Source organism: Eretmochelys imbricata, chromosome 5 (assembly GCF_965152235.1).
Source record: "Eretmochelys imbricata isolate rEreImb1 chromosome 5, rEreImb1.hap1, whole genome shotgun sequence".
NCBI classification, from domain to species: Eukaryota; Metazoa; Chordata; order Testudines; family Cheloniidae; genus Eretmochelys; species Eretmochelys imbricata.
In genome coordinates, this window is record NC_135576.1 from 16636147 (window position 1) to 16749947 (window position 113801).

The following is a 113801-nucleotide window of genomic DNA, read 5'->3' on the forward strand; positions in this document are numbered from 1 at the left end:
ACGTAAGTGTCAATGGAAGGCAGGGACCAGATGTCATGTGAGTGCTTGATGGTAAGCACTGTCTCTCGTTTTGTGTCTAGCTAACAAAGACCAAGACGGGGAATGGGGTTGGGGGAAGGTGTTCCTCTCAAAAAACTATGAGAAATAAGTTAAAAAGAAAAGCACTTTTTAAAAAACGGACAAACATTATGAGGCCTTTAGAAGTCAAAAGTGTCCATCAACTAAGGGTATGGCTACACTACGCAGTTTTTAGCGACACAGCTGCACCGCTACAGCCGTGCCGTTAAAAGCCACTCAGTGTAGCAGCTGTTTGTCGGCAGGAGAGAACTCTCCTGCCAACAAGAAACTTTTACCCACCATGAGCGGCTGTGGCTTTGTCGGCAGGAGAGAGCTCCTGTCAAAAAAGTTTGCTGTTCGCACTGGCGCTCTTCATCGGTAAAACTTTTGTCGTTCAGGGTGTGTGTGTATGTTTTTTTAACACCCCTGAATGACAAAAGTTTTGCCGACAAAGTGCCAGTGTAGACAAACTCTAAGAGTCTGGTAACCCCTATTTCACATTGCTTGTGATGTAGTGTATGAAAGGGTTAATTATAAAGCCAACTGTTCTTAGAAGTTACTTCTTAAGTGTCCTGCCCTCAGAGTAAGTTCAGCCAATAGGACTTGCACTGATCATGTGATGGGACGTAAGCTTTTTTCAGGCCGGTGGAGTTACTCCCAATTTCATAGAATCATAGAATATCAGGGTTGGAAGGGACCCCAGAAGGTCATCTAGTCCAACCCCCTGCTCGAAGCAGGACCAATTCCCAGTTAAATCATCCCAGCCAGGGCTTTGTCAAGCCTGACCTTAAAAACCTCTAAGGAAGGAGATTCTACCACCTCCCTAGGTAACGCATTCCAGTGTTTCACCACCCTCATAGTGAAAAAGTTTTTCCTAATATCCAATCTAAACCTCCCCCACTGCAACTTGAGACCATTACTCCTCGTTCTGTCATCTGCTACCATTGAGAACAGTCTAGAGCCATCCTCTTTGGAACCCCCTTTCAGGTAGTTGAAAGCAGCTATCAAATCCCCCCTCATTCTTCTCTTCTGCAGACTAAACAATCCCAGCTCCCTCAGCCTCTCCTCATAAGTCATGTGTTCTAGACCCCTAATCATTTTTGTTGCCCTTCGCTGGACTCTCTCCAATTTATCCACATCCTTCTTGTAGTGTGGGGCCCAAAACTGGACACAGTACTCCAGATGAGGCCTCACCAATGTCGAATAGAGGGGAACGATCACATCCCTCGATGTGCTCGCTATGCCCCTACTTATACATCCCAAAATGCCATTGGCCTTCTTGGCAACAAGGGCACACTTTTGACTCATATCCAGCTTCTCGTCCACTGTCACCCCTAGGTCCTTTTCCGCAGAACTGCTGCCTCGCCATTCGGCCCCTAGTCTGTAGCGGTGCATTGGATTCTTCCGTCCTAAGTGCAGGACCCTGCACTTATCCTTATTGAACCTCATCAGATTTCTTTTGGCCCAATCCTCCAATTTGTCTAGGTCCTTCTGTATCCTATCCCTGCCCTCCAGCGTATCTACCACTCCTCCCAGTTTAGTATCATCCGCAAATTTGCTGAGAGTGCAATCTACACCATCCTCCAGATTATTTATGAAGATATTGAACAAAACCGGCCCCAGGACCGACCCCTGGGGCACTCCACTTGACACCGGCTGCCAACTAGACATGGAGCCATTGATCACTACCCGTTGAGCCCGACAATCTAGCCAGCTTTCTACCCACCTTATAGTGCATTCATCCAGCCCATACTTCCTTAACTTGCTGACAAGAATACTGTGGGAGACCATGTCAAAAGCTTTGCTAAAGTCAAGAAACAATACATCCACTGCTTTCCCTTCATCCACAGAACCAGTAATCTCATCATAAAAGGCGATTAGATTAGTCAGGCATGACCTTCCCTTGGTGAATCCATGCTGGCTGTTCCTGATCAATTTCCTCTCATGCAAGTGCTTCAGGATTGATTCTTTGAGGACCTGCTCCATGATTTTTCCAGGGACTGAGGTGAGGCTGACTGGCCTGTAGTTCCCAGGATCCTCCTTCTTCCCTTTTTTAAAGATTGGCACTACATTAGCCTTTTTCCAGTCATCCGGGACTTCCCCCGTTCGCCACGAGTTTTCAAAGATAATGGCCAATGGCTCTGCAATCACAGCTGCCAATTCCTTCAGCACTCTCGGATGCAACTCGTCCGGCCCCATGGACTTGTGCACGTCCAGCTTTTCTAAATAGTCCCTAACCACCTCTATCTCCACAGAGGGCTGGCCATCTCTTCCCCATTTTGTGATGCCCAGCGCAGCAGTCTGGGAGCTGACTTTGTTAGTGAAGACAGAGGCAAAAAAAGCATTGAGTACATTAGCTTTTTCCACATCCTCTGTCACTAGGTTGCCTCCCTCATTCAGTAAGGGGCCCACACTTTCCTTGGCTTTCTTCTTGTTGCCAACATACCTGAAGAAACCCTTCTTGTTACTCTTGACATCTCTTGCTAGCTGCAGCTCCAGGTGCGATTTGGCCCTCCTGATATCATTCCTACATGCCCGAGCAATATTTTTATACTCTTCCCTGGTCATATGTCCAACCTTCCACTTCTTGTAAGCTTCTTTTTTATGTTTAAGATCCGCTAGGATTTCACCATTAAACCAAGCTGGTCGCCTGCCATATTTACTATTCTTTCGACTCATCGGGATGGTTTGTCCCTGTAACCTCAACAGGGATTCCTTGAAATACAGCCAGCTCTCCTGGACTCCTTTCCCCTTCATGTTAGTCCCCCAGGGGATCCTGGCCATCCGTTCCCTGAGGGAGTCGAAGTCTGCTTTCCTGAAGTCCAGGGTCCGTATCCTGCTGCTTACCTTTCTTCCCTGCGTCAGGATCCTGAACTCAACCAACTCATGGTCACTGCCTCCCAGATTCCCATCCACTTTTGCTTCCCCCACTAATTCTACCCGGTTTGTGAGCAGCAGGTCAAGAAAAGCGCCCCCCCTAGTTGGCTCCTCTAGCACTTGCGCCAGGAAATTGTCCCCTACGCTTTCCAAAAACTTCCTGGATTGTCTATGCACTGCTGTATTGCTCTCCCAGCAGATATCAGGAAAATTAAAGTCACCCATGAGAATCAGGGCATGCGATCTAGGGATTTATACTGGGGTAAAGAGAATCAGGCCAGTGTCTCTGTGCGTTTTACTTGCTGTATGTTAACACTATGTATCATGCAGTCGGAGTGGTGTAGGAGCAGCCCTGGGATAATTCTCTGTTCCATTTTACTTTTGGAGGCAGTGTGGTTTAGTGGACTGATCGCTGACCTGGAAACCAAGAACTCTTCTGAATTTTAATGACATGTCTGCCATAGACTCACTGTGCAGCCTTGAACAAACCCCTTGAGACACCCAGAGCCTGGCTTTCAAAGGTGCTGAGCGCTTACAGCTCCCGTTGCCTTCAGTTACCTTTGAAATTCACGCTGCAGGTGTGTCACATTGGGCACCTAAAAGCTGAAGCTCTTTTGAAAAATGACCTCTAATCTCTCTGTGCTTTGAGTTCCCCATGTGTAGAATGTGGGATACATCCTAACCTACAAACACAGGGCACTATATATTATACAGAATTGGCAGCGAGACCTTTTACCTTTAAGTTTTCCTATGATGGTTTGAACAACCCCAGTACTTAGTTGCCATAGAAACAGGTCCCTGAGCAGTGATAGGGAATAGCTTGGGGGAGGTGGGGAAGGGAAGAGGGAGAAGAAATGGAATAAGCAAACAGGCACATTGGCAGCTGGGAACCGTGGAGGATTTGAATGCGTGGAGAGATCACCGGATTGGAACCACACAGGGACAAGAAGAGTTTGGAAAGGAGGAACCTCCTGCCCTACTTGGGATTGGCAGGAGTGATGCCCCCAACTTTTGTATGGGGCAGTGGCTGCTCAGGCTGTGATTTGTAACAAAGGAGCAGATCTCGAAGTTGAGCTACCGAGGAAGGATGGAGGGGGGCAGCTGAAGCTGTGATGTGCCTGGAATTCCTGCTGAACCACCAAGAATGCAGGAGCTGAAGTGATGAAAACTTTCAGAGTGTCACACGCACTGCTTCAGGAAATTTCTGCGGGTTTCAGCAGTTGGCGCTAACAATCCCCTGCATCAGAGCAGAGAGGGACTGGTATGTAGGAATCCAAGAGGGATTCGACTGTTGAGAGTATTTTGTGCTTATCTGCAGGGTATTTGGCTAGACAGTTGCAGGAGAGATATAGTTCATGTGTGGATCTGAATTCATATTATTAGCTAAGCCATTCCAGAAGAGCTGGGGCGAGATGCTGATGTGTATTATTGACTTGCCAAATAAATGACTCCATACATAGTGCATTGCACTTAAAGTTTACTGCGTTGAAAGGTTCTGCTGTCTTCAGAGACACCTTACAGAGTACCACATTGTCACGGACTCGCAGGTCTTGCCCACTCTTGGCCCCATGCAGTCCGTGGGGGGAACCCCCTTCAGTGAGACAGCCCTTCTTGGGGGTCCACTCTCTCTCGGGGGTTAAGCCCCTCCACCTCCTGGAGCCACACCTCTCTGAGCCTTAGCACCCCTGTTTCTCACCATGGGCCCCCTCAGGGAGTCCACTCGCTCTGGACCCCCAGGGCCTCCACTCCCAAAGGGAATCATGCCTGTTCTCTAGATCAGAGTGACTCTCAGCCAGCATAAAACAGGAAGGTTTATTGAGCATTTGAACACAGCATAGGAAACTCTCAGGGACCTCAGGCCTGGCCTTCCTCAGCTCAGCATATCCAAGTCTCCCCTGCATCCAGGTGGGCTCTGCCTGAGAGGGATAGTGGGTAGAGTTTTTCCAAAGTACTCTGCACTAGCCTAACTCTGCTCCCATCAAAGTCAGTGGTGGCAAAACTCCCACTGAGGTCAGTGGGGGGGGGTTCGCCCACTTACAAGTGCTTTTGAAAAAATCCCATCCTTAGCTACTGTGGTGACAAGGACCATACCAATCCATGAGTAGAGACAGAGAGCTCTATAATGGGGAATTCTTCTAGAAATGACAGAGTCAGTTTTTAAGGGCACCCAGTGTATGGCAGACAGTCTATGGTATAGCTGGAGAAGGTGACCAGTTCATGAAACTGTCTGCTTTTGCAGTATTGATGGTGAATTGGTGATGCTGCTGCTCAGAAGTTATATGTGCAAAGTGCTTTTCACCCATAGATTTCAAAATGCTTAGATGTTCGTAATAGTTTGGGAGTCGAACAGGTCTGTATCTTGTCATCCACTGTGCTTAGCACTGGAACTGACCAGCTCATGCACAAAGAAGAAAGCTTGTTTTCCAGACCTAGGTTTGGCATCTGATGTCCCAGTGATTCGTGAGCTGGGCATCATGGGAGGGAAGATGAGAGCCAGACTTATACTAAAGCAAAGGTGTTTCTCTTTCAGCCCTATATAAAATGAACTAATAATTTATCCATGTCAAATCCTGCTTGCCCTTAACTCTTGTGAGTGACCTTATTGACTCTACTGCACAGAAGGGCCACGCCTAATTTGTATATGCATTTACTTATTCTAAATCAGAAATAACTGCACATGGTCATAAAAACTATAACTTCCTTGGCAGAAGAACTGAAATGGCTCCTGATCAGCGTTCACCAGAGATAATAGCCTGTTAGTTCTCCTTCCCTTGCTCTCTCACCCTGTGGTTTTGAATGGAGCAGCACTCCCACTAAATTAACAGAGATATCAGGAGCTTTGCTCAATGAAGGGCTGCAAAATTTGACTCTGTGAAGGGGCAGTCACCTCTTCAGCATTTCTGAGTGGCCCGGTGCAGTGCCACAGTCCTCACCCTAGTGTCCCCTGCAGGCTGCCAGCTGACCTTGGCAGGTCTTCAGTGGCTTGGCCCTCTGGTTGAATCATGGAGTCCTAATGAACCCCTTCTAGAATATTAAAGACTCCCACAAATAAGACAGTCTATTTGCCCTCACTAGGGTCTCCAGCCCTGGCTCTGGGCTCTTTAAATTCAGCCTGTTGTTCGGTGTCTCATATAAGCCCTTCCCCCTTCCTGTGGTGGTAGGGGAACCAGGGCTACCCACTACTCCGGTTCCAACCCAGGGACTTTACACACAGCAGCCATGTACTGCTTGATTCAGTCTGCCACTGCTGTTTCTCTGGGCCTCTTCCTACTGGATGCTTTTATCTCCAGCCCTATATCAGAGTCAACGTCCCCAGGTCCTTTTCCCTCTGAAATCACAGCTGTGTAAGTTCAGCCAGCCATAAACTCTCTGTGACTGTTGAACTCCTTTGGCCAGAGAGGAGTACCTATCTTCACTCCTCTGGTTCCAGCCAGGGACTGACCTGCTAATGCCAAGCAGCTCCTTTTATCTGGGCCAGCAGGGCCCTGATTGGCTGTGGCTAGCTCCTCTAGCCCTTGGAGGACCAGGTCTCTATGGTTTCCAAAATGGCTGCTTTGGAGAGTCCTACCTAGGCAAGCTTGGAGGACCCACCTTCCCTGCTCCTTCTTTTCCCAGCTCACTGCTTCTTGGGGTGGGGTGCAGTAGGACCAAAGGGCCCCAGCAGGGAGCTGCAATGGCTGAATATACCCCATCACAGGCTCCTTTTAATTTACACACAAAAATGGTACTGTCCACACTTCTTGTCAGAGGTTTAATATCAGATGCTGTAGCCTGTCTCATGTAACTGAGGCTTCATTATTTTTTTTAATGAAGAACATTTGTAAATAGAGCTAAACTGCAATTGCAAAGTAAATCGAGAGAGAACACTGTAATGCATTAGCTTTGCTTTGTTAGTATTTGGGCACTCATATAGCCCACAGTGGGTTACTCAGGTGTCTGTGTGATTAGCAAGGTTCTGCTTCATCCCCTCTGTACAGATGGGGAAACTGAGATCCAGTTGTTGACTTTCCCAAGCAAAGCTGTGACAAAACCAGGATTTGGGAAAAATAGTGGAGAAGCTGTGTGTTAAAGCAGTGGCTCTCAATCTTTCCAGACTACTGTACCCCTTTCTGGACTCTGATTTGTCTTGCATAACCCCCAAGTTTCACCTCTGTTAAAAACTACTTGATTACAAAATCATACATAAAAGTACAAATGTGTCACAGCACACTATTACTGAAAAATAGCTTGCTTTCTCATTTTTACTATATAATAAAATCAATTGGAATATAAATATTGTACTTCCATTTCAGTGTATAGTCTAGAGAGCAGTATAAATAAGTCATTGTCTGTATGAAATTTTAGTTTGTACTGATTTTGTTAATGCTTTTCATGTAGCCTGTTGTAAAACTAGGCAAATATCTAGGTGAGTTGACGTACTGCCTGGAAGACCTCTGCGTACCTTCAGGGGTACACGTACCCCTGGTTGAGAACCACTGCGTCAAAGTGTGTGAGATGGGAGAGTGGGTGGGGCAGTTAAACATGCTCTTCTTTTACACTTTGGTCTCTTTGGCATGTAAACTGCACCAATTTAGACTCACTTATGCATCTGTTGAGTGGGAGTCAGGAGGTCTAAGAGAATGTGAGCGGACAGGGAATTTAAATGGGTGTGAGATAGTCTTAGTTGCATCTCCTATAAATTTGGTCTGATATCTATGGGCCTGTTGAGACAAACAGTTAGTGTGCGGCAAGCTGGGGTATAAGTCTATAGTGCACTAGTCTGTTGCTCAATATATGTCAATGTGGATCCTGATACCATGCAGTAACAGTTTCTGGTGCACATTGAACTACTCCTGTTTCAAAGTGGGGTAGATCGAAGTCCAGTAAGGGACCTTTAGTGTGTGGCAGCAGGTTTCACATGGAGACTGTAGGCACGTCTACACTGCACACTAAGACTGGACTCTGACTCAGGTTTGAGCCAAAGTCCCCCTTCCATCTATATATAATTCAGTCAGACTCAGGTCAGGAAGTGCACAGGACTTGCTATAGGAGCAGGTCAGAGCCCGAGTCCCACTGTGAGTCTGCTCCCAACCCTGTCATTGTGCAGTGTGGACATAGACCAAGCTGCAGACCCAAGTCAGAAGGTCTTCATTATGCAGCATGGACAAGTTAACAGGGCTGTGAGTACCAGGTCAAGCAATTGTAAATCCAGATTTACAGTGCAGTGTGGACACTCAAGCACAGGCTTGGAAACCTCAAGCCCACAAGCCAGGCTACTGCAGTGTAGATTTACACCCCAGCTTGCTGCACACGAACTGTTTGTCTAGACGAGCCCTCAGACTCTCTTATTCTACGACGACATGGAAATCCCCCTGATCGTTACCGTCGGAAAGAGCCCATGGCACATTTGTTTTGCACGACTGACCTGAATTCTGAAGAGCTATTCTAACCAAAAATGTACCTTTACAAAATCGCGTTGCATTTACAGCTCTATTCTCTGTCAGATATTTAATGTTTTTTTTCATAAGCTGAAAACCACACAGACCGTAGCTAGCTGCCACCCCAGCGTGGGAACCAAATCTGCGTTTTCAAGGCCATACGGAAGAGAATGACATCTGCTGTCACTGTGCATGCTGTACCTCAAAGATCTTCTGGGGTCTTGGATGCTTGTAGAATTATATTTTATTAGACTGACAAATGTGTTGGTTTTGCCAGCTGCGGCTGTTGCCACCAGATACTGCGCTTCCTCAAACTGCACACTCTCTCTGGTGGGTGTGTGTTATATACACACACCCCACTAGCTGTGCGAAACCTCAACCAAAATTGTTAAATAGAAACAAACAGGTTTGTTCACTGTTCAAGGAAAACTTGGCTTCTCTCTCTTGAGACCTGATCCAGAAAAGATACAGCCCATTTCTGTGAAATTCCCCTGCAGATGACATGAGAGAGAAAATAACAAAATGTCCTTTATTTATTCATTCTCTTTGCTACATGTGAAAGGGGAGTAGATTCACTTTGGCCCGCATCTGTGTGGTGCCTGAAAAGGGAGCCTTCTCCTCTAAGGATGTGCAACTACCCACAGCAAATAGAACAAAATAAATTTTCCATGTAGGTGCTTATGTTATGGAGCCAAACAGCTGTGGTAGCAAACACACAACAAGAATCCCATATGTTTTGCTTGCCTTTAACGCTGTGTATTTAATTACAACAAATAATATACACATGAAATAGAGACAAGGTTCTGGCCGAAGACAGCACAGTGCATTTCAGAAGTGGGCAGGGAATTCTGTTCTAATTTATGCTGTCTTCCTGTGGCCCAGTGCAGGGAGAAACCTGGCCATGTCCCTTCTGCCATAGCCCATACACTAGCTGCAAGGAAAAAAAGTGGAGTAGGAGCCAGTGTGCTGTTGCTATGCCATCTGAACTTTCATAATTGCCATGAAGTATAATGCTATTTTAAATGCCATTCAGGTTGAACATCATATGTGTTTCATATACTGACGGCTTGGTAATAATATGAAAGCACTCCAAACTAAATTTGTTTCTAACATGAAATTGGCTTTTTATCAAGAGAACGGTCTACAAAGATGCTGTAACTATAGCTAGCATTCAAGCCATGTGCACACAGACTAACTTTCTGGTGCCATCTCCAAACTCTTCCCTCCTGCAATCTATACTACTCCCTCCAAGTTCTATGCAGGTTGTCACAGTATGAAGAGTAAACCATTTGAGGTGGATATTTTTTTAATAGAAGGAAAACAATCTGATGTATATGACACATTTTGATTGCAACCCTTCAGTTCAGATTCTTTAGGGCAGTCTTATTTAAACATGGATTTCAAAAGATGTTAGTGTCTCATTCACTGCTGACTGGTGCTGGGGTTAACAATGTGTATGTAAACTGCTTGTATAAGTAAACTAGCAATAGGTGTTACGTGCAGCCACACAAAATGAGAGTCTGGATAGGGGAAACTCTAATTCAAGAGAAGCAGTGGGGTATAATTGTTAGAACAAGGCACTAGGAGTCATGGCTTCTGGGATCTATTCCCAATTCTGCCAATTACTCCTTCTATGGCTTGTGCAAGTCATGTAATGTCTCTGTCTCTCTTTACCAACGTATAAAGTGGAAATAAAACATACCTACCACATGGGAGAGTTGTGTTTATGAATGATTTGATTTGATACTCTGGGATAAAGAGCCCCAGAGAGAGCAAAGTATTACTTTTTGAGGCAGAGAAAGAAGCAAGTATTCCCCATTACCCTCCGCAAAATAGATTTATAAGGGTTGCTACACGAGCTCTGTAAAGATGGACAGACTCAGTAGCAGTGGATGCAAGGAACCAGAGAATGGGCAAGTCCAGGCTTAATTTCAGTTTCTGGAATCGGAAATTGGCCTTTTTCAGTTCCCAAAGCCCAAATATAGATCCAGACTTCTAGATTTGAAGCCCTTCCAATCGGGGTGTGTGTGGTAGCAGAATGTTACTATTAAGCGTATCTTCATGAGAGAAACAGTGAAAAGTAAAGCCAACTTTTATCTTCATTTTCCACTCACATATTTGTCACTCACAAAGTTGACAAAGGAATGAAGGAATTCCTTCCATGCTTACCCTTACAGATCAGTACCTAAATACAACTGAACACGTTATTCTTCCATCTCAGACTCTGCCAATCAATGACACATCCCCCCATTTGGAATGACACAAAGCATGAGTCTTACTAAAGATGTTCTCCTCCTCCCTCTGGAACACACCGGCGTATTAGCATTTCTGGAGGAGAAATGAGCTGCAGTGTTAGCTGACTACCCTACTCTTGATGATACTCTTGTTCTCCTTGGTAAAGGTCCCAGCTCCTGTCTGTCTTTATAAATGTTCTAAACCTAATGGTTTGTCTACATGATGGAAGATTTTGGCATCCACCAAAGTGCACAGGCATCTGGTCAACAACCTACCAAGTCTAATATTTAGAATATTTACCACTGGACCTTGAATTCAAAGGGAGTTGCACCTGCTTATGCCAGATTTGAATTTAGCCTCATGTCTTTAAGGTCTGGAGGAAAGCAGCTCAGCCTATAGAAACCATGCTCTCAAACCCTGAAGGAGCAATTTGTTTGGGTAACAGAGGTTCCAGGCTGCGTGGGACTGGTCTTTCACAACAATAGCATGTGGCAGGGCTGGAGTTGTGTGTGCACATCTCGTTGAGCAATTCAGATGTTGAATGTAGCCCTCTTTTTGTTTGCTAAGACTAAGGGTAGGACTACACTGCAATTACAAACCCATGGCTGGCCTGTGACAGCTGACTTGGGCTCATGGGGCTCGGGCTGCAGGGCAGTAGAACTGCAGTGTAGATGTCCAGGCTGTGGGCTTGGGCTGGATCCCAGGCTCTGGAACCTTCCCCCATTGCGGGGTCCCAAAGCCCAGGTTGCAGCTCAAGCCTGGATGTTTACACTGTAGCTTTATAGCCACGCAGCCTTAGCACCGCGAGCCTGAGTCAGCTGACACAGGCCGGCTGCCCATGTTTTATTGCAGTGTAGAACATAACTTCAGAGGTCTCTGGGAAACCCTTAGGTGCTGATAACTCAGTAGCTGTCACTCTCTTCTCCAGCACAAAGTTAAGCTGTCCTGTATGGTTACCTTAGGCGCGTCTGTGACCCCACTACCATAGCATTTGAGCATCTCACAGTCATTAATGTATTTATCCTCACTGCACCCCTGTGCCTTATGGAAATCCTGTTATCCTTTCCCAGATGGGGAACAGAGGCACAGAAAAATGAAGGGCTAGATTCACAACAGAACTTAGGCACCTACCTGCTACTTTAGGCACCAAAATCAGGCCCCTGTGGGATCCACAAAGCCCCTGCTCAATTGCCTCCGAGCCTATAGGTGCCCAAACTCACTTGGCACCTAAATTTTTGCAGTAAAAATTTCCTGTGTTTCTGTCTCTGAGCATGTGCACTGCAGCCCCATGCCAAGGGTCCGGACTTCTAAGTCTCAGAGGGATGCACAAACCAGGGGAATATAGGTGTTCCTCTGCCTCACTCACTTGTGGGGCCTGAGCCTGCAAGCGTGCTCAGACCTCACCATGTGGATTGGGCCCCATTGGTGAGCTTGAGTGCGATGGGGGGGAAGAGGGGGAAGAGGAGGCGTTCCCTCATACCTGTTAGCCCAGTGGTTAGGGTGCTCACTTGGGACACCCCCAATTCAAGTCCCCCTTCAGGTAAAGGGATTTGAGCTGGGATCTGTACCTCTCAGGTGAGTGCCCTAATCCCTGGGCTGTGGGAAACGCTGCTGTGGGTGCTCTCAGTCCCTCCTGCTGAAGCAGTTCCACTGTGGATAAATAATTGTGAAAAGATCCCTGGAGGAGGGGAGCGGATCCTGGGTCTCCTATGTCTGGGTTCTAACCACCAGGCTACAGAGTCATTCTTGTGCTTGTTTTCTCTCTCTCTCTCTCTCTCTCTGGCCCAATGGTTCTTTCATTATTAAGCCCACAGTGGAACAGCTTCAGCAACCGATGCTGAGGGAGCCCCCATGAGACTGTCCCATAGCCCAGCAGTTAGTGCGCTCACCTGAGAGGTGGCAGGTCCCTGTACAAATCCCTTAACCCCCTCAGGGGGTTTCCCCATCCCAAGTGAGTACCCCAACCCCTTGGGCTAAAAAGTTACAAGGGAGCTGCTGCTGCTCCTCTGCTCCTTGGGCTTCTTGACAAAATGGCCTAGGTGCCTAACCTCAAGGGAGGGTTTACAACTGAGAGTCCCAGGCAGAGGCAAGCGCCTCCCTGCAGCCTGGACTCTAGGCACTTATCTCTGGCAGAGGGGTGGGTCTTATAGGGTTGCCAACTTTCTACTCAGACAAAACCGAACACCCTTGCCCTGCCTCTCCTCTGAGGCCCTGCCCCTGCTCACTTCACCCCCTCCCCCCCGTTGCTCACTCTCCCCACCCTCACTCACTTGCTCATTTTCACCGGGCTGGCTCAGGAGTGGGGTGCGGGAGGGGGTAAGGGCTCCGACTGGGGGTGTGGGCTCTGGGATGGGGCCACGGATAAGGGGTTTGGGGTGCTCCAGGCTGGGATCGAGGGGTTTGGAGGCGGGAGGGGGATCAGGGCTGGGGTTGGGGTGTCGGGGGTGCGGTCAGGGGTGCAGGCTCCTGGTGGCGCTTATCTCAGGCAGCTCCTGGAAACAATGGCATGTCCCCTCTCCAGCTCCTATGCGGAGGCATGGCCAGGCAGCTTTGCACTCTGCCCTGTCCGCAGGCACTGCCCCCTCAGCTCCCATTGTTGCGGGCCAATGGGAGCTGCAGAGCTGGCATTTGGGGCAGAGGCAGCATGCGGAGCCCCCTGGTTGCCCCTATGCCTAGGAACCAGAGTGGGGACATGCCATTGCTTCTGGGAGCCGCACGGAGCCACGGCAGGTAGAGAGACTTTTAACGGCCCAGTCAGTGGCGCTGATCAGAGCCACCAAGGTCTCTTTTTGACCAGGCATTCCGGTTGAAAACCGGACACTTGGCAACCCTAGGGTCTGAGCACACAGCCCTGGGCTTGGCATCACCCACTGGCTCGCTTAGGCGAGGAGCCGCCTGGTGTGCTGCTGGCTTTGTGAATCCCATGCTGAGGTGCCTACCTCTCCCCATGCTCAGGCCCCGAATTCAGGCTTTGTGAATCCCAGTGTTTTTTCTAGGTGCCTAAAAGTTAAGGATGGGGATGCTCAGTGTCACACACCTATGTTTTTTTTTGTGAACCTAGTTCTAAGTGACTGGCCCAAGGTCACACAGAGCAGGGACTTTAAGCCAGGTCTCCAAAGCCTTAGGGTAGTGGGTTAAGGGCTGAACCATCCTTTCTGTCTCCTGCTGTTAGAGGTACCACCTTTATTTCACACGGATAATGCAGCAGTACCCTGTAAGGCCCGGTCAGGAATCCTGATCCTATTGGGCTGAGCCCTGTTCAAACACGTATAAAGTCAGTCCTCACCTTGAAGAATTTAGTCTAAGAATGGCATAAGGCATGCCTGTTATTTAAGGCTGCTTTATAAAGTTAAACGGTAGTTCGGTTCCATCCTAGAGGAGGCTCCGCTTCAGTGGCGGGTGATGGTATTCCTGTGTATAGTTTGCATGTCAGTTGGTAAAGTTTATAAAGCATGTTAAGGTCCTTCTGAATGAAAGGCGCTACTGAAATGTAAGATCATTATCATAGCTTGTGCTGAGGCAGCTTTTCAATTACCTTGGCTTGTGCAGAGCACGAATGCAAGCCAGGTATTTGTTTCTGTACTGGTGGGAGTACCTCCTCTCCCTCCCCCTCTCCCCCCCCAGTGCAGCATGTACGTACAAAAGAGGGAAAAAACCCCAAAAGACCAGCTTTTAAACAAAAAGAACGTAAATTACAAACTGAAGAAAAACGTGACAAATTCTTTACTCTGGGTTGCTTAGCACCTAATGCCTTGTGCGTGTCATGCACTGTTAATACAGGTTTCTTGCAATTCAGTTAAGCCTGTCTGTGCTGTCTAACTGGAAAGTTGGAGACATAAGTGTTATTAAATCTTAGACGTTTGCATAAAATATTCAAACATTAAAAAAGAAAACCCAGCAAAACACAAAGTATGTATTATTGGCCCTTTATGTTTTCAGTTTAAAAAGAAAGAATTAAGCATTTGAAAAAAGCTGCTAATGATGTGTGCATTTGGAGAGCATAACTAATTAATTTCCTAACGGTCATAACTGATATTTCCCACCTACTGCTTTGCTCATGTTTAACCTTCAAGGAGAAAGAATTTACATAAGAGGCGCATATTTGATGTTCTTATCAAATCAATCAATCTCTTCTTTTTTTCCAGGAGGAGGGCTGAGAACCACTGAGGGATAGCCAGGCAGTATGATGCAGGAAACTCCACTAGCAATAAACGTTACAACCGGCTATAAAGATCAAATGACACTTGGGTTGGTTAACAAAAGATATACAAGGGGAAAGTGTTGGAATATTGAGCATGGAAATTTACTGCGCTGAGCTCAGCTGATGAAAAGCAAGTTTCAGTCAGAAAAGCGGTTTACTTCTGTCAACCCTTCTGCCTATCAAATGGAAAATGGGGCCTGTATATAGAGAGAGGGTGGCAGAAAGAATAACAAAGTCTCGCTGAACTACTGGCTTCAGAGAAAGAAAACTGGCATTCGAATTCACCTCTGGAAAGTGTAGCTCTCCAGTTTGAAGGTTATTTGAGGAATTTGGGGGCTGAAGGTCACGGTTGGAAACTAGCAGGATGCGAAGCAATTCTAGGTTCCCACATTAAATGCTGAAATCTGCTAGCTTCACTCCGCTGTGAAGCAACACCTGAAGTAAGTGAGAATACAGAGACCTAGGAGAAAGGCTAATTACAACACCAGTTAGCCTATTATTTCAGCAATATATTGTACACTTCAGAGAGAAAAAAGCGAGAGAGGCTGAAGAACTTAACAGAGTGGATGGATCTTGGATCTTTTAATAGCCTCAAGAAAAATAAACTAACTGTGTTTTGATAGGAAGAACTATTTTTTCATTGTTTTTTCTGCATTGCAAATTTCAAAGCTCTTTGGAAAGTATCCTCCCCTCCCCCCATCTGTTTTGAAATATATCATTTTGCTCAGACATCTATTTTCACTGTTTCTACGTATCTGGAAGTCTCTTGTTTTGAAACTATGGGCTCAGAACAAGCAACCCAGAAGGTATCTGTGGGTAATAATGACTTGCTTGATTTCAAGATACATTTGTGAGCTGGAAGTTCTTTGCCTTGCTCAGTTTTTCAAGTGGTAAAGAAAGAACGGAGCCCAACGATGGCAGAGAAGTGCGATTGTATCGCCAGCATGTATGGCTATGATCTGGGTTGCCGCTTTGTTGATTTCAGGCCCCTGGGCGTTGGCGCAAATGGACTGGTTCTGTCTGCAGTTGACAGCAAAAGCTGCCGCAAAGTGGCTGTGAAGAAGATCACCATCAGCGATGCGCGGAGCATGAAGCATGCCTTCCGAGAGATTAAAATCATCCGCCGGCTGGACCACGATAACGTTGTGAAAGTGTATGAGGTGTTGGGACCTAAGGGAGCCGATCTGCAAGGGGAACTTTTCAAGTTTAACACGGTGTACATAGTCCAGGAGTACATGGAGACTGACCTGGCTCGACTGCTGGAGCAAGGAACACTGACTGAGGAACATGCCAAACTCTTCATGTACCAGCTGCTGAGAGGGCTGAAGTACATCCACTCAGCTAATATACTGCACAGAGACCTCAAGCCTGCCAACATTTTCATCAGCACAGAGGACCTGGTGTTGAAGATTGGCGACTTTGGGTTGGCAAGGATTGTAGATCAACATTACTCTCATAAGGTATGTGAAACGAAACCAGTACTCCTTCTGTGTCAATCAGATTGCTGTCCGAGGGAGAGATTGGCTCAAACCAAATCCCCAGAATTGATCAGCCCTCGCAAATTTTCGAAGAGCTCAGCTCTGGAGTCGTGTTCAGTTCTGGGCAGCGGACCTGATTCTGACTTTGCTTTCACTAGTTTTGCATCCACAGAATTCTATAGACTTCATTTGAGTTACTCCTGACTTAACACTGGTCTTAGAGGAGAACCTGCATCTTAGGCCCACTCTCATCCAATCTTCCATTGCTGCTTCTTTAGCTTCTTGGCATCTACATATTTGTGACGGCAAGCAATAGGACCACAGCTCTTCTCCTAAGGGGAAAGCACTTATTGTTCCTATTCTGGGCACCTGTTGCAGCTGCCCAGGATGCCTTCTGTTAGTATTAGGTTCTATTTCTGGGAAGTATTTCTAGGTGTCAGTGCATATAACTTCCTCAACCTCTGGCTCACTGCAGAATCATAGCAATCCGTCTCTAGTGTATCGTTTCTCAAATGCAGTCACCATGGTCGTATGCAGCCATCAGGGGCTTGTTTTTTGCAGCCACAGCCTCCTGGGCACTGATTTGGGGAGGGGGGTGGGGAAGGGACTGCCTGCTGAATTTTGCTGTTGTAATTAGAGCACCTCAAACTTTTTGAGGTTTCTCCTATGTCAGGTTCTAATTGTGTCTTCCTGTTCCAGGGTGAATGGCTGCTGTAGCTATGCCATGGAACCTTATCTCTCGTGCACTATTTTTAGTGGCTGTTCAACAGAAATTTGAACAGTGATTAGCATGAGCCCAAACTAATTCCCCAGACCTAACTACTTTTGGAGTACTTGAAATCTGGGGATGGATCTGCGTGCTTCAGGCTGCATACCAAGGAGCTGATTCTCCATTCTCTTGTGTTCCGGACCAGCTCATCAGTCAGACTTGAACTTGAGCACTGCAGCACCAAAGCTCACATGAGCTGGAGGAGGTTGCAGCTAGCAGCAGCAGGCTGTTAAATTCTACGTGGCCCAGCTACTTGGGGAATGGCAACTGTAACACACATTTCACAGTCGTGTGGAGCTTTCACCTTATGTAGCCCTTCACACCTATGCAAAAGTGTGGCCACATCTGACTTTTCAATTCATGCTCACACCCACTTTGCCTAGTGTAAGTGGCAGTGGAGAACCAGGCCTCGGCCTTCTCGTCAGCAGGGTGCATTTACATCACTTTTCATTCTTCAAGGTCAAATCCTGCAGGCCTGACTCAAACTGCGCTCCCCTCAGTTTCCTCTGTGTTACTCCTGTCACAGCCCTGTGTTTCCTCTGTGTTACTCCCTGTGGCCTGTCACAGCCCTGCTCTTCTGGTCTGGGCCATCTTGCCGGAAAAGACTGTGTATGAGCATCCACTAGGACTTAGCTGAAGCTACCAAACACGTTACTCTAGTGCACTCAACCTAGTCTTTAGAGGCGAAATGGTGATAAGAACTTACGAACGGCCACACTGAGCCAGACCATTGGTCCCTCTAGCCCAGTATCCTGTCTTCTGACAGTGGCTGATGCCAGGTTCTTCAGAGGGAATGAACAGAGCAGGGAATCATCAAGTGATCCATCCTCTGTCGCTCATTCCCAGCTTCTGGCAAACAGAGGCTAACATGTTTTTGCATCCCTGCCCATCCTGGTTAACAGCCATTGATGGACCTATCCTCCATGAACGTATCCAGTTCTTTTTTTAACCCTAGAAAACATACTGCACTTGGTCACTATGCAATGCTCTAGCTCAGTGGTTCTCAACCACGGGCACAAATACCCCTTGGGGCACACAGAGGTCTTCCACGGGGTACATCAGCTCAGCCAGGTATTTTCCTAGGTTTACAACAGGCTACATAAAAAGCACTAGCAAAGTCCGTACAAACTAAAAGTTTCATATAGACAATTACTTGTTTATATTATACCCTGAAATGTAAGTAAATATTTGTATTCCAATTGATTTATTTTATAATCATATGGTAAAAATGAGAAAATAAGCAATTTTTCAGTAATAGCGTGCTGTGACACTTGTATTTTTATGTCTGCTTTTGTAAGCAAGTGGTTTTTAAGTGAGGTGAAAGTTGGGGATACCCAAGATAAATCAGACTCCTGAAAGGGGTACAGTAGTCTGGGAAGGTTGAGAGCCACTGCTCTAGCTGACCTCATCTGGGATTTTTGTATGTGGAACATGTGTAGAATATATCATAAACTGATGTATCTCACCACTCTGCAATGCAGCCCCTTTTCTGAATCACTGACCAATGCACAGTGCATGTTCTGGTGCTGTTGGTAAACTAGGTCTATTCTCCCTTGATTATCACTACAAAAGGTTTCCCCCCCCCAGCTCTCGTTAATAGCTCACTCTTGTTACAGTGTGTGTGGTAACACCCATTGTTTCATGTTCTCTGTGTATATAAATCTCCCCACTTTATTTTCCACTGAATGCATCCGATGAAGTGAGCTGTAGCCCACGAAAGCTTATGCTCAGATAAATTTGTTAGTCTCTAAGGTGCCACAAGTCCTCCTTTTCTTTATTCTCCCTTAGTTTTTCTTATGTCAAAAACATCCCATCCTTCATTCATCATTATATATTTATATTCAACTAAAGATACATATTTGCCAATCTGTTTGCCCCTTATTACAAAATCAGTCAGATCTTGATTCTTGTTGTATGTATGTTCTGCTCTGGTTAGCCTGCAAGTCCCACCAATTAGTTCCTCTTGCTTGTTTCTGAGACGAGGCATCTAAATAATAAGACTGTGTTCTCTTTAGACTCCAGCCTATTAGGAAACAGAAAATCTGTCATTTAAGGCTTCTATTTAAAGCACTATGTAAACTCCAGAAAACATCACAAATCCAACCGAGTAGATTGTAGTGCATGACTTGCATTTTAAGTGCCCGATTAATGGCATATAACAGTTTAAGATTCTTACATAACTCCCTAAACAGGAGAAGCTGCAGCTATATAAAACACAACACCACCAAGTGTGTGGTCCAGCCGGCATGCTCCTATCTTTTGACTTTGTGCAGCGTGATCCATGTGCACCACTCATTCTGTAATGGTATGATTAGCGTGTGTATGTGCACCGCTGCTCTCTACTGGAAGGACTTAGGATGGCTCAGCTGTGTGCCATAGGCCTTATACAACTTATAGCTAATGGAGATTCTTCTTTAGCTCAGTTGGAGCAAAAGGCTCAAAGATCTGTTTGTCACTGTGAAGTTCAGCTGTACTGTGGTATTCAGCGCATTAACAAGTATGAAGTCCTAGGTGGCCACAGATTGACAATAGCTAATGCTTACTAGAAAAGTATTTTGCATGGAGTTTAGGGAGAAATACCTTCGTATAGTTAAACCAGGATTAGATTAGAAGCTGTGTTGCTGCAGTATTTTCACAGTCCCTTCATGTTTGCTACTGAAGGGGGTTTTGTGTGTGGGGGGTGGGGGTGGGGGGGGGTTGGGGGTTTTTTTGTACTGGACTGGACCAGTTCAAACAGCTCACTGTTGAGAGCAGGATAAATGATCAACTTGTCTTAACATAGGAAATTGCAGTGCAATGCTTATGCAAAGGGAATATCCTGTTACTGAGAACTATGCCCATGGTACCTTGTTAAATGGCACTTTGTGCCCTTGCTGTACACTTTTACTGCTCAGCAGGAGCTGATCGTAACTGCCTGACTAATCCAGATGAAAGAGAGAGATGCATAGAATGAGGAATGTGAAATATGTTCTGTGCGGGAGGGGGGAATGCAGGTGATGATTTCCATGGGGTTTTATCTAACCTCCCTTGCCTTCAGCAATGAATAATAAAAGCAAATCCCTCCTGACATTGCATGATGCAAACCTCTGCTTGGGTAAGACAATGAGGAAACAATATGCAGCCTAGGACTTGAAAAAGCCTAAAGTTTAAGGCAGAGCTAGGATTTAATGCATCAAAGAACTGTCACTAGGGAGATTATTTCTTGTACTGTGGAGGATTGTGATTTGCCATAGAATGAAGCCAGTAGTAATGACATGGTCGCTCTTACAGAGTAGATTTTATCTCTAGATTGCACAGTGCTTTACGAAGGAGATCAGTATCATTATCCGCATTTTACAGGTGGGGAAATGGAGACTCAGAGATGGAACTTGACCATAGTCAACCAGCAAACCAGTGGCAGAGCCAGGGACATATTTTCTGAGTCGTTGTCTAATCTCCCTTCACTTGTCCACACTGCCTCCCCCCACATGAAGACAATGTGTCCTGTCTAGTCTGTTCAGCTTATACACTAATGGCTTCTTATGTCTCTCCCGCCCGGGATAGGTTCTGCCATTTTCATTCCCATTGGGCTGGATTGGCACCTTGCAATTCAGGAAGTAAGTAATGCAAATAAGGGGCATTGTATAGCTGTACTGACCCATGAGCAGGCCTGGGATGGGTTATGACTTCTGATTGAACCCACTGAGTGACACTTCACTCTGTGAGTCATACCATTGAAATCAACGGGGCTACTCATGAAGTCTGCTGTCACTGAACCCAAGGGTAGCAGAATCAGCCTGTCTAAGGTAGCAGAGCGTGAATCATAGAATCATAGAATATCAGGGTTGGAAGGGACCTCAGGAGGTCATCTAGTCCAACCCCCTGCTCAAAACAGGACCAAACCCAACTAAATCATCCCAGCCAGGGCTTTGTCAAGCCTGACCTTAAAACCCTCTAAGGAAGGAGATTCCACCACCTCCCTAGGTAACTTATTCCCAGGGGTGAAAGTAAGTCTAGGGATTTACAGGTACGAGGCTGGGCTGGGGCCGGTTCTGGCCCCCAGAAGGGGCGGGGCCTCGGTGGAAGGGGCGGGCTGGGGGGGTCAGAGCCAGGGGTAACAGCAGCAGCCGGGGTCTCTGGCAGTGGTTTAAATGGCCCAGGGCGGTAGCGGCGGCTGGAACCCTGGGCCCTTTAAATTGTCCCCAGAGCCCCATCGCCGCTTCTCCAGGGCTCCAGCAGCAGGGCTCCGGGGACGAGGCTCCGGCCGCCACTACCGCCTGGGGCCCTTTAAAACATCCCCGGAGCCTGCCGGAGCCCTGGGGAAGCGGCGGCGGGGCTCCGGGGACGATTTAAAGGGCCCAGGGCTCGGCCCCCGCTACAGCCCCGAGCCCTTTAAATCACCGCCCGAGCCCCGCCACCGCTACCCCAGGGCTCTGGCAGCAATTTAAAGGGCAAGGGACTCCAGCTGTGGCTGGGAGCCGCAGGCCCTTTCAATTGCACCTGGGGAAGCCGATCCACCCCGGTACGGCGCACTGGCTCTTGCTGGTATGCCGTACTGGGGCGTACAGGCTTACTTTCACCTCTGCCTATTCCGGTGCTTCACCACCCTCCCAGTGAAAAAGTTTTTCCTAATATCCAACCTAAACCTCCCTCACTGCAACTTGAGACCATTGCTCCTTGTTCTGTCAACTGGTACCACTGAGAACAGTCTAGATCAGGGGTGGGCAAACTTTTTGGCCTGAGGGCCGCATCGGGTTTCGGAAATTGTATGGAGGGCCAGTTAGGGGAGAGGGTCATGGCCTGGCCCCCAACCCCCTATCGCCCCCCTCCCCAGGACCTCTGTCCCATCTAACCCCCCATCTCCTTCCTGATGCCCCCCTCGGGACCCCTGCCCCATCCAACCACCCCTTCTCCCTGTCCCCTGACTGCCCCCTGCCACCCCATCCAACCCCCGCTTCCTTCCTGACTGCCCCCCCGGGACCCCTGCCCCATCCAACCACCCCTTCTCCCTGTCCCCTGACTGCCCCCTGCCGCCCCCTGCCGCCCCATCCAACCCCCGCTTCCTTCCTGACTGCCCCCACAGGACCCCTGCCCCCATTGAACCCTCTGTTCCCGCCCCGACCCCTATTCACACCCCCACCCTCTGACCACCACCCCGAATTCCCCTGCCCTCTACCCAACCTCCCCTGCTCCCTGCCCCCTTACCACGCTGCCTGGAGCCAGGCCACACTGCTGCCGCCATCACCACGCAGCCCAGAGCACCGGGTCAGGCCGGGCTCTACAGCTGTGCTGCCCCAGGAGCTCACAGCCCCACCGCCCAGAGCGTGGCACCGGTGGTGAGGTGAGGCTGCGGGGGAAGGGGGATAGCGTGGGAGGGTCTGGGGGCTAGCCTCCCCAGTCAGGAGCTTAGGGGCCAGACAGGAGGGCCGTAGTTTGCCCACTTCTGGTCTAGAGCCATCCTCTTTGGAACCCCCTTTCAGGTAGCTGAAAGCAGCTATCAAATCCCCCCTCATTCTTCTCTTCTGCAGACTAAACAATCCCAGTTCCCTCAGCCTTTCACCATAAATCATGTGCTCCAGCCCCCTAATCATTTTTGTTGCCTCCACTGGACTCTTTCCACATCCTTCTTGTAGTGTGGGGCCCAAAACTGGACACAGTACTCCAGATGAGGCCTCACCAATGCCGGATAGAGGAGAATGATCACGTCCCTCGATCTGCTGGCAATGCTCCTGCTTATACAGCCCAAAATGTCGTTAGCCTTCTTGGCAACAAGGGCACACTGTTGACTCATATCCAGCTTCTCGTCCACTGTAACCCCTAAGTCCTTTTCTGCAGAATTGCTGCCTAACCACTCAGTCCCTAGACTTTAGCAGTGCATGGGATTCTTCCATCCTAAGTGCAGGACCCTGCACTCGTCCTTGTTGAACCTCATCAGATTTCTTTTGGCCCAATCCTCATGGCCTCCGGCTTTGTAGACCTTTATCAAAACTCCATCCTTCTGTCATTGAGAAATTAAAAAATATTGCAAAAAATGCAAAGGCTGCTGTTTATACAGGGCCTGTCTGCGCACAATGGGTGAAATCCTGACGTCAGTGGGAGTTTTGCCATTGATTTAAATGGGGCTAGGATTTCACCCCATCTCGCACTCCTGTTGGTTCTGCGGTGGGGGTTTGTCAAGTAATATTTTACACAGAGCTGAGCTAAAAGGGTGGTATCATAGAAACGTAGCTTTGAAAGCCCCCCTCCTCACTCCCCCATGTTAAGGCATGATTAACTATGCCTGTATGATGAATGCTGCTGGCACAAAAGGAAACAGATGAAAAAGGGTTCAAGGCACTAAATGTGGCTGTGGATCAGGATTTGAATTTTAAATACCTTCAGGGTGTTGGGGGAGGTGGGTGTTCAGATCTTGTATTTCAGTTTGGATCCCTCTTTCAAAAGGCCATGGTAATTTCAATCTCTATTAGAAACATATGGTAGAGAAAACACTGCCTGCTCTATGGAGGGTAAAACTGAGAGGGAAAGAAATGTTATTGTCTAACTTCAGAATGTGCCAAAAGGGGGGAGTGATACCAGACGCTGTACCTTATAAGGGAGAAAGCAGCAAAGATTAGAATGGAGCTCACTGAACATGAGCAACCTGTTTAAAAACCATTATTTTTAATGTACCACCTCTATCTGGATTATACTTATTCCTTCTTACGTAACCAGGAGCAAACCTTTGAGACGCAATTATCTTCTTTCATTGAGGTCAAGGACTGAATAACGTATAAAGCCTCCCACTCCTTAGCATCTTGCGTAGTACATTATAATGCAAATACTGTACATTGCACATGGGGAGACTCAGATAACAGCACAAAGGTGAATTGCACAAATCTAGCATTAAAAAGATTTCATGAGAAATCCTGTACTGTAGTGTCTATAGGTTAGTGAGGTAGGAGACTGTCTGTATGAATGGAACCTATCCTCATTGCACTGATTTCTATTGTACTGTGCTGTACGTACCCAAACTATCTGTCCTCTTATAACTAGATTAAAGTTGAATGAAACCAGGAGAAGAATCATAGAATAACAGGGTTGGAAGGGACCTTAGGAGGTCATCTAGTCCAACCACCTAGTTCAAATTGGCATGGTCTGTGTGTGATCAAGGCTGAAAGGTGGAAGGTGAAATGCCCTTTTTGTTCCAGCAGTAGAGTAGAGTTAGCCACTCATAGTAATAGAATAGAACTGTACGTCCATTAAATATTACTTAGGAGGACAAAGGGCAAGTACTATGCCATGGCCAGCAAGGGCCACACCCAGAAGTCCTTACTCAGAGCAACCTCTTATTTATGTCATTGGGGGTATTGCCTAAGTCAGGACAGTTTAAATGGGAGGCCAGCCAGAGTCTGTCACCTTTACTCCCATTGAGGAAGCGCCTTACTCCACCAGATCGAAAACACTGCCCGGGGCATGAGGTACTAACACATTGTTACAGGGAAGGCAGGTTTGGGGACTAGGAAAGAGTTCAGGAGTTGGACTGGGATATTTTAGGCCCTGCTTACCTGGGAAGCTTTACCGGCTATACAGATATATTTATACCCGTTTAACCCCGTGTAGGGACACTCTTCTACCAGAATGTCCACACAGTGGTTAAACTAGTGTAACTATATCTGTTTAAATTCACAGCTTAGCTTAGACCAAGAAAATGTCCCTGGACAGAAAAAGCCTTCGAAGCAGAAATCAAGGGAGGATGCAGCATGGGAGGGGTTTCAAAGCCAAATCTTCCCCTTAGAATCTATACATGGTTTTCGCCATACACTGGCAGAAGGGTTTCAGAGTGGTAGTCGTGTTAGTCTGTATCAGCAAAAAAACAAAACAAAACAAAAAAAAAACAAGGAGTACAAGTACAGTACTCCTTGGGTTTTTTTTTACTGGCAGAAAATGTGGTTCACAACTGCCTCTGTAGCACCATCCCCTATCCTGGAGAGCTCGCTGTGATGTGTTAGATCTGTATACAGGAAGGGGGTGGTCTGGTGGCAGGACTGAAGAGCCGGTAGGAGGAATATACCACACAGACCTTCCTTCCCAGAGGTGAGCCCAATGGCAAGAACCTGAACCTGTATTAACTTTTCTAGGAAAACCTTCTTTGGTTTGAATCTTCCCTGACCTTATAGGATGGAAGGTCCCAAAATGGTGGCAGATGGATAGTCTTTGGGAGCAGGGCTGGTGGTAGGGTACCATTATTGTGGGGGCAAGTGGGTATTTTGTGGTCCCTGGATGTTGCTATTTTAAAAAACAAACAACCCTCCAAGCATTTGGGAGCTAGTCAGAACCCTGGACAATCTTCAAAAAAAGGAGGACTTGTGGCACCTTAGAGTCTAACAAATTTATTTGAGCATAAGCTTTCGTGAGCTACAGCTCACTTCATCAGCTGATGAAAGCTTATGCTCAAATAAATTGGTTAGTCTCTAAGGTGCCACAAGTCCTCCTTTTCTTTTTGCGGATACAGACTAACACGGCTGCTACTCTGAAATCTGGACAATCTTGGAGTTTAAGAGTTTAAAAAAGTAAAAATTTGGCTATTTTGTCAGTATTTTGCTGTGATTTATAATCTTGGTCTTTCTGACCAGAATTTGGGTCCCCTTGAAGATTGTTTGGTGGAGCAAATGTCCCGCCGGTGGTACCAGGCCTGCTTGGGAGCAGTGTGAATGTGCAGGAAGGGGAGCCCTAGGGTCCATGCAAGATGAGCAGTGTCTGACGTGCAGAATGCTGTGTCCTTCAGCTGATCCGAGAGATCTGAGCTCTGATGCCTGTTTGTTTCATCGGCGTGGGGGAACAAAGCTACCCCCCCCTCCAATGGAATAATCTGGAAAGCTCAATAATGGTTACTTTACAGTTTCCCTTTCCCACTCTGGCAGACCCTGGGTTTGCATGGGAGGAGTGACCCAGGTCCAAAAGTGGAACTTTCTCTAAAGCAATTACTGAGTTATATACTGTAGCCTCCTCTGTGCAGCAATAAATTCACAGGCAGCGACAGCATCCCATGAAGTAATCTTTTTAAGGGGCTGAAGTCAATTCCACCCTCAGTTATTAAAACAGCACGTGCTGTATTTTTGCTACAAACATACTTTGATCAGCATGGCAGTGTCTTGGCAGTTAAGCCATCCCACTGGGTAGTAATCCTATATGCTGCTCTCCACTGATGATATCATGTTTTATCTGCTACTGATCACCCGTCTTTCAAGGCCCTGCTGTTTTCTGGCAGCCCCTCTCGCTGAGTTTTCTATGGGAAGCTGTAGGAGAGAAGGAGCTGTGTCGTATTCATCTGTGGTGACCGCTTGCTAGATTTCCTCTGGCTCTTGCAGCATCGTCTGCATTAGAGCTGACTGGGAATTTTTCATTGGAACCCCCTCCCCCTTTTTTTTAAAAATACCAATTTGCTGAAACTGAATATTTTCGTGGGTGCTGTTGAACCTTTCATTGTGGGAGGATCTCGCGACAGGGTGGAATTTTTGGTCAAAACTAGAGTGAGAGAGACAAGCTTGGGGCTTAGAAGAGTTCACATCTTTGCTTCTGCCTGATTTAGAGCATGGGCTCACACCCATGTGTCCCACGTCCCAGGTGAGTTCTCTAATCATCACGCTGTTCTTAGATCTTTCTGGTTTTTCATGGAAAATCTTTCTGTTTCTGTCCTGATGCAGGAAAAAAAATTAAATCTCAGAACTTTTCCCAGGATGGGAAAATAGCTTCCCACCCAGCTGTTGTCAGCTATCCCTTGCAAGACTTCTGAATCCAGGCCAGGCCAGTGGTCACAGCAGCAGCACAGGCTGGGTTTAGTTAGATTGGCAGCGATTGAGCCAGAGAGAACTACAGGGTCCTGTCTGTGTCCATCAGGTTTAGTTTAATAATAATCATAGAATCTCAGGGTTGGAAGGGACCTCTGGAGGTCATCTAGTCCAACCCCCTGCTCAAAGCAGGACCAATCCCCAATTTTTGCCCCAGATCCCTCAAGGATTGAACTCACAACCCTGGGTTTAGCAGGCCAATGCTCAAACCACTGAGCTGTCCCTCCCCACAAGTTGTTGGGCAAAACAGCAACAAGTGAAACAATAGCTTGAGATAAGCTACCTTCCTGGTAACACTTCAAGGTGGTTAAGAGACCATGTCTGAGCTATTAACAGTAAAGATCCTATATCTTGGCTCCAGCGTGTTACAAAGCTTGCTTTGCCAATGCTGGGAACCAACAGATCAAAGAAACTATAGACAGTTAAAGACACACACTGTCCAGAAGTCAGGGGCAGTTGTGGTGGAGAAGCTATTCAGACTGACACACACAGACTGGGGATGTCACATGAAGCTCGGCCTGCATAAGCCATGATCATGAAGTGGTACATCTTAAGATAAGGTAGACTTGTATATAGACTTTGTCTGTTGTTTTAAAATCCTTTTTCTTTTATGTTATGCTTTATTTCTACTGTCAAGACTAAACACTGTTTTGCTTTAAGAAGGCTGTCTGGGCACTGTGTTCCCCACTGGTCTCAGACTCCTGAAGGGAAGAACCATGGGTGCTGAACCTAGTTGGATTGCAAGGTAAGCATGGCTGGTCCACAGGTTACTGTAGCCCAGGGACAGGTCTGAGAGCAGGAGAAGTGAGTGATTCCGCTCCACGAGAGGTGAAGGCACAAGGGCAGACACCTTAGGAAGGTGTTCTCAGAGAGCGGGCGGGCAGGGGGTCGGGACACAGATGAGTGCACCCCACCCTCTGGAAGTGGGTAGTCACACTCTGGAGGGAGTGGTGGCTCTATACTGACCCACCAAAGAGTGACCATAGAGATTTGAGGTGTCTTATGTGTTAGGGAACAGGGCACATGTGGGCAAACTGTCAGGGATCATGGTGCATGGGGCTGCAATGTGCCCCAGCAGGTTAACATACTAGCTCAGGTGCAATCACATGGCGGCCAGACTCGGTAGCCAGAAAGGCAAGTCCACTGCCTCCTCCTTATTGTTGAAACTGGTGTATTGCCATAGGGGATCCCAGTTCCTGACCCACAAGGAGCTGGAGGCAAAGAGAGGAATTTGGCTCTGTGGATAGATCAAGAAATTGTCCCCAAGGAGGGAAATGGTTTCCTTCTATACATGCAACTTGAGATGGGGACAGACACCTTGAGAAAGCCATGCCTGAGCTGGAGGGTAGGGGACCAGAATCCCTTCTATATGTCCCACTGGGTAACCAAGAGTTACTGCTTGAGTCCAACCAGCTTTGAGAGATTCCACATTGGCAATGAGGATGGCATTGAAACACACTTGTGAAAGTTATGACATTAAGGTTCTCAAGGTTCCAAGCCCTGGTAATATTGTCCAATTGCTGCAGGGCTTAGAGCTTCCAGCGACCAATCAAATTCCTCCTTTCCTACCGCCAGTCTTACTTTGTGCGAAGAGTTAAGGCTTCCTCCAGAGTAATGGAAATACAAGAGAGTTAAGAACTTGCTGAATTAAAGGTCTGATACTAACTGATTTCAATGGGAGCTAGGGACGCTTAATGCCTCGTGGCCTCAGTCTGTAGCTTTGCAGCATTAGTGAAGCCTGGTTGAAGTTTAATGAACATTCTCCGTTAGGAATAGATGCTACCATGCTGCAAAACTTCGTTATCTGTGCTGCTGGGATATTGCAAACCCTACAGCACATGCTCCTCGCTCTAGCTGTCCTGCTGCTAGGTCCTGCTGTTTCCTTCCGTATTTATCCTTCCATTATCTGACCTGCCAAGACATGCAGTTCTTCTCCATATGATCACAGATTTCTGTGATCAAACTGAGAGCAAAATATCACATGTCTGCTGATGCTGACAAGAAAATAACCCCAACTAGTTTCTGGTACAATGACTAGTTAATTGTGCAGTAGGTCAATAAAGTAGGATGTTGTTTGTTGGTCTGTAACTGATCTCTTTCTTTGCAGCTGCTGATTTCATCCCTGTGGCAAGGTGTAAATGCGCTCCAGCCTGCATGGAATTACTCCATTCCAGCCTATCATAGAGCTGATCTGGGTGGGGTTATAAAAGAAAAAGGGGAAATGATGTAAGGTGGCTATTGCAGAGGAAGGCTGTGCCTTCTCCTTTCCTGCTGGCTGTAGCTGGAAAGACCTTGGGTGGTTATTTACCCAGTGGTTGGAGTTGATTTGTTCTGGTTTTGAGTCTTGGTTTTGGAAATAAAGCAAGCCCAGAAATAAGGGATGTGCAGTGACCTGTAGCTGGGACTCTTCTTTTTCCTTCCCCAACTGGCCAGTCTGTATGCTGCCGTAAAGACCCTTCCTCAGATAGCACATTATTGGCAGAAGAAGGAATAGAAGCCAAGAATGCAGACTACAAATCCCTTGGTTCAGTCATTGCACACTACCACCTCCCAGCCCAACAAGAGGCTCCTACCTTTAGAAATAGGTGTCTTGGCCAGACATGTACAAAGCAAATGCCTTTCCTAAGGAAGGGTAACTTCTAAAGAAATGTATTCCAAATAACACTGTGCTGCGTGAATATGTAAAGTAACTGACTTAAAGAGTATCATCTTCCTGTCAGAGTACAAGATAATGATGGTTGTCTAACCACTTTTGGAGCAGAATTACCGTTATTCCCAAGCAGTTGTCCGTTGGATTAATAACAACCAGTGCTGGCGGAAAGAGAGATGCCAGGAGTAAATGCTTCCTCCTGGGATACACCTTTGGAAAATGACATCACGTTAACACCTTCTGATTCCCGCCTGGTGTCAAGAGATTGTGGTGTTGAATAAAAACACCCTGCTTTGCAACAGGAAAACAAAGAACATAAAATTCAAAGAGTTAGGATTCCCATGGAAGGGCAAAATCTGTATTGAACATGTGAAGGTTAAAAAGAAAGGAGCCAGAGGTATTACCAGCAATTTGGGGTTTACAGCAGCAATATAGCAAGGGGATTCTCCATCACTGGCCGTTTTAAAATCAAGATTGGCTGTTTTTCTAAAAGAGATGCTCTTTTGCAAACAGGAATTAATTCAGGGAAATCCTATGGCCTGTGTTATACAGGAGGGCAGACTAGATCATCACAGTAGTCCCTTTTGGCTTTATAATCTATGAATCTATGACAGGGTCAGGCATAGGAACAGAGGCCTGTGTGCTATAGATTAACTGTTGTGTTATGAGCTTCCAATACAGACGCATTCTGGAATATGTTAGTTATTTGTACAGCCAGGTGACGGGGGAGGGCTGTATTTGCCAGTCAGAGGAGAGGATCGTAAACTTAAAGCTGGTCATAGCAATATGACTCTGCTACTTACGCTGTATAATGTTTTCCATATGCCGGGGGAATTCCCATCTGGACCTTACCTCACCTCCATACCTTCTACAGGCAGATGCGTAGCACTGGTGGATGTGTTTCTGTCAAGGTTCCTCCCCCACTCTGAACGCTAGGGTACAGATGTGGGGACCTGCATGAAAAACCTCCTAAGCTTATCTTTACCAGCTTAGGTCAAAACTTCCCCAAGGTACAAAATATTCCACCCTTTGTCCTTGGATTGGCCGCTACCACCACCAAACTAATACTGGTTACTGGGGAAGAGCCGTTTGGACACGTCTTTCCCCCCAAAATACTTCCCAAAACCTTGCACCCCACTTCCTGGCCAAGGTTTGGTAAAAAGCCTCACCAATTTGCCTAGGTGACTACAGACCCAGACCCTTGGATCTTAAGAACAATGAACAATCCTCCCAACACTTGCACCCCCCCTTTCCTGGGAAATGTTGGATAAAAAGCCTCACCAATTTGCATAGGTGACCACAGACCCAAACCCTTGGATCTGAGAACAATGAAAAAGCATTCAGTTTTCTTACAAGAAGACTTTTAATAAAAATAGAAGAAAATAGAAGTAAAGAAATCCCCCCTGTAAAATCAGGATGGTAGATACCTTACAGGGTAATTAGATTCAAAACATAGAGAACCCCTCTAGGCAAAACCTTAAGTTACAAAAAAGATACACAGACAGAAATAGTTATTCCATTCAGCACAGTTCTTTCTCAGCCATTTAAAGAAATCATAATCTAACAAGTACCTAGCTAGATTACTTACTAAAAGTTCTAAGACTCCATTCTTGGTCTATCCCCCACAAAAGCAGCATATAGACAGACAGAAACCCTTTGTTTCTCTCCCTCCTCCCAGCTTTTGAAAGTATCTTGTCTCCTCATTGGTCATTTTGGTCAGGTGCCAGTGAGGTTACCTTTAGCTTCTTAACCCTTTACAGGTGAGAGGAGCTTTCCCCTGGCCAGGAGGGATTTCAAAGGGGTTTACCCTTCCCTTTATATTTATGACAGTTTCATGGTAGCTATGTCTAATCTGAAGCTGAGTAGTGTTGATTCATCAACAACAACATTCACAGCCTCTGTTCTTTTAGCGCTCTGCCCATTTCTAAGGGTCACTCCCTGTGAAAATACTGAATGAAGCAGCAACATTCCCTGGACATTCCTGGTTAGTCTGAATTGCTACAAGGACCAGGATGCAAGTGGTAGGCACAGCACCATCTGACATGAAGAGGGTCTGTGGTCCAGTGGATAGGCCCCCTAGACTAGGCTGGAGAAAACCTTTTGTTCTAGTCCCAGTTTTGCCTCGGACCTTCTGGGTGGCCCATAGACAAGTGACTTCAAGGCTTTGTGCCCCAGTTTCACTTCCCATCCTTTGTTGGTCCTGTCCATTTAGACGGTAAGCTCTTTGGGGCAAAGACTGTCTCATACTGTGTTCCCATGTTGATTGGGTCCATTAGGCTCTACTATAATATATAATAATAATAATTAATAAATGCAACCCATCTCCCAGCTGCTATATCTGTAGGCAGTGAATTGCTATAAAAGATGTCAGGTCCAATCCCGTAGAGGCTAGTGCAGAATTGGTTCCCTTAAAGAACATTTCACTTGCAAGACTCCATGACAAGAAAATTTCGCCCTTTTAGTGCTTATTTTTTGGTGATTTGTCATTGCTGGAATGTGCTTAGATTGATGTCTAGGATCTGAGAACTTGCAGGTTGTATATCAGTCACGTACTCTAAAAGACTGCAGCTGTTCCCGACCAAATGTGTCTCCGGTCCAGCCCCTCCCTCCCTTGTGACCCTCCAGCTGAGTAACAAAATGGCGGATGATAGCTACTGCATATTGTGACTGATGCTGTAAATACAGTTTTTAAAAAATCAGGCTTAATAATAGTGTATTCCTGGCAGTGTGTCTTGTTTATGTGAATTACAGCAAGCAGGCATTAATTAGGATAATTATACATGGAAAGGGAGTGTGCTCCACTACTGGAAGATGCTGGTGGAAAAAGCTGGCCACGTTCATCACTGAGATTGATCAATGACAAAGAAACTCATCTCTCTAAGCATTTGTACAGTGGTTATCACTGAAGTATCCTTCTGAACCTTTTCAAAGGTACTCACTGCATCAGATAATTAGATGTTTCAGTTAACCACAGAGATGAGCTCAGGCTGCAGAATTCAGACTCATATCCGGGTCTCCAAATTCTGAGGCTGTTCAGATCTGGAGTCTTAAATCTCACGCCCATCTCTGATCAAGTTACTAAATCTCCCCCTTGGATGTTGAGACATTTGCAAATGCTTCTGCAGGACAGAGAATATCAAATCTAGTAATGGTGAATAATTAACTCTTGAGTTCATCATCTTAATCCCAGCCCCTCTCCCTTCCTGCTTCTCTCACTGATACTACCTCTTCAGTCTGGTCATCCTAGCTCCTTCTGTCTCATATCCCAGCAGTCACTAAATCCTCCTGCTTCTCCTTCCACTAAAAACATCAAATTCATCCTCCCCACTGACGCCTACACCAAGCCTTTTGCATCTATCCAAAACACAGCCAAGACCACTTTTTCCCTTTCTTAAATCACCAGCTCCCCTTCTGTATTCCCATTCAGTTCAAGCTTTCATCTTCAGAGAACTCCACAGTACCACTCCTACATCTCTGATCTCATTGCTTCCTACATCCCTCCTGCACTCAGCACTCTGCTCAAGTCTCCTTAACGTTTCTCTTGGTTTCCTTTATTCATTCCTGATTCTGTGCTGTCTTGCAAGCTGCCTTTGTATTTGGAGCTGCCACCCAATTGGCATTTATCAAGCAGCCTCCTTCACCTTCAGATCACCCCGAAATGCTACAGATCGGTCACAATCAAAATCCAGGATCCAAACACCCCCCAGACTCAGGGGTTGGGGGGAGTCTGAAATCTGAACCTAGATTGGGATTTCAGAGTCAGGGCACTTTTTCTATAATGAATAGAAACAAACCTCAGCTCTCAACCCCACTGTCCCATTGTCCACGGGTTCAAAATCCAGATTTGAATTTTACAGTTTAGGCCAATTTCTACTAAAAATCACAGAGCAGAGTTGGGAAAGGACCCAAGGGTCTTGACTCCTATCTGCATCCATATCACACTCCCTTCCATGTCATGCTACATCAGTTGCTTAACCTTAAAGATTGATTTACTTTAACACAAGAACATCTAAGGCTCAAATTTTCAAGAGAGTTTAGCATCCACAATCAGGGCCAGATTTTAACCAGAGCTCAGCTCCCATTAGGGTACTTAAATAAATGGCTAGGTCTTCCAAAAGAGCTCATCCTGTTGGGGCCTCAGTTCTTTCCAAAGTCAGGTCATAAGTGTCCCCTTGGGGGCTGCTGGGTACCAAGCACTGTGGGAAATCTGGCCCCAATTATAAGAGCTGAGCACTTGATCATCTGGCCCTGAGCTCATTTGAACATCTGGCCCTACAATTCCAGATTAAATCGGTATGGGCTGGAGTTGCTCAGAACCTCTCCAAGTCAAGCCCAATGGCTTGAAGTCAGTGGAAAATGCACATGCATCCAGAGGTGAATTTCAGGCAAAGATCCAAAAAGAGTAATCTAATGAGAAGAAACTAAAATTTCTGCAACAGCTCAGAAGCTGGCAAGTTGCTGCAAAAACATTAGCTTCTTCCTTTCACTACTCTTTTCTTTATTTTATTTCTTTTAATATTTTATGACGGGTTGAATTAAAACTTTAAACTTTTAAGCCCATGAGTTGGTGTGTGAAGGCTCTTTCCCTGCCATTTGCTACAGCTGAAATTGTCTTTGTTTTGACAGCTCCACTGATGCTTGTAGAATGTCCTGGTATGGCTCTTCCTTTAGAAATACCAATTTTCAGGATTTAAAGGGGCAATGTCAAGTTTTTTAGGCCTCAAAATTAACAGACTTGGTCAAGTAGCAAGTTAGTAGTAGTTAAATAGAATTATTTTAAGAAAAGCAAAATATATTTTTTTAAAAAATGAGATACCAAATAATTAGCAAAAATTGTGTTCACTTTACATAAAAAATAAATATGTCTTAATGAAGAAGACCATACCTGGAATCTGTATGCAGTTTTGGGGACCAGAAAGATATAGACAAGCTGTATTCAGAGAAAAGCAATTCAGATTTAGGAGTTCATTTCAGAGAAGAGCAACAAAAATGATTGGGAACTGATGCAATTGACTGATGAGGAAAGTTTTAAAAGAAGAAACTCCGTATGGCTTGGTTAACTGCCAGTGCAGTAGAGGACACAATAGCCGATGAATATTTGAAGTATGTAATCGCTGAAGTTGCAGAGGTAATATTTGAGGTAGGACAATGGAGTTTAATGAAAGGTGACTGGATGAAATTAATAAGGAGGAAAAAACCCTGACAGTGAGAGATCTGTTGGGCTGCATTGATGTCTGGCAAGGGGAGCCCCATCAGCTGGGACATAAAACTGTAGACTGGATATGTAGCACTATAGGAGGAGATTTGCAAAGGCAATCTGGATGCCCAAATCCCACTGACTTTCGGTGAGGAATGCCAATGAGAGCTGGGTAATAACTGCCCTTTGTGCTTTTGAAAATCTCCCCCGTAGTGAACAATTCTGTGTTGGCAGGGGATGGGCAAATTGGTCCCATTGTTCATTTCCTTCAGCAACATCTATGATTTGGTACCTGCCAGAACTTGTGGTTAGTCCCTCACGTTTATGATTCTCCTGCACAGTTGATGAGCTCAGTGATATCTCAGGGCCTGATCTTGCTCTCCTTCCTCAGGCCCGTTGACTTTTTTCTTTGTAAGGAATGCAGGACAGGCGACTAAAGCAACTGTGGGGACCTCCTCTGAGTCGAATTTCTGTTTCACCAAGTTCCAATTAACTGAAGCAAGAAGTGTAGTTTCAGGGAAAGCGCTACTTAAAAGCATACCAGTATTGTAGCTATTTCTCACCAGGGCCTGGTAAGTAAATGGAAAGTGTGTCTTCTCTCCCTTGGTCTAAAGACTCCATTCCCTTGCATGTTGGGTAGTCATTTATACCTGTGCAGGTTCAGACCAGTAGTAGTGTCTTATATGCACTTTGCCTAGGTGTAAATGAGTACCCAAGTTTCCAGGCTCCGTTCTGACTTGTCTCACTTCCTTTTCTTGTCAGGGAGAGCGTGGGTTATGTTGAACGCTGCTTATCATCATCAGTACTGCCCTTTTGTCACGGGGCGGGGACTCACCCAGTGGCACCTCCTGCTGGCTGTCTGGGAATTAGCTCTTTTTACCAGCTCCAGAGTGCCCTCTGCCGGTGTCTCACCGTTGCTGGGCCCCCATGTCCCTCCCGGACCCCAGTGCCTTTTTACGTGGCGTGCTGCCCCTCCAGGCAATACCCCACAGATCTGGGTCTCCCCTCCCTGGGGAACCCCCCCACCCTCTATCCTCAGCCTAAGGGCTTCTGCCTCAGCCTATGGGCTACTGCCAGTCACCATCTAGCCCCCTTTCACTGGGGGCTAGTGCAGTCTGTATAAGCCAGTCATCATAGGCAAGGGGGGTTTGGACCTGCTGCCTCCTCCTACCCTTGGGCAGCCCTGTTGCAACCCCAGTACCCTGTCTTAGGCCATCTGCCAGGCCTGCAGCCTGGGGCTTTTCCAGTCTGGAGCCTCCCAGCTCCTCTGGCCTTCCCCAGCCCTGCTTCGTCTCAGATACCCTGGTACGCTCCCCAGCAGCCAGGACCATCTCCCCCCACAGCTAGAAGAGACTCTGTCTGCTTCTGGCCCACTGCCCTCTTATAAGGGCCAGCTGGGCCCTGATTGCACTGGCTACAGCTGTGGCTGCTTTCCCCATCAGCCCAGCTTTTCTCTGGCACAGCCCTCTCCTGGGCTGCTTTAAGCCCTTCCAGGCATGTGTGGGGTGACCACCCCACTACACCTTTAAAGAGGAAAAGTTCATTGAACAATGCAGGAATGATCATCGTCTCACACTGTATAACCCAAGGTATCTTCAGATGCCGGCAGAATCCTTAGACATAAGCTATGAAGACATTGTAAGGAGTTTTTACCATTAGCTAGATGTGGGTCGGAACCAAAACCTATCTTATTGTAATAGGCCATTGCAAAAGTTCTGCATCTGTTGAACTCCAGACCCAGATTGGGTGGCTCAGTCCCACCTCGCCCTTGCCCACTCTGCTCTCTTAGAACCTATTGGCACTTTATTCAGCAACCCCAGAATGCTGCCAAATTTCTAGAAATCTGCCAATCAGTCCTAATGACTTGGGCATGGTGGTGGGAACAGGACTTATAATGCTTGTTCTGTGTCCGTTTAAAACTATGAAAGGGAGGGAAAATATTTCTGGTGTATTTATTTATTGACCCAGTCATCTCACAAGCTGGAGTTGGCTTTGTGGTCGTCGTCTTCTTAGCGTATGCACAACATGCCTCTGGTGGCATGGGACTAGGATTCATCACTGAATTTGGTCCGCTGGTTGGATCATTTTTGCCCAGCCTGGGCCGGGTACAGACTGGGAGTGCGACATGAACGCTGATCCATCCCCCCTGGCTTTGCGCTTAGTGCTGCGCTTGGAGTAATAGGCCTTCAAGAGAAATCCTGCCTCTTCTCTACTCCAGGTGTGCAAGGCCTTGACTATAGGAAGGCTTGGAAGGATAATATTTTTTATCCATAAATGTCAGTAAACGTTGGTTTCACCATATACATAAACTGACAAAAAATATTTCCATCGATAAAAATTGAAGTGTACAGATAGGCAAAGTAAGGAAAATGCTGCTTGAGAACTTAGCAGAGTTTGACGTAAGTATATTTAAATGGTTATAAAGCTTCTCCTTTGTGAATCTCAGTGTCTACTGTCATTAAATAATTATTGTCTGAACCACCCTCAATTGCTCACAACTGTGAAAATTTAAATCAATACAAATTTTAAAAATGCTTAAAAATAAACTTTTATATTATCAGTCAACATTACCAAAAGAAAAAAAAATATCGAATTCTGCCACGACAGTGTAACTGCCAGGGTTTCCCTGTGAGTTCCAGAGATGCTATACAAAGAGACTGCACCCAGAGCACTGCTTAAGGGTAGCACAATCTGCAGTAGCATGGAGCGGTGTGGCCATTGGCCAACTGGGCCGTGACCTACGCAGCTCCTTTGCCCAAAAACCTCATGTAAGACAAATGTATCCCTGACCATTAACGGAGTAGCAGTTGTCGGGTGACAGCAGAGGTGCTCTGCAGGCAAAGAGGAGAATTTCATTCCCACCTCCTTTTTGTATGTCACTGCCACAAAGCCTGTGTACCGAAGTTTCATGTTGGGTAGTAAGGATTCCATCCGAGGAGCTCAGAGTTGAGAGAGGGAAAAAATAACATCTAGTTCATTAAGAGTGAATGACTAATTCAACTGAGTTTCATTGGCATTGCACAAGGAACCTGAGGAGGGGAAAATCTAGTTCTGCTTGATTCTGTAGAACCTTCACATGCCTCTCTCCTGACAGCAGCGTATCAGGTTAAAAATACTACACACCGCGCTAGAATGATCACACCTTCAGGGTCTCACTTGGCTGTTAGATGTTGTGTGGAATCAGCAGATTTATACAAATAAATGTTTTTAAAATGTCAAAGATACCACTTGTTAGTGGCTCCATGGACCTGAGTTTAAACATGTGAATCTGGATGTTGGCTCAGTTTTGCGGCTGTTTTAATCTGGGGGTCTTGGTTGTATGGACCAGCTGTGAAATCTGGACTTTTCCATAGTTTGGGGGGGGTGGGGAAGAGGGCCCTTTCAGACATGGTTTTAGTTCAGGCCCATTTTTGCTAATTAGCTGACCAGTTGCGGCAGTCTCTGTAGCCTAACTGGAAAATTGCTGTTTTGGAAGTTGTGAACATTTGGTTTAATTTCAGACCCTTGGGCAGTCTCATCCCATTAACCTCTCTGGGTCATTTAGTTCCAATAAGATCCCTGCACCAAGGTCCTTGTTGCTTTTATCATTTGAAAAGGATAAATAACAGGTTGCATGGAGTTGTTTTTTATGGGTGATATGATTTCAGTTGTTTTGTCCTAACCATCTCTACCACATTCTGTATGGTAAGGAAACCAATTAGAATGGCTAAGCTAAAATAAGGTCATTTGGAATGCATGTGCACATTTGCTTTCGTGTGCATGTGGAAGACATCATTCAGAAGGATTCTATCTCTGCTGATCACTGGTGTCTGTGTGTATTCAGCCATGGAGCTGTTACAAAATGACACCCCAAGTGGGATTTGAACTACAGTGGACCTCGAGCACTTGGGACTGGTTTACCTAATAGGAAGAGTATGTAATACACTGGCTGTCCAATCACTCAGTAGGGTGACAAAACTCAGAAGGCCTGATTCTGATCTCGCTTCCAACCATGTAACTCTATTGACTTCAGTAGAGTTTCTTCTGATTTTAACACAGGTGTAGTCAAGATCAGAACTGGAACCCATAACTCTCCTCCAAGTTTTGGTTGCATTAATAGTTAATCTGTTCACTACTCTAGCCCAAGTCCCTGTAAATGATATGCCAGGGTACTACAATTTCAGTCTTTTTTGCAAGTTCCTTATTCCTAATACTTGCAAATTTAATTATGACTTTTATTAGCATGAACTTGCATTTAGCAGGGATGTAATTACCCTTGTTAAGAGAGACTTTTTGGTAACTTGTTTCCAAAATGTCTTTAAATCTTGCAGGTTAAAGCCTCTCATTTGTTGTGCAGTTGCTAATGGGTCCAATATAACCACTGTCGCTCAATCAAAACAAAATCTCAGTTGGTTAATCATGAGGAAATATTTAAAATAGGAAAAAATGGGACCTCTCCCAGTTACAGTGGTGGAACCCAGTGCCATCACAGTTAAATAAATGTGAGCAGATGGCTTTATTAAAAAGGGGGAAATAATTGGAAAGAACATGCATTTTTTCCATCGCTTTCATGTTTACTTCTAATTATTTTATATGCCTGTGTTGTCTTCTGAGGTAACTTAGTCTTGGCATGGCCAGCACTGCTGAACAATCGCTGTAGAACAAATATCTACTAAATAGCTAACATTTGGTATTCTGGTGGTCCCATTGCTGCTGTCTTCAAGTACTGCCTATGCCCTACATTCAGACAATGCCAAGCCTTGATTGCATGTTTGCACTTGATGGATGAGCCAGCCCTTGGCTGCTCTTGCTCCTCTGGAACACGATGCTGTCAAGAGCACAGACTTTGGTTATTTTTTATTTTTTCCCCTTGTCCTTGTTGTTCCTTCCTTTGACGAAGCTTATAATAGGCTGGGATAATTAAATAAACTGATTCTGTAATCCAAAGAGAACGGGAATACATGTCACGTTTTTTAAGAGTCATGCAAAATGACATTTTTATTGTGCTTTGCTCTGAGCCAGGAACAGTGTTCGGCCTGTAAACCAGACAAATTCAATTTGTTACCCACTCTTTTTTTAAAAATGCATTAAAAAAAAAGCTGCAGTGGAATCAATCTGCTGTTGTATCAGCATTATTCCAAAAGCTTTTATTTGTTTTTATTTCAGATTCCCTCCCCCTCTCTTTGCAGTTCTTAGAACCAGGAACCATTCCAGCTCCTATTGAAGTCAATGGCAGAAATCCCACGGATTGCAGGAGCTACAAGCTGTCATATGAGATTGGTACATTTCCATTTTATAGGCACCTTGTACCATCCTTTGCTCTTTACATACTACTCAGAAGGCTAGGGTCCAATGTCAGATACACTATAACTCTGGAGTAAGTCCAATGAAGCAGAGTTGGCTTTGGGTCATGTGCTCGCAGGGCTGCCTGATTCGTGAGAGCTAGAAAAGTACAGGAGAATGTCAAATTTAAAAAGATTAAATTTCTATCCTCTTTCCCTTGAAAAAAATCTCCTGAAAACATAAAGCAGTGTAAACCAATTACTATGATTGCAGGCTGCGATTTTCAAATGAACCTAAGGGAGTTAGGCACCCAACTGCTGTTAAAATTCAATAGGATTTGAGTGCTTATGTCCTTTGGCTTCTTAGAAAATCCCAGCTGAAAGGAAAAGAATCTGGGCATCTGCAGCAGGAGGATGGGGGAACCTAAAGGTCCCTTCCCCCACAACACACTCTTCTCAGGTGTAATTCGCACTCCACTAATGCACAAATCTGATGTTCGTTCCCACCAAAACTTCTCCCCACTTCTCAGCAAAGTGTTTAGTGAGGTGTCACGCTGCTAAGATTTTTCCAAGATATTAACTAGTAAACTATGACGTGATCAGAACAAAACTACACCCTGGGGCAGGACAGGGCAGGGCAGGGGGAGAGAGAACAAAGTACATTTGTAATTCAGTAACCTTGATTGCGTGTGTGTATCTGTTCACTTACTACATCACAAAATTTCATTATGTGCAATGTGCCTCCCAGTCAGTGTGTGAATTAAAGGGATATAAGCCAAACCCCCCCCCACTTTTCTCTCTCTAATATGTTTTACCTTCTGTTGTTGCTACAAGCAACACCTAAAATTACTGTAGCTGAAAGGTTAGAAAGAACAACTGATACTTCCCCGTGTTTCAGCTTTTCTTCTCCTGTTTGACCCTACTTTGTGTGTAGTCATGTCAGAGGGTAACTCACCCTCTGAGTTAATCGGGGGCTCAGCCTACCTCCGCCAGGCTCCACAAGGAGGAATGAGGCAGCTCAGATTCACCTGGGACTAATTAATTCGCTGAGTAATTGGGAAAAAGTTAATTAGGCAGAGAAGCATCTGGGCCTGATGAAAGGAAGGTTCCACCCCCGCTTCCTCCTCCCCCCGCCCCCCAAACACACTTAGCCTGTGTCTACACTGGTAACTGAATGACAACACTTTTGTCTTTCAGCGGTGTTAAAAAAAACACCCTGCCAAAGACAAAAGTTTTGCTGACGACAAGCGCCGGTGTACACAGAACTTTGTTGGCACGAGTGCTCTCCTGCTGACAAAGCTACCGCTCGTTGGGGGTGGAAGTTTTTTTGTTGGCAGGAGAGCCGGCAAACAGTGGCTACGCAGCGCGCCTTTTACTGACACAGCCATGTCGCTAAAAGCTGCGTAGTGTAGACATAGCCTTAGTGGGGGCTAGAGAACAGGGGCTCCTGGGCAGAGGAACAGCCTGTAGAACACAGAAAGAGAAAGGTCCCAAGGAAAGGGCTGGTGGTGAGGGGGGCTTACCAGGAAAGGGAACCCAGGAAGAATGTTCCTTGGGTGGGATAGGCTCTGCAAGGGAGGAGCTATGAATGCCGACTTCAGCAAAACCTAGCCATTGCTGTTCTGAGAAAGGGTTGTTGTGGTTTGACCACTGGGGGTTAACTCAGCCCTCTTCCCTATTGAGCTAGAGATGCTGAGGTGGAGGCCTATTTGTATAATGTTCTACCTTTGGGTTAAATAAACTAGACAGACCTGTGACGGGGTACCGTTCAATATACATAAGCTTTATGGGACTTATTGAAAGCTCACTAGAGGGAACTAAGTCAGATATTATGGTGATGCTGCATTGGGTTGCCAGGGGAGTGCTGCAGGGGTGAGGGCCCCCACCACAAGTCAGTTTCACTAATTCCCTGTAGCTAATTAGTCAGTTTCCCATGTTGTTTGTGTGGATCTTGACCCAGATCCTCAGTTATTTAAGAGCTTAACTCCCATTGAAATCAATAGGAGTCTTGTGTCTAAATGCCTTTGAGGATCTGGGCCCTTAGGCATAATAGTGGCCTAGAGGGGAAAAAATAGGAAAATGACACGTAAAATTACAAAAAAAAAAAAGATATGGGGGCACCTGAAACTACTTTTAAATAATTTATTTTTAAATTATCTAGATTTCAAGTTGACAGTGTCTCTTAATGATACTCCAGGGTATATTTCAGCTCCAAAATGTGAAAGTTTGAGAAAGTTATGATGTACTCAAAGGGTGGGTTTTATTGTGGAAAGACATATGCAATCTTAATATCGAATTTGCTGTTGCTCTGCCATGGCTGTGTATGCATATTTATATTTCATGTGGTGGGGCTGGTACTAAACTCCATTTGCATCTTTGCCAGTCTCACCTGAACTCCCCCCACTAATTTACTTCTCCTAAACCTACTTCTAATGCAGTATTCCAAGCCTTTGAGTAAATGTAGGCCGCTGTCGTTTTTAACAAAAACAATGGTTGCTCACAGACTCGGCCCCCTGGGCATGGCTCGGGGGACAGAGAGATTAATAATTGCCTTTTGGCTGGACCTTGGAGCTCTGGCTGACTGTGAACTCCAGAGATCCTTAAAATCAGGATTTGCCCCATGAAAGCCAAATGGTAGAGGCAGCTACACTGTGAGATGGAAGTGCAAGTAACTGAAAATGACCGAATGGCTGAACCTTTAAATGCAGTATCTGCTTTCCAGAAACATAGAGACTAGTCACTCTCTAAAGATGTATTTATTGCATAATACAGTTTAACAGCTCCACACTAGTTTTATAGTCCATCATGAGAGATTAGCCAGTGTGGTGCATGATAAGTTGCTCTCTTCTCTCTGAGCAAAGGCTGCCACTTTGTAGCCTCTAGGCAGTGGCATTTCAGTGATGGGTGATTGATTTCATGTACATCCGGGGTGAAATCTTGGCCATGCTAAGCCAAAGGGAGTTTTGCCACTGACATCGGTGAGGCTAGGATCATGGATCCTAAAGTGTTTTAGGTATTGTTACATTCATGGCTCCCTCTTGTGGATAGTATCCCACCTAAAAATGTATCTTCTGAGCCTTTTCACTCTGTGCCTTCTGCTGTCCACACATCCATCCTCCCAGGCTGGCGAGGAGAGTCTAAGGGTATGTCTATACTATGAAATTAGGTTGATTTTATAGAAGTCGATTTTATACAGTCGATTGTGTATGTCCCCACTAAGTGCATTAAGTTGGTGGAGTGCGTCCTCAGTACCATGGCTAGAGTTGATTTATGGAGTGGTGCACTGTGGGTAGCTATCCCACAGTTCCCACAGTCTCTGCTGCCCATTGGAATTCTGGGTTAAGCTCCCAATGCTCTGGAGTGCAGTGGCTGGGTGCCTGGAGTTCTCCCTCCCCCCGCCCACGTTCTTGGGTGTCTGGGTGAGGAGGATATGGAACTTGGGGAGGAGGGCAGTGGTTATACAATGGATGCAGTGGGGGTCTGTGCTCTTGTTGGCTTTCCTGCCACTCCAACAGATGCTTCATCATGTCTGTTTGCTCCCCCATTAGCCTCAGCATCGCTTCCTGCCTCTGCTCTTTGCACTCACTTAGTGCTTTCCTGGCCTCTGCCACTGAATGCCTACATGTATTAAACTGTGCCCTACCAGTGCGGGAGGACTGCATGAGCTCGGAAAACACGTCATTGCGAGTGCGTTTTTTTGGCCTTCTAATCTGCGATAATCTCAGGGATGGAGATGAAAAAGGGAGCATAGAAACATTTGCACCTGGGGGGAGATAAAAAGGGAGAGTAAAATTTAAGATGATACGTTTCTGAGAACAAAAGGGAGACTCTTTCACAGGGAATCAAGTAATTCACAGCAGATAGCACATGTGCTTTAGGTACAAGGTCGCATTTTGTCTTTTATATTGAGCGCCTGCCGGTATGGTGACACATCACACAAGGCTGGGCAACAGAATTTGGTTTCCAGGCAGCCATGGTAAGCCTTTTGGTACGTGGGATTGGCTTCTTCCGCGTTCATAACATGTGAGAATGGTTTCAAACTGCAGCGCCATCCTTTCCCATAGCAAGCAGTGCCGGTTGGGTTTCACATTTAAAAGGAGCAGCTGCAGTTTTCGGGTGGATGTGCAGCACACACCTTCCCCCACCCCACCGCGTGGCTATTCTCTGGGATGATCCCTTCACCCCTCCCCCCCGCAGCGTGGCTATTCTCTGGGGTGATCCCTTTTAGCCAAGTGCAAACAACCCAGCATGAACGGGGTCCTTTTACTGTTTCCTTACAAAAATTCCCCTATTTCAACCAGTGACCATGAATGATATCGCTCTCCTGAGGCTAACAAAGAAAGATAAAGACCGAATGCTGCTTGAATGCGACCAAAACCCAGGACCATTCGCTGCCATGCTTTGTGCTGCAATGATTCCAGACTACTTGCTACTGGCTTGGCATGGTGGTAAAGTGTCCTACCGTGGAGGACGAAATAAGGCAGCCCTCCCCAGAAACCTGCAAAGGCTTTCAGAGTACCTCCAGGAGAGCTTCATGGAGATGTCCCTGGAGGATTCCCGCTCCATCCCCAGACACGTTAACAGATTTTTCCAGTAGCTGTACTGACCGCGAATGCATCCCAATTCTTCAGGGCAAATCAAACAGTAAACACTGTTGCTTTTAAACCTGTACTATAGTTACAAATCTGCACTCGCCAGAGCTGCCTTCTCTGGCTTCAGGGTCGGGGATCCCGTCTTGGGAGGGTATTGGCTCCAGGATGATGAAAAGGTCCTGGCTGCCGGGGAGAACGGATTCACCGCTTGCCTGCTGCGCATTCTCCTCCTCTTCCTCCTCCTCCTCGTCCTCATCCACAAAATCCTCCTCCCTGTTGCCTGTGACTCCCCCCCTTGCAGGTGTCCACAAACAGTGGTGGGGTAGTGGTGGGGGCCTCCCCCCGGAATGCCATGCAGCTGATCATAGAAGCGGCATGTATGGGGCTCTGACCCAGAGAGACCATTTGCCTCCTTTGTCTTTTGGTAGGCTTGCCTGAGCTCCTTAACTTTCACACGGCACTGCTGTGTGTCCCTGTTGTAGCCTCCCTCTACCATGCCCTGTGCGATTTTGGCATATATGTTAGCGTTTCTTCTTTTTGTTTGGAGTTCGGCCTGCACAGATTCTTCTCCCCATACAGCAATCAGATCCAGTGTCTCCCTTTCAGTCCATGCTGGAGCTCGTTTGCGATTCTGGGGGGACTGCACGGTCACCTGTGCTGTTGAGCTCGCCACACTGACCAAACAGGAAATGAAATTCAAAATTTCCCGGGGCTTTTCCTGTGTACCTGGCTAGTGCATTGGAGTTCAAAGTGCTGTCCAGAGTGGTCACATTGGAGCACTCTGGGATAGCTCCCGGAGGCCAATACCATCAAATTGCGTCTGCACTACCCCAAATTCGACCCAGCAAGGTCAATTTTAGTGACACTTCCCTCACTGGGGAGGAGTACAGAAGTCGATTTTAAGAGCCCTTTAGGTCGACGGAATGGGGTTGGTTGTGTAGACGCATTCATTTTAAAATAGACCTAACGCGGCTAAATTCGACCTAACCCTATAGTGTAGACCGGGGCTAAGTGACGTCTGTTATTAGGGAGAGGAGGTTAGGTGGTGATATCAGAAAAAAGGCAGACTTACAAGGAAGAGGCAAGCATTAGCAGCAAGTAACATGGTCCAATTTTGCAACCCCCTATTAAGCAAGTAGTCCGTGCTCATACATGGCATTAAAATAAATGAGACTCAGAAAGGGTGTGTAGGATCCAGGCACTTTGGCTGTGTGCCCATGCGAAAACAGAGAAAACTTAAACACACCAAAAACTACAGAGGATTAAAAACCTTTCTACCTTGTCAGTTTTGCTATAACTATCTAAACTCTGACCCAGTACATCTAAAAGCTGGCGTAATTATCTAAAGCCAGATTATTTAAACCCTTATATAATCTTCCTACAACTGAGCAAATGTATTGCCTTGGGAGCAGAGGTTAAGCCATGATAACATTTTTCCATCTGCAGAGCTGCATGTATTTCTGGAAAAATACAGGGGAGCGGGGAGTTCATCACGTTTTTCAAGGGTATGGACTGTGTCATATAGCAACTGTCACATTGAATCACCATGGGAATGTTGTGGCTACACGTGCCAACCCAATTTCAGCCCTATCTGTGAACACAGGGGAGTCCATGCATACTTCTTTGGTTGGTGATATTCTGTATGGGAATGGATGCTTGTGCCTTTTTTGGACAGGAGGCTTTTAGTGCAGTTCAAGAATTTAGCCAGTGGACTTAACCATCAGATCCCTATAGGTGGGTTGTTCACAGATTGGAAGGCCAGGAAGAACTGTTCTGATCATCTAGTCTATCCTCCTGCATAAGACAGGCCACAGGACTTCCTGAATTAATTCCTTCTTCAAGCCCAATAGCTGTGGATTGAACTAGAGCATCTCTGATAGAAAACCATCCAGTTTTGATTTAAAAACTGCCAGGGATGGAGAATCCACCACAACCCTTCGTAACATGTCCCAATGATCAGTTACCCTCCTTGTGAATAATGTGTGACTTATTTGTAGTTAGAATTTATCTAGCTTCAACTTCCAGTCAATGGATCTTGTCATAACTTTATCTGCTACATTAAAGAACCCTCTATTATCAAATTTCTGTTCCCCATGTTGGTTTTATAGATTGTGATCAAGTCACCCCTGACCATTCTCTTTGTTAACGGGATGTGTTTCCTGTAGCGATGGGGAAGGAAATGCGGAGACTTAGTTGTTCAATATCTGAAATATTTGAACGTTAGAAAACGGTTTGTAAAGCACAACTTTGAACAAAGGCTTAATTCATATACGTGTTCACGGAGTGAGGTTGTATTTTCTTGTCTTGTATGGAATCCCACAATTTCGCTGTTCACTTGAGTGATGAACCAAAACCTCGGGCGGAGATCTGCTGCCACAGAAAAACTGTTCTATGTCTGTTCTTGTCACTTTGGGAAAATGCCCAGTGAATGGACAAAAAGCGAGAAGCTCAGTGAAGGGAGTAACGGGGGATGGGGGGAGAACAGAAAACCAGAGTGAACAAAGCAGTAAAAGCAGAGAGCAAGTCCAAAATACACATCACAAAAAATGTGAGGTGGGGGAAGCAAACATTGAATAGAGTTCCATTTTCAGTATTAGTTTATTATTTGTGGTGTTTAGGAACCCCAGTCATAGACCAGGACCCCATTGTGCTAGGTGCTGTACAAACACAAAAGGACTGTCCTGGCCTCAGAGCAGGTGGAGACAGATCAGGGAGGACAAGGAAGCCATTAAGGACTCTAATGCTTAACCAAAGAGCCTGATTGTTAGAAGCATTAAGCCCATTAATGAGCTTAGGTGCTCAGCACCCGTCAGGATCATTATTTGTATGATGGTAGTGTCTAGTGCCCTCAATCACAGATTGGATCTCACTTGTGTTAGCCACTCTATCTACATTTCAACACATTCAAATTAGGCATAAAACACAAAATATTTTAACAGTGAGGGTAATCAATCATTGGAACAAGCTACCAAGGGAAGCGGTGGGTTAAAGACTGTGGCCTATGACAGATCATTGAGATGGCCTAATGGTCCCTTCTGGCATTAAACTCTCTGAAAACAGATATCAGGCCTCCACTGTGCTAGGCTCTATACCAGGGGTTCTCAAACTTCATTGTACCACGACCCCCTTCTGACAACAAAAATTATTACACGACCCAAGGAAGGGGGACCAAAGCCTGAGCCCAGCTACCCCAGGTGGCAGGGCCAAAGCCCGAGCCCCACCATCCTGGGCAGGAGGGCCAAAGTCGAAGCCCTTGGGCTTTGGCTTCAATCCTGAGCAGTGGGCCTCTGGCTTTGGCCCCAGTCCCAGGCCCCAACAAGTCTGACCCTAGCCCTGGCAACCCACTTTGGGATCCCGACACCCAGTTTGAGAACTGCTGGTCTGTACAAACACCTAGTAAGAGACAGTCCTTGCCCCAAATGGTTACAGTCATATGATGACAGGCAACGGGTGGGTAAAGCAGCGAAACATAAGTGAGGTGAGGTGATTATAATTAGCATAATAAGCAGCACTTACAGCAGGGGTTGTGACCCCTCAGGGGATCGCGAGCTGTCAGCCTCCACCCCAACCTCACTTTGGCTTCAGCATTTATAATGGTGTTATAAATTAAAAACACTTTTTTATATGTTTAAGGGGTGTCACACTCAGAAGCTTGCTGTGTGAAAGGGGTCACCAGTACGAAAGTTTGAGAACCACTGACTTACAGCATTCCAGTTGCCTCATCACTGAGTATGTTGTAGATCCCAAGGCAGAGGTGAGTGTTAAGGAAGGATTTGATGGAGGTCAATATAACTGCTTGGTGAATTTTTACAGGGAGCTCTTCTAATTAATAAATAGCACATGGGAGACAGAGAAAAGGAGCAGGCTCTAAATTAGATACAGGTAGTGCACTGAGTGTGGTGTCATTTCACATGCAGCACAAGATGCTAGAACCTTTCTGTTGCCAGAGGGAAACAGCCTGACATAGGGTAGGTTTAAGTGTTCTAGAGAGTCTGATGTTCCTAGGATGTTATTGACTGGGATAAAGAAAAAGTAGTTAATTCGGCAAGATTGGATAACAATGCCAAGGGGCAGCAAGCAAAACATCTGCTTCTCATTCTGGGTCAAGCAGTTACAAGCTTCCTGACTACTAAGAAGACCTCTATGGAGTAACATAAGGCTCTCCTCAGCAGCCCATGGAGGGGTGAGCCTGTGGGTAGTGTAACGGAGTACACTGAGGCAGTTACAGCTAGAGTGGCACCTTTGCGACTTCCTGTTTCCGAGAGGCCGGCATTTGTAGGAGATCAAGCGGGGTGGTTTCTCAGTCAGGCAAGGTCTCACCTGTATCATTACCACTCATAGGAATTATAGGTGGGTGGGACTCATCCAGTCCCTCTGCCTGCCAATGCAAGCTTGTTCCTCAGTGTGCCTCACCCAGTCCTTTGTCCAATCTAGTTTGAAGTGCTCCAAGAGACTGGTCTTCCAGCACGTCCTTTGGGAGACTGCACCATAAATTAGTAGCTGTTGCTGTCACAAAGTTTCCACTGATATTTAGCCCAAGTTATCCCTTTACTCCTAGCTCTCCCCTCTGGTACTGCCCTCAATACTTCCTCTCCATTCTTTGTGTTAGCAACCTACAAATATTTTTAAACTGTCATGTCCAGCCTAGTCATTGCTTAGCTGAGCTCGTTGAGCTCTGATTTAGATCTTTTAATCTTTGCTCATCACTTCAGCCCCCTATTATTATTTTTTTGTCTCGTCTCTGACTTTCCTCCAGTTTGTCATTCTCAGTCTAGTAATATGGTGCCCAGGACTGAATACAATATTCCAGGTATGACTGCACTGAAGCCATTATTGGGTATGTCTACACTGCATATGGAGGTGTGATTGTAGCACAGATAGACGTCTCTAATCTAGGTCGTTGATAACCAGTATCCTGCTGGGGAGCCTGGGTACATACCCTGATTGCTAACCTGTGCCACCATGTCTACACTACTATTGTTACCTGTACTAGCTAGACTAAAGCTAGCAAAGTTTGCTTCCCTATGCTACAATCAGACCTTCACTTGCAGTGTAGACATACCCATAGATGGGACCACAGTCACTTCCCTGCTCTTGATGTCTCTACATCTGTAGCCCCAATCTGCATTGGCCATTTTGCTGCTCTCTTTCTTCTGAATAGATAATACCCATCTATGATGGTCTAGTGTCCATCATTCTCACCAGATGATTAGCTCTATCAGTTATAGAGTCACTTCTTCAGGGTTGTGGATCAGGCCCATCTCTAGTTAATAACTTTAGTAGCACAGACTCAAGGGTGAAATTCATCCATGCAGAGGGCCAGCACAGTGAATGAGATCAATTTCATGCTTATAGTCTGGTTTACTGTGAGTATAAGATAGTTGTATACTTACTAGTTTCTAATAGTGTACAGAGCTGTGGTTCACGGCACTTGCTCATAGGAATGTTCATTCTACTTTGACTTCTTGTAATGAAGTGTTGGGGGTCTTTTTGTTCTTGTTGCTTGTATTACAGTAGCACCTAAGGGACGTTATTAGAGACCAGGGCGCCCCTGGTCTAGTCTATGTACAAAGACCTAACAAAAGGATAGTCTTGCCTGGAAGAATGCACAGTCTAATTAGAAGGCAAGAGACAATGGGTGTATATACAAGAGAAGCGCAGATGGTTGTATGTGCTTCTGTTTTCTTATTTTCCCATTTGTGTTTTTCCAGAATTGTTATACATCTAAGGATCGATATCAGCCCAATCAATATTGGATTCGTTATTCTGTTTGCTTGGTTTGTTTATAATATTTATTACTTCTGAGCGTTTGGAGAATAGAAAAACAAATTGCCCCAAATTGTTTATTTCCATATGTTACTCAACAAGCGTTTGCTGATTTTCTTATATAGCTTCCAATAAAGGAGAGTGTCTCCGTTGGAGTGAATAATAGCAGTGTCTGAAAATCAATAGTCTGATCTGATAACACTTCAGGGCTTGTGTGCTATATCTGATTTAACAACAAATGCTCGGCTAATCAGTCTCAATTAATTTGTACCTTAGGGAGAGAGAAATTACAGCATTCTTTTAATAGCAAATGCTGTTGATTAAAGTAGTGATTCATGCATTTAGAAATCAGAACAAAACCTGCATTTATGGGAAGACAGGAAAAATATAAACTCTCCCTTTTCATTTGTTGCATTTAGCTGTCCCTGCTTTTATGCAATAAAAATGGATCATAATGTACCATTGATCACAAGCCATATAATCCAGGGTTGCCCTAATGAGTGACAATACTGTGTTGGGCTTTTTAGTAGTTGAATCCATTTCATGATCATTTTTAAAGGCGGTGCTAGTATTTCTCTTGATAAACAAGCATAACTCTGATTGACAGTAATGGGGACTGGACACACACATCAAGGAGGAGCTAGTGAGGTTGGTTGAAAATTTTCCAGATAAAATTTTTTTGATGGAAAAGTGCGGTTTTGACTAAATAAAATTTTGCTACAAGGGTCTGCATGCTGCGGAAAATGTAAACATTCTGCTGACACACAAAATACCCACAAATAGAAGTTTTCAGCAAAATATCAAAAACTGAAATAGTGGGGCCATGGTGCCTCATGGGCATTGTTCAGGTGCCTTATTTCGCAGATGGACACACAGAGATATATAGAAGTGAAATGAAGTGACTTCCCCAAGGTCACACTGTTGGTTAGTGACTAGGACAGGAATAGAACCTAGGTTTCCTGTTTCCCACTCTAGTGCCATTCACCCTGATACAGTGTACTGCCCTCAGAGTTGACAGTTCCTGCTCATTTCTTTCTCAGCTATCCTAAGACTCTGGGTTGATATCTCGATTTCATGGGAAGCTTAACAAGGGGTAGCACTGATTGGCTCTTCCTCCCTCACGCTCTGCGCCAGATAATGCCTATCTAAGGTACTTACATGGCTATAGTATCTGAACACCTCACAGTCTTTAATGTATTTATCCTCGGAGCACCCTGGTGATGGAGGGAAATACTATTATCCGCATTTTACAGTTGAGGAACTGAGGCACAGAGAGACTAGGTGACTTACCCAGTGTTACAGAAGAAGCCTGTAACAGAACAAGAAATTGAATCCAGGTCTCCCCAGTTCTGAGCTAGCATCTAACCACTGAGCCATTATTCCCCTTCTACCTGCCTCTTGGGGTAAGTGTGTGAGAAGAGCTCTCAGCACCTTTTCCCCATTAATGCCCTCATACAGGAACAGACATAAATACCACCCTTAACAAGTACAAGAATAGTGTAGCCAAGGCTAATCCCAAATGTAAGTGAGCCAGCTGAACAACACCCAATTGGAGGTGACTGGTTCTTTGCCTAGACAGGGAGAAGAACAAAGCCGTGGTTATGCTTTGCTCAGCCATTTAAATGGCTAAATTGTTCTTATCTTGGCCTTTTAGGAGGTATCATGTATTTATACAGCTGACCTTTTCTTTACTTGGCTGATCAAATAATAAACATTTTAAATCAGTTCTTATAAACAAGTGTGTTCTCAATTGCTGACCCTGACGTACCCAACTGGTGACCTTTGCCCAGTTAGAGAATGTTTATCTTCTCTCATTTTAGAGATCCCTTTGTTGAAGGAGTAAACACATATTGAACAAATATATTTTCTAAGGTTTTCGATTGCTTTGCACATTCTGAATACAATTCTGTGTTTCCTGGCATGTTACAAGAACATGTCACCTCGCACCTTTTCTTTCTAGATTTGGGGTAGTTTAATAGTGCGATTAATCTGCTGATCTCAAAGCGCTTTACAAATGAAGCCTCCCCACACTCCTGTGAGGCAGGAAAGTATCACACCCATTTTACAGAAGGGGTTATTGATGCACAGAAAGTTTGAGTGATTTGCTCAGAGTCCCACAAGGAATCAATGACTGAGTGTAACACGTGTCAAAATGCAGATTCTCTCTTCTGAAAACATAGGATTCTTTGTTATTTCAGTCAGTACAAACACACAGCACACCTGTAACACAGAGCAGAGACTCAGGAGTCTGTGCAAAAACTGGGCTCCAAAACGAAATGTCATCCTCAGCAACCAACCAGCAAGCACAGGGAGTGTCTACAAATGACCACCTCAGGGGAATGCAGTGGGGAGGTTGTTGAAAAAGTTCAACCACCACGCATTCTCTTTTGTGTCGCTGTGCTCTTCCTTTTGTGCATACCTTACAGGAGCTGGGAAAAGAACCCAAGAGATCCAGTTCCCAATCTCCTCCTCTCACCATTGGACACCACGCTCACCTTTCCTGTAAATAAATGGGTTCCCACCCTACACCGGCTTAACACAATGGTGCATACAGCCCACAAGCACAAGTGGTAAATTGTCTCTTTCTTTTGCTTCTCAAAGACAATCTCCTGTGCACGTTTAATCACACTTTGCTTCCATGCTGCCCACAGCAACCCAAGATCATGCCACACAAACTCGCTGTCGCACCTGATGCAGGGATTCACACTGGTTCTAATGTGCCTCGGAGTAGCTTTGTGTCAGTTCACAAGCACATGCATAAAAGTATTATCTGCTCTTTGCCCCCCTCTAATAACTGGTACCCTTAAGAGGTTATTGAGGCTGCTACAACTGCCAGGGAGAGGACCTAGTTCAAGTGGCAGAGACCCATGTGGTTAGTAATGTAGGTCTGCTGTTCAGACCCTGGTGCACAGCAGGTTGCCTGCGGGTACAGGGCTTGTGTTAGAAGGGGCTCCACACAGGCACCGCATGGTTAAATGCTAGGCATCGTCCTCTGCGCTAGGAAGGGATGTCCAGGCCACAGCTCGCCAGCTCCTTTACTCACAGGATCACAGGGTGAAAAATGGACAGTGTGGAGAACAAATGGAGGTGTCTGAAGAGAGAGTGACAAACACTGTTCCTATCATGGGGCACTGAGTTACAGTGTTCCCTTTTGGGCTTGACTAGGCAGGGGTAACTCGGTGACTACACGGCAGTGCTCTCACTTGGCCAGGGTCAGGCCTCCCAAGTTCTGTCCTGCACACCGCTTTTACCTGGCACTTATCTGTGTCACAGTCTGCGTCTGAATTGGGCCCTAAGAGAATTTGACCTGTTTCTGCAGAGCAGATGGCTGGAACAAGCAGCAAAGTGACAGCGAAAGTTTGTGACAGTTCAGATCCAGAGTTCAGTGTGTTCACATCTAGGGCTTTGACTTGCCCATTATAGAGATGGGGACTAGCTGCGAAGTTGGAATCCAAATCTGATTTTCCCAAGAGTTTGGGGTGGGGAGAGGGTCAGCACCCATCTCCACAAGAAGTCTGTCTTAAATCCCCTTATGTACTTATGTTCCTCAGGAGAGGAGAGGGTGCTGTTGTTCTTCTTACATGGTTGGTATTCTCCCACCATATCTTCATTTGATGCTCGTCCTCTGTGCTGGCCCACTTCCATCTTCTCCTGGGTTAATGGAGTTATTTGTTTTGCTGCAGGCCTTTCACTTTTTGCTCAACTCCATTCCCATAATTAGCTGCTGCTTCTTGTGGCTTCTGCTTTCGCTCTTCTCAGCTTCCCTCCGAACAGTCACTAGAAATGCTTAATTGCCTGGTAATGAGGGACTCTCCTACATCTCAGGGACCTCAGAGGATGAAGCTCCCTGTAGCCCAGTCTCCTCTTTCATCAATTAATAGCTTCCGCACTGCTTTCCTTTCAGAGTCTCCTTGAGACAACAGAGATGTTGTTTTGAAGGAATTAGATAAGAGACAGGCGAAATGTGGCCTGTGGGAAAATTGCAACCTCAGAGTCACATAGGGTAACCTGTGGTGCCATAATTTAATATGGAGATATAGCCTGAGGCCTGCAAGCAATGCTCAACCTTAATGATGCTTAGAGGAAGATGGAGCACTGCATTCTGGGACATGCTAAACTTCCATACTAAAGATAAGGGCAGCAGGTGAACCTAACACAGAATCTAGGGTGCTGCCATGAGAGATGCAGGTTCAATCTGATCACTGGGAATGATGGGTAGTTTAATGACTACAAATCACTGTCTGTCACTGCCAGTCTGGTGATGTATACCCACAAGGGTGGCCAGGTGTCTGGTTTTTGACTGGAACGCCCAGTCGAAAAGGAACCCTGGCAGCTCCGGTCAGCACAGCTGACAGGGCCACTAAAAGTCCGGTTGGCCGCAGCGGCCAGCTCCACGCAGGTCCTGGAAGCAGCCAGCATGTCCCTCTGGCTCCTCGGCTCAGGGGTCGCCAGGAGGTCTGCGCGCTGTCCCTACCCACAGTGCAGGCGCTACCCTGAGCCAGCTCCGCAGCTCCCATTGGCTGGGAAACACGGCCAGTGGAAGTTGTGGGGGCGGCGCCTGCGGATGGGGGCAACATGCAGAGCTCCCGTTGCTGCCCTGCACCTAGGGGTCAGTGGGACATGGCGCCACTTTCCTGGAGCCACCTGAGGTCAGCGCCACCCAGCGCATGCACCCCTCACCCCCTGCTCCAGCCCCTCACCCCCTCCTGCACTCCAAACCCCTCAACCCCAGCCCAGAGCCCCATCCTGCACCCCAAGCCCCTCATCCCTGACCCCACCCCAGGCCCCAAACCCCTGCCCTGACCCCACCCATGCCCCCAGGTAGAGCCCTTACCGCCCCACCCCAGGCTCCAAACCCCTGCCCTAACCCGGAGCCTCCTCCTACACTCCAAACCCCTCAGCCCCAGCCCAAAGCCTCATCCTGCACCCCAAACCCTTGGTGAAACTCTGAGCAAAATTTGGCCCATTGATCCTAAAGTAGAGGAGAGCAGAATCAGGACCCCCTTTCCATGCAAGACTTTATTCTGATATTAACAACACTGAGGAGTGATTAGCAGATTGTCATGTGCTAGTACTATGAAAGCTGATGAATCATTCATGTAAACTTCAGAATAAAATGTAAGCCCATTGCCCCTGCAGAAAACTGATTAATGCATGCAAAATTTCAACAGTGAATTGTATTTTAAAAAACCCTGCAAGTTCATCAGAGTTAATGTTTTCTGAGGTACCAGTTAAGGTGAGATACAGGATCACACATGCAGCTTTCAGGATTTCTTCCTCTACAGCTAGTTATTATGCAGTGTCAGCTATTTAACAGCTTCAGCATTATGATTCAGGCTGCAGTTTCATCTACGCTTTGAAGGTGTTGATGTCTGTGTGTATACAAACACAATCACTAACAAATGAGCTTAGTAAATATGCGGTGTGTCTTTCTGTGCATTACTGATGATTTTTAACTTGGGAATATTTCTAAATGCTTGTACAATAAAATAACAAAACAAAAACCAGAACAGTTAAGTTTTGTTTAACCCTGCTGCCCCCCACCCAAAACCAGATCAATAGTAAAATGTTGAACTGATGGATCAAATCTATCAGTCCGTCCACTCTCATGTTGTGGTGCTTTGCATAGAAACAATAGGTCCACAGTACAGATTTCAGAGACACAAAAAAATTATAACTAGCCCCAGTTCAGTAAAGCATTTGTTTAACTTTAAGCATGTGCTTAAGTGCTTTCCTGAATTGGATTTAATACGGTACATTTCTGAATCCTTTAACAAGTATCTAAAATAGCGTTTGTATGCAAAATAATATTGCGATTTTAAGTTCACTTATCTTTCATTACTGATTTTGTGTGGAAGGTGCTTATACACTACGGAGATGGGCAGCAGTATAAAACCCCAAACGCTGACCCATAGTAAACGATGGTCCCTATCCTGAAGAGCTTGCAGTCTAAAAGAGAAGATGAAATGAGCACACAGTCTGAGGCAGGCGGGCAGAATCGGGTAACGAAAATAATAGGATGCTGTCATTTAAATTAGCCATGGCTACAATCAGTAGGCAGTCAGTAGCAGTAAATGCAGCTCTCCAGCCATCACTAAAACAAGCTATCAGTAACTTGCAAAGGCAGTGGTCGTTTCTGTGGGGAGGGATTTATGGTCAGAGTGCAGGGGAGGTGGTAAAAGGGGCAATCGTGTGGCTCTGCAGTTTGGTACCTGGAGACCACCACTGTGCAGCTGTGTGTGTTTATATACACACTCGCACAGTTTGACTAAATTTACCGCTCACCGTCAGGCACAGTGAGGATGTCAGCCTTGCTGTTTCCTACAGTACCGATAGTTTGTCTCAGCATTCCTCTTTTTCATGACATTTTGAAAGGGGAAAAAATGCGGCCTGCCTCTTCATGATGTAACTGGGACGAATTAAAGCAAAATCTTTCCAAGCTGGGATTACGAGCTCTAAACTCATCCCTTCACCGGTGATTAGACAGCAAAAGGCAAGGATGGATGACGTGTTTTCCAAAGTTATTTATATAGACCTGTATATTTTTAATCTTTCAGGGTTATCTTTCTGAAGGCTTAGTAACTAAATGGTATCGATCTCCACGCCTGCTCCTCTCACCTAACGCCTACACCAAAGCCATTGACATGTGGGCGGCAGGGTGCATCCTGGCGGAAATGCTCACAGGAAAGATGCTGTTTGCTGGTAGGTTTCTAATTCCTGTTTGCTACTCCCCTCCCTGCTTCTGCGTCTCAAGTGAATGTTTAAAGCGGTTTCGAATGTTTAGCTGAATCCCTGTCTACTTGCAGTCAGGAACAGCACAAGCTGCAGCAGTGCGAGTGTCCTATAATACCTCGTGCTAGAGCTAATGCCTCTGACCAGCGTAAGCTGCACCTGCAAGCCCCATTTTACACTGGTGCAGCATTAGAGTTGTCCCTCGTGCAACTGCATTTGTGCAAATTCCCCTACTGTAGATAGGCTCGAAGAGTGAGAAGATAGTTCACTGTCTTCATTTCTATTCTGTCACTGGTAACTATGCCTGCTTGTGATGGTGGCTTTTGTTACGTCTGTATCCCCTGGGAACTGAACTGATCACGGAATGCCCCAGAACATGTTATCATTAAACATTTTTATTACTGCAGTGCATAGAACCTGCACTTAGGATCAGGCCTCACTGTTCAAGGACCAGCACAAACTAAAACTGCTCAGGAAATGGATTTTATTTTCCACAAAAACAATTACATGAAAATGAAAAGTTTTCAGTTTTGTAATCTGTCTGTATCTATCTATAGATTTAGGTCTATCAGAATTTTTCAGATTTTTGATCAAACAGTAAAAGCTGAAAACTTTTTAGGTTTGGGTTTTCCACAAAAATGGAGCTTTCTTGCAAAAATTTCTCGTTTGTTTGGAAAAAAAAATTGATGAAAAGTTTTGATCAACTCTAGTAAGATGACATGGCCCTATCCAAGAGGTTTATGTTCTGTGGTGGATTTGAATTGTGGTCGGTATCTTAAAGATCTTTTCCTCTGCTGTGAGAAGGAACATCCTAACGTTTGCTACAAAATTTCCACCAATAACATTTCACTTTGGAAAGGACATGAAGTTCGCTTTATGCCGATTGGTGCCTGCTGCTCTTCTGCCAGAATCCTGTCACCCTGCAATGACGGTTTCTACAATATTCTTGAAAGCCAGCTGTAAAAACCCCTAAATTTAAAAACTGTCTCCTATAAAATATCTCAGATCCAGTCCTGCAGAGACTTATACACCTGCGTCACCTTCTGCACTGTGAGTAGTTCCATTTAAGTCAAAGGGTAATACTACCCTGGTGTAAACACATGCATGCACCTTTGCAAAATTGTGTCCTACTGCTCACTGGGAAAACCCACTTTAGTGTTCAGCAGATATGAAGTGTGATTCTGCATTCATATTGCTGTACCCAGTGATGAGCTGCCAAAATCTTAACAACGGGTTCCCTCATCACCCCATGAGGGGGTTGTTGCCCACCCCCGCCCCCGGGACTTCTGCCCCATCCAACCCCCTGCATTGCTTGACGCACCCCCCTCCCCTGTCCCCTGACTGCCCCCAGAACCGGGCAGGAGGGTCTCATGGGCTACCATAGTGGGTGCCCACCCCAGCCCTAAGAGCCAGAGGCACCTGCCTGGGGGCGAGGTGGGGAGTCCCGGCGGTGCTTACGTGGGGCAGCTCCCAGGAAGCATCTGGCAGGTCCCTCTGGCTCCTAGGGGCGGGGCAGCATAGCTGGGGGGGAGCAGGGGGAGCGGCTGCTCCCCCCACTGATCACATCAAAAGTGGCACCTTAGGTGCCGACTCCCTGGGTGTTCTGGGGCTGGAGCACCCACGGGGAAAATTTGGTGGGTGCAGAGCACCCACTGGCAGCTCCCCACCCTGCGCCCGGCCCCAGCTCACCTCCGCTCTGCCTCCGCCTCCTCCCCTGAACGCGCTGCCCCACTCTGCTTCTCCGCCCTGCCCCCCGGCTTCCCGCAAATCGGCTGTTCAGCGGGAAGCCGAGGAGGTGAGAAGCAGGCGGCGGCTTCCTGCTCAGGCTGAGGGTGGCGGAGGTGAGCTGGGGCGGGGAGCGGTTCCCCTGTGGGTACCTGCTGTGGCGCGGGTGGCCCTCCTCGCAACTCCCCTCCAGCTCACCTCCACCTCCCTGGGCCTGAGCGGGAAACCGCTGCTTGCTTCTCAGCCTGCCCCGGCTTTCCACGCGAACAGCTGATTCGCGGGAAGCCGAGGTGGGGGGTGGAGAAGCAGAGCTGGGCGGCGCGTTCAGGGGAGGAGGCGGAGCAGAGGTGAGGTGAGCTGGGGCCGGGGGTGGGGCGGAGAAGCAGAGCGGGGCGGCGCGTTCAGGGGAGGAGGCGGAGCAGAGGTGAGGTGAGCTGGGGCCGGGGGTGGGGCGGAGAAGCAGAGCGGGGCGGCGCGTTCAGGGGAGGAGGCGGAGCAGAGGTGAGGTGAGCTGGGGCCGGGGGTGGGGCGGAGAAGCAGAGCTGGGCGGCGCGTTCAGGGGAGGAGGCGGAGCAGAGGTGAGGTGAGCTGGGGCCGGGGGTGGGGCGGAGAAGCAGAGCGGGGCGGCGCGTTCAGGGGAGGAGGCGGAGCAGAGGTGAGGTGAGCTGGGGCCGGGGGTGGGGCGGAGAAGCAGAGCGGGGCGGCGCGTTCAGGGGAGGAGGCGGAGCAGAGGTGAGGTGAGGTGAGCTGGGGCCGGGGGTGGGGCGGAGAAGCAGAGCGGGGCGGCGCGTTCAGGGGAGGAGGCGGAGCAGAGGTGAGGTGAGCTGGGGCCGGGGGTGGGGCGGAGAAGCAGAGCGGGGCGGCGCGTTCAGGGGAGGAGGCGGAGCAGAGGTGAGGTGAGCTGGGGGTGGGGCGGAGAAGCAGAGCGGGGCGGCGCGTTCAGGGGAGGAGGCGGAGCAGAGGTGAGGTGAGCTGGGGCCGGCCGCGGGGCGGAGAGCTGCCGGTGGGTGCTCTGCACCCACCAAATTTTCCCCTTGGGTGCTCCAGGGCTGGAGCACCTGTGGAGTCGGTGCCTAAGGCGCCACTTTTGGCCGGTTAAATTTAGAAGCCCTTTTAGAACCGGTTGTCCCTCAGGGAACAACCGGTTCTAAAAGGGCTTCTAAATATAAGAACCGGTTCTAGCGAACCGGTGCGAACTGGCTCCAGCTCACCACTGGCTGTATCTCCATTAGCTCCAATGGAAACCTTCTGATTAACAGCCGTAAAAGAGAGCTCAGAAACAGGCCTGCTGTGTTGACTATGGTAGAAGGCAAGATGAAAAATTGACATCATTTTGGTTTTTTGCTACACATTGTGGAGGTGACCACTACTCCTCAGGGTCACACTTCTGGAAATGCACTGAAAGAGCACCTGTATGGCGTGTATCAATGGAGGCTTTTGCCCAGGTAAACAAACATGCCCCCAGATCTTGCAGACACGATTTTGGTTGTCTTTGACAGCTTTGCCCCTAGCTGTTTGGGAGTTTGACAAGTTATATCTGCAAGTAATAAAGAAAGAAGCATGAAATTAAAAACGAAACAATAAAAACATAGCAGAAGAGTGTAGTTACAGAGAAGCTGTGCAAAAAATAAAAATGTGATCTGAAAACAAGTCTGAAATTGTTCTAAGCTGCATAGAAGAGAATACAGGCTACTAGTGAGCACATCAGAAGTTTGGGATAGAGTTTTGCTTCCTTTCAGACTCTGGCATTTGCTGTCTTTATGCTAGCAAGAGTTCTGTTTCCGTACACTAACTCAAAACATGCATGTCCACTCTAAAATGAGTTCTTGTTGATTAAGGAAAACAAAAAGAATGAATAAGGCATGAGGCTAGTCTCTGTGGAAGTGGATCAGGTTTAGAAAAGGTTAGAAATGGTCAAGATTTTTACAAGCGACAAAAGATTTTGGGTGCCTACCTTGACACACATTAAGGAGCCCTGATTTTTAGAAAGTGCTAAGCCTAAGTGTAAGGAGACTGTTGCCCCCTTACTAACATGCAGTGGGGGTGTTTTAGTTGCTAGCTCCCAGTACTAAAACGGGGAAGGGTCGATGGGGAATCAGGACCCTGAGACTGCCAGTCCCTAGGAGCAATGGGGAGAGGCCAATGCTCCAGGTCAGCCTGAATGACAGGGCGGGCAGGTTAATCAGGGAGTCAGGAGGGTCCCATCCTCCGTGTGAGCTGGAATTGCCTGGGTCAGACAGAGTGGGGCCAAGCTAAGGAGAAAGCAGCGGCACAAGCTGAGCTGGGGAGCAGAGCTGCCGCCCCAAAGCCAGAGGCACAGCCCAAAGAGAGCAGACTTGCCCTGGAAGGGGAGCTGCAGCAACCAGAGCCAGAGGGGCCAGATAAGCAGCACACGAAGCAGGTCAGTGCTGAGGCAGAGTGGAGCTGGAGCTAAGACAGAGTGGAGCTGGAGCTGGGGCTGGAGCAGTCCGGAGCCGGGTGTCATGAGCAGCTGGGGAGAGCGAGGGGGGACCCTGGGCAGTGGGCCCAGCACAGGGAGACGCTTCAGCCAGGAGGCTCTGCAGGCCAGACTCGGAGGGGGATATGTAACCCTGACAGGGTGGGGGCAACGCTGGGAAGAAGGGCCCTGCCACCTAGAGCCTGAGAGCATGTAGCCACCACCAGAGCGAGTGTCCAACCCACAGCATCCCTGTAGCACAGCCAGGGCCTAGGAAGAAGGCCTGAGACTTACAAGGAGCAGACTGTGAACTGCCCTGACATTCCAGAGACACTGTTTGTGATGTTCCCTGCCACAGAGTGGGTTGATGTGTTTCCTTTTATTTTTACTTATTCTTTTTAAAATTGTTGATTAAATAACTTGCATTTGCTTTAACTTGTATGTAATGGTCAGTGGGTCAGAGAAGTGCCCAGTGCAGAGAGAGTACTCTGGAGTGGGGACACCCTAGCCCCTGTCCTAGGTGACCACAGCAGGGTTGGGGGTCGAGCCCCCCAGGAATCCTGGGCCCAGCCTTGTTGGGGTTATGAGGACTCTGCCAGACAGGAGAGTGGAAGGGGAGTCCTCAAGGTCAGGGAGGCCACTGGGTAAAGGAAATGGGAGCGAGGACTCCGATCCTTTCGCTAGCCCACTTCACCGGGGTAGTGCAGAAGCCAGGAAAGTTCCCCACAATAGAGGGACTATTCCCCTGCTTACATAAGCAAGTTCCTTTAAGGTAATTTAAGTTGGGCACTCACACATAGAGATACCGAAAACCACTAGTCACTATGGAAAGTCTTGGTCAATGCCCTTGCCACAGAGCAGGGCTTGGTATCAACTGATTTCAGCGGCTACTGTGCAATATGCATGTTTCTCTGCTAATACAAGCTAGAGCCAGCTCTGAGAACAAAATGGCTGCTAAACTCTGTATGGAACGGGTAGTTACTAGAAATCTAAAGGTGCATTTGATTTGATCATATGACATGACTGGATTTGTTGACCCTGGAAGTCCCTTCTACTCCTATGTTCCTATAACAAAACAGGATCATTGTTTTGTAGCCCCACGTAGAAACATACAACATTTTAGCAGTAAAATCCTGGAAGATATCCTGATGTTCTCAAGAAAATCTTTATCCAATGTATTTGCTAAACTGTTACTGGAGGAAGCAGGGGCCATATCACCTGCTAAATACTGGTTAAGCACTATATGAAGCTTAAAACTTCAGCACTATATGAAGCTGGGACATTCAGTAATTTTTTCAAGAATGAAATGGATAATCTTCCTTCCTGGGGTATTTAATAGTCTCCCTTCTCTATTGTCATTATCACTGCCTATTATTATTTTGAAAGACAGGAGCAGTTTAATGCATTCATAAGCAGCCCAGCATAGGTTTTTCTAAATAAATCATCAGATCCATTAATAATGTAGAACAGCCCTTTCTTCAAAAATATTTCAGTGCACTGCATTGTGCTGCAGCCATGTGACTTTTGGTCTGCAGCCACTCTGGATCTCTTCATCCCTTTTATTTTATTTCAACCAAAGACCAAAGCTTTCAACTTCCATATTTCTCCTGTAAAAGCTACAATTAAGCATTCAGTTTTGCTTAGAAGAGATAGTTAAAATTGCCCTTGTCTTTGTGTATGTGTCGCTCTCTGTTTCTTTCTCTCTCCCCCCACTGTAAATTCTCCAGTTAACGGTGTGGCCATGGTGGCATAGGCGACAGCTAAGGGTAGTTGCGTGAGTAACCCTCCTGACCATCTGGGTACGTCCTTGGGTGGCTATCCCGAGTCACTGCCTCTGTCGCCATTTAGGCACTAGTTCAAGTAGAGCTAGCACATCTCTGACTACCTGTGCTGGAAAGTACCCTCCCAGCTGCTGTGTAGACGTACCCTCAGAAATACAGCTCCACAAAACCTGAAACCTACTTTGTTTTTTTAGAACCCAAACCAGATTATAGTCCAAGACAGCAGGATTTGGCATAAACCATATTAGACAAAACTTTAAAATAGTGGTTGGCTCCTTGTTTTTCTGGTTTCCACCATTTTATGACTCCTTAGTAGACCCCATAATGCTAATATACTTAGTTTACAGGTGAAGATCAAAATTAAAACTGCAAAAAACACCTGTCCCTTTGTTTTTTCCTAGGAGTAGTACTTAGTATTTCTATTCATCTTTTATCAGGGGATCGCAAAGTATTTTCAAAACATGAATGAATTAATCCCCATAACACCCTGTAAGGTAAGTATTACTCTTTCCATTTTACAGGAGGGGAAGCTGAAGCATAGAGAGGTGTGTAGTGACCTGCACAACATCGGTGGTAGACATAGACACAACCTATCAGATTTGTAGGTTAACCACTAATCTATGCTCCATCTCCTGTAAGGGTTTTCTATTAGCTAGAGGTAATAGGATGACATCTACAAAAGTTAAAATTTAGGCTACGTACGAAGAAAACTTTCCCGACTGGCTGTGTCTACACACAAAAGTTGTACCATGTTAACTGTACAAGGTTAGTTAATATAGCCCCAAAGACCAAAGCAGACTGTGAAGAACTTCGAAAAGATCTCACAAAACTAAGTGATTGGGCAACAAAATGGCAAATGAAATTTAATGAGGATAAATGTAAAGTAATGCATATTGGAAAAAATAACCCGAACTATACATACAATATGGGGCTAATTTAGCTACAACTAATCAGGAGAAAGATCTTGGAGTCATTGTGGATAGTTCTCTGAAGACGTCCACGCAGTGTGCAGCGGCAGTCAAAAAAGCAAACGGGATGTTAGGAATCATTAAAAAAGGGATAGAGAATAAGATGGAGAATATCCTATTGCCCTTTATAAATCCATGGTACGCCCACATCTTGAATACTGCGTACAGATGTGGTCCCCTCATCTCAAAAGAGATATACTGGCATTAGAAAACGTTCAGAAAAGGGCAACTAAAATGATTAGGGGTTTGGAACGGGTCCCATATGAGGAGAGATTAAAGAGGCTAGGACTTGTCAGCTTGGAAAAGAAGAGGCTAAGGGAGGATATGATAGAGGTCTATAAAATCATGAGTGGTGTGGAGAAAGTGAATAAGGAAGAGTTATTTACTTGTTCCCATAATATAAGAACTAGGGGCCACCAAATTAAATTAATGGGCAGGAGGTTTAAAACAAATAAAAGGAAGTTCTTCTTTACACAGTGCACAGTCAACCTGTGGAACTCCTTGCCTGAGGAGGTTGTGAAGGCTAGGACTATAACAGGGTTTAAAAGAGAATTGGGGATAAATTCATGGAGGCTAAGTCCGTAATGGCTATTAGCCAGGATGGGTAAGGAATGGTGTCCCTAGCCTCTGTTTGTCAGAGGGTGGAGCAGAATGGCAGGAGAGAGATCACTGATCATTACCTGTGAGGTTCACTCCCTCTGGGGCACCTGGCATTGGCCACAGTCAGTAGATAGGATACTGGGCTGGATGGACCTTTGCTCTGACCCAGCATGCCCAGTCTTATGTTCCTAACCCCTATAGTATGGATACAGTTATATCAGTAAAAGTGTGCTTACTAGTGTACCTATTCTTGTGTGGGAAGAGGCATAAACTATACCAGCGTCAGGCACTTTTTTACTGGGAATTGTACCAGCATAACTATATCGAGTTAAAAAAAAAATCATCGCACCCCTACGCAACATAGTTGTGCTGGTACAAAGCTGTGTGTAGGCCAGGTCTGAGGCACGTTATACTGTGCAACAACATCCCGGTGGGAGGACTGATGAAAACCCAGTTGTCTGAATCACTCAAACCTGGCCAAGCACCATATGTGTACATATATATGTAATACTCCTGCTCTGACAGCAGCGTGGACCAGGCAACCTAACACCACTAGCTCTTACTGATTTTCAGTTTCTGCCACTCTAAAAATGTTTCTGTGGCTGTGGACATGGCATCTCTCCCTGCTCCCCTGATTACAGAGCCAAGGTATGGCACAGAGATCCCACCTACCCAGGCCTTCGTGCTCGGCCCTTAAGGACCACTTCAGGAGAGGGATCCTCTCTACATGGACACACAACTCTCAGTATAAGGAGAAGGGCAGGCGTCTGTCTACAATAGAGGATCTGCCCCGGCGCTCTCTTTACAAATCTGTTTTTAAATCAGGACTGTGACCGGCAGTCTGGTTTACAGCTGTTTGCAGGTCAGGCTGTTTGTGTATGCAGGCAGCGTAGCCGCTCAGGTTAGCTTCTCCATCCCTGCTGCACAAACACATATGGTGCCCATATGGTCCCTGACCGTGTCACTCTGAGCGTACACAGCATGTTTGACGGTCTTGGGCCCCAAGTAAATAGACCATAAGAGACAATTGCATGATTTTGCTCACAGAGACCATTGTAAACCTCTTTATAATTACATCTGGATTAATTGATTTTCGTACATGCTTCAATGATATAGTTTAATTTGGGTGCTTAGCACGAATCAATATCATTAGCTCAGTAGCCTGTCTGAGATGCTTAAACAATTTAAATGAATAACGATAATCAATTATAGGAAACAACAGCTCTTAAACTAGTGTCTCTTGTTAGACCTTTGTCCTCTGTGCCTATCTGTACAGTAGATGGGGGGCGGGGCGTGAGAGACAGAGGATGTAAATAAATGAGAAGGCTACAGATACATCAAAGGGCACTGAGGATACCAAAATAGCTCACAAAATTGAAGTTTTAGTAATCTGTAATACCACCAGAATCAGATTTATTGTTTTTACCTTGAGAACAGAATTCACAGCCAAGCAACTAACATGAATCCTCTTCTCTCCAGTCCTCCGAAGAGAAAATGCTTGAAATGCAAAAGCATATCATGTATCATTCTGTGCTGTAATACAAATACAGGGCTTTTCGTCAGTAGAACTCAAAGTGCTTTGCAAAGGAAGTCAGTGTCATCACCCCCATTTTACAGGTGGGGAAACTGAGACCCAGAGTGGGGAAATGACTTGCCCAGAGTCACCCTGCAGGCCAGTGGCAGAACCAGGAATAGAACCAAGGTCACCTGATTGGTCTAGCCACTAGGTCACACTGCCTCCCTGAATGTGGTGGTACAATTTATTGAATAAAAATAAAAATGCCGCCTGGCCACTTGCAACTGCATGCAGTAGCCTTATTTGCAACTGTTCTCTGTCTTTGTGTAACGCTCGAACAATGGGCCCCTCTTTTTGGAACGTCTTTTCCATGCTTTGCCTACCTTGGCCCCTGATCGTAAAAGACTCTTCCATGTTTATTTGCTTCTCCTACCCTCAAGATTTGCCAGACCCATGATTTTCAGTTAAACCATATTACAGGTCTGATCCAGGGCTCACTGAAGTCAGTGGGGATCTTTCCATAGATTCTCAAGCCCTTAGTCAATAAACAGATTGTGGAAGGTGCCAGACTAATAGCCCTGGTGAGCTGGATCCTCTGTTTACACACAAAGCAGGTATAGCACAAGTAGCAGTTCTGCAGGCTTCCCCCTCTGCCGCATGCTGCCGATGTGCCCCCATCAGTATTCTGCCTCTTGGGGCACTGCCAACAAGCGTGCCCTTTGTGAGGGAAGGTATTGTGTGTCCACTCAGAATAGGACTGAGATCGACCAGTCGTGCTTCACAGAAGCCACTGAACACCTATTCCTACTGACCTTTTCTGGATTTGAACTGGTAGCCTTCTGACAAAAGCTCTAAAGGCCATCACTAACTCCCAAGCCATCCACTCCCTGAGGTTAGCTGTTTACAGCAATAGCTTAGTCCATTTTTGGTGAGAAGGATGGTTTGGATTTAGAGGTACAAACAAGTTGACACATTCTCAGCTTGTTCTCTGCCAACCCAGCGCAGCAAACTTACAGTAAATTTGATATTTAAAAAAACAGAGCAGTGTGTTAGGTCAAGATGAGGCGGTGCTGCTCCACCCAGCAAAGCTCCAGCAGGGATGCAGAATGTGTTTTATCACTTTGCTGATACAAACATATTTTTGGTTGTGAGATTGGTTCCCTCCTGTGAACAAGAGAAGGAATCTGCAAAGTGCAAGGTCATGTACTTATGAACTAATAAGAATTTTTGCTATATGCTGGTGACGTATCAGTTAGAAGTGACAGAGGAGGAGAAAGACCTGGGTGTATTGATTGATCACAGGATGACTATGACCATCAATGTGATGTGGCTCAGAAAAAGGCCAACGCAGTCCTAGAATGTATCGGGTGAGGTATTTCCATAGAGATAGGAAAGTGTTAGTCCATTATACAAGGCACTGGTGAGACCTCATCTGGAATACTGTGTGCAATTCTGGTCCCCCCATGTTTAAGAAAGATGAATTCAAATGGGAACAGATGCAGAGAAGGACTATTTGTATGATCAGAGGAATGGAGAACCTATTTTATGAGAGGAGACTCAAAGAACTTGGCTTGTTTAGCCTGACCAAAAGAAAGCTGAGGGGAGATATGATTGCTCGCTATAAAAAACATCAGAGGGATAAATACCTGGGAGGGAGAGGAGTTATTTAAGTTAAGCACCAAAGTGGACACAAGAACAAATAGATATAAACTGGCCATCGACAAGTTTAGGCTTGAAATTAGGCAAAGGTTTCTAACCATCAGAGGAGTGAAGTTTTGAACAGCCTTCCAAGGGGAGCAGTGGAGGCAAAAACCTATCTGGCTGCAAGACCGAGCTTGGTAAGTTTATGGAGGGGATGGTATGATGAGACTGCCTACATGGGCATGTGGCCCATCTGCGACTGCGAGTAGCAAATATCTCTATTGGCCGGTGACAGGACATTAAGTGGGGAGGGCTCTGAGTTACTACAGAAAATTCTTTCCCAGATGTCTGGCTGATGGGTCTTGCCCACATGCTCAGGGTCATCCTTGCCCTCTGATGATTGGTTATTCATTCACAGTTCACCCACTCTTGACTTCAGCCTCAGTTCATATGCCCTCTGTGCTCCCTTTCTTCTTATAACACCCCGTGTAATGGCCCTCTGCATTCCTGGTCTCTTTTCAGCTAATACCCTCCAATTATTTTTTTTAAAAAGAAACAACGTAACAACAACAAGAAAAATCAAGGACCTAGCATGCTGTTTGCAAATCATCCCAATGCTCATTCTGCTTGTATGTTCTATTTCTCCCTCCCCATCCCCCCCCACAACACTTTGTCTCTTTTGTCTGTTGATATTGCAAGCTGTTCAGGGCAGGGGCTAGCTTTTATTCTCTGTCTGTATAGGACTTAGCACAGAGGGGTCCTGATCTTAGTTGGGGTCCCTAGATCGGGGTCGGCAACCTTCAGCACACGGCCCATCAAGGTAATCCACATTTTGTTGACTGTCTGCAGGCACAGCCCCCCGCAGCTCCCAGTGGCAGTGGTTCGCCGTTCCCAGACACTGTGAGCTGTGGAGGGCCGTGCCTATGGATGGTCAACGTAAACAAAATGTCTCACGGCCCGCCAGCGGATTACCCTGATGGGCCACATGCCAAAGGTTGCCAACCCCTGTCTTAAACATTGATGTAATACAAATAATAATTCTGACTTAAAGTATATTATTGTATTGTTGTCTTTTCTGACACCAGTGTCCCCATTCTCACACCAGCATTGCCCCTTCCCTGAGTTGTAGCAGACTTTCCCAAGCTTTGCAAGTTGGCTTCCTAGTGGTGGAGAAATCAGTGAAGAAGATTCTGGGTATATGCTGAGTAGAACTTGTTTTATTTACGCAGGTACATCAGCTCTGAAATGAGATGGGCAAAGAGCATTCGGGACAATCCCATCTCCTAGGAACCTCAGCCCAACGCCAAAGCCCTCTTTCAAGCAGAACCCAGTGCAGACAGTAAATTCTCCTGCTGCTCGCACAGCTCCCTCCACATATCAGCTTGCATGCCCCCAAACTAACAACACAGCACATCTTCTTCCATGAATAAAAACTTGCTTGCACATTAAGAAAAAGAATTTGGAAAGATTATATATAACAGCGCCACCTTGTGACGCCTACTGTCATGTATCATGACATGCATCCTTGGCTAAATGGTTTATTTAATGAAGTAATTGTTTAAGCTTGTGTTCTGTACATTGTGTCTGCCTCACTGGTGTCAATGGGAGCAGGACCAGATCCCTGTGTGCACAGAAAAACAAAGCAAGCTGCATAACGTTTGGCTTCTAACCTTAATCGTGCTGTTCTCCTCTCTTCTCTTTCCCTGCACTCCTTCTAGCGTTCACAAAGATCCATTGCATTTATCGGTTTCTGCTTTATGACGTTTGAAATACATATAACAGAAAGAGCTAGAGCCTGCTAAACCACTTAGAATTTTGATTAGTCCCAGGGTCTCTAGTGAAGGAGAAATGCCCCATTGTAGAAGAGACCAGCTGCACGGTGTATGGACAGGGAGGCCTGTACTTTTCATGAGCCCCTTGAAGACCAAAGTTCTTAGATTTTGACATATTTATTAAAATTGAAGCTAGGAGTCAGTTCACCTTTAGTCAGTGAAATAGACATTTGCAACAAACCAACAATTTAAATTTGGTAGCTCAGTTATTGGGGAGTATAAAATAGCTCTGTGATGGCTTTTAATGCTGGTTTGGACATTTTTAGGATGTTTTGCCTAAAACAATTCACAGGTGTCTGTAACAGCACGAAGACTCAGAGGAGCAGCGCCTCCTGCTGGTTGTTTGGGAATTCGCTCTTCCAGCACTCAGAGCACCTCCTGGTGGCTGGTGTCTCACCTGCCTCAGGCCCCCTATGTCCCTTCTGGACCCCAGTGCCCTTTTCCTCAGGGTTCTGCCCCAGCAGTAGACCCACACACTGGGTCTCCCCCAACCCTCTACACCCACCTTGCCTCAGTGGCTACTGCCAGTCATCATCTAGCCCCCTCTCACTGGGGCAGACTGCAGTCTGTAATGGCCACTCATCATTGGCAAGGGGGTCAGACCAACTGCCTCTGCCTATTCCCGGGCTGCACCTCCCAGCCCAGTACCTGCTTTGGCCTTTAGCAAGGCCTCAGACTGGGGAGTTGCCAGGCTCGAGCTCCCCAGCTCCTCTTGCCTTTCCCTAGCACTGCTCTGCTTCAGGTACCCTATTCCCAGGCAGCTAGGTCCTTCTCCCTCTAAGGCTAGAGAGAGACTGTGACCTAGCTCCTCCCTTAGCCCTTCTTATCAGGGCCTGCTGTGACCTGATTAGATGTGGCCCCAGCTGTGGCCACTTCTCCAATCAGCCTACCTTTTCTCCCAGGAGCAGGGTAACTGCCCCGCTACAGTGTCACGTCGACTGATTTTGATATCACGTTGTTGTATGCAGTGTTGTTGTAGCCGTGTTTGTCCCAGGATATTAGAGAGACAAGGTGGGTGAGGTAATATCTTTTATTGAACCAACTTCCATTGGTGAGAGAGACAAGCTTTTGAGCTTACACACACCTGCAGACGTGCTCTTGTCTCTCTCACCAGCAGAAGTTGGTTCAATAAAAGATATTACCTCACCCACCTTGTCTCTCTAATATCCTGGGACCAACACGGCTACAACAACACTGCCAAAGGGGGATTTCTCTGACACATTTCTCTCTTTTTTAACATAGTGCAGCGATACGTTTGAAAAGTTTAATTATCCTGAGACTGAAGTGCTGACTCCAAATCCTAGACCTGTCTGCAAGTCTAAGGGGAAGTCACCTTTCCAAAGAGATAGGGTATGATGTCTCAACTCCTAATACTCTAGATAACAACATTAACATAGTATCTTTAGTTCCTGTCTTGTCTTTCATAAATTAATGCACTCACAACCGTCATACCAGTTGTATAAATACAGGATAAACAGATAGAGAGACCTGTCTTCCAAAGAGCACTAGCTATTTCAGGTTTCAGTTAGCAGCTTTTGTGTTGGACACATTCAGCAATCAGTGGCCAGAAATAAGAATTACCATTAAGACCTTTTGATTTTTAACAACTTGTAATTTGCATCCCACTTAGGGATTTAGCCTAACGACAAACCGTTCGTTTCCTGGTTTTCTCCTTTAGTTTCACGTGGAGTCACTGTACAAAGCTCTGAATATCCAGAACGTAGCTTTTCTGTAGGAGAACGTATTCATTTGCAGCTGGTTGGAGATTAGGGAGCATCACTGTAGCAGAACACTGCAGGAAGCCCTAAGAATAGGTCTCTCTGTCATTTAAATTCGGATGTTTCTTTCTCTTCTTACCCCCCAAATCTGAAATATCTTTATATGAGCCCCTACTGATGGTGTGTATTGTGGGGGGTGATGACCATCAGCACTAATTTAATCATTGCCTTTTGGAATGTCCATTTAAACCCATTGTCACATGCTGGGTAAGGGCTATATCAGGCCAGTAGGCAGAACTCTGAGGAAGGGGAGGGGAAAGGTGGGGGGCATGATGATGCATTGCTCCAGGGAGACCCCTGGGAGGTATTATACACTGGGAAGAAAAAAGACCTCCTTGAACTCCCCAGCACACAGAGGGAGCACATCTACTGCCATACCCATTTCTAGGGCACAGCGTATCCTCCCACCTGCATGCCATTCCCATTGCACTTGCTGGTTTCCGGGGGTGGAGGCATGGTGCCATGTACCCACTGGTCCTCCTCCCTGCCCCTTCAAACTCTGTGTGCCCCCCGCCCCAAAGAAGTTCCAGAAGAGTCACTGCTCTCCCCTAAGCTCAGGGTTTGTAATGCTGCCAGGCCCTGTCCCCTCCTTCCCCAAGCACCCTCAGAAGGGGCAGCCACCATGTGCACTGAGTGTGTATTGCCCTCTTCCATATGGATTGTCCAGCATGTTTAAGTGTCTGTGACAGTGGGCCAGAATCTGATCTGATTTACACTACTGTAAATCTGCACTGATTCCATTGACTGGGAGTGGGAGTTACTCTGGATTTACACAGGGTAACTGACAGCGGAATCTGACCCTGTGTTTTCCTCTAGTGATTGATGCTCACAGGGTAAGCACTGATGCTACTGATTTCAGTGGTAGCCGTGTTAGTCTGTATCAGCAAAAAAATCGAGGAGTCCTTGTGGCACCTTAGAGACTAACAAATTTATTTGGCATAATCCTTTCAAGTATTTATACCTGCTCCTGTATCTTTTACTTCATACATCTGATGAAGTGGGTTTTAGCTCACGAAAGCTTATGCCCAAATAAATTTGTTAGTCTCTAAGATGCCACAAGGACTCCTCATTTTTTTTACTGATGCTACTGTAACCGATAGACTGTCTCCTGTGACTGAAATGGAAGATGCCAGTTTGTTTTGGAGCTGCAAGACCTAGTTTCTATCACTGAGGCTGCAGTTTGGTAGTTCAGCTGGCGATTATGGTGTCTGCTGTTCGTTGTCATGGGTTCCTTACATTATGTCTCAGAGAGGTGATCGCCCCCTCTATATGATGTCTCTGTCTAGCATCCCTGGTTAATAAAGGCACATAATTTCAGCTTCTAAAATAATAATGAAAGTAGATGTGAGTTTGACTTTGATAGCAGTGTTAATAATTTAGAACAACACTGATGAGATTCCATCAAACTCTCCTGCAGTAGCCACATTCTTGGCTGGATTGCTCTATCTCACTTGGCCATCGCTAGCAGCATGGTCAGAACTGCTGGCCTGTAAATATTTCACAGATAAATGCTCATTACTCTCGCTGTAGCTCTACAGCCCATGGTTTACTGGCAAAGCAGGTTGGGAAAAAATCATTCAACCTTCAAGGAACTTCATGGTACAAAAATCCCCTCTTGTTGATCAGCTATAGATATCCAGCTGATCTTAGCCGATTGGCTGAGCACTGGTGACGGGATGTTTATAAGCAGAGATTCAGGCAGACAGAAAGCTGATAGTACAGCTCGGTATTTATGCAGTGCCGCTTCTTGATACACATGAGAAAGTGAAAACCATCATGGGAACTCTTGGTCCAAATTCAGTCTTCGATAAAGAATAGAATTAACAGTTAAAATATTGACTTCACCCCATACTTGCTCTGTTAAGAGCTGATGTCTCAGTGAACTCTGGGTCCATTCTAACTCCTCCACCATTTATTTCTTTCCACTGATTGATAATCACCCTTGAATGGAAATTTAGTAATATCTGGACAACTACGTCATTTGCTAAATCTCAGGATTTTTAGCAGTGGAGAAATTTACCAGTATTAAAAGAGGTATCTTTGACAGTTCCATTGATGCATGGCAACCATTTAATTTACGTCCCAGTCCTGCAAAATTTTGCACATGTCCTTAACTTTATGCACGGTGAGTAGTCTAAGGGCAGGTCTACATTACAAAATTAAGTCGACCTAAGTTACGTCAACTTACAGCCACTGCAGTAATTAAATCGCTTTGCATGTCCGCACTATGCTCCTTGTATCGGTGAGGTGGATCCTCCCAAGGATCCTCCCAAGCACTTGCATCAATTTAACTGTCAGTGTGGGACATTGTGGGACAGCTTTTGAAGGCAGCAACAGTCGATGTCAATAACGTAGTGTTTTCAGTGACGCTGCATCGACCTAACTACATCGGCCTAAGCGCTACGCCTCTCGCGGCGGTGGAGTTATTAAGTAGGTGTAGTGGGCAAGTGACATCAGTGGGAGCTGCATTTTAGGGTAGATGCTTACAGAGTTAGGTTGATGTAAGCTGCCTTTTGTCGTACATTTTACCCATGGAGAACATCTGAAAACTGCTTGTACTGATAAACTTCTCTTGGCAGTACTAATCCTTGCATGTGCTGTCTGTGAAGCTTTAATACATCTGTTTGTTTTCTTTATAGAAATTCTCACTGTGTCAATCTTTTCTTATGTCTGCCTGTGCATGCTTCAAGAAAAAGAATATTTTAGTCCCCTCTCCAAGCACCAAAACTGGCTTTTATCTGCTTCTAAGCAGCTAGATAGATTGCTGTTAGAAAACTGAAAGTGTTGAGCTCAGCTGAGAAGGAATGGTGAAACCACAGCTGAATGTTAGTCTCTAGAGCCAGGTAATTTATAATGAGGACTTATTTGAAAAATTCAATCTCTTTTTCTGGTCACAGACTATCATGAGCTGATCTTGGTTCCTTTGAATTTATTATGTGATGGCATTTTTTTAAACATTGCTGATTGTTTGAAAACAGTTCACTTCTCTCTGGATGGTGGCTATTTGTTGTTCCAGCTGTGTTGCTTTACTGCAAATTGTCAGATAAGTCACATGATGGCGTTTCTGGTCCCTGCTCGGATGAGTGCTCAAGTATTTCTAGAGCAAATACTTATGCACGCAAAATTCCCTTTCATGTGTCTGAGTATTCTTGGCCTCTGAAATTCACTTTCGCAAACATTTATGCCAGGAAAACTCTGCTGTGCTGCAGGTTTGCGAGAAATGAACATGAAGGGAATGTGAACATGGGCAAAGCAAAAATGTGATTTTACAGTGACTGAAATTTTTTCCACTATTATCCTATGAAATATTATTTTTATTGTGTTAGCATCTAGGGGACACCAATCCTAGACCATTGTGCTAGGCACTGTACAAACACAAACAGAACAAAAAGACAGTCCCTGCTCAGAGGAGCTTACACTCTAAGCATAACGCAAGAGACAACAAATGGATATAACAGATGGGGGAACACTGAGACAAATATCCTAGCTGTCATAGAGGCCAGGTGTGGACTGGGCTAGTCATTTCAGATAATGCACCAGCAGTGGGATAGTGTAAAGACAACAGCCACCTGGAGGTAAACCAGACATTCTTCAGATTATAATACTGGAGAGGTCATCCATATATTTTAGAGGATCATTAAAGATTTCACAGCACTTTTTGTAAGAGTAGGAGCGTTGGCCCTCGGCCTTACCGAAATCTCACTGGTGGCTAGTGTAGTAACAACCTCCTCCACCGCCTTCAGTTTCAGTTGTGTGCAGTTGATTCTTTATCACCCACTCTAAACTATCATATAGTCTAGCTGTGCCTTGCTAAACAGAACAGGTTTTTCTCTGGTGGGAGGCGCGATTTGTCCAGTATATCTGTTTAAATAAGAGGCCTGTCCTTCGGAGCACCCAGAAAACCCACTGAGGACCTTTGGAATTTGGACCACTTTTATTTAAGTTCCTAAATACAGATTTGGAGCCTAACCTTAGGCAGTGTCTGGAGTCATGCAGCCCTTAAGTGCTACTGCTAGAGAAATAAATAATCACAGGATGTCACCTTTAACTATACTCAGGAAAAAGAAAAGGAGTACATGTGGCACCTTAGAGACTAACCAATTTATTTGAGCATAAGCTTTCGTGAGCTACAGCTCACTTCATTGGATGCAGGAAAACACCAGCGCAAAAAGCCCATGTGAGGCCAAAATGTTGGCTAAAAGCCTGGGTCTGCAAATGCTAAGAGGATTTTTTAATACCTGGCTGTTTGAGTGATTTCTGGAAAAGACAGGCGGGGAGTTCAGGCAGAGCTATAGGTTTACTGGGCGTGCTCATTGCTGGTTTCTGAGCAGCTACCAGCCTGCAGCTGACAGGTAGCCACACCGTGATGGAGTGCATCAGGAGTACGTTTGTTCCTTTGCCTGAGAATTTAAAAGGTGGCAAGGGGAACATTTAATTAGCAAAGATTCTGCAAGGCTGCCGAATCAGAGACATAACATGGCAACTGGGTACGGTCCAAGGGGCAGGGCCGGCTCTAGGTTTTTTGCCACCCCAAGCAAAAAAATTTGCCGCCCCAAGCTCCGAGAGCGCAACTGCCCAAAGAAGAAAAGGGTGGCTGGAACGTGCCGCCCCTGTAATTGTGCCGCCCCCAAGCATGTGCTGGCTTTCCTGGTGCATAAAGCCAGTCCTGCCAATGGGACTGCAAAGGCCACTTGTCCTTTTGGTACTGTGGACCAGTCTCCCCCACCAGCCCCTGCCCTGGTTCCTATGGGGCATTGCGGGGCTCTGCACTAGATACCGTTTGCCAATGATAGAGGCTGCATCAGGGTATAAAATCAGCCCTGCCTCATTTCCTTTCTGTCCTGATGTCATGGCTGAGTCACTGCAAGAGCTCGGGGACCGCCCCCCTCAGCCTGGGCACGCACCATACTCTTTGGGGTGACCTGGAGGGAGCAGCCCTTACACTTGGGGAAGCACAGGGACTGCAGCAGGTACAATGTGGGAGCACAAGAGCAGGAGCTTCTTGCCTCTTGTCCTGCCTGTGCAGTGAGTAATCTGGCCCCGTGTTTGTAAATCACTGGGTAAAGCCACACTGCCCGTAAACGTATTTCTTAGCAAGAATCAGTTTCCTATCCACCAACCTCCAGAACTGAAGCTTTAAATCAGGATTTTTTCCCAAACAACTCAGCCCCGCTCCCCAGTTCTAGACCTGGGCAAGCCTGAAGGAACAGAGGAAGCACGGCATCCCAGTGTGAAACCCCATAGGTCATTATGCTGCCTTCTCGGGGGATTTGCCTGGCATAGCAATGTGATATGGGGTGTGATTTTTGTGTGTGTGATGTTTCTATGTCATCCAGAAGCCCTAGTGTAGACACATATCTGCACTACTGTGCTTTTAATGGTATAGTTTATTTCTGATATAAGTTATACTGGCAAAAGGACTTTTTTGCCCATATAAACTGCATCTCCACGAGGAAGGTTTGCTGGCATAGCTATGCTGACAGCCTTTTCCAGAGTAGACCTGGCCTGCATCATTGGCCCATCCTCTTCAAGGACAGAAGTGAGGTGCCAAAGCCAAGCTTGACCACTCTCGTTTTGTTTAATGGATGTAGAGCTTATGGAAGGTGCCAAGTCAATGGGTCAGGGGAGTGAAGTCCTCCTCTATTTAACTATTCAACGGGCACAGCACAGACAGTAGCAGTGTAAGCTTCTCTTGCAATGCCCACTAGTTGCCAGAACATTGACCTGGAGAGCTCCCATCTCGAAGGGGGAAATTCCACCTCTATGTCCATTCAGTCTGGGCCATCAGACTGAAACTCCCAATTAAGTCACCAGTAGCAACATTACAAGTATCAAGGAAGTGAAACCTCAGCAACTGAATGGGGAAGGGATATTTATTCCAGCTGATTAGAACTGGTGGTAATAAAAACAAGCCCTAGGGAAGAAAGCTTTAGTTGAAGGTTCAACATCTTGATCCCTTTAACTAAGGTCCGAGAACGCTCTCCTCCCACATTTCTGCTCCTACAAGGATACTTTTAGGGGGAAAATACCCAATTCAAGACTTTATATTCTTGATTTTCCTAAGATTAAAAAAAGAAGTGGAAAAAATCCTCTGTCTTCAAAAACTCCAAACCAAAATCACAACAACATAAAGGCACCCAACAATGAAAAAAAATCTCACCAGCACTGAAAGCCTGTTGTTTGCTCATATAGGGAATCATGAGCTGGAACAGATGCAGCTCATTCTGGAGACGATCCCCGTTGTCCATGAAGAGGACAAAGAGGAGCTGCTCAAAGTGATGCCAACTTTCATCAACAGCACCTGGGAAGTGAAGAAACCTTTACGCAAGCTGCTTCCGGAATTGAATGGCGAAGGTACTGTAGCTTTAAGTCACATTTTGATCAGGTTTCTCTCATCCTCCTGATTTTAAGACGAGATCTCCCCCCAGTGGGCTATACAAGAGGAACCATCCCCCAAGTTCAAACACAACACCACAGGAGAGCTGCTGGAGACCTGCTCTCTCCAGGAAGAATTCCTTTCACGATTCATCTTGCCCCAGCCACCCCCTCAGCAGCTAGGCCCTGTGGCATCCCCCAGGCCACTAGGCTCCCAGCCCCATCCTAAGGAAGGAATCACATCAGGGCATGGGGAAATGTCATAAGTTAATGCTACCTGGATCAGTGTTATGCTAGGGAATTGCTCCAGGTTTGTGGGCAATGATATTAAGAAGGGCGGCTGGCGTGCATCATGCCACACTTCCCCCATCTCCCCGTGGATCACACAGAGAGACTTTCCAGAGTCCAGGGGAGATGGGGATCATCTCACAGAGCTGGTACTCTCTCACCTTTCCCTTGTGCCTCAGCCCAAATCACTTCGTTCCTCCCCACTCCTGCTCAGGGGAAGGGAGAAGTGTGTAAGGTCCTAAAGGAGACGTTTTACTTTAATAGTCTGGCTACAAGGCAGCAGTGCAGTACTTTAAGAGTGGGCACCTTGCCTTTCAGAGGTGTAACACTATCAAAGTATGACACGTTGCCCTCTATAGCCTGGTGAATGCTGTTTTGGCTGCATTCATATGTGTCTGTTCTGGAGTTGTTATTAATGTAACTGACCCAGAATTTATCCCCAAGTTGGGATAATTTTCTTGTTTCCCTACTTCTTGGACAAATACACATGTGCACAGTGAGAGAATAATTCCTTTCATCCATGTAGATCTGAGATCCCTGACACGCCCCTACAGTATCCCAAGGCAGGACTTTTTCCAAACTCCTGGCTGTTTTTTGTTTGTTTGTTTGTGGGATTGGGGCAGAAGGTGTATTTACCTTCAAGACTTTCTGCCTGGAATGACTGGTAGCACTTCAATTGCTTCCAGCACAATTGTTCCCTTCTGTGGTCCAGGGGCCAACTAAAACTGACTTCTGTCTCTGTGCCTGAGTGCTGCAAGCAACGAGCCTTTGGACCAGGGCTTGAGCATTTCATTGGTACTCTCCAGCAGCTTTTTAATTAGTCAGGGGTGGCAGGACAATTTCAAGAGCATTGGCAGGGAGCAGATGCCAAGGCTGCCTCTCTGCTTCCGAATACCAAGTCATGGGCTCTGCATTCATCTTTGTGCTGTTCCCAGACATGGTGAAAAAGCAGGGAACTCCCTAGGCTCTTATTTGAAATCCATGGTTGGCCAAGCCTGCTCAGGTGCTGCCATGTGGCAGTGTATTTTCTCTGTTCTCTTTGCTCTGAATCCTGGGCTGTCAGTGTGGTTGACATTCCATATGCAAGGTCTACAAGGAAAAATTGCTTTCATGTGAGTAAAGAGTCAAACCAGAGACCTACGCATGTAGATCAGTGTGACTCTTAATTAGAGTAGCCCATTATTTGTCCTTATCAACGGTGATACCCATCAGCTCTCATTAGCTGAAGTTTGGGTCAGGTTCCAGACATTAAGTACTGAAGGAATTTATTTCCTCTCATGATTTGTGGAAAGGAATGTCATTTGCCATCCTTAAATAATTTACTGAAGTTTTCTTGCCCAAATGACTTGAACTCTGAGTGAATTGTTTCACCATGATCCTTGTTGCAAACCAATGACCTTGATTCCTTCATAATTAATTAATGCAAACAGTAAAATCATCCAGTGAGAGACAACCAGATATTGGTTAATATTTACACACAGGTATAACAGGTGTCACCCTTCCTTCCTCTGAACTGTTAACTGTTAACTCTTCCTGTGAGCACACAAAGAAGATCCCAGATCAGTTTCTTTCCAGATGAATTGGGATATTTACCAGTATTGTTACAGGTACAGTAAGTTAATATTTCCAGGATTTAGGGTTAAAAACATGATCTGACAGAAAAAATAACATACACCTCTATTTTTATTATCTGAATTTAAGGCCATGGCCTGAGATGCATCCCAGTAAACCAAATGTCCTTAACAACAGGAGCTGACTTTTTCACATACCCTATGCAAAGGAAGCATAAACAGATAGAAAAATCATTGGTGTTTAAATAGTATTTCGTATGCACTTTAATTGCACTATAGCTGCTCTTACATCACATGTGTTTGTGTACATTGAAAGCATCACATTGTACTGTATTTTCTGAAACAAATTTTATGCACGTAGAATTATTTAAACGTTAATGGGCAGAATTATTTCATAGCCTTGATTACACCAGGCACTTTAAAAATAGCACTTTAAATTTAATTCCACCTCAAATGCACATTCAAACATTTAACAATCAGTTTACAGCTGTCCCTGTTTCCGGCTATCAGGTGAGTCCATAAAATGGATTTGAAAGCATGAAAGTGCCGGTCACACATCCAAATTAAGCAGCTATCCCTATTAGCCATGTCCCTACTCTGAGACACTGAACGATTTATAGAATCACCTATAAGAGTCCCATTGATTTCTGTGGGAGCTGGAGTGGGAAGTTAGTATTCCACAATAACATTTTAGCCCCTTATCCTTAAATTGGATCAGTGCTCATGTACAAGGACCTGCCTTCTGGATCAAAGCCTTGACTCTACAATCTCTCTTGGAGATGTCGATCTATCTCTGCCATACCCTCTGTTTTGTTAAAAGAACTAAAAACTGTAAGCTAAAAACTGTTCCAATGCATGCCCATAACTCCCAATGAGGATAAGATCGGTACATATGCATCCAGAACAAATATGCCTCTGTGTTAGATGTACATAGGACTTAACCTTTAATTCTGTTCTTATTTTAATGATGATTAACATCAAACAGATGGGTCTTTATGGATTCAGGAGCCTGTTTCTCTGTTAATAAAATCAGTTTTGCTTTTGAGGAATTAATGAACCTGTTTCTCTGTGGTACACAGCTATTGATTTTCTGGAGAAGATCCTGACATTTAACCCCAGGGATCGATTAACTGCAGAGATGGGTTTGCAGCATCCTTACATGAGCCCATACTCCTGCCCTGAAGATGAACCAATTTCTCAGCATCCGTTCCGGATTGAGGATGAGATTGATGATATTTTACTGATGGAAGCCAACCAGAGCCAGATGTCCAACTGGGACAGGTGCAGTATCCATGGCTTAATAGGCTAGGCAGTCATGAACTCCTTACTCAGGCAAAACCCATTGACTTCATTTGGAATTTCTCTGATCCATTGTTATATGAATCAGTAATACATGCTCTAAAACCAGGAAGGACACCGATTTTTTATTATCCAGCTGATCATTCTAACACAAATCTGGTTCCACTAAAGTCAGTGAGAATTTTGTCATTGATTTCCAGTGGGACCAAGTTTTCACTGTGCATGTAAATTATTGGGCTCTATTTTAATCTGTTACATGAGTGGAATTACACTGATTTCAGCTGAGTTGCATCTGTTTAAATGAGAAGAATTTGGCTCTTTTTCTCTATTTTCTATTTCTTGATCCAAATGCTATAATACTAATTCTGGTACCCTTTGAGACCATTAAAGGTCTGATTAAGAACACTATATCTGCCACCTTTCAAGCTGCATAAGACCACAGATACTGGGTCTGTTGTAGCCTGACCTCGCCAATGGAGAAGCTGAAAGGCTGATTTGCTGCAGAACTCCTAAAATGGCAACAAGCCCCCAGTTCTGCAGGTATGAAATGCGGCACTCTCCCCATCTATGCTTTGCATCTCACAGTGATTGGGACACTCCACCCTGCCTCCTAGGGCTGGGCTGTGCAGTCTAACTGAGTTACTGTAGCTCTATGGCTAGCATAAACCTCCCTTGTTGCCACAAATGGGTGGAAGGAAGGGATGGATAAGTTTGGGCCTGGCAAAGGGACCATGTTTTTAAGAAACTAAAAATTTTCCTGGGAATAAGGTTCCTCCCAATTCATTTACCAAAGCACAGAGGACCATGTATATTAAGGGCACATGAGCCCCAGAAGTCCCCAGTTCAATCCTGCCCACCAACATCTGGGGTCTGTCGGTGTTACAAGTGGGGGGTCATCCGGGATTTCAACTGGGAAGTCTCTGAAGCTCAGGATGTGTGTCCTCAGCTAGGGGAAGTATGTAACCCACACACCTCCTGGGTGTGGTGTTCTGTCCCATCTAGTGGCACCAAGACCACTTAGAGAGAGAGATAAAATGAGTCTGCTTAACAGTCAGTTGGCTTTTAGCTTATGTGGTAGAGGCTCAGTCACTAAGCTCCACAGGCCCCAGGTTCGATCCTGCCAACCGGGGTCTGTCGGCGTTACAGTAGCAGTTCCTGATACGGTGACTGCAGGTTTGCAAAGTAGTGCTGTTAAGCTGCTGAGTGTCTCAAAGATTAATGATCTCTTCATGGCGTTTCATAGACACACTTTCTCCAGGAGTAAAAGTTTGTCGAGGTGAATGATGTCTCACTCCTTTGGCTATTATTAACCCTTTTATATTTTGAAAAAAGAAAAGGAGTACTTGTGGCACCTTAGAGACTAACCAATTTATTTGAGCATAAGCTTTCGTGAGCCACAGCTCACTTCATCGGATGCATACTGTGGAAGGTATAGAAGATCTGTTATACACACAAAGCATGAAAAAATGGGTGTTTACCACTACAAAAGGTTTTGTCTCCCCCCACCCCACTCTCCTGCTGGTAATAGCTTATCTAAAGTGATCACTCTCCTTACAATGTGTATCATACAATGTGTATCATAAATAATTTACTGAAGTTTTCTTATATCATACACATTGTAAGGAGAGTGATCACTTTAGATAAGCTATTACCAGCAGGAGAGTGGGGTGGGGGTAGAGAAAACCTTTTGTAGTGGTAAACACCCATTTTTTCATGCTTTGTGTGTATAACAGATCTTCTATACTTTCCACAGTATGCATCCGATGAAGTGAGCTGTAGCTCACGAAAGCTTATGCTCAAATAAATTGGTTAGTCTCTAAGGTGCCACAAGTACTCCTTTTCTTTTTGCGAATACAGACTAACATGGCTGTTACTCTGAAACCTTTATATTTGAGGATATGAAAGTTATCCAAGTGGGGCTCCGACTTGTAAGCCACCACCGATGTGATTTCCTCCTGAATCATAATTTTCCTTCCATTCCTGTCGTGGGGGAAATAGAAGAAGATGAGATGAACAAGACAATTGAATGACTGACAAGTTTCTTTCGAAATGTCATCTTGTCTCAAAAAGGCATTTGCTTATGAGACAGCAGCTGGTTCAATACCCTCTTTCATTGTTTCTGCTGTTTAAATCCTGCTACTAGTTTCGACTTACGATGCTTTGGACTGAAAACAAATAAGATGTATTTGTTTTTAAAATATGGACAAGCGACACACCAGGAGGATAGCTTTGTTGTGCCCAGGAAGCTGGTCTTTTATTACATCAGTGATTTTTAGTTGGTAACTGTGTAATTTGAAAGCTGGCATTAAAAAGCCAACCCTTGCCTAGAGTTTCCACACAGTGCTATCTGCCATACTGCAGGTTCTCAATATACATTGAATAGGAAATCACTGCGGTGTATCAGCGACTACTTTGTGGCAATTCTTGGCAAATGATGACTTTTAATGACAGAGGCTATGAATTGTGAGGAGGTGGAGGGAATGTGAAGGTAAATTTATGTTTCGGTTTTAACTCCTTCCTTCCCGGGGAGCCTGGTTGGCTCGGAGGATTTTTACTGTGCTCTGGAACCTTTGAAATCCAGGCTACAGGTTCAAATCCACAGCAGGTGGATAGTGACTAAGAACTGTTACCACCTGATACAATTCAGCAGCCTACGTGAAATGAATGTGGTTGTCTTGGTTCCATTCCCAGTGAACAGATGTCTTTTATCACAAAAAACATTTGCTAATTGGCAGCTCTGTTGGCACTCTAAGCAGAGAGGTCAAGGACAGAATAGACCAGAGAGACCTAACTGTACTCACATCCCGACAACTGCTCCTTCCAGGTGTCATATCAGGTTGGGAGTCAAGTATCCAGAACTGTCAATTCACCACATTTCACCATCACTAAAAAATAATTTTAAAAATCCGTCCTGTTCAACACTAGTTATATCCCTGTCTGAGTGAACAAGCATCTGGGGGCAAACAAGCCAAATTAAGTAAAGAGTAATTTTAAGAGCCTCATGATTCTGCTTTCAATGTAAACCTGCATACCCTAGATCCTTGTCAGTTATGGTCAGTGAAGCAGTAAATCAATATCTCAAGGTCAGTTTGTCACACTTTTATCCCTTTGCTTTTATAGTTCCTGGTATGACACATTAAAGCAGTGGCTTTGACTGTTCTCCCAGCTGCCTGGAGATCTTTGGTAGAGGGCAGTATATTTTAGAGCACAAGGCAAGATTTTCAAAAGTCATTAGTGATATTTGGGCCCAACAGGGGACACCTTAAAGGAATCTGATTTTCAGAAAAACAAGTCTTTTTAAGGTGTTTCTAGGTAGATCCGCAAAGTTCACTTAATGTTGGCCCAAGAGTCTAATGTTCTAGGGAGAGAGAATATGTCTAGTGGTTAGATGAAGGGACTGGAAATTTGGTCTACTAGTATCTATTCCCATCTTTGCCCCTGCTTGCATGTATAACCTTGGGCAAATCACTTAAACTCTCAGCCTTTAACACATAGGTAAGATGTATTTATTTCACAATAGCTTTTGAAGGTATAATTAATTACTCTTTGTAAATCACATTGCAATCAATGGGAGTTAGGTGCCTAATTACCTTTGAAGATCTGGGCCCTTGAAATTTTTGGATAAAAGGTACTTTAGCATAGGAAAGGTAAAAGCAGCAGCAGCGGGAACATCTATTTAAACACTCCTCCTACTTACAAACAAAGCCAACAATTTTCCATCTAATCACAGAATGTCTTTCCCAGGTATCAAGTAAGTCTCTCTTCTGATTTGGAGTGGCGACATGATAAATACCATGACATAGAGGAGGTACAACGGGACCCACGAGCAGGATCCGACTCCATTGTTGAAGAAGCACAAGTTGATCCACGCAAATATTCTCAAAGCAGCTCAGAGAGATTCTTGGAGCAATCACATTCCTCAATGGACCGAATGTTTGATGCTGATTACGGGAAATCATGTGATTACAAAGTGGGGTCACCTTCCTACTTGGACAAACTGCTATGGAGAGACAATAAGCCCCATCACTACTCAGAGCCCAAACTTATCTTAGACTTGTCGCACTGGAAAACAGCAACTATAGCACCCACTGCAGAGTTATCACTGGAAGAAGAACCATCCAACCTCTTTCTAGAGATAGCTCAATGGGTTAAGAGCACACAGTCAGGGCTTGAATGCCCTAGTCCTCTTCCAGAGCTTCAAGAACAGAGTCTGCCATCATCTCCTCACCATCCTCATAAAGAATCTAAGGATGTAAACAGTGAAACAGACCCTCAGTTTGACTTGGATGTCTTCATCTCTCGGGCGCTGAAACTTTGCACGAAACCCGAGGATCTCCCAGACAATAAGCTCAATGATATAAATGGGGCTTGTATTTCAGAACACCCTAATGAGATTGTACAAACAGAGGTGTTTCAGAAAGAGAGGTGGTAAAGAAACAATGTCTGATATTCACTGCTAATCTCTTTGTAAGTCTTTGATAATGCATCAGTTACCCTAGAGTGAACAGTAATTAAGGTTTGATCTGTCATTGAACATGTCAGTTTCTTACAGTATAATGAATGCCTTTTTATTAAAAGGTGAGCACAAACTAGGAACCCCTTTTGATGCCTCAGAAATACACTTAAAGGAGTCAAGAGGTGTGAATGAAATATTGAGTTTCTTATGCTGCCTTAACAATCTTGCCTTGTAACTTTTGGGACCTATTTGGTACTTCAATGTACAATGGAGAGATGACTGTACAAGTTTATAAACAGAAGTTGAATCAACTTCCTTTTTTATATATAGCATCTTAAAGGAATAAGGATGAAGGGGAGTCCCTTCATTATGGTCAGACACTCCCCCCCTGGTTTGACAAGTTCTTAATAAGTTGAACCAAAGGACTTCTTTGATGAACTCATCTGAGTATTGTCTGTACAAAAAGGAGTAATGTAAGAGTATCTCTTTCCATAATTAGTCCTATGTCCACCTTTGACCAAATTCTGCCTTTAATCAGGAAATAGAGGTTGGAAGAATGTAACTAAGGACAGAATTTGGCCATCAGGACAGAAAATGAGGCTGCAAGAATATTAATGGGGAAAGAATCTGACCCACGGTATATGGGTCATTTTGGTTTTCTCATTGGGAGAGAGAATTTTCACTAATAAGCACATTCTTCTAATCTGGTTCTTCACATAAACAAGTTTTTCCTTCTGCAGTCTAGATGTGGATCTGAAGTCTGCCATTTTTAGAAGACCCAGCACCATAACTATGGGTGCATGAAATAAAAAAACATAATGCAGCAAAACTTATCTTAAGCAACTGCTCAAAGGACCAGCAAATCCTGGCAGTGTGGTCTGCAAGGGAGGAGAGAATTGGAAATTAGGGAGTACTGAGTTATGATCCTGGGTCTTCCACTTACTTGCTATGTAGCCTTAGGCAAGTCACTTAATGTCTCCATTACAAATTTTCCACCTGCAAAATAGGTATAATAATACCTTGCTCACATAGATGTTGGATGGGTAAATTCGCTGCAGTTTGTACAGTGCTTTGAGCAGCCACAGTACTATATAAGTGCTAAGTATTGTTACATCATTTTTCTAACAGAAATTGGTGGTCTTTGGCTAAAATCTGAACAAAATTGTACTGGAAACATTCAAGATACGTTCAAGTGGTCACTTAACCAGTGGTTTGGCTGTTGGAGATGGTCCTCTGTGCAGGCTGTACAACAGGGACCAGCAAGGAAAGGTGATCCCCTTACTGGTGGCATTAGATTCTTACACTGTGTGTATATATATAGTTCTTATACTCTGTGTGTGTATGTATATGTATATATATATAATGTGTATATATGAAATATATACACATCAGTTATGAAGAAATATTCAGAGCTTTCCAAGGCCCTTTGCTTTCAGCTTCCTTGGAAGGTAACTAAGTCAGTAGAAAAACAATACTGCTTTGTAAATAACTATAACCACAACTGATCTATTGTAGGTTCTGTTTTCATCCACACTTCTGAGCACCTTAATAACTAATCAGCTAACTAGAATTTGTAAATTGAATAAATGTTATATACTTATATTTAATCAGCTGGATCAAATTTTAAAAAATGGAAAACATGTAAATAGTAAGTGTTTAAAAAATATATGTATTATTCCTGTCATCCTGCCATTTTGTTTTCCAGCACGACGGCATTACTTTTATTTGTAAAAGATAAACTACTGAAGGTTCATATGTTACATTACCTATTATTTTTACCCTTTTGAAAAATGATCTGTTAAATATTGTGAGATGTGAAGGGAAATCTTATGAGGATTGGCTGAAAGACTAACTAATGCAGCATTTAATACTACTAACCAACATTTCTAGTATTGGTGGAATTAGGATTTAGGGACAGGTTCGGTTTTATGACAACTTGTGCTAGGTGTTCAAGAGCTGAATCACTTGCTTGTTTCTTACTGTTAAGAATTTACTGTACTTAAGCTGCTTTAAATATTGTTACTCCAGTTGCTTAGTAGCCCAGTTCAGGCTGCCAACTGAACAGATTGCCATGCAGGGGAAAACCCAGTTCAGTAGAGGTAAAAGGCACCTAGTATGCAATGAAAGTGACTACCTAAACATACAGCAGAGAGAAGGGCTATGCCCTGGTTCCTAGAGTTGAATGTTTGGGTGCCCTACTTTTAGATGTCAACACATTGTCCTGGAAGGAGAAATGAGGGAGGGACAGGAAGAGATCATTTAAAGTGTGTTAAAAATTATTAATATACCGCAACAGAAGGTCAGCACATTTATTCATGATGAGCCAAATTCACACTGAGAAAGTGGATGTGTCTCCAGTCGAGCTGCTCCTGTTTATGCCAGGTGAATTTGGCCCAGTGAGCTTCTGACTTGTCACCCTTGTTCACAGTTTATCAGTACACCCTTCAGCAAGCCATTAGGTCCTGAAACATTATTTATAGCACCACAATATTTGTGGTATCCATATCCCACCTCACTAGCCGCCAGGAAAGAGTATATAATATGTGTGAATATAAACCCTGCATGGGTTTATATGATAAGAGTGACTATAAATGTATAAGAGTGAATATAAACCCTGCATGGGCTCAGTCCTGCAGTGGGCTGAGTATCCTCAGTTGAAGTCAGGAGTTGAGTGTGCCCAATATCTAGCAGAAGATGCACAAACCTTGCAGCTGGAGGCCAAATGAGAGGAAAGCTTTTGGGACACAACAGAGTGAGTAAGATTGTAGGATCAAACAAGTAGTGCGGGAAGTGACTTTTAACACTGTATATTGATAAAATAAGCAAACATTTACTTCTGTTCTGTTAAACATCAATATTTACTGGCCTGAGAAGTCAATATTGATCAAACAATGTCAGTATTTTCCCTGAGGGACAATAAATCTTCAAGTTCGCTGAAACAAGAAGCCATTTTATATTTGTTGCTACATATAATCTGAATGTCTTCATCAGAAATATCTGGGACTCTCTTCATTGTGGTGATGAATGTCAAAAGCGGATCAGTTTTTCCTTTGGAACTAGCATTCTAATGGGGAGATGAAGTTTGAGGGTGAGAAATAGAAACCTCAAAGAACTAAATAACAGATTTTCATGGAACTCAGTGCAGCTACTCAGGATTTTCCATTTTGATTTGTGATCTGATCAGTTAACCTTGTTCCAAATGTCAGTATTATCAACCTGTAAGGAGGTAAACAATGGAAATGTTGCTAACTTGTCACATGATTGTTTTCAGCCAATGACACACCAGGTTTTTTTCTCCTGTATGTAACAATAATAAAATTTAAGGTATGATTCTTCCCTGCTTGGCAGTGTTCCATCATTTTTCTTTTTGTGATATGGAGTGAGATATAACTGAAAACAGAACGTGGGTCTAAATTCATTCAGTAAATTATCATGAATACTTCCTGAAGTTTTAAAAGGAGGTAACTTGGGTATTTTCTTCTGGATGTAATCTAACCAAACTTCTCATTTTACTTAAGGTTGCATTTCATCCATAGTTTAATGATGGATAATCACTGAGCTGTTTCAGAGGGGTAGCCATGTTAGTCTGTATTAATAAAAACAAGGAGGAGTCTTTGTGGCACCTGAGAGACTAACACATTTATTTGGGCATAAGCTTTCGTGGGCTAAAACCCACTTCATCAGATGCATGGAGTGAAAAATACAGCAAGCAGAATATATTTTATAGCACATGAAAAAATTAGAGTTGCCTTACCAAGTGGGGGGTCAGTGCTAACGAGCCAATTCAATTAAGATGGACCCCCCACTTGGTAAGGCAACTCCCATCTTTTCATGTGCTATAATATATATCAGAGTTGGGACAAACTATGGCCTGCAGGCCACATCCAGCCCACAGGACCCTTCTCTCTGGCCCCCGAGCTCCTGCCAGGGAGCGGGGTCAGGACAGGCTTGCGGAGGAGCCAGCCCAACTCCCTGGCAGCGTGGTGGGTGGGGCAGAGGCTAGTCCCTGGCCCCTCCCTCCCTGCCTTCCTCACAGTCACATTTCCCCAGTACCTGGGCAGCATGGCTGCAGCTTCGGCTATAGCGCAGCCAGATCTGGTGCTCCAGGGTGCTGTCAGGGGGCAGGGGGGCAGGGAGGAGCAGGGAGGTTGCAGGGGGCAGTCAAGGGACCTGGGCCCTGCTGCGGGGACAGGGGCAGAGCAAGCCAGGGCCCCCCCTCCACCCCCAGCATGCTTGGCCCCTGTCCCCAGCAGCCAAGCCCAGACAGGGAGCAAGCCCTGCCCGACTGCCAGGGAGAGCAGCCAAATGAGCAGGGGAAATGCACAGGGAAAGGACTGAGCCCCCCCTTTCCCCCACCCCACAGGTAACATGGGGTGGGGAGAGCAGGGGGGATTGGATAAGGGGTGGGGGAGGTCTGGGGGGCAGTCAGGGTGGGGAGCAGGGTAGGTTGGATAGGGGCAGGGGTCTCAGGGGGTAATCAGGGGGCAGAGAGCTGGGGTGTTTGGATAGGATGCGGGAGTCCTGGGCGGCAGTCAGGGTGGGAAGCAGGAGGGGTTGGATGGGGGTGAGGTTCCGGGGGGCTGGATAGGGGTCTGGGGCCAGGCCACGCCTCACTATTTGGGGAGGCACAGCCTCCCGCAGCCTTCCCTACCTGGCCCACCATACAATTTCTGTACCCGATGTGGCCCTGGGGCCAAAAGTTTGCCCACCCCTGATATATATTCTGCTTACTGTATTTTTTCATTCCATGCATCTGATGAAGTGGGTTTTAGCCCATGAAAGTTTATGCCCAAATAAATTTGTTAGTCTCTAAGGTGCCACAAAGACTCCTTGTTGTTTTCATTGAGCTGCGACATTCATGCCGCTCTTGATACTACCAGTAGTGCTTTTGACTTTTTATTTGTTGGGGTTTTTTTGGTCATTCATGCTACTCAGTCTAATGAAAGAGTTGTTCTGATTCACAGACGTGCACTTAGGTTATTTTGTGTTCTATAGAGCAGTTGTTGCAAAAGAATACAATGTATCAGCTTAATGGTCAGGCCCACAGCAAAGTGACCTATTTGGAGGAATAGTTTATCTGACTATTTTAGACCTTTTTTCTATTCACAAATAGGTACTGCAGTGATTTGTACAAATATGCTCTTTTCAGCATTGTTTGAATCATTTGTGTGAAAGCATTTTACACTATAGGTTATTGGCACAATAAGCATTACCGTTATTAATTATTCATAATGGGTGATTGGCCACCTGTCAAGGTTCCTCCCCCACTCTGAACACTAGGGTACAGATGTGGGGACCTGCATGAAAATCTCCTAAGCTTATCTTTACCAGCTTAGGTCAAAACTTCCCCAAGGTACAAAATATTCCATCCTTTGCCCTTGGATTGGCCACTACCACCACCAAACAAGTACTGGTTACTGGGGAAGGGCTGTTTGGAAATGTCTTTCCCCCCAAATACTTCCCAAAACCTTGCACCCCACTTCCTGGACAAGGTTTGGTAAAAAGCCTCACCAATTTGCCTAGGTGACTACAGACCCAGACCCTTGGATCTTAAGAACAATGAACAATCCTCCCAACACTTGCACCCCCCCTTTCCTGGGAAATGTTGGATAAAAAGCCTCACCAATTTGCATAGATTACCACAGACCCAAACCCTTGGATCTGAAAACAATGAAAAAGCATTCAGTTTTCTTACAAGAAGACTTTTAATAGAAATAGGAGTAAATAGAAGTAAAGAAATCCCCTCTGTAAAATCAAGATGGTAGATACCTTACAGGGTAATTAGATTCAAAACATAGAGAATCCCTCTAGGCAAAAACTTAAGTTACAAAAAAGATACACAGACAGAAATAGTTATTCTATTCAGCACAATTCTTTTCTCAGCCATTTAAAGAAATCATAATCTAACATGTACCTAGCTAGATTACTTACTAAAAGTTCTAAGACTCTATTCCTGGTCTATCCCCGGCAAAGGCAGCATAAAGACAGACCCTTTGTTTCTCTCCCTCCTCCCAGCTTTTGAAAGTATCTTGTCTCCTCATTGGTCATTTTGGTCAGGTGCCAGCGAGGTTACCTTTAGCTTCTTAACCCTTTACAGATGAGAGGAGTTTTCCTCTGGCCAGGAAGGATTTTAAAGGGGTTTACCCTTCCCTTTATATTTATGACACCACCTAAATCGCATCGTATTGGTTCAGTCTCCTGATTGGGTGACATAGACTTTACAATTTATAAATTACTTCTACTTCTATCTGAAATGATATTTATGGTGAAAATAATTTTGTGAACATTTAGTTTTTAATTTAAAAGAATAAGCAGCATTGCTACTCCCTGGATCTCCAAGAGCCAAAACCTGAGGCCTAACTCAGTTCTGATCTCCTGTGCATTACAGCCTTGTATATCCAAAAGTTGCAGGGAATATCTGAAATCTTTAGAAAAATTGACTTTTCACTGTAGGAGGGTAACTCACTACCCAGCTAGAGAATGGCTGTTCAATCAGGTCCTTACCTCCAGAATGGATGCTAACAATCTCAGATCTCTGTAAATACTGTACCAGAATCCTGCAGTCTTCCCCAGTACTATTCATGATCTACTTTCAAATATTTAACCTGTAGGAATTCCCTTTTTGTTGCAGTTCTGTTTAAAGAGTCTTGGCCCCATCGCAGAACTGCACTAAATGGTTTATTCTAGAGCTAACATTGAAGTTATGCAAAAGATTTACCTAAACCGTACTTTTTAATATGATTATGTGGGCCCCCTAATAGCTGTTTCGTATACAAGCCACTATAGAGCCCTTGAACAGAGCTATGGCTAGCGGTATTATAAAGAGGGTTGTTGGAGAACAGACTATTGGTGATGATTTATAATGTCTATTTTCATCTAAGACAAATCTATATTTGAGCAACTTCAAAGCAACAGAACCTTTTGGAATCTATAATAGGAATACTGTACAATGCTGCATACAAGCAGTGACACAGGGTGCTTGGGCCCTTGGAGAAGGAATGTGGGGATGTCCAGTGCAGCTGGGACTGATTACCTGCTGCCCAGTTGAGTTCAATGGAAGGCACCTGGGCCTTATAAAAGAGGGAATGGTGGCAAAGCAAAGTGACTGAGAATTAGAAGACTTTAGGAGTGAGTATGAGATATGAAGAAGAAAAGACTTCAGCTAGGTAGGGCTGAGAGTGGCCTGCCAAAATCAGGGAAGAATCAAAAAGGAAAGAACCCCCAGGAGTGAGTTTGTTTTCAAATTCTATAAATAAATTTGATCTAGAAGGGGAATGTTTTAAGGACTCTGCGCTGGGGGAGTTTATTTAAGGAGTCCTAAAGAGGGTAAACTGAGGCAGGATGCCTACAGAGCAAGCTCTGGCTATGAGGGAGTGCTCAGGAAGTGGCTGCCCTGTAACTACAATTAATGACTTGATCTAGGTTTTTCTGTTGATTGTAATGGGAGCTTGAGAGGGCACCAATATACCACGTGGTGTTTATTCATATAAAATTCTCTCTCATTTTCAAAGGGACAGTTTGATTTTTTTTGAGACAATACAAAATTCTGGTGAATCTAGTAATCTCAAACTGCAGGCATCTTAAATTGTGTGAAGATGGTATCCACAAAATTACATTAATTACATTCTGGAAACTAAAAGAGGACTTGTGGCACCTTAGAGACTAACAAATTTAGTGCTCAGGGGTTGCATGCTCAAATAAATTGGTTAGTCTCTAAGGTGCCACAAGTCCTCCTTTTCTTTTTGCGGATACAGACTAACACGGCTGTTACTCTGAATTCTGGAAACTGTGGTTGGTGGAATCACTGTTTATAATATTCACTTTGTTAAACTGAAAGACTAGAATTTTATTATTCAAATAAGCAAAAATTGTCTGAAAAGACCCTTTCTTGCTCGAGCTTATCCATTATGGCAGGACAGGCTGGTCTAAAGGGATCCTTGAATGGTTGTGTGTGATTCTGGTTAAGCCTGCATTGAAAATAAGGATGACTTTTTAGTAAACCTGCATAAATTGTTATGCTTTGGACAGATTCCCTGTAAGAACAACTTTGAGAGATGTCACTTTAATACCTCATTGTTGCTCCAGTGAAGAGCTGCACCCAGAAAATTTCACTGTGAACACCATGGTTCAAAGTATGCTTTGAAGAATCTTCCTTCTATTTTCTAAACTGCCTCAGAAGTTACTAAATGACCCTATTGCGTAGTGCCTGAGTGCTCTGACTTTAGCCAGAAAAGGGCAGGATTACCAACACATTTGATAATATAAAGATTGGTAGAGCACTAACAAGGGGCTTAGTGCTTTATAAACTAAAAGGTCCATGTTCCAAGAAGCTCATGCTCTAAATGTCAATAGTTTCCTATTATATTTATACTATGCTATTACAGAAGTGTATGTATGGGGACTCTGTAAGGCTCAGGCTTTTTGATTGCTTTGGTTTAAGCATCCAAAGGTTACCCAGGAGACAGATTTCTTGACAAAAGGCACTGTACTGTGGAAGTGACTTCTGGAAGAGGTCAGAACGAACAAGGATTTCAGTGCCTTCACAATGAAATGTAAAGCCTGCTATTTTAACTCAACTGACTGTTCTCTTAAGTACTGCTCACCGTTCACATTTATGATACAGGCAAAAAAAAAAAAAAAAACTCCGCAAAGAAGAATGGGGAAATGAAAAAATAACACATTTTGTGTGTGTGTGTGTATACACTTGAATACCATTGTGATGGGTGTGGTACAAGAACCTAGCCAGAAGATCTGGATCGCATCTGAACTGCTCCAGCCTTCAGAATTAGGCTTGTGAGACCAAACTTTCATGTAAGATTTCTTTTGGTACTTTCTGGTCCTGGAGGTGGAACAGGGTGGCCTGGCCCTTTTAAGGGCTGGGGGCTGTCAGCCCTGTATATTCATCTCTACCAGCTGGGAAGGGGTCTGATGTCCTCTATAAAAGGTGGAGCAAGCGTAGTAGGAGGGAGGTGGGCTCCTGCAGTATCCACTGAATCATGGGACTGATGGGAAGAGTCTGCCCTCCTTTTTGGCACTCAGTGAGCCTCTGGGAGCTGTAGCAAGGGCGGGCAGAGCAGCTGTTTTTGTCTAGTGTTTTCCCTAAACTTTGAGTTTGAAGGATAAAACTGGGCCTAGAAAGAGACATGGGCGTGGTAGTGAGTCCTTCCTAGGAAGGTGGGGAGAGCCAGCTTGAGTGAGGGGAAACTGAGGCAGTAGCCGGTCTGAAACCAGACTAAGTAAGGTGGCCCTGCCACAGGAGGGAAATAGTATTTTTTAATCATGCAGCTGATCATGAGATCTCTGATTAAAATAATCTGAAATGGGAGGCTTTTGCTCTCCGAAACAGGCTTTTAACAGCCTGTGCCAAGTGCTGTGGCTCCCCCACCCAGGGCAGTGGGAATCAGGTGGACTCAGGCTTCGGTCCCCCCTCCCGGGGCGCTGTAGTAACTTTTGTTGCCCGAAGGGGGTCGCGGTGCAATGAAGTTTGAGAACCGCTGAGGTAGAGAAGGGGAAAGTGCGAGGCTGCAGCGCCATCTAGTGGCTAACAGGAGTGATCTCCCGCTTCTGCATCGGTGTTCAGTTAATAGGGAGAGCCAGATAATGGAGGGTCGGATAAATGTGGTTTGACTATAGTTACGCACGGCATAATGCTTCCTGCCTGGGGGCCGTGGAGTACCATTTAAAGTGTCTGTGTAGGGCGAGGAGGGAGAGATTCACCTACCCACCCCCGCCAGCCAAGGAGCCCCTACACCTGCTCCTTTCCAGAAGCCTCAGCCCCTGTCTTACCCCACCCCGCTCCTTACCTTACCCCTCCCTGCTGATGAGCCTCACCCTTGGGTTTCAGGTCTTGGTTCCTGGCGCTGGGAGCTGTCGTGGTTTTGGCAGCCTCCAGCTGAGGGCCTGGCTCCCCGAGCACGCAGAGGGGGAGCGGGGCGCCGCCTGCGATGTGCGTGGCCGCTAGTTACAAGATGGGCGTACGTGACGTTGTACGTGCATCACAAAAAAGAAAGAAAATAGGGCTGCCACCTGCCTGGTTTTTGACCGGCCAGGCAGGTTTTGCTACTCTTGCCTGTCAAGAGATGTAATTTGCCTAACTGCGTAAAAATGGTCAGGACATGGCCTGGGTGCCCCCCGCTCCGAGCTGTGCTGACTACCGCTCTTCACAGCTTACACACTGTCCTGTGGTGTGAGCAGCATGGAGCCTACCCACCCAAGGGGAAACTGATTGTTAGCAAACATAATCTCTCCCTTAGCAGCTGACATGCAAGAGGGAGTTTGGTTCTTCAGGATGGTGCTGCATGACCCTTGCTCAGCTCCGGCCAGCTCGACTGGCTGGTGGAGAGGGGACTGGAGCCAGGGCACCACCTCCCTTCTTACTTGGGGGTGACTTGTGCCTTCAGGAGCACCAGAAGGGAACCGTCCCTATGCATCCCTAAATGCAGGGATGCAATTGTGTGTAGCAGAGGGAGAGGAAGACTCCTTGTGCCCTTATCCCTTCACCCCATGCAATGAGCAGACATAATTGGTAGCTGCGACTGGGGTAGTCTGCCCTGGCAGGGTAGTGATGCCTAGAGGTCAGCCACCTTTCACATGGCATGACCATTTCAGAGTTTGAATGGCCTGATATGTATGTGTGTGTATAGAAGGACTTAGAAGATATTAATAGAGAGGATGTGGCCGTGGGAATAAGTGGTGTTTGGGGAAGAAATCCTGTAACTGTGTCTTGAAGGGCCCAGGGCCAGGAACCTTGCAGCAAGGGTGGTGCAAGGCTCCCCTCACCCAACCAGTTGGGGCGAGTTTTAAGGCAGTCTATATGCTGCCGCCACTCCTCCCTCACAGCTGGGCAGCCACAAGCAGGAAAAGGCCGGCCTGTGGAAACTCTCTGTGCTTGAGGATTGCCTGGGGAACAGGGGCCAGCTGAGGGTGATGCTGGCTAAGACCCTACCACTCGCTAACTTACAGCCCAGCTCCAGGGAGGAGAGTGTGACCCTTTGAAGGCCAACCCCAGCTCAAGGAAAGGGGCTGGGGGTCTCCTTAACAGGGGTGAGGGCTCATCAGACCTCTTCCATGACCCCAGAACTGTATGACCTGGGGCCACTAACAAAGTGACACTTTGTAGATGTCCTGATCACACATTGAAAGCACATAGTGAAAAGGGGTTTGAAATACTATATATCCCCTTGCTAGTACTACTGTAGATCCAGCTATTAAAAATTGTTTTCTAGCTCTTAAAACTGACTTTTAGCTCAGCAATACAACCCCAATAATTAGCAGTGTGTTACTGAGTGAGGCTGTTAGGTATAACACCACATTTTGTGGCTACAATCTGATCCCAACCCTATGTTCTTTCAGGCCAGTGAGGGCTAAATCAATGGCCTTCAGTTCTCAGAACTTTAAACTTCGATTTTTCTGCAGCTCCCATTGGCTGGGAACGGCCAACTGTGGCCACTGGGAGCTGCGGACGGTCAATGTAAACAAACTGTCTCACGGCCCGACAGCGGATTACCCTGACAGGCTGCAGGTTGCCCATCTCTGGTCTAGTGGGTCTCTTATTTAAAACGTTTGCTTTGAGATTGCACGGCTACAGTCTGACCCTACATTCCTCACTCCCACTGGAGTGAAAGGAGGTTATGCCTGAGGATGGAGTGCAGGATCAGGGTTCAATGCAGAGCACTGGCAATGACAGGTTGTTTGCATTACATCATGGCCAGGCCACAGCAAGGTGGAGGCCACTGTGAAAAAGCGAACTTGTCTCAGACTGAAGCAAAATGTGGAAATGTTGTTCTATGAGCAACTAAGCTGTTTAATCACAGAGGGACATCCACTGAAGGGGACAGCAGAGACCATATATTTAAATTACTCCTAGCCTGTGGTTTTTCAGAGTTCAGATATAGTGCAAATCTTAATCACTGCTATGCGGAATAGCTCATATAAAGTAGAGCTGGGAAAGACCAGTTAGCTCCAGTAGTCTTCCTCCCTGCCAATGCAGGAGCGTTCCCTACAACATGTACTTCGTTGCTTTTACGTGAGGTTTCCACTGGGAGCACATTCCGCTGCCCAATCCCTCTCACAGCATAGCGGTTTCCAGTGACGGTCAGTCAAAATTTTCCCGGTCCTTAATTTCATCCCACAACTGGGAGTTGTTTTCCCCAAGGATGACACTAAATAATTCCTTTTTCCTTGGTGTTTGCGTCTTTCAGATACTGTTACCGTGTCCCTCCCTTCCTGCTCATGTACATACTGTAGACATACATTGTGTCCTTAATCTTCCCTTCTGACTCACATTTTCTAGCCCTCTGGATCACCTTTGTTGTCTTTTTCTGACCCCCCCCCCTCCCCAGTTTCAGTATCTTTACGATAAGGAGGTGCCCAGACTCTCCCCCCCCCCTCCCCAGTTTCAGTATCTTTACGATAAGGAGGTGCCCAGACTCTCCCCCCCCCCTCCCCAGTTTCAGTATCTTTACGATAAGGAGGTGCCCAGACTCTCCTTTTACCTATAATTTTGCTCTTTCAGCCCCCAACCATACTATAAATTGACAACTAACTTTCCTATCTGGCAATAACTACTTTTCTATTTCAAAATATTCCAGAAGAGGTCACACTAAAGTCCTAGTGAAGAACTCCTGGACAACGTGTCTGGGCAAAGAGCTGGTTTTGGTGCATGAGAGCAAATGACAACTCTGCCAGTATCATCATGCTGGACCAGGACAGTACAGTGGATAAAGGGATTTAATGGGCATATTTTAGCAAAACAATTATTTTGAAAGCCTGATCCTGCACCGTTTGCACCTGAGTAACGCCCATGGCTCTCAGTAGTAGGTTTGTACGTAGAAAGACTAGCCAAGATTTTCAGAAGTATGGAGCCCATATCCAGCGGCACACATTGTAAATCAGCCCACTTATTTAGTGTCTAAACGTGGAATTAGGAGCCTAGTCTAAAAATCTTGGCTGGTCATATTGCAGCTCTGGGAATGTTTTATTACCAGCCTGAAACTCTTGCAAGGTTCAGCATGACAGGTTTTTGGGGAGCCCAGGTGGGCCCGTGAGGAGTCTGCAATGCTCTATGGCAAAGTATTGACACTCCTCCCCCCGCCCCAGAAACCAGGTGGAATGTGACAGGTTCTATTCCCTTTTTGCTCTGAATTTCGCAGTTTTCACATGATATTCTGGGGAAATGAGCCCAACACAAACTGAAACTACTCATGGGCTCAGGCAGCAAAACGCAGGCCCAGTTTTGAACCCTTCACATTTCAGCAGTGTCTGGATCTGGAGCATTGAATCATGTCATAACTTGCAAAATTTGTGTCTGGATTTGGATTTCGAACACCCTCCAAGTTTAGGGGCACTCAGATCTGAAGGCTTGGTTGGAGTCAGTCTGTTAGTAGCTGTAGTACTTATTTGCAGTCTGGTAGTGCTGACACATGCTAGAGGCTTTCCACATTCCCATGGAGACCTAGTCCCTGTCCCAGAGAGATTCCATTCTAAGCAAGACCTTCCAGACTAAGAAAGACCCAAAGCAGCAAATTTCATCCAGCTCTTTTGTGCATGCATCTCAAAAACCATCTTGATACAGTACAGGCTCTAATCATATTTCAGTCTTTAATGTAGTTATCCTCACAACACCCCAGGGATGTGGGAAGTACTGTTATCGCCACTCTTATAGATGGGGCAGAGAGAGGCTAAGTGACTTGCCCACGGTCACATAAAAAGTCTGTAGCAGACCAGGGGCTTGCCCCCAGGTCTCCTAATTCCTAGAGTAGGGCCCTAGCCACTGGACAATCCTTCCAGCTTCAACAGGAGTTTTCATATTTGGGCTTACTCCGAGCATTGCAAGACAAGTTAGTATTTGACAGGTGACACTGCATTTACTGGTTTCAGAGTGGTAGCCGTGTTAGTCTGTAACAGCAAAAAAAACCAAGGAGTATTTGTGGTACCTTAGAGACTAACAAATTTATTTGGGCATAAGCTTTTGTGGGCTAAAACCCACTTCATTGGATGCATTTACTGTGCATATTCTTCTTCTAGCACAGAGCAGCCAGGTAATGATATGCTGCAACAGTCATGCTAAGTGTCAATTGAAAATTTGCTGAGATGGGAAAATGCTGTATCTGTGGTCTGTTACTGTAAGCGGCTCAAAATGCCACCCTTACTTATGAAGCAACAGGATTGTCCCTGGGCCGGACACACATGTAGGCAATTAGGATGCACGTGCTGCAGTATCAACTTGAAGCAAGAATGTCTGAAGTTGTGGGCAGACGGTCTCCGAGGTAGGCCTGAGTGCTGGAGGCCAGTTGAATCAGAAAGGTGTCTGGGAGGCTGGATGTGCAGGAACACATCATTCTACAGCATGCTCGTCTTAGTGATCTACAAGAAATATTACTGTCAGCACTGGAGGGCAAATTTCTTCCACTCACTGAACAGTGGGAAGAGGAACCATGCTTCTCAGTCGAGATTACTGGTGGTGAACCTTAGGCTGCTTAACTTTTCCAGCATGCAGCCGCTGATATGAGGTGGGCAATGATTGCCCTCTGCTGGTGATCTGATGTAAGTTATGACTTTTACTCCACTGCCTTGACTAAAAACCACAGGCCAAACCTTCTTAAACTGATGCTTAGGGACACTCACTGTCAAGGGCAAAGACCTGCACATGCACTTATTTTTCTTCCTTTTATTTGTTTATCACTTGTGATGTGCAGAAGAACTGAAGGGTGAGAATCATAGAATATCAGGGTTGGAAGGGACCTCAGGAGGTCATCTAGTCCAACCCCCTGCTCAAAGCAGGACCAATCCCCAACTAAATCATCCCAGCCAGGGCTTTGTCAAGCCTGACCTTAAAAACCTCTAAGGAAGGAGATTCTACCACCTCCCTAGGTAACGCATTCCAGTGTTTCACCACCCTCCTAGTGAAAAAGTTTTTCCTAATATCCAACCTAAACCTCCCCCACTGCAACTTGAGACCATTACTCCTTGTCCTGTCCTCTTCTACCACTGAGAATAGTCTAGAACCATCCTCTCTGGAACCACCTCTCAGGTAGTTGAAAGCAGCTATCAAATCCCCTCTCGTTCTTCTCTTCCGCAGACTAAACAATCCCAGTTCCCTCAGCCTCTCCTCATAAGTCATGTGTTCCAGTCCCCTAATCATTTTTGTTGCCCTCTGCTGGACGTTTTCCAATTTTTCCACATCCTTCTTGTAGTGTGGGGCCCAAAACTGGACACAGTACTCCAGATGAGGCCTCACCAAGTCGAATAGAGGGGAACGGTCACATCCCTCGATCTGCTGGCAATGCCCCTGCATATACATCCCAAAATGCCATTGGCATTCCTGGCAACAAGGGCACACTGTTGACTCATATCCAGCTTCTTGTCCACGGAACCCCTAGGTCCTTTTCTGCAGAACTGCTGCCTAGCCATTCGGTCCCTAGTCTGTAGCGGTGGCTGGTGCTGAGACATTGGGGCTCACCTGGGGAGGTGAGAAATACAACTGAGGCAGATCTGTGTATGGTGAGCAGAAACCACAGCTCTGACCCTGTGAGGTGCTAAATGTGCTCCACTCCTGCTGAATGAAGTAAGAGGGCATTCAGTATCTTGCAGATTTGGACCCCATGGGTCCAATCCAACAATGCGCTTAAGCACATGCATATTACTCTAAGCATGTCAGCAGACCATCTGAAGCACAGGGGTAATTCCACTGATTTTTAAGATGTGCATGTGAGTGTTTTGATGCATTGGGGGACACTGGATCAGTATCTGAGTACTCTGAAGTTGGAACAGGAAGGGAAATGTAGCTTCTAATAGCTTGATCTTGCATAGTACAGGAACAGAAGCCTGCATATATTAACACTAGAGTTTATAACTGCTGTATTTAACAAAACCTAAATGCCTGATCCCAGCCCTGTGAGAGTGTCTCAAAGCTTTCTGATAATAAAAGGCGGTGAAAAAACTTTTCCTGTGTGAAACTCAGCTGTTAGACTATGCTGGCTGAATTCACTGGCTCCTGTCCTGTTTAAAATCTAGGAAAGCTGTGTGATCCCTTCCACAGTAACTGTCTGAAACATCCCGTGCTGTTAAATGAGATTTATGGAGAGAAGCATGTGCTCTATTGGTCTGAGCCTAGAGCAAGAAGTGAAGACCCTCTGAATTTTAACCCAGCTCTGTCACTGATTCCCTCTGTAGCTCTTGACAAACCCCTTACCTCTCTGTTGCAGTTTCCCCATAGGGTAAGAACACCTAACTAGCTCACAGGGACATTGTGAGCATTCATCAATGGTAGAAAAGTGCTAAGTATCATTATAAGTGTTCTTTGGGCCTTTTATATGCAGTAGTTAACAGAAGGGGAATGTCCGTGTGGAGTGCTGACAGCTGCTCTGTTAGAAGGCTCAGTGGGGTTCAAAAAGAACTAGATAAGTTCGTGGAGGTTAGGTCCATCAATGGCTATTAGCCAAGATGGGTAGGGATGGCGTCCCTAGCCTCTGTTTGCCAGAAACTGGGAATGGGCGACAGGAGATGGATCACTTGATGATTACCTGTTCCATTCATTCCCTCTGGGTCACTTGGTATTGGCCACTGTCAGAAGAAAGGATACTGGGCTAGATGGACCTTTGGTCTGACCCACTATGGCCATTCTTATATAGAGAGCTGCAGCATGTAGTCTAGAGAAGCTGCACAGAATGACGGAAGTGACTCTAATGAACTGAGTTGGCATTTCCCTCCCAATGTCTTCAATGGAGTGGATAATCCCTGCTTCCGAGGGGCTGCTCCAGTTTGCACAATTCTAAACACCTGCTTCAGGGCACGAGCCCATCTCTGGCTCATGGGGGTCAGGAAGAAGCTGTCTGTGGGAGCTGGTTATCCCATAACGGCTTTTTGCACCTCCCTCAGAAGCAGCTGGTGTTAACCACTGTCCCTATGGGAAAGTTTCTTTTCAGTATGGATCTGTCCCTACATTTTTACCATAACTTCTTGTCCAGAGCTCAGCCTGGGCTCTCGGTAGGAAAAGCCAGAACCTTGAAAGCTTTTTTTTGTTCAACATCTGTGTTTAAATGTGGCCCTAGAACACAGACAGCTGGCTCATGATGCCTGGGCTGTAAGTAATAACTGGAATCTAAGTCCTGCCCCTTATGCTGTTATAAAGGTCGCTCTCTCAGCAGCCGGCACACCCCACTGGAACACATCTGTTCAGCAAAGAGCAGCAGTGGCAGACACTACTACATCTTGTGCAAAGTGCACCCGGCTGTACATGGGCAGGGCTACGTTCATCCCTCTCCAGAAGAAGGCGGCTTTAGTTTCCCTGAGAGGCTCCGTAGCATCCCTGCAGATGGAGGCTATAGCAGGGATGGACTCACTCGCTGCATCCCCTGACTACCACGGCCAACCCCTCCCACCAAGTTATTGTCGCACACTCTTCAGGCCACACTAGGCTGTGGATCACCCAGAGATGAGATGAGATTGTAGCTTCTGCTGTTCCAGCAATCCCCCACTCCCTGCCCCCAACCTTGCCGACTTTCTCATCTTAGGTGCCTTTCAGAAGGCAGAAACCAGCATAGACCTTAGCTTTATTCAACCCCAGTGTATGTGAGCTCAGGGCCTTTCAACCCATAGATAGATGGAAATTAATTTTAAATAGAAAACGTCTGCTAGTTGAACATGTCTCTGAATTTCCAGGAAAACCAAAGGGCCTTGCTTCCAGGAAATGACAGGAGCTGCTCAGAAACTGGTTCTTCTTTCAATTGCAGCTCCCAGGTAAGGGACCTCCACAATTTGGAGCACAGATTGGCCTCAGTGGATAAACCCCAAAGCTGCCTTTGTTTTGGCGGGTTTCTTACTGACCCTTCAGCTTTGTTTCCTCACTCTCTAGCCTGATACTCAGAGTTCACAAGCCTCAAGCTTTTCCAGATGCAGATGATTATACTGAGACAAGTAAGCCACACTAATCAGCCAGCTACCTGAAGGACTTGTGGTTGCCTTTGCCTGGGATTTGGAAGTGAGGTCATTTAGGTATTTCTTTTTCATCTCACTTTGTAATCTCAACTCTCCAGATGCTGCCAAAAGCACCTAGCCCCATTGTCCAGCTAGTGGCATCTCAGTTTACACATGACATCTGACCAAGCCAGAGCACGTGCCCAGCAAAGAGTGAGAGCAGGAGGTGCTATAGTACTGGTAAACAAAGCTGGTCAGGAGTTTTTATATTCATTGCAAAATGCTCCTTTGTTGGAAATGAAATTGTTCGCAGGGATGGGCTGGTTCTGACAAATTTCCCAACTCAGAATATTTTTGAAAAAATATTCTGATTTGTTTAATTAGACCTCTTTGGAGTTGGTTTGAAACAACTTTCCATCTAGAAATTTGTTTCTTTATAGTCTGAAATTGGATCAAAATGTTTTGCTTCAATCTCAATTTTATTTTAGATTTTGGGGTTCTGAACACTTTCAGGATTTTGAGTTTGTCCCAAATCAGGATGGAAAAAATTTGAAAATCTCAAATCCTCCCAGGAAGGGAAAACCAGTTCCGGGCCAGCTCTCCTCTTCTCCTCCCCTGTTCCTTTTATCAGTCTCTGTTTTCTTTCACTCTGTCCAGTGTCTTCCACTTTCATGCACCCTTTTTCTTTCTTCTTCGCTAATCCCTGTGCACACCATTTCTTGAAAGTGGAGCTTTTAAATATCAATATCTCAAGGAAGGACAATATCATTATACCCACTCTACAGATGGAGAAACTGAGGCAAGGGAGCCAAAATGACTTCTCCCACATCACCCAGTAAACCCATGATAGAGTTGGGATTAGAACTCAGGTCTTGTGAATCCCACTCCAGTGAGCAATCCACTAGGCTACACTACTTTCCCTTTTCCTTCATACAAAATGAAGATGCTCAGCACTGTACAGGATTGGGTTCCTTGCCTTTCAAGAGTTGATAAGCAGACAATGAGACTTTCTATTGGACCAACAAATAAAATGAGTCCTTTTGCCTTGACAGTCCTGGCATGTTACACCTTGATGGGCTTTGAGCTTTCACAGGATTGGTTACTTTCAAGGGTCAATAGAACTAATAAAAATAAACCACTTAGGGGGGCCTTTCCCATCCCATGTCATCTCCCCAGTCCTTGGTCTCAGCTGTGAATAGTGAGTATTCTCCCAGGTGCTTTTTCTTAGTGAGCCTGTCACTCCTGTCCTGAGATGGAGCTCTGATGGTGATACCTAGGACTACCACATTCTTATTCTGCAGTTCATATGCACAAGCCCTTTTATCTGGAGAAGGAGAGGGCTATATATTAGTTCCTGGGCCTTAAATCTTGATGCTACTTTATTAAACAACATTGAAAGTGTCATGCTTTGCTCTGAGTTACACACTAACAGTGAGGTGATTAAGCATTGGAATGGACAGCAACCAAGGGAAGAGGTGGATTCTCCATCTCTAGATGTCTTCATATCAAGACCAGGATGCCTTTTTAGAACATATGCTTTAGTCAAACATTAGTTACTGGGCTCAACGCAGGGGTACTTGAATGAAATTTTACAGTTTCTAATATAGAGGAGGTCACTAGCTAATCTAATGCAGTGGTTCTCAACAAGGGGTACGTGTACTGGGGGTACACAGAGGTCTTCCAGGGGTACATCAACTCATCTAGATATTGCCTAGTTTTACAACAGGCTACATAAAAAGCATTAATGAAGTCAGTGCAAACTAAAATTTCGTACAGACAATGACTTGTTTATACTGCTCTAAATACTATACACTGAAATGTAGGTACAATATTTATATTGCAATTGATTTATTTGATAACTACATGGTAAAAATGAGAAATTCAGCAATTTTTCAGTATTTCTGTGCTGTGACACTTTCGTCTTTTTATGTCTGATTTTGTAAGCAAGCAGTTTTTAAGTGAGGTGAAACTTGGGGATAGGCAAGACAACTCAGACTCCTGAAAAGGGTACAGGAGTCTGGAAAGGTTAAAAGCCACTGATCCTAATGGTCCCTTCTGGCTTTAAATTGTCAGCATGGATCTATGAGCTGTGAAATTGAGAGGGGCTAGTCCTCTGAAGACCAAATGGGTTTGAGAAGTCCAGGATGAAAGAGTCCAGAATTTATTGATGCCTAAGGGGCCAGTAATCCTTCTGGCAATCATAAAGCTAATGCCACCACCATCACAGGAGCCAAAATAAGCTGCTATGGGTTGAGCACCAAACATGGGCTCAAAAGGGATGGAGGGGACTATTTCTTTCATTATATACAATTTATAAAATCACATAAACATAGCAAAGATTTAGTGACTTATGTGGGGCATCACCAAAGCAGCCTGCCTTAATTATATGAATGAAATAACACCCCTTACTCCTCTCTTCAAAGAAGAGCTTTTGCTGTGAGTTTTAGACCCCCCAGACCTGCCACATCTCACTAACTGGAGATGAATGCCTGGCTGCGAGGATGGTATTGCCAGGAAGGCTTTGGCTTCCTTGACCACAGGATGCTGTTCCAAGAAGAAGGGCTGCTGAGCAGAGATGGGACCCACCCATGGAGGAAGGGGAAGAGCATATCTGGATACAGACTGGCTAACCTAGTGAGGAGAGCTTTTGACTAGGTTCAACGGGAGCAGGTGACAAAAGCCCACAGATAAGTCAAGAACATAGAGACCTGGGAGAAGGGTTGGAATCTGGGGGGAGCATGGGCTGTTATAGCAGGGATGAGGGAGAGACAAGAGAGAACGTAGCGGGAAAAGCAAATCAGTACCTTAGTTGGCTGTATATTAATGCAAGATATATGGGGAAATAAGCAGGAAGAACTAGAAATGCTGGTCAATAAACACAACTATGACACTTGGCGGGATAATACACATGACTGGAATGTTGGTATAGAAGGGTATAGCTTGCTCAGGAAAGACTGGCAGGGGGGAAAGGGAGGAGGTGTTGTCTTATATATTACAAATGTATACACTTAGACTGAGATTGAGGTGGAAATAGGAGACAGACTTGTTGAAAGTCTCTGGCTAAGGATAAAAGGGGTAAAAACCAAATGTCATGTCGGGGTCTACTACAGACCACCTAACCAGGAAGAAGAGGTTGGGGCTTTTTTTAAACAACTAACAAAATCATCCAAAACACAGGACTTGGTGGTGATGGGGGACTTCAACTACCCAGACATCTGTTGGGAAAATAATGGCATAGCAGGGTACAGATTATTCAACAAGTTCACAGAATGCACCGGAGACCATTTTTTAGTTCGGAAAGTGGAGAAAGCTGCTAGGGGAGAGTTTGTTTCAATTTTTACAAACAGGAAGGAACTGGCTGAGAATTTGAAAGTGGAAGGCAGCTTAGGTGAAAGTGATCATGAAATGGTAGAATTCATGATTCTAAAGAACGGTAGGAGGGAAAACAGCACAATAAAGATAATGGATTTCAAGAAGGCAGACTTTAGCAAACTCCAGGAGTCGGCAGATAAGATAAAATGTGATGAGGTTCAACAAGAACAAGTGCAGAGTTCTGCACATAGGAAGGAAGAATCCCATGCACCGCTACAGGCTGGGAATTGACTGGCTAAGCAGCAGTTCTGCAGAAAAGGACCTCGGGGTTACAGTGGACAAGGAGCTGGACATGAGTCAGCAGTGTGTCCTTGTTGCCAAGAAGGCCAATCGCATATTGGGCTGTATTAGTAGGAGCACTGCCAGCAGATCCAGGGAAGTGATTATTTGGCACTGGTGAGGCCACACCTGGAGGACTGCATCCAGTTTTGGACCCCCCACTACAGAAGGGATGTGGACAAATTGGAGAGAGTCCAGCGGAGGGCAACAACAATGATTAGGGGGTTGGGGCACATTACTTACGAGGAGAGGCTGAGGGAACTGGGGTTATTTAGTTTGCAGAAGAGAAGGGTGAGGGGAGATTTGATAGCAGCCTTCAACTACCTTAAGGGTTGTTCCAAAGAGGATGGATCTAGACTGTTCTCAGTGGTAGCAGATGACAGAACAAGGAGCAATGGTCTCAAATTGCAGTGGGGCAGATCTAGGTTGGATATTAGGAAACACTATTTCACTAGAAGGGTGGTGAAGCACTGGAATGGGTTACCTGGGGAGGTGGTGGAATCTCCATCCTTAGAGGTTTTTAAGGCCCGGCTTGACAAAGCCGTGGCTGGATGATTTAGTTGGTGTTGGTCCTGCTTTGAGCAGGAGGTTGGACTAGATGACCTCCTAAGGTCTCTTCCAACCCTAATCTTCTATGATTCTATGATCCCAAGAGAAGCAAGTTTAAGGGGAAAAACAGTTCAAGAGAGTTGGCAGTTTTTCAAGGAGACATTATTAAGGGCACAAGAGCAAATAATTCCATTGCGTAGGAAAGATAGGAAGTACGGCAAGAGACAACCCTGACTTAATGATCTGAAACTCAAAAAAGAGTCCTACAAAAAGTGGAAACGAGGCCAAATTACAAAGGCGGACTATAAACAAAGAACAGACATATGTAGGGATAACATTAGAAAGACCAAAGCACGAAAAGACTAAACTAGCTAGAGACATAAAGGTCAACAAGAAAACATTTTACAAATACATTCGAAGCAAGAGGAAGACCAAGGACAGGGTAGGCCCGTTAATCAATGAAGGGGGGAAAACAATAACAAAAAATGTGGAAATGGCAGAAAAGTGCTAAATGACTTTTTCCTTTTTGGTGAAAACTGACAGTAGTGATTGGATGTTTAACACAGTGAAATCCAATGAAAATGAGGTGATCAGAGGCTAAAATAGGGAAAGAACAAGTTAAAAATTACTTAGACAAGTTAGATATCTCCAGGGTCTGATAAAATACATCCTAGAATACTCAAGGAGCTGGCTGAGGAAATATCTGAGACACTACCGATTTATAATTGAAAAATCATGGAAGACAGGAGAGATTCCAAAGGACTGGAAAATGGCACTATATTTGCCCATCTATTAAAAGGGAAATAAGGACAACCTGGGGAATTAGACCACTCAGCTTAACTTCAGTACCCAGAAAGATAATGTTTGCATATTGATTGCTTAATTATTTGCTCCACCTAGAAGATAACGAAGTGATAAGTAAGTCAGCATGAAGTTGTCAAGAACAAATCATGTCAAACCAACCTAATAGCTTTCTTTGACAGAAAGAAAAGAAGTACTTGTGGCACCTTAGAGACTAACCAATTTATTTGAGCATAAGCTTTTGTGAGCTACAGCTCGCTTCATCGGATGCATATTATTATGTAATATAATTATTATGCATCCGATGAAGCGAGCTGTAGCTCACGAAAGCTTATGCTCAAATTGGTTAGTCTCTAAGGTGTCACAAGTACTCCTTTTTCTTTTTGCAAATACAGACTAACACGGCTGCTACTCTGAAACCTTTCTTTGACAGGGTAACAAGCATTGTGGATATGGGGGAAGTGATAGATGTTTATATCTTGACTTTTGTATGGCTTTTGATACTCTCTCATATGACCTTCTCATAAACCAACTAGGAAAATACAACCTAAATGAAGCTACTACAAGGTGGGTGCATAACTGGTTGGAAAACTTCCCAGAGAGTAGTTATCAGTGGCTCATAGTCAAGCTGGAAGGACATATCGAGTGGGGTCCCACAGGGATCAATTCTGTGTCTGATTCTGTTCCATATCTTCATCAATGATTTAGATAATGGCATAGGGAGTATACTTATAAAGTTTGCAGGTGATACCAAGGTGGGAGGGGTTGCAAGTGCTTTGGAGGATTGGATTAAAATTCAAAATGAGCTGGACAAACTAGAGAAATAGTTTGAAGTAAACAGGATGAAATTCAATAAGGACAAATGCAAAAGTACTCCACTTAGGAAGGAACAATCAGTTGCACACATACAAAATGGGAAATGACTGCCTAGGAAGGAGTACTGCAGAAAGGGATCTGGGGGTTATAGTGCATCACAAGCTAAATATGAGTCAACAGTGTAACACTTGCAAAAAAAGGAAATATCATTTTGGGATGAATTAGCAGAAGCGTTGTAAGCAAGACATAAAAACTAATTCTTCTGCTCTACTCCACACTGGTTAGGCCTCAGCTGGAGTATTGTGTCCAGTGCTGGGTGCCACATTTCAGGAAAGATGTGGACAAATTGGAGAAAGTCCAGAGAAGAGCAACAAATTATTAAAGGTCTGGAAAACATGACCTGTGAGGGAAGATTGAAAAAATTGGGTTTGTTTAGTCTGGAGAAGAGAAGACTGAGAGGGGACATGATAACCGTTTTCAAGTACATAAAAGTTTGATACAAGGAGGATGGAGAAAAATTGTCCTCCCTTATCTCTGAGGATAGGACAAGAAGCAATGGCCTTAAATTGCAGCATAGGCTGTTTAGGTTGGACATTGGGAAAAAGTTCCTGTCAGGGTGGTTAAGCACTGGAATAAATTGCCTAGGGAGGCTGTGGAATCTCCATCACTGGAGATTTTTAAGAGCAGGTTAGACAAACACCTGTCAGGGATGGTCTAGATTAGTGGTTCTCAACCAGGGGTACATGTACCCACAAGGGTACACAGGGGTCTTCCAGGGGGTACATCAACTAATCTAGATATTTGCTGAGTTTTACAACAGGCTATGTAAAACACACTAGTGAAGTCAGTGCAAAGTAAAAATTCATACATTGACTTTTTTATATTGCTTGCTATACTATCCACTGAAATATAAGTACAATATTTCTATTCCAATTGCTTCATTTTATAATTAAATGGTAGAAATGAGTGTGCTGTGACACTTGTATTTTTATGTCTGATTTTGTAAGCAAGTTGTTTTTGAGTGAGGTGAAACTTCGGGGTATGCAAGACAAATCAGATTCCTATAAGGGGTACAGTAGTCTGGAATGGTTGAGAGCCACTGGTCTACATAATACTTGTCCTGCCATGAGTGCAGGGGACTGGACTAAATGACCTCTCAAGGGTCCCTTCCAGTCCTATGATTCTTCTTGGATTAATTTCAAGACAGTTTTTAAAGAATCACCCCCTCACAAGAAATGATTTTGCAGCATGTTTCACTGTGACTAAGGCATTTAATATTCCTCAATCATACTGGGCCAGATCCTCAACTAGTTTACATTGACATGGCACCATTGAAATGAATAGAGCTACATTGATTTATGCCCATTAAGGATGAATATTTTTAAATCTCTCTCCTTCAAGCTGTCTTAGCCTGACACGCAGCCTTGAACTTTCATGTTACTAAAACAAGTTTTTTTGGTTTACATCTTCCATACCATGCTTATCTGAAATGTTTCAGGGACATCAAAGCCATATCGATAAATGCGGGGGAGAGAAGGAGGAAGCAGCTGGGTATGTAATTCACAACAGGTCTCAAAATCATGACTAGGAGAAGAGGGAGCTTCGATTAGTGGGGTTGTAGTGTGTGTATATATATATTTATTACAGTTGTTACTATAGCAACTCTGCCTCACTTAACTACACAGTGCTAATTCGCATGCCTAACCATCTGAGTCATCACAGCTAACATGACAAAATTAATAGCTTTGCATCTTTTAACATTAACAAGGCTGCACGGCATCAGACTGGAGAGGTAAAGGTCCCCAGGGAAAGGAGAACCAAGTGGCTCCAGGTGTTCTGAGCAGCGGTGGTTCATACTGCATCTGGCCCCCAAACCAATCACCACCCCTATAGCATAGGGGAAAGTATATTTTCCCTTCTATGAAAGGGGCTGGAAGGACTGCTGTGCGGCTTTGTGTTGCGATTCTCCAGTGGGCCCTGCTACCACAGTGTTTGGCCTGCCACAGGTGCTGCCCTTCTGTCCAGAGCCGTAACTAAACATTTTAGAGCCTGGGACGAGCAATCATATTTGCGCCCCCGAGAGGCAATGTGCAGGGGGTCACATGGGGTCATGTGCCCCCTCACGATTTCTGCCTCCCATTTAGCAGAGAGGTTTTCAAACTGTGGGGCATGCATTCCTAGCGGGATGCACCCTACAGTTTGAAAACAGTCTACTCCTGCCAAGAGCTAGCAGATCAGAAGCTGGTGGGAGCCGACTGGCCCGCTCAGGCCTCTGGTTCTTTGTGCTATGGCAGCCAGGGCGCTGGCTGGCTGGCAGCCCTCCCTGCCCTGCTCCCCAAGCAGCTGCCGCTGCATGGTGGGTGCTCCACAGACAGGGCGGGCAACACAACTCTGAGCTGTTTCCCTGACACACTCTTGTGTCGCCCCCAAAGAAACCTGGCATCAGCCAGCGACATCCCCTGGAGCCATCCTCTGCCCATGGAGAATGGCTGCCATGAGATGTTCCCCCGCAATATTCATTCCCCTTGGGCACCTGCCTCTCAGCAGTGCGGTCACACCCTAGTCACCACCCGTGGACTTGTCATTGCAACCAGGTCAGTCTCCCCACACTCCCTGCATGCAGAGTGGAACCGCTCCTTGTTCCCCTAGGCTGACCTGCTCCAGCCCCGTGACTGCCAGGCTTGTGGTCACACAGCCCAAGCTCTGAGCTCAGCCTCGCGAGCTGGTGCCCAGCCCAGCCCTCAGGAGCAGGTGGCTGCTGGCAGGGTGGACTTCCTCCTGCCAGCTCTGGAAACCAAGGCCATGAAAAAAGAGTGACCCCTGAGCTTACCATATTTCAAGTTCCCAAATAAAGGACATGGTGGGGGAAGGGAGAGGAGGAGCTGCAGGGGGTATTTGAGTGGGTGCTGGAGGGGGTATTTGGAGGGCGCTGGAGGGGGTACCCACAGCAGGGGTACCCACTGGAGTTGCCAGTGCTAGGGGAGGAATGGGTTGGCTTAACAGGGGAGCCCCAGCTGCTGATGCTCTGAGGGGACGCTGCCTACAGCTCCCATTCCCCATCCCCTTCTCTTTTCCATCCCCCTTCTCCACTGTCCTCTGCCTGTATCCCCCTCCCCCACATCCCTCTTCTCTTGCCCCATTCACCTATCCCCTTCCTTCCCCCCTGCCTCTTCCCCTCCCTTCCCCCATATCCCTCACCCCTTAGCCCCTTGCCCTGGCCCCTCCCGAGCACTCACCATTAGGATGGTGGCCATATAGGGCACCCAGCACACATAGAAGGGAAAGCCGACCAGCTACACTAGGATCCAGGAGGTGGCGTCCTGACAGGAGAAGCAGTTTCATACTACTCCCTCTGTTCTTGGCTCAGGTCTCTGTTGTGGTGGGGGGAGCAACACCCCTCCACCCCAGCCCAAACTATGCCCATGGACTCCAGCCGATGCTGCTGGACCCAATCCTGCAGGGAGTACTGATGCTGCTGGGCTCAATCCTGCGCTTCCCCCCTTTTTTGCATCCCCGCTAGCTCTGCACCCTGGGCAGCTGCCCCTCTCGTCCTGCCTTAGTTACAGCCCTGCTTCTGGCATTTGCCAACCCTTGTGTTTTTAATGTAGCTCGCTATTGTGCTATGCATTGTGATGTGCCGCAGTTCATTTATGCACAATACAGTAGCATGCTAAATTCAAACAGAAGCAAGCAACAGAGAACAACCCCCAGCTGAACCTCCAACTTCTGTGATTTCTGGTCCCATTCTTCTCTACACCCCTTCTTCCTCCAGGCCCTGGGATACATCTAATTTTGTTGGGCTCTGGGATCCTGGCCTGCCAGGATTAAGATTCACTTAACAATAGGCTGTGTTTAATATGCTGTTTCTTGGAGGAACGTCTCCTGCCCTGGAGCACCCACAGAGTCAGTACCTATGCCCCAAACAATGGCTTATGTCTAAAGCTATGATTTAGTCATGGGTATTTTTAATAAAAGTCACAGAGAGCTCACAGGCAATAAACAAAAATTCATGGCCTGTGACCTGTCCATGACCTTTACTACAAATTCCTCTGACCAAATCTCAGCCGGGGGGTCCCCCAGGGAGCTGCTGCTCTGGGGGGCCCCTGGGGCCACCCCCACTGGCTGCTGCCCCTGCTCGGGCTGTCCAAGGGGCCAGCAGCACCAGCTGCTGGAGGCTGCCAAGCAGTGGCTGGTGTGGCTGCCGCTAGACCGCTGCTCAGATGGTCCCCAGGGCCACTGCATTAGCCGCTGCTCAGGAAGTCCCTGGGGCCAGTTGCCAGAGCAGCGGCTGGTGCAGCTGGCCCCCAGGCCCCTCCGGCAGCAGCCAGTGCAGCTAACTGCAGGGCTGCCCAAGCCGCTAGCTGCGGGGGTCGCTCCAGCAGCAGCCGGTGTTGCTGTCCTGCGGCCACCCGAGCACCTGGCCCTGTGGTCAGCCACACTGGCCGCTGCAGAAGTCATGGAGGTCGTGGAAAGTCACAGAATCTGTGACTTCTGCGACCTCCACGACAGACATGCAGCCTTACTTATGTCTAAAGCTGGCTTGGTTGGATGAACCCAGAGAGGCTTCACACTCCTACCTCTCAAATGCCCCTTGTTTCAGTCCTGAAGTTCCCTACCTTCCATGCACTGTGGTGTCCTCTCACTTGTATCATCAAAAATTATTTCCATCAGAACCAAAGAACCCTGAAACTGAAAAAGCGTTGTGTTTACGGACGGTGGGAATTCTACCTCGCTTGAAGTTCCCTGCATGAATAATGAAACTG

General features: G+C 45.7%; 1 protein-coding gene across 2 annotated transcripts; it reads left to right on the forward strand.

The window, feature by feature from the left end:
• Positions 1–15701: 15701 nt before the first annotated feature.
• MAPK4 (mitogen-activated protein kinase 4) lies at positions 15702–85281 on the forward strand. Of its 2 annotated transcripts, XM_077816216.1 has the most exons (6): positions 15702–16247; positions 56864–57008; positions 77509–77670; positions 80630–80836; positions 81952–81958; positions 84594–85281. In XM_077816216.1, exons 1-6 carry the CDS (start codon positions 15702–15704, stop codon positions 85279–85281), a joined length of 1755 nt encoding a protein of 584 aa, XP_077672342.1. The 2 variants fall into 2 exon arrangements, with proteins under 2 accessions (XP_077672342.1, XP_077672343.1); XM_077816217.1 differs by lacking the exon at positions 81952–81958 and having other exon boundaries at positions 80630–80831.
• Positions 85282–113801: the final 28520 nt, after the last annotated feature.

What these genes read in the sequence shown, in the direction of transcription:
- MAPK4 (XM_077816216.1), top strand. Translation starts at nt 15,702, where the DNA reads ATGGCAGAGAAGTGCGATTGTATCGCCAGCATGTATGGCTATGATCTG. An exon ending in AGGAAAGATGCTGTTTGCTG is followed by an intron (nt 57,009 to 77,508) that starts GTAGGTTTCTAA and finishes TTGCTCATATAG; the next exon opens with GGAATCATGAGCTGGAACAG. An exon ending in TCCGGAATTGAATGGCGAAG is followed by an intron (nt 77,671 to 80,629) that starts GTACTGTAGCTT and finishes TGTGGTACACAG; the next exon opens with CTATTGATTTTCTGGAGAAG.